Below are 140,078 nucleotides of genomic sequence, written 5' to 3'. Positions count from 1 at the left end.
GCCCTTTCAAATACATAAGGTAAAATACAAATACCAAAGGTAACTGGGGAGATTGCCTTTCCCTGACTGTTACTTGTCTACATCTGTCCCATTAAGTGCATAATCCAGGTACTGGTAAGATCCATTGGACCCAAGAAGTCATATTTTTTCTATTGCTCTGCCTATTTCTTTCTGAAATTAGATTAGTTTTTCAGAAGCCCTATTACCCCAAGCATCCTAACAATCACAATATAATTAGAAGATCTCTAATTGTGATTTTTTGTGATTATATTTATTGCTGATGGTTATTTGTGGCTGACATTCTGTTTTAGTTGTGCTTTGTTATTTTTTATTGTAATATCAATGTTGATACTTCTGTTTGCTGCCCAGAGTTGCTTGTGTAATATAAGTGGTCATATTGTATATATTAAAATGAATAACACATTAAATCAAACTTTCATATATATTCATATACAGGTAGTCTTTAACAGTTCATTTAGTAATCATTCAAAGTTACAAAGGCATTTCACACTTATGAACATTGCAACATTGTCATGATCACGTGATCAAAAACAAAATGTTTCGCAACTGACATTTATGACATTTGCAATGTCTGAAAGTCATGTGATCACCTTTTGTGATCTTCTGACAAGCAAAGTCAATTGGGGAAACCAGATTCACTTTAAAACATGTTAGTAACTTAGCAACTGCAATGATTCACTCAACAACTTTGGCAAAAAAGATTGTAAAAGAGGGCAAAACTCCCTTAATAAATGTCTCACTTAGCAACATAAATTGTTGTTGTAAATCGAGGACTACCTGTATAAATATTGGCCCAATGTTGAACTTTGATGATCTCTGGACTTTGCAACAATGAATGAATGAAGTGAATAAATAAACAGCAGAGCATATTTGAGGTCTCAAACCATTTCTCCCCCAAACTCTCTGGCCTACATGCTGTAGCTCTTTTGCTTGATAATTACTGCTGCCCTTGTCTATCTTGCAGGGAAATGTGTCATGTGGTGTCCTCCTCCTAACCTGGGAATATGAGAAAGATAATACACCAATTGTACATTCGATTAAAATTAAAACAAGTTTATATGTTACTCCCAATAAAACTAATGTTATCCTGTCATATTACAAATTACAACTGTAGGAATGTCTTAGCGCACATCAGATCTGTACTTACTGTATTTTTCACATTATAAGATGCACTTCCCCCTCCCCAAAGTGGGTATATTTGTGCGATTTATAGAGCAAGCATTGCAGTGGGGGGAGGGGCTTGATATTACCATCACTGTCTGTCACCACCTCTGCTTCCTGTCTCTACCTGTCACTACTACCACCGCTTGTCACTGCTACCTCTTGTCAACACTGCAGCCTTTGTTGCCGAGCAGCTGATTGGCAGTTGGATTGGCCTCTTGGAATACTACTGAACACCTTTTCTAGGCAGAGGGGATTGCTGCCGCTGCTTGCTTTCCCTGCCATTTGCCACCGTCAATCACTGCTGCCAAATGGCGTCAGTAGCAATAGGCAGCAGTGGTGAATGGCAGTATCAGTTGCAATTGGTGGTGATCGGCGAACAATGGTGGCAGTTACTGGTGGTGATAGGTGGCAGCAGCAACCCCCACTGCCTAGAACAGCTGATAGGTGATATTCTGGAAGGCTGATTCAACTGCCAATCAGCTGTTTGGCAGCGAAGGCTCGAATGTTCCCTGGCAGTGGCAGCAGCTCAGCTCAGTTGATCAGTGGTGGGTGCAATGGAGTGGAGCCCTGGCATTGTGATAATCTGATGAAGTTGACCAGGCTGTTTATTGCAGGGACACTAGCCAGATGAATACTGGATGGATGCTGGGAGTCAGAGGCAGATTTATTTTTTGCTTTTCTCCTCTAAAGCTAATGTGCGTCTTATGGTCTGGTGCATCTTACAGTGTGAAAAATACGGTATTTCTTTATTTCTCTTGTATGGATATTGTATTGACTCATGAAGTTTTACAATAAAAATAGTCACAGAGTAGAATCAAAATGTAAACATTAAAGTACTATATAAAATAAAAACAGCAATATTTGACACATGAATCAAATTGTAAAATAATGCACAATGTAAAACTAATATTCTTAAGGTAAAGGTTTCCTCTGTCCAGTCATGTCTGACTCTGGGAGGCAGTGCTCATTTCTGTTTCTTAATTGAGAAAGCCTGCATTGTCTGAAGATACGTTCCATGGTCATGTAGCCACCATGACTACACTCTGAGGTAAATGGAACACTGTTATCTTCCCACTGAAATGGTACCTATTTATCTACTTGCACTTTTATGCTTTCAAACTGCTGGGTGGACAGGAGCTGGGGCTAGAACAGGAAAAATACGGTATTTCATGCGCTAGGGTCTTAAACCTGGGCTGTTGATTTTCCAGCTTTCAAGTCCAGCATCTTTAACTGCTGACCTATTGCATCAAGTAATATTCCTCATGATGAGGATCAAATACAATAAATCAAGAGTATAATAAAATTAACTAAAAATGAAGTTGTTTATAGAAATCTAATGTTATTTCATGTTAATTTTAATGTTAATCCAACATGGCAAGTATGAAATTATAAGAGGTGACTTGGTTGAGCTTGAGGGAGGGGTCAAACATGTAATCAGTCTTGAGTCCCTTCATGCCCACAAGAGATCTAAGTCCAGTCCACCTTGAATGCCTTCTCAATTTCTGCTCATTTCCCTTGACTGCTGGTAACTCAAATTCTTGTAATAGAAGCTTGTAATAAATCTTTATACTCATTTGAAGTGACTGAGTCTCCTGATTTCGACAGTACTTGACTGAAAGCAGTGTTCCCTCTAATTTTTTGGGGGAGTGGGCGGAAAAGTATAGTGTCTGAGCGGCAGTCCCTTTGGGACTGGGCGACACAGAAATAATAAATAAATAAACAAACAAATAAAAAACCCACCCTGTTTTGCCTCAGAGAATTTCAAAATAAAATACTGTACTGTGTGTCTATAACAGTGAGCTCATAATGGGGCAACTCTGTCAATATCAAAATGCCACTTAAATAGTTGAGCTAGTTTCAAACTAGATTTTGATTTTCTTTCTCTCTTCCTTACTCCCATTCTTTTTCTTTCTCTTTTCCTTCCTCTCTTTTTTCTGTTTCTCTCTCTTCCTCTCTTCCTCTCTCTCTCCTTCCCTCTCACTCTTTCCCTCTCGGCTTCTGGGCAGGTTTGGAAAACTCTGAGTTGATGATGATTTTTACGTGAGCGATTGCTCACTGCTCAGCTTAGAGGGAACTATGACTGAAAGTTAGGTTAGTGAAGCTGAAGTGAACATACAGGAATTCCAATATTAAGGATTGCATTTTGAGAAGAATAATTAAAAGGCAAAATGCCTTTAGATAGAAATAAAAATGTCTCTTCTATTTTTTCCAGCAGAGTGAAAGATGAACAGAGCAGATGATTAGAGTAGAGTAGAGTAGAGGGCAAGAGGAGAGTAATGTGATTTGAAGAATGTTTTTAAGCATACTTGGCACTTTTTAAATTGGAACCAATAATGTGTTCCATATTTGTACATTGAAGCCTAAAGGATACTGAACATTACATTACATTTCTATGATTGCATTGGGGCATGAAGACTTAGCTTTTTAAAGAATCTATTCTGCTCTTTCAGGAGATGAAATGGGTACCAAAAATGGAAGACAAAATTTTGTTCAAGTGAAAAAACTGAACTTCTTTTGTGGAAACTATTTCAACAAATGACAGCATATTTTATTTCAAGACATGAAATACAGAAAGCTTTAATTGATAATAAAAAACAGTCCACCTGGGCCGGTGGAGTGGGGGGGGGGGAGAATCTACAACAAGTGAGAAATGGACAATGGACAATGGACAATGGACAATGGCAGCATAAACGATCTTGGTATAAATACAAACTGTAACTGCTTTTCAGAAATTTAAGGGGGAAACAAGGAATATGATATTAAACCCTTCTGGACAAGGCTTTCAGAATAAAAACAGGGTAGCTGAGCTAGACAAGGAGAAGATAAAATTGTTGATATAAAACCAGACTTCCACTAATCATCCGGGAGCCAAAATCTCTTTTGCTAGATCCTCCCTTAACAAGGATTTTCAGGATTATTTGGAGCAGCAGCACATAGTAGTGCAGCGGAAGGCTGATTTAAAGCATAATTGTCCACATTCTTCAGGATACTTTATACACAAGATTCAGCCTTTGGGAATCTTATTCTTTCCTGTATTACAGAGGTCCTCAAACTATGGCCCATGGGTCTGATACTGCTCACCAAAGCCATTAATCCAGCTTGCATGGGACAATAAGGCTGCCCCACCTACATCGCCCCACCTTACCCTGCAGGGGGACGTCAACCCTAGCTTGGAATCTCAAATACGGCCAGGAATGAACATTTGTGTTGTAGCCACTGGAGCTACTAAACAGGTGACCAAGCTAAGTGCCTGAAGGACTCCATCTTGTCACTGGGAGTCCAGGTGCCCCAGTATTGGATTGGTGAGCAATACCTTGGTCTGGCTTCTTGAGAGATGAGGAGTTCGCAGGGAGCTGATCTAGCACTCGGGTTGGTTGCAACACAATGTTCATTCTCAGTCTTAATTGAGATTCCTAGCTGCAATAGACAGCAAATCTAGGGTTGACCCTGGCTGCTTCTTTTCACCACAGTGCTTACTGGAAATGATGACAGGCGAGGTTGCCTTGTCATCACCAGCCTCTATCTCTTAGTAGTCTATGGTGGATGCACTCAAATTGGTGCAGAGACCAGGGCCCAATAGGGCATGGGTGAAGACTTTTACTTCTGGCTGGATGAGTTGCGGACAGGATGTGGGGCCCAAGGCAGAGGGAAAGATGAGTGGGCGGCCGTCAGGGCAAAGTCTTGTTGGGGCACTCATGGACTTGGGCCTCCCACCTGTCTCTGCTTCTCCGAGGCAGAAATAAAGCCATAAAAGAAAACTAGAAGGGAACTAAGGCCTCCCCAGCTGTGCTTCTTTCCCAAACTTTTGGAAAAAAAGCAGCTGCAGGATTGCCCAAGATGGCAAAGTCCTCTACCATGTCCATCAGCAGCTACCTGAGGGAAAAATGGTGCTGCAGCTGGGCCTGAATCCTGACTGTTGAGGGGCTAGATAATCGGCTATTGGAGCTGGAGTGACACCACCTTCTCAACAACCTTCCCCATAAAGGGAAGATTGGAGACCGGGCAATAGTTGTTAATTACAGTTGGATCCAGGGAAGGCTTTTTGAGCAGGGGGTGCACAAGTGCCTCATTGTAGGGCGCTGGAAAGACCCCTCCCCAAATGAAGCATTGACAATCTCCTGGGCCTGGCTCCATGTCACCTCCCTGCTGGCTGAGACTAGCCAGAAGGGACACGAGTCCAACAAACAGGTGGCGGGGCTTACAGCACCCATGGCAAGGTTGCAGGAATGGCTACTCACTGTTAGATTTGCTCTGCATTTTCTTTGAAATCTCCCTGTATTGTAATTATATATTATAGCTAAAATCTGTTTTGGATTAATATCTTTGTTTACTGATCATGACAAAGACAACTGGTAAGAAAGACTACGGTATGTACTTGGTAATGTTTGGATTTGGATTGTTATTCTGACTTATTATGTGTATGACTTTAGACTGTTTATCTGATTATATTATTTCTCAAATTAAACTTTAATTCAAGTTAGTATATCTGTGCGGCTGAATAGCTATTCCCAACCAATCTCAATCTAAACAAGGATTATTCTGCTCATACATTAACAAAGAATATGGTTTTGAAACAGTCCAGCAACAATTGGATGAAATATTGATTGGCCTGGATGAAAAATTAATTACAAAAATGTATAAATATATTTCAGAATTTGATGGAGCACAAGATAAAATGAAAGGAGTCATAGGTTTTGGGTTTTATGAGTCTGATGGACCTCATTGAGGGCTTTACGAACCACAGGCAAGTTTACTTACAGTTAATCAATCCACCTTTAATGAGAGGATTTAGGGCCCTTCTTGTGGTAACTCTGGAATGGGTACAAAATCTTGGCCGTAAGCCACACTGAATGGGGTAAAATTAGTGCTGCTATGCACCGAGTTATTATAAGCCATCTCTGTGACTGGAAGCAAATCGCTCCAATTATCTTGTTGGTAATTAATATAGCATCGGAGGTACTGCTCTAGTACTGAATTAGTCCTCTCACATACCCCATTTTTTGTGGATGGTAGGTGGAGCTTAATCTCTGGGTGGAGCCTATAAAAGTTAGGAACTCTTTCCAAAAAGCAGAGGTGAATTGTACCCCCGGTCTGATATGATCTGCTCAGGTACCCCATGGATCTTATACACATGCTGAATAAATAACTTAGCCACAGTTTTCACCGACAGAATCTTTGTGAATGCCACAAAGGGAACCTGTTTGGAGAAAAGGTCAGTATTCACACAAATCACAGTATTCCACACACTGTCAGGCAATTCAACAACAAAGTCCATAGATATCTCCTTCCAGGGTTTACCAGGCCTCATCACCAGTTGCAGCAATACCTGTGGCTTTCCTAAATGCAGATAGGGCATTTCCAGTGATGGCCACCAGAACTGCTGCCGTATTAGGTGCAAAGTTTTCATAAAATCAAAGTGCTCTGCCATCTTGGAATCATAGCCTTCTCAAACACTTTTCCCCTAAAGTTTGGACCCCACCCAAGCTAAATTGTCCTGTAGAGTGCATTCCATTGAATGTGCTTGGAACCATTCACCTGTCTTTAGGGCATCCACCATTCAGGATTTTAGATCTGTTGAAACCTCAGCCTTCCGATTCTTTTGTGCTGGAGTAACTACTGGGCATGCCAGCCGTTGGCGTAGGATGATTGGCTGAACTACATCCTGCCTGGTGCTGTTGAATTGGAGTAACCTATATAGAGTGTCTGCCATAAAGTCCCCCCCCCCCAGGTAGGTAGCGCAGCAAGAAATTGAACCGGGCGAAATGTTGCAATCACCAACCCTACTTAGATAGTAATTTCCTAGGGAACTTTTGTCCCTGTAATTTTTGTGGTCAGTTCACACCTGAAAGAGATGTTTAGCCTGTCAAGCTTATAGTCTCTTGGTGACTCCCGATCCTCATTTCTATAGGTTCAGTCTGAAATTTATCTGGTCCTCCTCCAGCTATCCATCCATCCAACTGGCAGAAGGTGATGAGCTCCTTTATGGGTTTTAGCTTTAATCTCATTTTCTCCACTACTTTGGGACTGATGAAGTGCCTCCAAGTTAATAAGGCCCAATGCACAGTTAGTTTCCCGGAGGTATAAGCACAAGGTTGTAGGACTCCCCCAGTGTTCACCTGCAGCAGTACAGCTCCCACTGCCACATCGCTAGCATCAGCCTGAACTACAAATGGAGCATCTAGGTCAGGGTATTTTATAATTGGCTCTGTTGCAAAAACTCTGGAGTTGCTTACAGGTGTGTGGGGCCGCCCATTCCAGGACAGCCCTCACCTTTCCCGGGTCCATCTCCACCCCCTCGTGCGATATGCAGTAACCGAGGTAGTCAATTTTGTTCAGGTGAAACTCACACTTACGCTTGGCGTACAATTCAGCCGCCTTGAGCTTCTCCAGTGCCAAACGTACCAGAGTCATATGCTCTTCCATGGTCTGTGTGTAAATAAGTATGTCATCAAGATAAACCAATATGCCCTTATACATATGCTCATGAAGCACCTCATTGATCAGCTGCATGAAAACTGCTGGCGCCCCCTGCAGGCCAAAGGAAAGCACTCAGAATTGAAAACAACCCAGTGGACGATTAAGCACAGTCTTCCATTCATTCCATTCCTTAATATGGACTCTGTAATATGCCTCACTTAAATCCAGCTTAGTGAAATGTTTTCTCTTTGCAAGGTGAGCAGGAAATGATTTATTATTATTATTTATTAAATTTGTATGCCTTCATACATGTCCTTCATACATTCATTGATATGTATGAAATGTCCTTCATACATTCTCAACACAAATTCCATTTAGGTTCTGGTAGTCAATGCAGAGTCTAAAGGAACCATCTTTTTTCTCCCTAAATAGGATTGGGGCAGCCACCGGTGGTCTCACTGGTTGTATGAAGCCCAGCTCCAGATTCTTCTCAATAATTATTGTCAGATTCTTGTCTGCGTAGCTCCTCTAATTCCCATGGGGTCAAAGAGTACATTTTGGGTTTGGCAGTTTCACCCAGGATAGGATCTCTATATAGCAGTTGGAGGCCCGGTGGGGAGGCAATTTATCCAAAACCCTTTCACTAAAAACAACTTTTAAGTCACTATATGCTTTGGGTATCTTTTCTTCCCCAGCAATATATTCCTCCCTGACTGCAATCTCTCCAGAGGATCCCTCTGAGATAGAGAAAAGTCCTCCCTTTTGGTTGCAGAAGATGTTTAATACTCCAGTGCACCAGTTGATATCCGAGTTCCATTTCCTCAGCCATGGCAATCCTAACAATAAATACCTGTCCATCCCAGAAGATACAATAAAGCTTATAGTCTCTTGGTGACTCCCGATCCTCATTTCTATAGGTTCAGTCTCAAATTTATCTGGCCCTCCCCCAGCTATCCATCCATCCAACTGGCAGAAGGCGATGAGCTCCTTTATGGGTTTTAGCTTTAATCTCATTTTCTCCACTACTTTGGGACTGATGAAGCAACGGGTACAACCAGAGTCTAAAAGGGTCAACATCTTCCCCTGGGCACCAGATGATGGACTCCACAATCTGACTGGAAGGTAGAGAGGCCTATTGATGGGATTTACCAGAGTCGTTGTCTGGTTTGCTATCCTCATCTTTAGGGAACACTAGAGGTCCCAATTCCTCCCTTTTGGTGGTGGTGGGGTGACCTCTACAGTTTCTGCTCCTCTCAAAGCAGCTTCCTTTCCTTTTGCAGCTGGTTGGTCAGGGGTTTTTGCCAGCCGATGTTACCCTCAGCACAAGTTTGGTGAAACACTCATCCACACAATGCCCCTCCTTCGTATATTAGAAGCAGGCTGACATTTTTCACTCTTGGGTTTAAATGATTTATACAAGAAATACCCCCAACTGGTGGTGGGGTATGATTGATTGTCTGGTGGTGGCATCACTGAGCACATGTTATATGTTGTGTATGTGTTTTATATTATAAAAATCAATAAAAATATTAATAAAAAAACATTTTTGGTTTTGCCGTGGCTACTCTCCAGTTTTTCTTGGAGCTGCCTGCCATGGCTGGAGTAAAAGGCTTTTCCTGCCCATGAGCTCCTCTGTGTTGATTCCTCTGCTGCTAGGACATACCAACAGTGTAACTCTCTGGCGGGGGGCCCCAGCCATGCAGCCTTGGTAGATGTCATCATTCAGGCCATCCTTGTAATATTCCATTAGGGTCTCAGCGGAATATCCATGCATTTAGGTCACCAGCTTAGGAAACTCTTGGGAATATTCAGCCACCAATCTTCTCCCCTGAGCTAGGTTTTTAATTTTGCTCCTAGCTTTAGGCTTAGCTAAGGGGTCTTCAAAGCGCACCTGGAGGGCAGTCATAAATGCATCATAATAATGCATCATGGGGTCATTTTCATTATGGAGGTCTACCATCCAATCTGCAGCAGACCCCTCCAGGCTCCTGGCAACAGCTCTCACTTTTGAAGCCTCATTAGCGAATTCCTCCTCAAAATCCTCCATATAGTGCCAAACTTGTGTGAGAAAATATCCCAGCCCCTTGGGATCTCCATTGTATTTCTGGCCTAATGGTGGGACCTCAGAAATTCAATGCCTATGGCATTGTTTTCCCCTGACAGGGGCCCCTTGATTGATTGGAAGTCTGGCAGTCCCAACTGAGGTGTTGGCCACAGCCTGGCTCCCTGAAGAACTTTCTGGGCAGACTTCCTCTACAGCCTCCTCAGTCTCCGTCTTTGTCGGAGATTCATACCTTCCTCAGTTTCTCCATCTCTCTACGACTTCACGGCCTCCTTGAGACTTCATAAGGCATTGGACAGAACTTTTCTTCCCATTCCACTCTTTGCCTCTGCCACCAGGATACAGTTACTCTTGGGGATGGGGGGTTTCTCCTCCAGGGCTTCGATGCATCCCACTCCCAGCGACCATTTAGCTCTGGGCCGAGGTTTAGAGTCTAATTCCTCCTTACCTTCCCACTTAACTCTCTCCTGGATGCATCTGGGGAAAGGGAATGTAGGCTCCATCTCTCCCTCCTCCTGGTTGCTATCCAGGCTGGACATGATAGCTTTCTTGGTAGATTTGGTAGATTTCTCTCCGGGATGGCTATTTAACACAGACTTTGCTTATTGTCAGTCTGCTTCCTTTCAGAATCCAGGAAAGTAAAACCCAGAGTCCATTTGAACTTAAAAGAGTACTTTTACTAGATCAGAAGTGAACGCATCAAAAGCAACGCAAAGTTTGAGGAAAAGGCATGCAGAATATATATTAAAAGATCCCAAATCCCTTCCAGCAACACCCCCGGGTCATCCATCCAATCCCCATGTCCTTAGGTGTCAGTTGGGTGCATCATCCATTATAGTTCTCCACATTTGGAATGTGATAGCCATTGATCTTGGGCTGGCAATAAACAAGTCCAAGCTGCATAGCAGTGCCAGGCAGAAAAGGGTGATACTATTATTCCCTATTACTTTTTTCAAACTTACTCAGTGGGGCCTTCCAGCACACCTTCCCTGCTCCCAGAATTCCAATGTCCTTCCCCCTCCCACCATTTCAAATGGAAGCTGATGCAAGCATGCCAAAGGAGAAGAAATGCAGAGGCTGACATTAGCATGAGCAAAAATTTGGGGGCATAGTATAGAATTAGACAAGTGGAAGAGGGGCATGGCTTATTTATTTATTTATTTATTTATTTATTCATTCATTCATTCATTCATTCATTCATTCATTCATTCATTTATTTATTTATTTATATGCTGAGGCGGTATGGAATTCCCCATGTTCATCTGGGGAACTCTGAATCCCAGCTGCCTGGAGACCCAGTACAATCAGTACTGGGTCAGAACCACCCTGGGGTGGTGGTGGTAAAGAGAGATACTGTCGGTGGACTGGGTGTGGCAACTCCCCAAGGGAGCCGACATAAACTTCTTGGTCGGTGGCTGCGGAAGATGCCTTGTTGTCATTAGCCTCAGTGGCCCCAAACCGACTGATAGAACTGGAAAGATCAGGAGTCATCTGGGCCACAGGATTGAAGTACAGTATCTGTGCTGGAGAGAGGGAGGAAAACAGAAGCTGGTGAGTGAGTGGCTGATTTGAAGAAGAAGAAGAAGAAGAAGAAGGAGAAATTAATTGAGTGATTGAAAGTGATTGAGTTATGACATTTTGAAGAGAATATTTACATACTAAGTGAATTTCAATGCATAGAAAATATATTCTGTAAAGAAAAAGCAGATTTGTGTTATTGGGAATAGAAAACACCATCTCACATGAGTGAGATTTCAGTGAAAATCACCAATTTTCACTGGAATCTCATCTATTGTGCATGTGCATGGCACGTGCATGGCCACTGGTGCTGGAGCTGCACACGCAGCTCCATTTCCACTTCCTGAATGGTGCCCCCTCTTTCTGGAAACAGCCTGTTAATGATCATATTTAATATTAATTATCTACAACTTTGGTATAAGTAATCAAATTATTAAGTTAAAAGGTTTTGTTTATAGGTTAATAAATTAATATTAGATTGATAAAGGATTGGTGGCATTAAATTTACTTATTATATTTACTTAACTGAATTAAATATTTGTATTTATAGAGAAAATAGAGAATAAAAAAGAATGAAAGGGGATCAATTGTTGATAATTATATTCATATGAAAGAATTATTTAATATAAGATTTGAATAATTCACGAATGTGAAATATTGATAGGATTTAGACAATTATGGATATTGTTAGAATGATAAATGATTTTAATGGCAAATAATTAATATTACTATAAGGTCTATATATAAAATTAAGTAATCCATGTGTGGGAATTTTTATTATGGGGAATTCGTTTATCAACCAATAGATGGAAGAGTAATGATAAATATGTTATTGACTTAGATATAGAGAAGAAGAATATAGAGGAAATTCTAACAAGCAAGCTGGAAGAAAGATATAAAAGAGAAAAAGGAACTAGGAAATTAGGGCAATTAGAAATGATAGAATTAAGGGGGAAAATGAATGTGGGTAAAGATATTAAGTGAGGGGAGGGAGCAATACTGCCTAAAATTAAGAAGTATGAGAGATAATAACTCTCCTGGAAAGTTAAGCCATAGAAGTTAATTTGGAATAAAAATTGAAAATTAACTGGTGGCAGACTCAGGAGAGAAAACTAGGCTTGAAGAGGCAGCATTAGATTAGTAACACATACCTAGATTAAAGAGTTATATATGCAGAAATGATATAAAAATAATGATTCTAGAAGTGGCACCACTAGTTTAAAAGTATGGAATATGCTATCAGTCTGTTAAATATGAAATGAGTTAGGATAAGAAGCACTCAGGGAAAAGCAAAGAGGGAGAAAGAGGAAGTAGAAAGGTGAAAGAAGAGGAGAAGGAGTGGAGAGAAGTAGACATGGAGAGAATGAGTAAAAAGCTGGAAGGAGGAGATGAGAATTAGATGAGTGAGGGTAATCTGGAATGGGAACTACAAAATAACTAAATTGGCAAAATATAGAGTGAACCAGTAAAAAATGTTTTATTGATGGTATATCACACCCAATAGATTAGTGAAGATTTATCCAAATTAGAAACCAAACTTTTGGCAATGTAATCTGTTATGCCGGGCTATTGGCAATTAGCCTCCTATGAGTTCAGAATAAGTTTCAAACACACAGCCAGTAAAATAAATCAAGTTTGTATACAGTCTTGCAAAACAATTCCCAAGAGGAGTCAAATTACTCTCACCCAAAAGTCCTTTGATGCTGGAGCATGCCAAAACAAGGGAGTAAATGATGAAGCTATAAAGCCACACTTCACATACGCCACATTCCTCAAAGCTCTTTTTGCACTAAGTATGGCACAGTTCACCAGAGTCCTTGAACACAGAAAGCACCCCATGCTGCTTCAATCTTCTTCCAAACACTCTCACAAAATGGATAAATGCCCATGGCCCCTCAGAAGGCCCCCCCCAGACCCTGCCCAGAGGACGGGGCTTGTTCGAAAACTGTAGATGAAAAGCCCGAATGAGATCAGGGGCCTCCACCAGGGGGGCCTCCACCCAAGAACAACTATCCGGACCTCCCTCGGTCCATTGCACCAAATATTGGAAACAATCCTCCACCCATTGCAAATCCTGGATGGCATGGATCGGGGCGTCAGGCAGATGATCAAGAACACAGGGCGCAGATGGGGCTGATAAACCAGAACGGAGTGGGCAATCAGGACTAACAGGAATCAATAGGGAGCAATGAAACACCGGGTGAATCCTCAGATGGGCAGGCAGGGTCAGACGATAGGCCACAGGGTTGACGACATGCTCAACGGGGAAAGGACCCATGAACCGTTGATCCAACTTCCAACGGAGTGACTCAGCTGGCAATGGAATAAACAGATAAAGAAAAATGATGGATAGAACAGGCCTTACTGTGTAATTCCAGTTTACTTTTAATGTACTTTCAGTTTGAATTGGTGGAAATATCATAAGTTCTGTCTGTAGTATTCATTTTGCTGAACAATTTTTTTTTTTTAGTAATAATACAAATTAATCAGTCCAGTTAATGTAATACGAAAATGGAAACTTTTGCATACAATACTTTTCTTCAAATAACATAAATTAGGTGCCAGATAATAAATTAAAACAACTTTTAAGCAGGGTTTGCTTTGCCTAATGACTTTTCTCCCATGAAATTCAATTGAGTACAAACCTTAGAATGATAGGTTTAAAACATGCCTGAAACAATGACAACATTTTACTATCCTTATTGGAATTCAGAGCACAGTTCCAATCTCAAGAAGCAGGGCAAACAAGTTCATGCTAGATGAACTGAAAAATAAAATATTTGTGCAGCCAGCAGAAATACATTCAGAGAGTCTGGAGGCATTTTGATATTTTTTTTTCTTTTCAGTTCATTGCTTTAAATATCTCTAGCTGGTGAAAAAAAATAACAGGAAACAAAAATATAGGTTAGGTTCTAGGCAAGGTCAGAATACACATTTTCTGATCACGATTGCACTGCCATTTTAATGCATACAATAGAAAATAGTGTACCATGACATATTGGAGCAACTCTCTCCCTCCCTCCCACGCTTTGTCTCCAGTCTCTTCTTAAATGCTTCCAGTGATGAAGCACCCACAACCTTTGAAGGCAAGCTGTTAAGTATACAATTAATTTATATTCTGTCTGTCTATCTGTCTCTCTCTCTGTATGTGTGTGTGTGAGAAAGAGAGACAGAGAAGGACAATATGTATACTTAATGGCTTACCTTCATTTTTAGGCAATTGAAATCCAAATTTGAGGCATCTCCCAAATATACTGGTTTCTAGCCTCTTCTTTAACATTTGGTTCAGTTCCAAGTTGGGAGAAAGGCACTGGATACAAATGGAGGCTGGAGGATGATTAGAAACAAGGTGTAATTATTGATGAACAGGACCACATGTTTGTGGTTCTGGTGCAGCTGAACACGTGGAGTTGAGAGTGAGGGGTTTTTATATCTTCTCTTGGGCTTTGCCCTTGAGCTTCTGTTCCTGTGCAAGAACATGTATTCTATTGGCTGTTGTAGGGGTTATGTAGGGATTATAGCTGGCTCTATAGATTGTCTGAGCTAAGTTTGCTTGAAGTTTGGAGAATGACGCAATGTCCTTAGGAGATTGTGCAATTTAGTGAGCTCTGCTGCTAAATGGTAGTGGGTTAATCCTATCTTTTGTTTTGTAGATTGGATGGCCCAGTCTTTTTTAATGGGCCCAAAGTATTTGCTGTGGGCTGAGAGTTGGGACTCTGAGTTTCTATTTCCCTTAAGATTTTCTATTTATCTTTTAGGGGAAATATTTTATCCTGCCTTTAAAAATATTTATCAAAATATTTAATTCTTCTGGGGGGGGGGGGGTGTTGTGTTGTGTGGCTTCCCATAGTACCATTTCAATGTCATATGGTCAATTTTCCACATCTGGAGATTTAAGCTCAGGTAAGTAAATAGATACTGTATTATCTGGCTATGTTTTGATCAACTTTAAGTTGCATTCCTGCCCTTTAATAATATTCTTCCTAATTGCTTGGTACACATACACTTTTATGCGGAAGCCTGAACTAAAATACCAGTAAGAGATTACAGTTTTATCTTACAGGAATTGAGTATAATGAAAAGAAGGATTAGAGGAAGCATGATAGCAGTGTTCCAATATTTGAGGGATGCTTATAAACACAAAAGGGTCAAACCAGTTTCCAAAAAACAATGGATGGAAACTAACCAAAGAGAAAAAAACCCTTAGAACTAAGGAGAAATTTCCTAAAGGTGAGAACAGTCAACCAATAAAATAGCTTGCCTTCAAAAATTTTGGGTGCTCAATCACTAAAGGTTTTCAAGGAAAGGCAGGCAACCATTTATTTGAAATGGTATAGGGCAGTGATGGTGAACCTATGGCATGAGTGCCATGGATGACACATGGAGATATATCTGCTGGCACGTGAGCTGTTGCCCTAGGTCAGCTCCAATGTGCATGTGTGTGCCGGCCAGCTGATTTTTGGCTTGCACAGAGGCTCTGGGAGGGCGTTTTTGGCTTCCAGAGACCCACTTGGGGGATGGGGGAGGGTGTTTTTACCTCTCCCCCAGGTCCAGGGAAGCCTTTGGAGCCTGGGGAGGGCGAAACGCAAGCCTACTGGGCCCACCAGAAGTTGGGAAACAGGCCGTTTCTGGCCTCCAGAGGGCCTCCAGGGGCCTGAGGAAGCTGTTTTCACCCTCCCCAGACATTGAATTATGGGTGTGGGCACTCACGCATGTGTGATAGCATGCACACATGCTCTTTCGGGACCCAAGGAAAAAAAGGTTTGCCATCACTGGTATAGGGTCTCCTGCTCGAGGAAGTGATTGGACTAGAAGACCTCCAAGGTTTCTTCCAACTCTTTTATTTTATAAATTCTTGTAATACTGTATTGGGTTAATGCTCCCAATGCTCTTTTAATGCCTTCTCCCTCTGCTAAAGAGTTTGGATACCTGTTTGTAAATATGTTAGGGTTGATGTTACTGAAGGGGAAATTAACATGCTGAGAAAGACAACAATGAAAGAAAATGTTTAAGATGCCCCCAAACAGAGAATTAACAGGCACAGATGAAAAATTAATAAAGAAAATATATAGCTATTTACTGGAAGGTGAGCAAGTGAAGGAGACAACGATAATATTGGGCTAAAAATGTTGGTTATACAATAGAGTTAGATAAATGGTAGAAATTGTGGGATAGGAATTATACATTAATGATATCAACTGCATATAAAGAAAATCTTTATAAAATGTTTTATGAATGGCATCTTTCATCCACAAGTTTGGCAAAGATGTTTAAGGATTTGTCTGCTAAATGTTGAAAATGCCATCAGATACCTGGTTTGTATATGTGGTGGACATGCCCAAAAGCAAAATAATATTGGACAACATACATGATTGAAAAAAATTATAAATCAACATAAAGATTTAAAACCAGAAATATTTTTGTTGGGACTTTTTACCAGATAAGTATAACAAGGGGATTACATATTTGATACATATAGTAACTGCAGCTATGTAGAATTGTATTTGCACAACAGTGGAAAAATGAAGAGATCCCTACAGATGAAATGTGATTAAAAATACTAGAATGTAGATAAATAGATAGACTAATACTTACAATTAAGGAAAAGAAAATAACTGAATACTTTTCAACATGGAATATTTTATCAATGGTTAATAAAAACAGCAGTTAGAAACACTGAAATATAAAAAAGCAGTAATGATACAAAGGAGGTTTATTAAAATTGATAAGAAAATATTACTATTACTATAAAACTAATGCAAATGTAATGAACATTTTTGTAAACACTTTGATTATTATTTCCCAAAACACACTATTTAATTCAAAATTTTATTTTTGTTATATCTATATGTATGTCACATGTTTTTTTGCTGAATTTGAAAATTAAGGGAGACTAGGATAGATCTATTTCGGCCTTATTTTGGCCTCATCAGCTAGCCATACCCACTGGGACTTGAACCTGCAACCTTTGCCTTGTAAGGCAGAGAATTATCCTCTAGGCCAGCGTTTCCCAACCGGTGTGCCGCGGCACAGTAGTGTGCCGCGAGACATGGTCAGGTGTGCCGCAGGAAGCTCCAGGTGGGCGGGGCACTGCCAGTGCCGGACCGCCAGTGCCTCCGACCTGGAGCTTCCACTCGCAGCCCGATGCAGCTGTTTCCGGCTGGGCCCCAAAGAAGGAAGGCGGGAAAAAGGAGGCAGGGGCGGGGAGGTCCGGCAGTAGGAGTAAAGGGAGCCGCGGCCGCCCCTGCCTCCCCACGGTGCCTCTGGCCAAACGCGCCCCTGGCTTCTCTGCCCTGCCCCATTGCCCGCCCGATCCGCCCACTCTCCTCCTCCTCCGCCGCCGCCTCCTGTCTTGGGGCGTGATCCGCCCCCTCTCCTTTGCTGCCGGAGAGAGAATGGAAGGCGCCGTTGTCTTCGCCTCCGCCCGCCGGCTCCCCTCACCCTCCCAGACGTCCCCAGCGCCCGGCCACGCGCCGCCTCCCGTTAGCCCAGCCGACCTTTCCCTGCTGCCGTTTTCTCTTCATGGCGCAAAGCCACACAGTCCCGGACTCCCGGATCGCTCGCTTCTCCGGTCAGCAAAGCCATCTGCCCAGGAAAGTGCCGCGCCGCGCTTGCTGGCCAGAAAAGCGAGCGATCCGGGAGTCCGGGACTGTGTGGCTTTGTGCCATGAAGAGAAAACGGCAGCAGGGAAAGGTCAGCCGGGCTAACGGGAGGCGGCGCGTGGCCGGGCGCTGGGAATGTCTGGGAGGGCGAGGAGGCTGATGGCTGCTGTTGCCTCTTAGCTGCAGAGCCGGCGGGCGGAGGCGAAGACAACGGCGCCCTCCATTCTCTCTCCAGCTCTCTCTCTCTCTTTCTTTTTCTCTCTGTTGCCGGCATGGTGAACGAGAGAGAAAGAGAGAGAGAAAAAGGAGGGGAGAGAGAATGAGAGAGAAAGAAAGCAAGAGAAAGAGAGGGAAAGAAAGCAAGAGAGAGAAAGAGAGGGGGGAAGGAGGGAGAGGGAAAGACATGGAGGGAGAGAAGGAGGGAGAGAGAAAGAGCAAAAAAGAGGAAGAAAGAAAGAGGGATGGAGAGAGAGAAAGAAGGGAAGGAAGAGAGAGAAAGAGGGAGGGAGAAATAGAGTGAAATGGAGGAAGAGATTTTTTTTTGTCCAAACTTTTCTTTAGCCCCGCCCCCCGCCCCCCCTTCAGTGTTCCCCAGAATTTTGAAAATATTAATAATGTGCCGTGGCTCAAAAAAGGTTGGGAAACACTGCTCTAGGCTACAGTATCCAATCCCTTCAGCTCTGCACCAGGGAAGGTGTATCATAAAATGTATCATAAGTGTATTCTGATTTTTGAACCTTTTACAGATTATTTGTGTAAAATTGGAAGTCAATCTCAAAGGAATACATTACAACTGAAAACAGATTTAGAAACAAAACAACACAATTTATAGAAAGAAAGAAAAAAGGAGGAAAGGAAGATAGAAAGACAGAAAAAAAGAAAGAAAAAGAAATAAATAAAAAATAACATAAAATAGAATAAATAAAACAACAGAGTTGAATCCTATTCGTCTGTTTCTAACATTCAATTGGATGAAACAATGCATAATAGGATAATGAGTGAATATCTCAACATACAGAATGCATCCAAAATCCTATTTAATTGCTCAGCATTTACTAATCACAATATTGTTTAAGCTTGCCTATTCTAATTTCTCCATGTCACTATTATAAAAAAACAAAATAAAAATATTTTTCCTTTCTTCTTTTTCCTATCTACCTTGTATCCATCAACTCTTGTCTGCATCAATATTTTAATTATTTTTCTTTTTTAACTTGTCTCCCATATTATCTCTGTTTGTATCTGTGTTTACATCCTGCCTATTCAATTAAATTGTTTCTCCCATTTCCACTGTCTAGCTTTGAAGTTATCAGTCCTGTCTCCCATCCCAAAGTATCTTCCTGCTCTTCCCTTTCTCTTTCCGGATCTCTTAAAATATTTTCCCCTGGTTTGATTAATCAAACTTTATTAATTTTATTAATAACTCCTCATTATCTTCTTTCTATTGATTCCTCAATTCTGTTTTCCCCTCTATTCTGTCTGCTAGTTCCTTCCTTTCCTGGACATCTTGTTCATTCCTCATTGTCCTTTGTTTAATGTTTTCCAATTTTTGATCTATGTCATCCATTATTTCCATCATTGCCTTATGCTCTTTCTGTATAAGATTCTTTATGCTTTGAAACATCAAATCCATCTCAATCAAAGTTCCGCTCATTTGCTCCTTCTGTTGCATTTTATCTTGTTTTAATAAATTCCACTTTTAATCAATAGCCCAAGAATCATTTATTCCAACCTGAAGTTAATCTTCAAAGTATCCGCTGATCACAGTTGTTTATGTCAGGTCCATTTATATAATCCAGGGAGTTATCCAAGCCTCTTTGAGCCACCTCAAATCCTCTCACCCAGTTCTACACTCTTCATCAAAATCCACTCCAGCTCAAAGCCTAGTGGTCATTGGCTGTCCCAGCTTCATGGCAGCTATCTTAGGCTGTCTCTTCTCCTCATTGTGGCTGAGTGGGAAAGTAAGAGAACTGTGACTCTCTGAGACCTTACAGGGTGTCCCACTTTGCTTCATCAACCCTCCAAGGTGGCTATGACTCGTTTTGGAGCCCACCAAATGGGGGAGCACTTGGCATGGGAACATGGAGACCCACTCTCCATGTCCAATCTCACTGCGACATCAGCTGGAAGTCCAGTAGTAGGATTTCTGTGGGAGAGCCTCATGGCTGCCTTCAGCCATTGGCAGTCAAAATCAAACCAACAGAGTCTACCCACTTGAGCTCTTTTGGTAGTAGGTTTGGTTTTTAGATTACAACGCAGTTCTGGTAGCAAAATTTGGAGCTCCACCCCAGAGCACCCAATTTGCACTGAAAGATGTTGAAACAAAATGCATAAACCACGGCCACAGTGTGGTAGTAAAAATTTTGGTAGCCCATCACTGTTACAAAGATTAGAGAATGCGTCAAAGGCTGACAGCCAGTCAGTAGCAGATGACTGGATTGTTCTGGTCCAGTTGGCAACACTTTCTGCTTTAAGGCAGTCTGATGTTGCTATAGTATCAGCTTCACCTCTATCTTTTTGGTGAACCATCTGTTGGGCATGTTATACGGTCTTAAATCTGAGCAGCCTCACAATGTCATGCTTACAGACTGATGATTGCTATTGTCACTAAAGTGTATGCTAACCTCCAAGAAGAGGTCAACTTTATCTCTAGACATACAAAAGATATCCAGCACATTGCTTGAATGGGCCAAGTAGTATGTGTAAGGATATATGTATAGATCTATCCTAGTCTCCCTTAATTTTCAAATTCAGCAAAAAAACATGTGACACATACAGATAGAATTGTCGGCTATCAATAAAATTAACTGCCTTGGAAATGGCCCTGGGTTGGGCCGAGAGGCAAATAAGGAGCTGTGATGTTCCTTCAATACACCAGGATGATTCGACACAAAAATATGTAACCCTTCCCTGGTGCAGAGCTGAAGAGATTGGATACTGTAGCCTAGAGGATAATTCTCTGCCTTACAAGGCAAAGGTTGCAGGGCAAAATCACATTCACCATCATCAGGCTGAAGTTTCCAAGCTTCGTGCTGTTGTAAAATGGAATGTTTGCAACTGTCATTTCTTCCTAGTATATAGTGTGGGGGTGGAGATTTGGTTTGAATGTAGCAAATAGATTGGGTGATTATGTTTCAGTGATCTGATTGGTTGGTGTAATCATAATTATTAGAAGGATTGACATGGTGATTTTTATGAAGTGTTTTTGTTTAAGGCTGGTTTCCAAATTTCAAAATTCCAAATTCATAATTATTAGAAGGATTGACATGGTGATTTTTATGAGGTGTTTTTTTTGTTTAAGGCTGGTTTCCAAATTTCTGGTAGGCGGGACGTGTCATCTCTTTTATTTATGCAAAGGGGGCTCCTCTCAATTTCTATGGCTTCTAGAGCAATTCTTCATTGAAATTCTTTCAATGAAATCAACAAAAGTCTACTCTCTCTTCACCTTAAAATCAGCAACCAATTACACCCTATACTCTGGGATAAATTCAAACAAATATCAATCTGGAGAGCAGAAACAGAAACCCAATATAAGACAGACACACATAATAAAAAACTCCAAAAACTAGAAATACAGTAGAAACCCAGCCCTCCACAACAACTTATGACCAAAACAGTACATAACATATCAGACAGGATACTCACCACTACAGAAACCAATATTCTTTCAAAAGGATTCAATTTTGCAATAACCCCAAAACGTATACCAACTGAAAACATCATATGTGGAATTGAAACAAATCTAAATAAAATAAACCCAGATACAGCCAACAAAATCAGACTTAAAGTCACTAATATTCTCTGCTCTAGTAAACCTCCTAAAAGCAACATACAAAAGGAGGAAAGAGATGCACTTATCAATTTGAAGAAAGACAATCATATAACCATCCTCCCAGCTGACAAAGGAAACTCCACAATAGTGATGAATACAGCAGACTACAAAGAAAAAATGACAACTCTACTACAAAACCCAGCCTACAAACTCCTAAGCACAGATCCTACCACCTACCTAGAAAAAACTACCAAATCCAAAATCAAGGCCTCTCCCATCAGCGAAGAAATCCAGCAAAAAATCATCCCCAGAGAAAAATCTTCCATATGTCCAAAACTCTATGGCCTTCCAAAAATACACAAGGAAGGAATACCTCTCAGACCAATAGTCAGTTCTATAGGCTCCCCTCTACAAAACCTTGCCAAATTTTTAGCCAAATACCTTCAACCATATACAGAAACTATTACCTCATATGTTCAAAATTCATTCCACTTTATACAAATAATCAAAAAACAAAACCTACAACCCGATGACCTACTTGTGAGTTTTGATGTCGTGTCCCTTTTCACACAAATACCTATTAAAGAAGCCTTGACAGCTATCCAGGACAAACACAAACCCCCCAAATATATCCTAGACCTTACCAACCACTGCCTGACCAATACATACTTCATCTATAATGAACAAAGATATAAACAGATAGAGGGAGCCCCCATGGGATCACCTCTCTCACCGGTCATCGCCAACCTCTATATGGAATATTTTGAAAATAATGCATTAGAGCAATCCAAATACAAACCTAAACTTTGGCTGAGATATGTTGATGATACCTTTGTAATTTGGCCACATGGTAAGGAAAAACTAGACAATTTCCTCACACATCTTAACAGCCTACACCCCAAAATACAGTTTACTATGGAAACAGAAATCAATGATCAACTTCCCTTTCTAGATGTACTGGTCTATAAAAAACCCAATGGCAGCCTAGGACACACTATCTACCAAAAGAAAACCCATACCAACCATTATCTAAATGCACACTCACACCACCACCCCGCACAAATCACCTCAGTGGCCAAAACTCTCATCACCAGAACCAAACGCTTAGCTGACCATGAGCACTTAAAAACTGAATTGAACAAACTCAAAGATGTATTAATTTCTAATGGATTCGAAGAGAAAACAATCACAAACCTAATCAAAAAAGAGACACCCCCCAAAAAACAAGATCAAGAACAGGACAATGGTACCACCATCCTCCCTTACATCAAGGGCACAACAGACAAAATTAGTAAAATTCTGCACAAACATAACATCAAAACTTCATTTTGCACCAACCAAAAAATATCTAATATCCTAAGGAGCCCCAAAGATAAAATCCAATTGGAATACCAAGGAATCTATGAAATCCCTTGCAAAACATGTGCAGCCACATACATTGGACAAACCAACCGAAGAGTAAGTGCACGCCTTGCAGAACATGTGAATGCAGTTAAAAAAGAAGAAAAGACTTCCTCCCTTGTCCAGCACATTAAAAAAACAGGGCACGAAATTGACTTTGAAAAAACTAAATTACTTCACAAAACAGAGAATTTATATAGAAGAATTGCTCTAGAAGCCATAGAAATTGAGAGGAGCCCCCTTTGCATAAATAAAAGAGATGACACGTCCCGCCTACCAGAAATTTGGAAACCAGCCTTAAACAAAAAAAACACCTCATAAAAATCACCATGTCAATCCTTCTAATAATTATGAATTTGGAATTTTGAAATTTGGAAACCAGCCTTAAACAAAAACACTTCATAAAAATCACCATGTCAATCCTTCTAATAATTATGATTACACCAACCAATCAGATCACTGAAACATAATCACCCAATCTATTTGCTACATTCAAACCAAATCTCCACCCCCACACTATATACTAGGAAGAAATGACAGTTGCAAACATTCCATTTTACAACAGCACGAAGCTTGGAAACTTCAGCCTGATGATGGTGAATGTGATTTTGCCGAAACGTCGCATAAACATGCAAAATATTACACAGGGCAAAACCCGAACTCAGAACAATCTACATACATATACCCGTGAAAATTTACGAAAACAAATATATATATATATATATATATATATATATATATATATATATGTGTGTGTGTGTGTGTGTGTGTGTGTGTGTGTGTGTGTGTGTGTGTGTATGTGTGTGTGTGTGTTTTCGAAGATTTTCACGGGTACAGGTATGACGGTCTTGGTATATTCAGGTTTCTTCCCATGTAGGAGTTGGAAATTTCTGGCGACGTTTCGACAAGGTCTCACTCGTCATCTTCAGGCTGGTGTTTCTGTCCTTGTTCTAAGGTGAACACTGCGAGACCTAAGCTGCCTTCCTTCTATAAATACTGGTGGCTGGGTGTGGTTTGATGGCTCAGCAATTGCCTGCTGTGTAGAAACTTCCTGGTGAGTCAGTTGGGTAACAATTGGGGTCGCTGGTGTTTCTGTCCTTCTTCTAGGGCGAACATGTCGCCAGAAATTTCCAAATCCTACACGGGAAGAAACCCGAACATACCAAGACCATCACACCTGTACCCGTGAAAATCCACGAAAACATATATACATATGTGTTCGCCTTAGAACAAGGACAGAAACACCAGCCTGAAGATGATGAGTGTGACCTCGTTGAAACGTCGCCAGAAATTTCCAAATCCTACACGGGAAGAAACCCGAATATACCAAGACTGTCATACCTGTACCCATGAAAATCTCCGAAAACATACATACATACATACATACATACATACATACATACATACATACATACATTTCTTATCCTTGCCTCCCAAGATTTGGAGTTTACTCTTAAAATTAAATGAGACTTGGAGCCCACCAGCAGCATTACTTTTACAGTTTCTCGAGAGTCACTAAGGATGGTTATCAAAAAACTTCCCTGAGACTCCCTTCTTCTGAGTGAACTCATACAAAGAAGGACCCAACCTAGCATTAAAATTTCCTAGAAATACCACTATGGAGTGAGGATACAATACAGATGTTATCATCTAGGATAATTTCCAAATTTATCTAATATTCAGAGTTGTAATACTGGGATGTGTTTGGAGGGATATATATATTTACCAGTGTTAATTGAACTCTTCATATCCAAATGTAATAGCTAGGAAATATCACCTGATGAAGTGGACAAAGCCATTGGAGCTGTGAGTTCCGCCACCTGTTTACTGGATCTGTGTCCGTCCTGGCTGGTCTCAGCCAGCAGGGAGGTGACACGGAGCTGGGTCCAGGAGATTGTCAACACTTCTTTGGGGAGGGTGTCCTTTCTGGCTCTGTACAAGGAGGCACTTCTGCGCCCCCTTCTCAAGAAGCATCTGTACTGTATCCTGTATTGTATCCTCACTCCATAGTGGTATTCCCTGGACCCAGCCGTACTCAGTAACTATCGTCCAGTCTACAACCTTCCCTTTATGGGGAAGGTTGTTGAGAAGGTGGTGGCACTCTAGCGGTCCTTGGAAGAAGCCGATTATCTAGGCCCTCAACAGTCGGGTTTCAGGCCCAGTTACAGCACGGAAACTGCTTTGGTCATGTTGATGGATGATCTTCGGAGGGCCCGGGACAGGGGTTTATCCTCTGTCTTGGTTCTTCTTGACCTCTCAGTGGCTTTCGATACCATTGACCATGGTATTCTTCTGCGCTGGCTGGAGGGATTGGGAGTGGGAGGTACTGTTCTTCAGTGGTTCTCCTCCTACTTCTCCGGTCAGTCGCAGTTGGTGTTAGTGGGGGGATAAGATTTCGACCTCTAGGTCTCTCCCTTGTGGGGTGCCTCAGGGGTCGGTCCACTCTCTCCTGCTATTTAATATCTACATGAAACCGCTGGGTGAGATCATCCAAGGGCATGGTGTGAGGTATCATCAGTACACCGATGATACCCAGCTGTACATCTCCACCCCATGTCCAGTCAACAAAGCAGTGGAAGTGATGTGCCAATGTCTGGAGGATGTTGGGGTCTGGATGGGTATCAACAGACTCAAACTCAACCCTGATAAGACGGAGTGGCTGTGGGTTTTGCCTCCCAAGGACAATTCTATCTGTCCATCCATCACCCCAGGGGGGAAATTATTGACCCCTTAAAGAAGGTCCGCAACTTGGGCGTCCTCCTCGATCCACAGCTCACATTAGAGAAACATCTTTCAGCAGTGGCGATGGGGGAGTTTGCCCAGGTTCGCCTGGTGCACCAGTTGCAGCCCTAGTTGTACTGGGAGTCACTGCTCACAGTCACTCATGCCCTCATCACCTCGAGGTTTGACTACTGTAACGCTCTCTACATGGGGCTACCTTTGAAGAGTGTTTGAAAACTTCAGATCGTGCAGAATGCAGCTGCGAGAGCAATCATGGGCTTTCCAAAGTATGCCCATGTTACACCAACACTCCGCAGTCTGCATTGGTTGCCGATCAATTTCTGGTCACAATTCAAAGTGTTGGTTATAACCTATAAAGCCCTTCATGGCACCGGACCAGAATATCTGCGAGACCGCCTTCTGCCGCACGAATCCCAGCAGCCGGTTAGGTCCCACAGAGTTGGCCTTCTCCGGGTCCCGTCAACTAAACAATGTCAGCTGGTGGGACCCAGGGGAAGAGCCTTCTCTGTGGTGGCCCCAGCCCTCTGGAACCAGCTCCCCCCAGAGATTAGGATTGCCCCCACCCTCCTTGCCTTTCGTAAACTTCTTAAAACCCACCTCTTCCGTCAGGCATGGGGGAACTGAGACATCTCCCCTTGCCTATGTAGTTTTATGTATGGTGTGTATGCTTTTTAAATAATGGGGTTTTTAGGCTTTTAATGTTAAATTGTTATTTTAGACTTTTAATATTAGATTTGTTATTGTGTATTGTTTTATCACTGTTGTGAGCCGCCCCGAGTCTGCGGAGAGGGGCGGCATACAAATCTAATAAATAATAATAATAATAACAACAACAACAACAATAAAAATAATAATATATGAATACTTGTCTTCATTGTATCATTTATCCCCCCTGCCATTGCAATTCTTGCTTTATAAGAATGCCTATCCAACAAATATCTCCCTTTGTTTGTTTGTTTTGGGGCTGAGGAGGCCCATCCTTGAAAGCCTGGCAGTTGTACTCCATTTCAGTTAACCAGGTTTCTTGAATGGCAATTACATAGAATCTAGAGAGAAAGTTCATTAGTCCGCTATCAACCATCCCTTTCCAGCCAGCCACCTTCCAGGTCAGCATCTGTATGGGATTCCTGGAGACAAGGTGGTCTGTCTTGATTGATTGGCTAGGTAGTAAGTGAAGTGTCTGCTTGACAACCGCCGGCTGCAGATAGCCGCGCTGATTGGTGTCTCTATCCAGGGTGCTGATTGGACGCGTATGCCCAGTTACAATGTAAAGCGGGAAGCTAACTTGTTGTGGATTGGTGGTTACCTCAGCCAGCCTGGAGTATTTAAGGGCTGGTTCATTGTGTATGTTTAAGCCTGTGCCTGCCGCCTCTGGCATGTATTGTAAGTTCAAATAAAGGTTTTCATTCCAACTAAAGGCCTCCGACTATTATACTGGCGACGAGGAATCTAGCCCATGCGGCATAAAGCCATCTAGATTGGCAGTGACAGTAAGTGAAGATGTATACACAGCTAACCTTTGCCCCTTTTGATCCACAAGGGGAGACATGGGACTCTTATGTGGCCCGTTTTGACTGCTTCTTAATTTCGAATGGCTATACTGAGATTTCTGGGGATTGGAAAAGATCCTATTTTCTCGGGTTCTGTGGAACCGAGATGTTTGAGACCGCTCGTGCTTTGTTCGCTCCGGTCTCAATCCACAATGTTCCATGGCAAGAATTCTTATCTACTCTACAAGATCATTACGCCCCGACCCCTTCCCGTTGTGCACACCGCTACAAGTTTTATCATAGGAACCAGGCGGAAGGGGAGTCGATTAATGAGTTTGTGGCGGCTCTCCGCAGGGCGGCGTTATATTGTGAATTTGATAATTTGAACGATTACTTGCTGGACAGACTTGTATTTGAGGTGAGGGACGGCCGCCTCAAGCGCCGTCTCCTTGCTATTCAAGATTTGACATTTCCGGCTGCGTTAGCTGAGGCTCGTGCTTTTGAGTTATCAACTCAATCCTTGGCTGTCATGGACAGCAATGTTAATGTCACTCAGAAGGGGCCACCGATTCCGGAGAAGCCCAAGGTTCCCCAAGAAGTAGAAGACGCCTTGGTGTCAGAGGAGGAGGAAGTTTGCCGTTTGTCGGCGGGTCGAAACCACGATCTGCCCGCCGCCCGCCCCCGTCCCCCACTGTCACCTTGTCGAGGGTGTGGGGGAAACCATTTCAGGTTGAGTTGCCCTTTTTGGGATGCCGCTTGCCGGCGCTGTGGGGTGAAAGGGCACATTGCGAGGGTCTGCCGTTCCCGCAGATCCCCACCTGCGGCTACCAGAGATCAGAGGGATTTTCCAGCTTTCAATCCCCGCTGGCAACGAAAGTCCTCCTCAGCTCGCCGGGAAGATTGCAATGCCATTTTCAGTTTGCCGCATCCTGCACCAACGTACGTTCGTGAGATGTCTGTTTCTTCGGAAAAAAATTCAGTGGAGGTCTTCCTGGGCAGGGCAGTTTGCTCCATGCAGGTGGACACTGGCTCAGCTCATTCTTTGGTTTCGTGGTCCACCGTGAAGCGCTGTTTTCCTAACCTGATGAAGTCTCGTCTTCAGCCATAACACCTGAATTTGAGAGACTACCAAGGGACTCCTATTCCAGTTCTTGGGGAGGGACGGTTTGCAGTCCGTTTTAAGACTTTTGTGGGTAGATTGCCATTGATTGTGGTGAATGGACATTTTTCAAATTTACTGGGACTGGACTGGTTCAAATCACTGGGTCTCTCTGTGACTGGGGTGAATTCTGTGAAGGGCAATTCTCGTTTTGATCAACTGGCCAAGGAATTCCCTACCGTATTCGATGGGAATTTAGGATGTTATATGGGTTCCCCTATTTCATTTAGTTTAGATCCCCAAGTTCTGGCGGTGCGTTTAAAGGCCCGCCGAGTTCCAATTCCCCTGCGGCCAAAAGTCGATGCGGAGCTTGACCGGTTAATTGCTCAAGGGGTTTTAGAGCCGGTTGACCAGGCGGCTTGGGAAACCCCTGTGGTTATTGCTGTCAAAGGGGATGGAGGAATCCGCTTGTGTGGGGACTACAAGTGTTCCATTAACAAAGCTCTGGCTCACCACTCGTATCCGCTGCCAGTTGTGCAGCAATTACTTAATTCCCTGGGAAATGGTCATGTATTTGCCAAGCTTGATCTCTCGCAGGCTTATCAACAGCTTCCCGTTGACCCCCAGATGGCGGAGGCCCAGTCCATCATTACTCATCGGGGGGTCTTTAAGTGTCATCGGTTGCAATTTGGGGTGTCAATTGCCCCGGGAATTTTCCAGGGGCTCATGGAAAGGTTGTTATATGGAATTGAAGGAACGGTGCCCTACTTTGACGTTTTGATATCGGGAAGCACTGAGGAGGAGTTATGGGTAAGGGTTAGGAAAGTTTTGGCAAAATTCCGGGATGCTGGTTTAAAACTTAAGTCTAAAAAATGTGTGTTTGGAGTTCCCCGAGTGGAGTTTCTGGGATTTACAGTAGATGCTGAGGGAATCCATCCTACTTCGGAAAAGACGCGGGCGATAAGGGATGCCCCTAGACCACAGTCAAAGGCTGAGCTTCAAGCCTTTTTAGGTCTTTTAAATTTCTATGCGGTATTCATTCCGCACAAAGCGTCCGTGGCAGAACCACTGCACAGATTGCTGGATAAATGGGCTGTTTGGCATTGGGGAGAAAGAGAGGAGGTCGCTTTTGTGGCGGTTAAGGAAATACTTACCTTGAATAGTGTTTTGACCCAGTACTCACCTGCTCTTTCTTTAGTTTTAACTTGCGATGCCTCCCCTTACGGGGTGGGTGCGGTGTTGAGTCACAGGTTGCCCAATGGGTCGGAGGGCTCCGTTGGCGTTTTTTTCGCGCACCTTGGCTAAAGCGGAATGAAATTATGGCCATATTGACAAGGAAGCCTTGGCCCTCATAGCGGGAGTCCGCCGCTTCCATGATTATTTGTATGGCAGACATTTTGAGTTGGTGACCGATCACCAGCCATTGTTGGGTTTGTTAGCTTGAAACCACCAGAGCCCGGTGGTTTTATCTCCGCGAATGTCTCGCTGGATTGTGTTCCTAGCGAATTATAATTACACTCTGTCCTATAGACCAGGTCGGCATATAGCGCACGCTGATGCACTGAGCATGTGTCCTCTTTCTGACCTTCTGTTAGACCCAGCACCAGCTTGTTCTGTCCTGGCGTTATCTGAGGGGCCCCTGATTTTGGCAGCGCCCGATGTGGTAAGGGAGACAGGGCGCGATCAAGTTTTAGTAAGGGTTAAGCAGTGGGTGCTCAGGGGGTGGCCTGCCTCTGCTCCTACTGAAGCGTTTGCCCCATTTTTTCGTTGCCGAAATGAATTCTCTGTGGAGAAGGGGTCCCTGCTTCAGGGAAGTAGAGTGGTGATTCCCTCTAGTCTGCGCTGTCGGGTTTTATCTCTTCTGCATAAGGGTCACCCAGGCATCGTTCGCATGAAGGGGCTGGCCCGGGATTATGTCTGGTGGCCAGGCATAGACCGGGAGATTGAGCAGTGGGTGGCTTCATGTTCTTTATGCCAGGAGAATCGGCCTTTTCCTCCCCGGGCTGAGCCGTTAGCCTGGGAGCCTCCTGCAGGGCCTTGGGTGCGTTTGCACATTGATCTAGCTGGCCCCTTCATGGGGCAAACTTTCCTGATAGTGGTAGATGCCCACTCTAAGTGTTTGGAAGTTGCCCACCTTCGGTCTACCCAGTCCCAGGCTATTATAGAGGTGTTGGGTACTTTGTTTGCCACACACGGGTTTCCTGATCTTTTAGTGTCGGACAACTGTCCGCAGTTCACTTCGGTGCTTTTTGATTCATTCTTAGCGGCTGCTGGCATTAGGCACGCGTTGGCATCTCCTTGGCATCCTGCCAGTAATGGGCAGGCAGAACGTATGGTTCGCTCAGTCAAGGATGCCCTAAAGAAAATGCCACATGGGTCATGGCAACAAAAATTAGCAGAGTTATTGCTGTCCCAACATTCCACCCCCTGCATGGCTACCGGGAAGACCCCGGCCGAGTTATTGATGGGTCGGAAGCTGAGGATTGTCCTGGACAGACTGCATCCCTTGTATTCACAGACCATTCCGTGGCCAGAGCCGCCGGCCAGAAAGATTGAGGTAGGGGCTTCGGTGTATGTACGTTCTTACGCGGGCGGGCAGAATTGGGAACGAGCAACGGTAAGCCGAGAATTAGGACCCCGTTGGTGGAGACATCTGGATCAAATCCGTCTGAATAAAGCCAAAAATCCAGGGGTAGTCGCGGACCATGACCGCCTTGGGGAAGCCCAGAGGGATTTAATTAAACCATTTCCGCCAGCCCAAGGTCCAGGGGGGTTATCCCTATCTACTTCCCAGCCGGAGGTTGTTCCGGCCCCGGGGGGGAGAATATAGCGTACTGCCCCCAGAGTTAAGGGCTGAAGAAACCTTGGGGCCACGGCACTCCGGAAGAATTTGTCAAAGGCCTGCCTATTTAAATGATTATGTGTGTTCCAACGAAAGAGAAAGGAGTGAAGTGGTGAAGTGTCTGCTTGACAACCGCCGGCTGCGGATAGCCGCGCTGATTGGTGTCTCTATCCAGGGTGCTGATTGGACACATATGCCCAGTTACAATGTAAAGCGGGAAGCTAACTTGTTGTGGATTGGTGGTTACCTCAGCCAGCCTGGAGTATTTAAGGGCTGGTTCATTGTGTATGTTTAAGCCTGTGCCTGCCACCTCTGGCATGTATTGTAAGTTCAAATAAAGGTTTTTGTTCCAACCAAAGGCCTCCGACTATTATAATAAGAATGTTGGATGCCAGCTTGACGTTGAAGCTGGGTCAATATTAACTATACATTTAGACACAGCTATTTTGAGGTTCGATATTTCTCCTCACAAGTTGCAAATCTTGCTGTTGCTCCTCTTTATTTTGGTTGCCATTGTTCCTCTTCTTTTGCTCTAAGATTGACATTTCTTCAGTTGGACGGATACTCTGGCTTTCATTCTCTTTGTCTGGTTGTCCTACTGAATAGTTAATTTGGACTTGTATCCTGATAGATGTCCCTTTCTTCCCTTTTTTGTTTTGGACTGGTATGCCTTCTCTTTTTACTTATTGGGGCTTGAGTGTTTTCAGAAGCCAGACTTGATAGCAATTCCATGGAGGAGCTGCCAAAAGGAAGCAAAACATTCAAGTTTTCTGTTGCACTAGTTGCCAACCTCAATATTTGACCACTTGTTAGTATCATCTCTTGGTTTCCTGAGCAAAGGGTAGATTTAAATATTATGTTTGATTATTAACCAACCTTGTTAGTTGAGGGCTTGTCTGTTTGGCTGTTAGTATTTTGGAATTACCAGGGTTGATGTTGACCTCCTTCATTGTCTTGGCTCTCTGGGTGGTGTAAAATACCCGTCTTGGCCAAATACAGAGTTTCTTTAGTGAGGTTTCAAACCTGAATAATATTGACCACAGAACAATTTGCCCAAAGATTAGCAATATACAGTACTTTTGCAGCCATGTTTATTGAGGAGCCAAGAAATCTCTGTTAGCACATTGGAATATACACATGATAGTGGACCTATGACACACATGCCACAGGTAGCACACAGAGCCCTCACTGCAGGCACGCAAGTTGTCACCCAGATCAGCTCCACTGTGCATGTGTGTGTGCCTCCTGGTGGCCAGCTGATTTTGGGGTATCTGCCGTACATGTGCAGAAGGCAGGGCACATGCAGGAGATGAGTGTGCATTCGCAGAGGTGGGGGATTGTGCAGGGGTGTGTGGCAGTCTGCCGACCATTTTTGGTCCCAGGAGGCTACAGGGAGCCCCGCTAGGCCCAAAACAGGGTGTGGGATGTGGGAACTTTACAGTGTAAGAGTACAAAATTATTCTTCTGTTATGCAATCTGCCTCTGTTCAGAGTGGTGTTAGCAGGGATGGGCTACCAATTTCAGCCGTACCGGAATGTACCAGGAGCGTGCCCCTGGCGCACACCCTGCCCAACACGTGATTCAGCTTCTGCGTATGCACAGAAGCCTAATCTCATGCGAAGATGCACGTGCACGATTTCCGGGGTTTTTGATTCCACGCATGCATGGAAGCAAAAAAACCCCTGGAAATTGGAGACAAGAGCTGCCGGTTGCGAGTGACTGGCAAAATAAGGTAAGAGCTGCACCGCCAGCTCCCACCGCATCGCCACGCTGTGCCGCTCCCCGGCCCGCTGCCCCCTGGCTGCCAGCTCCCCGCCATGCTGCCAGCCACCGCCACACCTCCCCCACCCCCAATGCTGGCACAGTTGCCATCCGTATGCTGTGTTGCCAGCCACCCCCTTGCCGCCCCCTGCCCCCTGACACCGGCACAAGCAATGGGATCTACCTGCTCCCATCTGCCCACCTCATTGCCAGCTGCCGCCACTGTGCTGCGCTTCTTACCTTCAATCTCCTGATCGATGGGCCATGGCGCGGGGAGCAAGCAGGGTGGCCCTGAGCTCTGTGCTCTCCTGCGTGCACGAAGAGATGCCTGCGGCGTGGGAGAGTAGAGAGCAGGCCACTAGTTGCTTGGTGGCCCCAGCTGCAGCAGTGAGATTTGCGTTAAAAGTGCCATTTCATTACTTCTGCGCATGCGCTGCATTCCTGCCGTTCCAGGTAGTAGCCCACCACTGGGTGTTAGCAACTTGGAGTAACATCCTGTGTTTCTGAAAGCCCAGCCTTTCCACTATATCATGTCTGTCCTGAGGCTCCCAGTTCACACAGGCTGGCCAAACATCATGGGTAAACTTTGGAATGTGAGCTTTCCTGTTTACTTCTTCATTTAATGTATTAATATGTTTTAGATCTTTAGATCTTTAATTCCTCCATTTGCTTCCAGGAGCTAGTCAAATATGGCAGAGACTGCTTGTGCTGTTAGTAGGCAATTCTTGGTGACCAAATCCAAGTCTCCTTTAAAATTGTTCCTAATAGTATTCCTATTTCCCAGTGTCCCAGTTCATACTGTAGGTGGAACTCCCTCCCCCACAGAGAAGCAATCATCCTCTTCCCAATCCAGTAAAGGGCAAGTTTTGTTTGGAGGAGCGTGGGGCTGGGGATGAAAAGAGAAAAGAGTCTTATATACAGTGTTTGTTATCCAAAGCACCAGAAGGCCAGACTAGGAATAATGGATGGAAGCTGACCAAAGAGAGATTCAACCTGGAAATAAAGAGGAAATTTCTGATGGTGAAAGCGATTGACCAGTGGAATAGATTGGACTGCCATTTGTCCAAAATGGTATAGGGACTCCTGCTTCAGCAGGGGGTTGGACTAGATGACCTACAAGGCCCCTTCCAACTCTAATAATTAAATACATAATAAAAAAATACAAAATCTGGGAAAAGTCTTGGATTGTCTTAGCATTGTTGCAGCCATGTTGTCTCTGAGACAGGTTTGCCTGTTTCAGTTTGTTGCCTGACTATTACAGGTCTATTAAAAATACTTATACAGTGGTACCTCTACCTAGAAACGCCTCTACTTACCAACTTTTTTAGATAAGAACCGGTTGTTCAAGATTTTTTTGCCTCTTCTCAAGAACTATTTTCCACTTACAAACCTGAGCCTCCAAAACTGTAACTGGAAAAGGCAGGGAGAAGCCTCCATGGGGCCTCTCTAAGAATCTCCTGGAAGAAAACAGGGCCAGAAAAGGTGGGGAGAAGCCTCTGTGGGGCCTCTCTAGGAATCTCATGGGAAGAAACAGGGCCTCCACCCTCCCTGTGGTTTCCCCAATTGCACACATTATTTGTTTTTACATTGATTCACATGGGAATAAATGCTTCTTCTTGCAAACTTTTCTACTTAAGAACCTGGTCACAAATTGAATTAAGTTCATAAGTAGAGGTACCACTGTATTGAAAAAGTAAAAGGCCCAAACAATCTTATCAGTTGTAGTTCATTGATAAAACTACAGAAGGAAAACATTCCTGTTGCTGCTGTTCCTCCATGTTAATCTCTAAAAACACCATATTAAAAAAAATAACAAAAAGAGGCAAGGTTTAGTTTGATTAAATCCTGTTAAAAATTAGTTTAAAAGCCTAAAAAATAATAGAAATATTTAAAGATTAAAACTACATAATTAAGATTTTAAAAATTAAACTGAACTTTGAAGTGATGATTTCATAATGAAATGATGATTGGTCATTTGCTGCTGTTTTTTTTTTTTTTTTTGGTGTGTTGTTAAAGCACCGCTACAAATTTGTATTTGTTACAAATATAAACCAGATTGTTTCGAGTCAGGAACCCAAATATATATCAATCATTGTAGATTATGGTACACAATCATGTCAATTCATCACATTTCTTAATGCATCACCAAATGTAAATTTGTAATCCTTTATGTGCATTTTTAGAACCACATTTTCATTAGGTGTATACTATTAAGTAGAAGGCAAATCATTACTTGCATTTTTACTGAAATTCACTTTGAGGTTTCTGTAAGCTCTCCTTGTTTCCTTGATGAAATATTTGTGTTGCTGCAAAGTAGCTGAGCAAATGATAGAGTCATTTATATTTTCTCTACATTGTACTAATTATGAGAAAGTAGGTATCATGTACAGTTAATACTCTCATGCAAGTTCTTGTTGGTTGTACTGCATAAGTAATGGTCAATGTGACATTTTAAGCCTTTGAAATTTTTAAATAAAAAGTCATTGATAAATATCCCGTGTTGTTGTTGTTGTTGTTGTTGTTATTATTATTATTATTATTATTATTATTATTATTATTATTATTTAGATTTGTATGCCGCCCCTCTCTGGAGACTCAGAGCGGCTTACAACAACAAAACAATACAAATCCAATAGTTAAAAATGACAATTTAAAAACCCTTAATATAAAAAACAATCATACATCTCATACAAACCATTCATGAAGCGGGGAGGGCCCAGGGGAATCAATGTTGATGGCTTTGAAATGGTCTGTACATAATGAGAAGGCTTTTGACTGAGTACAATATTTTCTTGTCCAAAACTTTAAATTTAAGAGTAAATTGCAAAATTATAAATTTTGCAAATGCTTCAAAACATGGGTTATATTCAAATATTTTGAAAAAGTAAGATATAGATATGACTAATGGTATATGTGTCATAATTAATGACAATGATGTACAGTAATGACTAGAACTGTTGAGCATGGCCTCAGGCTGTATCTAGATTTTCTAACTCAGCTTAACTTTACTTGAACAAATGGATCTATTTGAAATCTGAGCTATCGTATATTTGTGGATTCAATCTTTGGTCCCGTCCCTGTCCCTTGAATTTATCTCTGATATTGCCTACCTGTTCGTCCTTTTGGGGAGGGGGTTAAAGATTTTTTTTAGGATAAAATTGTCCCTTGACAGCTTGCAAAGTGTAATTAGTTTTTAATTAATTAATTAAGTGACGGCTCCGACGATGTCTTCACTGGTCCGTTGCACAGATCCATCTTTAAAAAAAAAAGGGGGGTATTTTTCTTCCTGCACATGCGTGGAAGCGAAATCTTGTGAGGGGAAATTGTGTGATTTTTGGAGATTGTTTTGTTTCTGTGCATGCACTCAAAATCTCTTGAGTGGATATGTGCACATACGCACGTTGCAATGTGTGTGCAGTGCACCGATATGTAGAAAGGAGAAATCTGCCACTGGTCAGAACATATACTATATAAGGTATAACATATCAAATATAAAATGTTGGTATAAACATAAACATAAACAAAGTAAATACAGATAATGATGACAGTAGGTCAGGAATGTTAGACATACTGGTGCGCTTAAGCACACCCCTTACAGACCTTTTGTGGCTTGGGGAAAAAACACCACAAAGTCGGGTAGTGCATTCCAGGCATTGCTCACTCTATTGCTGAAGTTGTATTTCCTGCAGTTGGGTTTTTAGCTGTTTACATTGAGCTTGAATCTATTGTGTGCCCATGTATTGTTGTGGTTGAAGCTGAAGTATTCATTAACAGGTAGGACATTGTGGTAGATGATTTTATGAACTACTGTTAGATCAGGTCGAAGGCGACATAGCTCTAAACCAGGGTTCTCCAACCATGGCAACTTTAAAACTTGTGGGCTTCAACTCCCAGAATTCCTCAGCCAGCTTTGAGGAATTCTGGGAGTTGAAGTCCACAAGTCTTAAAATTGCCAAGGTTGGAGAACCCTGCTCTAAACTATCTAAGTCCAAAATTTCAAGTCTGGTGGAATAAGATATTCTGTTGTCAGCAGAGGAGTGAATACAGAAAGTATGCTTCTCCATTTTGATATTCAGTCACAAGAGGTCGCTGTTTCCTAAGGAAACCTGAAAGTTAAACTGAAAATGCAGAGCCCCTCCCTTAAAAGAACAGAGATTCCTGCCAGTAAGCTCCAAAACAGGAACATCAAACAGCAGAGAAAGCTCAACAAGCCAAGATTCAACCTATGAACGCATTGCCAGTATGGCTGGGGTAGGTGGGCTCTGCTCCTGACACCTATAAGCCAAGATATTTAGAGGAAAAGAGAAGAGCTTGCTGGTGTTGTGCCAGTGTCTGCCATGCTTACCTGGCCGAAGGGGCTGCTGCAGCTGTTTCTGCTCCACACCGCCTGGAAAATGGGGAGCGGCCAGCTCCATTATTCTGTGCTGGAGGAATCCCAGCATGGCACCTTTGTGGGCCGCATCGCCCAGGATCTGGGGCTGGAGGTGAGTGAGCTGGTGCCTCGGGTGTTCCGGATGCTGTCCAAAGGAGAGAAGGACTATTTTGAGGTAAACCTGCAGAATGGGATCTTGTTTGTAAATTCCCGGATAGACAGGGAGGAGCTGTGTGCCAAGAATGCAGACTGTGTCCTTCATCTGGCGGTGATTGTGGAGAAACCTCTGAGCTTCTTCCATGTGGAGGTTGATATCAAAGACATTAATGACAATGCTCCTGTCTTCTCCGCCAGGGAACAGATCCTGAGCATATCAGAACACAAAATATCCTAGGCAACCATTTTATTCTTGATTCAGGAAATGATGAGGATGACAACAGATCTGTAGTTATCATGTTTACGTGGTAATACACTGTTTACGAATCACCAATTTATGTTAAAAAATGTATAAATAAAATATAAAAAATAAAACAAAATACAATATTCAAATTATGGAAACAAGGGAAATTTTCTAGTTCTATGTCCAATTCACAGCAAACCACATGCTAGCAAATTCTATTATCAAGTAATAGATTCTATTATCAATGAAAATATTTGGGCAGGAAAGTATAGAAGTATAGAAATAGAAAATTTGAGCAAAAGAAAGCAAAAATAGTATCAATAGTAATAGGCACCTTTGGTGCAATCTCTAAACAGCTAGAGTACCATTTGGACACCATTAGCACTGACCAAATGATCATATGTCAATTACAAGAGGCAGCTTGACTTGGAACATTGATCATCCAGTGACAATTAACACCATTAAAGAACAACATTTGTGTATCCCAGGATCTTGTGAAGAACTTGACAGGTGGATAGGTGAGCATGGAAGATTACAGATACATCAGATGGTCAAAGAAAAAAATGGCCATAGGAAGGATATCTGAAGGACAGTGAAGAAGATGCGCTGAACCTAGTATACCAGGATGGCTTACTGAGCATTGAAGAGATCAAACTGATCAAATGAAGAACCTAAAAGAGACATGAGGAATCAAGAATTACATGGTCAGTACATTAAAATAAGTAGCTGGCAAAGCAAATAATAACAAGACCTGACAATGGATGAGAGCAGTAAAGTTGATTAAAGAGACAGAGGGGCTAATTCTGACTGTACAAGACCAAGCTTATGAACAAATGCATACAAGGCCAGAATTGAGAAGACAGCAACAGATGCCACCTGTGCAAAGAAGCTACCTGGTTCACCTGATAAATTGCTGCAAGATAGCAAATAGCAATTGGTGCCTTGAATGCAACTGGACTGCTCCTGAACGCTATTGAAAAACTCATTACCAATTGATTGCAAAAGGCAGCTTTACTATCAACAGCTTACATCCTGTTATGATACCTTTAACACATTCTAACATTCACATCTGCACCTATCCCATGTCCTTGAGAAGAAGTTGATTAAATGGACATCTGACTGTGTAATGAATCAAAATAATAAAACCTAGCAACTTCTCTGATTTAAGAACCCTTATATAGAAAGCAGTGTAGAAATGCTATTGTATTTTGGTTTTCTTTCAGTCAAATAACTTATGAACTTTTTGAGAGCTGGAGGTAAAACCCTTCTACAATGGATAAATAGAAAAATAGTGAACATTTGACTCATGAATATAAAAGTAAGGAAATACAAAGGCTTCGCACAGTTCCATGTTGTCAACCAGTTGCATCTGTTCTTGGATCAGGAGGCTCTGCTCATCTTCACTCATGCCCTAGTCACATCCTGGATGGAGTACTGTGATGTAATATATATGGGATTGCCCTTGAAAAATATCTGAAAGTTTCAGCTGATGCAAAATGCAGTGGCATGGGCAATTATGTGTGCCTCAAACAGCATATATTACACTTCTACTACATGAACTACATTTAGTACTACTTTGCTTATGGATCCAATTTAAGATGCTGTTTTTGATCCTTAGATTCTATCATGCCACAGAATAGGGTTATTTAAGGACTGCCTCTTCCCAATTACATCTTCCCATTCCATTAGGTCTGGTAGGAGAGGTACGTTGTGGGTCCTGTCTGTGAAGGAGTTCCATCTGGCAGGACCTAAGAGACGGTTCTTTTCTGCATCTGCCTTGTGGAACATCATTCCTCGCCAAGATGAAACTTGTCCCATCTTTGGAAGTTCTTTTAAATGTGGTAATATCAATAGACTTGGCAATTTCAAGAAAATTGTGAATATAGGCTATATATTGCCTGTAACATTGAAATTGCACGCTCCTAATCTTTTTATCTTGTGTTAGCCATCCCTGCTTGCATGGTAAATTAATGGCCATTATTATTCATAACTGAATGAAAAGAAATAAGTAGATGAAGAATATTAATGAAGAATATTCAGTATTAATTATTCAAAATATTGTCTTCATACAGCTGCAGCTTATGAAAAGCAGAAGATATTTGTGGAAAAAAGAGACGGGGATGTATAAAACTTTACAAAATTAAAATTTTGTAAAATTTTATTTGTTAAACAAAATTGCTGTTGTTTAACAAATAAAATGTCAGAAGAACTTGCAACCATAAAAACTGAAATATTGTGGAATGGAAAAACAAATGAAAACAGAAAATAAAATAAAATGTATAAAGATACATATGCACATATTTTATATGACTGAACAATGGATACTTCACTGCAATCTTTGAAATAAAATTCATTAATTTATTTAATCCTGATCCCGAGGCCCCTTGTGCAAACAATCACACACCTCACTGCAAAGAATAGAAATAAAAGTATCTCTATATAAAAGGAAACAAATTAATATAACATGTAGGTGTACAAAAAAGAAAAAAAAAGGGGTTTTCACAATGGAAACATTTTTAATTATAATCACAAGAGGTAGCTGTTTCCTAAGGAAACTCTCTAAGTGAAACTGAAAATAAAGAGCTTCACCCTTAAAGGGACTGGGACTTCTACAAGCTGGATCCACAGTGGGAATATCAAACAACAGAGAAAGCTCAACAAGCCAAGATTCAACCGTCTCCATGTTGAAATACAGTCACAAGAGGTCGCTGTTTCCTAAGGAAACCCTCTGAAAATGCAGAGCCCCTCCTTTAAAGGGACAGACAGTCCTGCCAGTCAGATCCACAAGAAAAATATTGAACAAGACAAGATTCAACCTATGAACGCATTGCCAGTATGGCTGGAGTAGATGGGCTCTGCTCCTGACACCTTTGAGACAAGATATTTAGTGGAAAACAGAGGAGCTCGCTGGTGTTGTGCCAGTGTCTGCCATGCTTACCTGGCCGAAGGGGCTGCTGCAGCTGTTTCTGCTCCACACCGCCTGGAAAATGGGGAGCGGCCAGCTCCATTATTCTGTGCTGGAGGAATCCCAGCACGGCACCTTTGTGGGCCACATCGCCCAAGATCTGGGGCTGGAGGTGAGTGAGCTGGTGCCTCGGATGTTCCGGATGCTGTCCAAAGGAGAGAAGGACTATTTTGAGGTAAACCTGCAGAATGGGATCTTGTTTGTAAATTCCCAGATAGACAGGGAGGAGCTGTGTGCCAAGAATGCAGACTGTGTCCTTCATCTGGAGGTGATTGTGGAGAAACCTCTGAGCTTCTTCCATGTGGAGGTTGAAATCAAAGACATTAATGACAATGTTCCTGTCTTCTCTGCTAGGGAACAGATACTGAGCATAGGAGAATTCATAACGTCTGGCACCCAATTCCTATTAGAAGGAGCATCTGATTCAGATATTGGTACTAATGCTCAGTTAATTTACAAGCTCAATCCAAACAACCATTTTGCTCTTGATTCAGGAAATGATGAAGATGAGAGTAAATCTGTAGTACTTCTATTGAAGGTTCCGCTTGACAGAGAGGAGAGCCCTGTGCATCATTTAATACTGACAGCCACTGATGGGGGTGAACCAAAACTCACAGGAACTGTTCAGTTGGTCATCAAAGTGCTGGATGTCAATGACAACCCTCCTGTGTTTAACCAATCTGTTTATAGAATAAAGTTGCTAGAAAATACAGCTAGTGGATCACTAGTTATTAATCTGAATGCTATCGACTTAGATGAGGGGATTGTTGTATCCTGAAATGGCTACCTTGTAACTCTGTAAATAGTTTGTTCCTCTTTCCAGCGCTGTCTGAGCCCAAGCAGGAAGTCGCTCCTGATTGGCTCAGACGCGGCCGGCTCTAGCTTTGGCGGGAACCGCAAAAGTATAAAAGAAGCGGTTTCTCCAGGCAGAGTCAGTCGGTACTCGCTGAATTGTCACTTTACCTTGCTGAGCTGTCACTTGTTCTCTGAGCTGAATAAAAGTACCGATTGCTCAAAACCCTGTCTCTGGGTCTACTTCACTGGCGACGAACGAACGGAAGAAACTTCGCGTGCAAAATGGACAAAATCCAGATCGGCCAGGCTCCGGAACTCTTCGATCCCGAGAAAATGACATGGGACGAGTACATGGCCACCTTCGAGATCTTCCTCGAGGCGGCGGGAATGCAGGACGCCGGAGCCGATCGCAGACGGGCTATTTTTCTCAACTACTGCGGCGCAGAGATCCGTAGACTGGCCCAAACTCTCACCGAACCAGAACAAGCAAGAACCACAGCGTGGGACGTACTTCAACAGAAACTAGCGAGCCATTTCAAACCAACCAGACCAGCCATGGTTTACCGGCATCAATTCCACATGATGGCTCAGAGAGAAACCGAGTCGATCAGCCAATTTACAACGCGGCTTCGAACGGTACTTGCTCAATGCAAGTTTAAAGACCCGGAAGCTCGCCTCACCGACGCCTTGGTTTTCGGCATGAAGAGCAACACAGTGAGAAATAAACTCCTCACCGAAGAAGAGCCGACTCTACAAACCGTAATTAAATTAGCGCAGACCGCGGAAGCAGCCGACGCAGCGGCAAGAGAATTAAAAGAGCACGGAAGGCGAGAAATCATTGCCAAAATCGACGCCGAGTCTCCCAGCGCCGTGGGAACAGACGACCTCAGCCAGCCAACTAGCAACGGGGACAACTGCCTCCTCCTGCAAGACCAGCCGAGACACCCTAGAGCTACTCACCCAGCCCCCTGCGCGGGCTGCCGGGGAAATCACCAGCGCCATCGATGCCCCTTCCGAGACGCTACTTGCCGCCGTTGCAACCGGAGAGGCCACATCGCCATCGCATGCAGGGCAACGGCACCAGAAGAAACTTTTGCCACACAACAATACCAGCGACCTCAAAACCACCCCCCCCAATCGCGAGAAAGGAGACCGTTCCGCAACTCGGGTCAAAGGAACTACTCAACCGCTAACCGCGACTACACTAGAGGTAACTCTCAATTTTCCGTGAATAACACGGCAACCAAAAAGGGGGCTAAAATTGTTATCTCATTGTTACTAAATAACCAGCCTTGCTCAATGGAGCTGGATACGGGCTCGAGATATACCATCATGCCCTGGGAAAAATTTAAGCTATATATGCCTAATGTGTCTAAGGCTGACCTAACTCAAACCTCTTTGGTGATCAGAGACTTCCAAGGGGGGGTAATCTCGGTCCTGGGAACAGCAAATGTACCTATTGCATTTAAGAATGTTAAATGTACCCTTCCCATGCTTATTGTGACGGGGGCCAAACACTCCCTGCTGGGTCTAGCGTGGATGGAACCGTTGGGGATCGAAATTTCGGGTGTGTGTAATGTAAACTGTGATAATATGCCTAACTTTGTGAAAGAGTTCCCTGAAGTGTTCAGCCCCACCTTGGGATTGTATAAGGGACCTCCTATATCTTTCTCTATTGACCCCAAGGTCCCACCGGTTAGACTGAAACCTCGCAGGGTCCCCCTTCCGCTTCTCCCCAAGCTAGACATACAGCTGGACAAACTCATTAGTCAAGGTATTTTGGTCCCTGTGGAACAGGGGCCATGGGAAACTCCCATAGTGACACCCCTGAAGCCAGATGGCTCTTTAAGAGTTTGCGCTGATTACAAATCAACCCTGAATAAGGCACTCCAACACCACCCCTACCCCATCCCGGTTGTACAACAACTCTTACACTCCCTGGGGGAGGGGAAAAGGTTCGCAAAGATCGACCTGGCGCAGGCTTACCAGCAACTTCCGGTCGATGAACAAACAGCAAACGCTCAAACGATTGTTACGCACAGGGGGGCTTTCAAATGCACGAGGTTACAGTTTGGGGTAAGCATAGCCCCAGGAATATTCCAGAGCATCATGGAACGCCTATTGTCAGGGGTAAATGGGGCAATTCCATATTTTGATGACATCTTAATTGCAGGGGAAAACCAGGAACAAGTGAACAAAAGAATAAGGGAAGTACTTAAGAGGCTACAGGACAAAGGGTTACGAATCAAGCCTGATAAATGTGTCTGGGGAACTAACAGTATTGAATTCCTTGGGTATAAAATAGATAAAGAAGGTATCCACCCCACAACAGAGAAGCTGAGAGCAATTAGAGAAGCCCCAGAGCCACGAGATAAGAATGAGTTGCAGGCATTTTTGGGCCTCCTTAATTTTTATTCCGTTTTTTTAAAGCAGAAGGCAACAGTAGCAGAGCCTCTCCATCGTTTACTCCAGAAGGAAGCCCGCTGGACATGGGGGAAAACTGAACGTGAAGCTTTTTCTCAAATAAAAAATTTATTAACTTCGAAAAGTGTAGTAGTCCAATATAGTGCTTCACTACCCATTAGGCTCACCTGCGACGCTTCGCCGTACGGCATAGGAGGAGTCTTAGCTCACGTTCTACCTAATAAGACAGAGGCCCCAATAGCATTTTTTTCAAGAACCATGACCAGCACAGAGAGGAATTATAGCCAGTTAGACAAGGAGGCTCTAGCATTAGTGGCAGGGGTGAAGAAGTTTCACAATTACATTTTTGGAAGAAGCTTTGAGCTAGTCACTGACCACAAACCCCTACTAGGCCTGCTAGCCCCCAACAAGCCCACTCCACCTTTTATGTCTCCAAGACTAATCAGATGGGCTCTTTTCCTCTCAGGGTATCAGTATGAGCTCACCCACAAGGGGGGGAAGGAAATCAATCATGCAGACGGCCTCAGCAGATGCCCCATAGCAGACTTAGTGGAAGACCCTGTTCCTTCCACAGATGTGCTAATGATAGAACTCGAGGAAAACCCACTAACCACAGCAAAAGAGGTAGCTGCACACACGCAGCAAGATCAAATCCTGAAACAAGTGGTGAACTGTGTTCTAAAGGGATGGCAAAATGATATTGTTAAACCGGAATTGTGTGATTTTAAAAACAAAAGGCTTGAATTATCATATGTAAAAGGTTGTTTGCTGTGGGGGGATAGAGTGATCATTCCCAAACGCCTAAGGGAAAAGGTACTCAAAATGTTACACGTGGGCCATCCTGGGATTGTCAGGATGAAGAGCCTAGCAAGGGGGCATTTATGGTGGCCAGGGCTAGATGCTGATATTGAAAGTTGGGTTTCAAAGTGTGACCCGTGCCAAGAGTCAAGGCCCAGTCCCCCCAAAACAACTCCGGCTGAGTGGGAACAGCCTGCTGGTCCTTGGTCTAGGATCCACATTGATTTTGCTGGCCCAGTTGGGTCTCAGTATTTTTTAATAGTGGTTGATGCCTTCTCCAAATGGTTGGAAATAATAGCTATGAACAACATAACCACAAGTGCCACTATCAAGGTATTGAGCAGACTGTTTGCATCCCATGGTTGCCCCGATCTCTTAGTGTCTGACAATGGGCCACAGCTAACAGCCAGGCAATTCGAATTATTCCTAGATGGCCTAGGGGTCAGGCATGCCCTCATCTCGCCTTACTCGCCCTGGGCTAACGGGTTGGCAGAACGTTACGTACGGGTGGCAAAGGAGGCATTGCACAGGTCAGGCCCTGGGGATGTGCAACAAAACTTGGACCAATTCTTACTAACCCAGCACATTACCCCTAACTCGCACACTCATGTAAGCCCTGCAGAGTTATTGATGGGAAGGAAGTTGAGGTCACCATTAGACAGGTTAAATCCAAGGTTCTGTGTTAATAATAACCAAATGTGTATGAAACCAGAAAGAGAAATGTATTTGGGACAAAATGTATATGTAAAATGTTTTGATGGAAATGTAAACTGGATGAAGGGAATTATTGTTAAGCAAAACGCACCCAAGACTTATGTTGTTAAACTAGAGGATGGTCGTTTGTGGAAACGACACATAGACCACATTCGGAAACGAGCTGAAAATCAATTGCCACAACCCGCTGACATGGACTCTCCCCCTTCAACAGACTTTAGTACATTGCCCGAACTAAGAAACACGCAAAGAGACTTATCGGGCCAGGGGGAACCATCCAGCGACGCCGAGCCATCCTCGTCCTCCGAAGCCTTCGTTGGGCCTGCCAGGCCAAGTCCGCCGCACCGGGAGAACAGCGGCGAGCCATCCTCCACAGTCAGTGGCGAAGGAGAAATTGAACTGCGCAGGTCAGCGCGAGAGCCTCGGAGGCCTCACCGATTGGACGACTTCGTCACATGGCTTTCTTGATGGATGATTCCAACTATGAGGGGAGGGGTGTTGTATCCTGAAATGGCTACCTTGTAACTCTGTAAATAGTTTGTTCCTCTTTCCAGCGCTGTCTGAGCCCAAGCAGGAAGTCGCTCCTGATTGGCTCAGACGCGGCCGGCTCTAGCTTTGGCGGGAACCGCAAAAGTATAAAAGAAGCGGTTTCTCCAGGCAGAGTCAGTCGGTACTCGCTGAATTGTCACTTTACCTTGCTGAGCTGTCACTTGTTCTCTGAGCTGAATAAAAGTACCGATTGCTCAAAACCCTGTCTCTGGGTCTACTTCAGGGATTAATAGGGAAATCTCTTATTTTTTTAGTAATAAAGTACCTATACATTTTAAGAACACATTTGGTATTGATGCTGATACTGGGGAAATCAAGGTGATTGGAAAATTGGATTATGAAGAGACAAATTTATATGAACTTCATATTATTGCAGAAGATAAAGGCAGTCCTCCATTGTCCAAACAATGTAAAGTTCTTATTGACATATTGGATATAAATGACAATATTCCCGAATTATCTGTCAATTCTGTATCTGTGCCATTACCAGAAGATTCCATACCAGGGACTGTGGTAGCCATCATCAGTGCTTTAGACAAGGATTCTGGCACCAATGGACAGGTAAGATGTTTTTTATGGCCCACTGGAATACCCTTCAAACTCAAGTTCACATTCAAGAATTACTACTCCCTGATTCTTGGTGCAAATTTAGATCGAGAGCAGGTGGCTGAGTACAGGATGGTTGTGACAGTGGAAGATCAAGGTGTCCCACCACTGACTTCTAGTCTCACCCTCTTGGTCCCTGTTAGTGACATAAATGATAATGCACCTGCTTTCACGCAGCCCTCCTACACAGTCTTTGTGAAGGAGAACAATCCCCCTGGTGCTCACATCTTCACAGTATCTGCCTCAGACCCAGATGTAGCTGAGAATGCCCTGATCACCTATTGGATAGATGAGAAGCTCTGGCCATTGTCAAGCTACATTTCTGTACATTCAGAGAGTGGAAAGCTCTATGCTTTGCAGTCCTTGGACTATGAAGAGTTGAAACTGCTGGAGTTCCAGGTGCGAGCCAAGGATGCTGGACTTCCTTCCTTATGCAGCAATGTGACTGTTCAAGTCTTTGTGATTGATGAGAATGACAACACACCTGTAGTGTCAAGATCACCAGATGAGAACCTGATTCTTCTACTGGTCCCCGTGATGCCCGGGCATATTTTAGGCAAAATCCATGCCTTGGATGCAGATTCTGGATACAATGCATGGCTAAAATATGAACTAGTTGAAGAAAGTGGTGGGCCTTGGTCTGTGGGACAGTATAGTGGTGAGGTGAGTAGCAAATATTATCTTGATGAGTCAGAAGAAAGCAAAATCCAGGATGTGTTGATTGTGGTGAAGGATCACGGAAAGCCTCAACTCTCATCTACAGCTACACTGAGTGTGTCACTGGTGAAAAATGCGCCGGTAATCCTTACAGAAAGTCACCTCTCTAGATCTGGGGAGACCTTCATGCCCCTGGTGGACTCAATCAATATCTATCTGATCATTGCCATCTGCTCTGTTTCCAGCCTCTTTCTGCTGGCTATTCTCATCTATGTGGCCCTGCGATGCCACTGCAAGGCAAAGGAACCCATGGTTTATGGCCCTGGCATGGCCACCCTAGTATGTGCCAGCGAAGTGGGCAGCTGGTCCTATTCCAATCGCCACAGCCACATTCTGGCAGGTGTGAGTGCAGAGGCTGGTGCCAAGAGTGACCTTATGATTTTTAGTCCCAACATTCCTGTTTTTGCAAATAATGAGGAACTTAGGAATGGAACAGAATTGACCCCAGATTCAGCTAAAGAGGTGAGTTTTGCTCATTGTGTAGTCTTTGATATTAAGTCAACACTCTATAGCTGTGCTTCTAATTTAGGATTAATCTCAATACAAAATACTGTTTCATTGAAATCTTAAATTTAAAATGATAGTCTTGGGAATGAACCTCTTCCAGTTGATTTAAAAATCATTAATTATAAAAAATTTGGAATATTCAGTGGCTACTAAATGAAGTACATGTTAAGTTTATAGTTTATTTAATAGTTATCAAAGTTGTTTCTTTAATAGAAAAATAAGTAAGATTACTAGCATTATTTTAGTTAATATGGCATCTCTCCATCAAAAGTGACACTGGGTATGTATTATGTTTTACAACTTACTGTTTTATTCATGATTCATCTACTTAGCAAATGGAGCTGCCTTTGTGAATGATTTCATTCTTTAATGAATAAAGAATGGATTCTCAGTCTGATAGGATTTTTGAACAATATTTATGGCTGATGCATATATTGCAAACTTTTAAAAGTTCATTGCTCATGAACATGGAACTGGAAGGAATTAATAAATTAAACAATACAAGTTGAAAAGAAGCAAAGCAGAAACAGATATTTTAACTGTAGATTGTTTCTGCTAAATGTATTTAATCTGGTAACTATATCTTATTATTATAAATCATATTAAATTAAGCATCATTTTATTATTTTATTTTTATTAATAAAGTATTCTTCATGTTGAATGGATTCTTAATTTGATTCTTCTTTTCAAACTAGTGTTCATGCTGTGTACATGGATTTTAAATTTAATTTAAGTTTATTTGGACTTCCTTAAGTTTGCTCTTAGAGTTTCTAATATTTTTCATATGTTGTTGATACTCAAAGTTATTGGATGCAATATTCTAAGTGTGGTCTTACCAAGACCTTATAACATGGCCATATGATCTTGATACTATCTCTCTGTTAATACAATCTAGACCCACATTAGCTTTCTTGCTGGTTCATATTTAAGTAGGTGTTCATAGGACTGCAAGATCCCTCTCAAAATACTGCATTGAGCATGTATCACATATTCTGTACCTATGCATTTGATTTTTCTTGCCTAAGTGCAAAAGCTCACTTTTTTCCCCATTGAATTTCATTTTGTTGCATAGGATCCAGTATTCAAGTCTGTCAAAATCCTTCTGCAGTGTCTGTCCAACTGGGAAAAAATATTGCTAGTAATTGACTTACATTCTGTGTTGATGGAGGAAGGTACAATAGTATTTATTTATGCAGGACATTTTTGCAGCTATTCCAGTACTGCAAATATAATCAGTAGTATATGTTTTCTTCACTGGCCACTTCATTGCAAATGACATGCAGAAGGCATAGCCTTCCTTTTTATTTATTTATTTTATTTATTGAAAGGGCTGGACCAAAATGAAAGTTCTAATTTAATTTTTTTTAACAATGTAGCAAAGTTCTGTTTTATTGCAATTGCTTCAATAGTTCAACTATGAGTAAAATCATTCTACATCAGGTAACTAGATAAACAGGGCAATATAATTTTTAAACAAAAAGCCTGGAAAGAAAAAATAAAAATCAACATGTCCACCCCCACCATCACTGTGGTGAACCCTGAGGACAGGGGCAGGTGGGTCACAAAGTCCATGGAAACAGCCCCCAGAGCCTGGGTTGCAGCAAACCCAGCAGAGCTCTCGTGGCAGACTTGGCCTGGCGACAATGCACAAATGTGTTCACGTACGATTGCACATCGTTGTGAGCTGAGGCCACGAAAATGTCTGTGAAACCAGCTCAATGGTCTTGAACAGTCCAAAGTGACACGATCAGGCCACAGAGCGGGCCCACTGGGACATACAGCTGCCCGCAGTACTGGAGCAGACCATCCAAGAATGTCCAGGAAGACGGGGCTGATCTCTTGTTTTTGCTGGGCCACAAAACTGTCCCGCTGCTGAGTCCGCCACCGCAAGTCTACGGGGTCATACATGGCAGCCATGGACTCTGTGGGCAGAATGGTTTGCAAAGGGTCCGGTTCCTTGGGGTGGAGGAACTCCAGTTTCTGAGACAGGGCAGCCGTTTGAGGGTTCTGGTAGCTCGGCGTGTACCAGATCCGAAAGTTGAACTGTGCAAAGAAAAATGACCCTCGGATTTGCTGTTGGTTCAACTTTCAGGCCGTTTGCAGGAATTCCAGGTTCTGGTGATCCGTCTGGACCTCCACCTGGTGCCAGGATCCTTCGAGATGGTGCCTCCATGTCTCGAAGGCAGACTTGATGGCCAACAACTCTTTCTCCCAGATGGTGTAGTTTCTCTTGCAGGGCATGAGTTTACAGGAGTAGTAGGTGCACAGGAACAAGGAACCACTGTCTAGACGGGTATGGAGGAGCATTGGCCCAATGGTGACATCTGAGGCATCGGTTTCCACCATGAACAGCCGGCGCAGGTCAGGGTACTGCAAGAGAGGTTCCTGCATGAAGGCTTCCTTGAGGGCCACGAACACCTGCTGCTTGGCCTCACCCCACTGGAATGGCACCTTTTTCTGCAGGAGCCAGGTGAGGGACGCAGTCAGGGTGGTGAAGCCCAGGATAAACATGCGATAATAATTGGCAAAGCCCAACAGTCTGCACGTCCTTCACCTGCCATGGGGGTTGCCAGGTTTTCAGAGCTACCACCTTTCCCAGGTCCATGGCGATGCCCTCCGGAGAAATGATGTGCCTCAGGAACCTGATGGTCATTTGGAAGAACTGGCACTTCTCCAGCTTGGCGGGAGAAGGGGAGTAGGGGGAGTATATCAAGGGGAGTATATCAAGATGTTGTCAAGGTAGATGATGACAAAGTTGTCCACCATAACTCGGAAGACATCATTCATCAGATGCTGGAAGACCGCCAGGGTGTTGGTGAGGCTGAAGGGTATTACCGTATACTCGAAGTGCTTGTACTGGCTCCCGAATGCCATCTTCCACTCATCGTCCACACCAAGTTGTAAGCACTCCGCAAATCGATCTTGGTGAAGACCTTGGTGGACCACAGATGGTCCATGAGCTCCAGGATCAGAGAACAGGACGGTCACAGAGAGGGGCGAGGTCGAGGGTCTGATGAACCCCGTGGCCAGGTTTTTGTCAATGAAGTCCTTGAGGGCCATAAGCTTGAGCTCAGACATGGAGTACAGCTGACTGGTGGGGAGCTTGGAGTCAGGGAGGAGATCGATGGCGCAGTTGTATGGCCGGTGTGGCGGCAGCCTATCTGCCTCCTTCTCATCGAAGATGTCGGCAAATTTGGCGAGGCAGGCAGGCAAGGAGACTTCTGGTGGACCAGTCCCCAGAGCGGCGCAGATGTGATGGTGGTGGTCCACACACTGGAAGCTCAGGAATGATAAGCAGTTCTGAGACCACACCGCGTGGGGATCATGTGTTCACAACCAGGACAACCCAAAAACCATGGGAAAATGGAGACCTCTGATCACATAGAACTGGATGGCGTCCTCACGAGTCCCAATGGCCAGGTGCACCGGCTGCTTCTGGAAGTGGATGGGCCCAGAAAGCAAGACTCGCCCATCAATGGTCTCAACCATGATTGGAGAGTTGACGGGGCACAACGGTAGTGAGTGATGCTTGGCAAGGCCTCATCCAGAAAGTAAGTGGTGGCCCCTGAGTCCATGAGGGTGCGGGCCACAAGGTTATGGGAACGTTGGTGTAGCAGGATCTGGATATCAAGGGTCAAATGTCGGAACAAGCCAGGGTCATTAGTCAGAGAGACTGGAGAGGGCTGGACACCTGCCTGACCTCTGGACACCTGCCTGACCTAGTGTTGCCACCAGGCCAGGCTCCCCTCAGTTTCCGACAAAGAATCCAACATAGGTTGAAGAGGCACAGGAGCCGGCACTGGTGGAGCAAGAATGGTGGTAGCCACGGCTGGAGCAGGAACAGGAGCCAGCACTGGAGGAGCTAGGGCGGCGGCAGCTGCCATGCCCCACCGCTTGCGAGGACAAGAACTGGCAAAATGGCCTGCCTCATTAAAAGCAGAGGCCTGTCGTGCGATGATGAGCCCTCTCCATTTTGGACATGTGTGGTCTGGTGGAGCTCAAGTCCATAGGTTCCTCGTGAGGCTCAGGAACCAGGCGGACCACCGGGCACTGAAGGGGGGCTGGCATGAAGCGTCGGGGTGCAGGAATCAGACACTGGATGGACACAGCCAGCACACTATGGCATGGAGCAGGCACAGGCATGGCGGCAGAAATGCAGGGTGAGGGCTGCATGGCCCGACGAGCCTCTCATGACAACAGCCTGGCCTCAATGTCAAAACAGTGCTGCTCTAAGGTGCGAGGAAGGACCTCATGAACCAACTTAGTGGACTGTATTAAAAAAGGCCATCTTAAAAGCCACTGGACTGTATGTAAGGCAAATAACTAAAGGTAAAAGGAAGAAGAAACCGCTATGGTTTAGCAATGATGTAAGGGCTATAGTCAATGAAAAAAAGGCTGCCTATAGGAGGTATAAAGAATCTGGAAGTATAGCTGATAGAGAGGTGTATAAAATGAAACAGAAGGAGGCGAAACAGATAATATATGCTGCTAAAGCCTCAAAAGAGGAAGAAATTACCAAATCTGTAAAGAAGGGGGATAAAACCTTCTTCAGATATATTAGTGATAGGAAGAAGAAAAACTGCAGCATCACGAAGCTTAGTACCAGGAATAATACATGCATTGATGGGAATAAGGAGATCGATGACCATTTCAATAGCTACTTCTGTTCAGTTTTCTCAAAAGACACCTTACAAAATAATACTATAGAGGGATATAGCATTGCTTCCAGCTGTATGGATTCAGCTCCAGTGATCTTAGAAGCTGATGTCTTAGAAGAACTTGAACAATTAAAGATAAATAAGGCAATGGGTCCAGATGGCATCCACCCCAGAGTTCTTAAAGAACTCAGATCTGTCATTGCTATCCCCCTGACTGATTTGTTTAACCAATCCCTGTTAACAGGAGATGTTCCTGAGGATTGGAGAATGGCCAGTGTTGTGCCTATCCACAAGAAGGGCAGTAGAGAAGAAGCTGGTAACTACAGGCCAGTTAGCTTGACATCAGTTATAGTTAAAATGATGGAGACTCTACTCAAAAAGAGGATAAATCAGTACCTAAAAAACAGTAACTTATTGAACCCAAATCAGCATGGCTTTACTGAAGGCAAATCACGTCAGACTAATCTCATTGATTTCTTTGACTATGTCACAAAGGTGTTGGATCAAGGTGATGCCGTGGATATTGCCTATCTGGACTTCAGCAAAGCCTTTGATACGGTTCCACATAAAGAGCTGATAGATAAATTAGTGAAGATTGGACTTAATCCCTGGATAGTTCAGTGGATTTCAAGCTGGCTGAAGCATAGACATCAGAGAGTATTCTGAGCAGAGACAGGTTACAAGCGGTGTGCCACAAGGGTCTGTTCTGGGTCCTATTTTTTAATATGTTTGTGAGTGACATAGGGGAAGGTTTGGTAGGGAAGGTTTGCCTATTTGCCGATGACTCTAAAGTGTGCAATAGGGTTGATATTCCTGGAGGCGTTTGTAATATGGTAAATGATTTAGCTTTACTAGACAAATGGTCAAAGCAATGGAAACTGCAGTTTAATGTTTCCAAATGTAAAATAATGCACTTGGGGAAAAGGAATCCTCAATCTGAGTATTGTATTGGCAGTTCTGTGTTAGCAAAAACTTCAGAAGAGAAGGATTATGGGGTAGTGATTTCTGACAGTCTCAAAATGGGTGAACAGTGCAGTCAGGCAATAAGAAAAGCAAGTAGGATGCTTGGCTGCATAGCTAGAGGCATAACAAGCAGGAAGAGGGAGATTGTGATCCCACTATATAGAGCGCTGGTGAGACCACATTTGGAACAATGTGTTCAGTTCTGGAGACCTCACCTACAAAAATATATTGACAAAATTGAATGGGTCCAAAGACGGCCTACATGAATGGTGGAAGGTCTTAAGCATAAAACGTATCAGGAAAGACTTAATGAACTCAATCTGTATAGTCTGGAGGACAGAAGGAAAAGGGGGGACATGATCGAAACATTTAAATATGTTAAAGGGTTAAATAAGGTCCAGGAGGGAAGTGTTTTTAATAGGAAAGTGAACACAAGGACAAGGGGACACAATCTGAAGTTAGTTGGGGGAAAGATCAACGCAACATGAGAAAATATTATTTTACTGAAAGAGTAGTAGATCCTTGGAACAAACTTCCTGCAGACGTGGTTGGTAAATCCACAGTAACTGAATTTAAACATGCCTGGGATAAACATATATCCATCCTAAGATAAAATACAGAAAATAGTATAAGGGCAGACTAGATGGACCATGGGGTCTTTTTCTGCCGTCAGTCTTCTATGTTTCTATGTTTCTATGAACCCAGACAGTACTGCAGCACATCTTGGCCATGGCTGAAACATAGAGGAGATCCAGACTTGTTTCTGCAGCAGCAGCTTGTGTGTTGGCTGCAGGCGATGCTGAGTACCCATCCCCATGTCCAAATGATAGCCCTAAGAGGTCAGCACTAACATGGGCCCTTCTACCAGGAAGCAACCTGGAAGAGAAAAAGGAAAAGAAAGTAAAGAAGCCAATCACGTGACATACTCATTTCCCCCTCCCTGTTTTCAGCGTTGGCTGTGGGCATTTTGGGATCAGTACAAACTCCATCCTGTGGCAATGTGGAAAGAAGAATATCTGGTGCTACTATGGACCATGTTATTATAGGCCACCTTTGCAAATGGTAGCAGGCCTGCCAAATCATGTTGTTGATATTTGACGTAGCACCGGATATACTGTTCCACCATTGCATTTGCCCTCTCAACCACACCATTAATGGAGGGATGAAAGGCGGAGCTCAGCCCTTGGGGAGACCCAACTATGGTCAGTAATTTTAACCAAAACATTCTTCTGTCTGATATTCTTCTTCTAGGCATCTAGTGAAGGCAATATACAGTACATGGTTTATGAACATCTTTGCTAATTTCCTTACAGATGGTAATCCTGGACAGGCCACAAAATGGTTGATAACTGTCCATATTACTGTGTTACCTCAGCTATCAGGTAGGACAATGATAAAGTCAATGGCAATCTCCTTCCAAAGTGTTCCTGGAGATGCCACAGAGTGTAAAAGACCAAGTGGTTTACTGGGCTGCTTTTTCATTGTCATACAAGTGGTGCAACTGCAAAAATAGTCTTCAATGTCCTTTTTAAGCCAAGCCACCAAGATTGCCGATTTGTCAAGTGTAATGTTTTGAGAAATCTGAAATGGCCTGCTGTTCAAACATGACAATGACATAGCACTTCTCACTGAATTGCACTTGGAACATAAAGTTTAGACCCCTTCCAAGCCACTCCATCTCTATAACTGAGATTAGTTTGGTTAGATCGATACCACCGGTCAGTCAATAACACTTTTAAAATATCATTCATTATACATGTGGTTAATGGTTTTATTGCTGTCGGACCCATTGTTCTCTCTGATGGGAACTCACACACAATTGGAGCCGATAGAGGAATAATTGCTTAAACTATTTCCTCTTGCTTACTAGCATATCGAGACTTTCAGGACAGAGCATCGGCTAGAAAATTTCTGCCGCCTGGTATGTATTGCAGGTGGAAATTGAAAAAATGGAAGTCTAATGACCATTTCACCTGTTTGGGTGAAAGCTGCCATGGGGTTTGGAGGGCTTCCAATTTTTTATGGTCGGTCCAAACCTCGAATAGTAACCGCCCCCAACAGATGTTTTCATGACAGCAAAGGCCATCAAACCACACAGGCCTCCTTCTCCCATATTGCCTATTTATTTTTTATTTGTCAAAACATGTACAACATAGCAAGTATTGGTATAAACATAAACAAAAGCAAAGACGGTACAGTGGTATCTCTACCTAAGAACACCTCTACTTACGAACTTTTCTAGATAAGAACTGGGTGGTTTTTTTTGCCTCTTCTCAAGAATCATTTTCTACTTACAAACTCGAGCCTCTGAAACTGTAACCGGAAAAGGCAGGGAAAAGCCTCTGTGGGGCCTCTCTAGGAATCTCCTGGGAGAAAACAGGGCCAGAGAAGATGGGGAGAAGCCTCCATGGGGCCTCTCTAGGAATCTCCTGGGAGGAAACAGGGTCTCCACCCTCCCTGTGGTTTCCCCAATCGCACACATTATTTGCTTTTACATTGATTCCTATGGGAAAAATTGCCTCTTTTTACAAACTTTTCTACTTAAGAACCTGGTCACAGAACGTATTAAGTTTGTAAGTAGAGGTACCACTGTACAGGTAAATTTGGACAATAGGACAGTAAGACAGGCATGGTAGGCACAATATTATGCTTATGCACGCCCTAACAGACCTCTAAGGAATGGAGTGAGGTCAACTGTAGACAGTCTAGGTTGAAGTTTTGGGACTTTGGGGAAGAAACCACAGAGTTGGGCAGTGCATTTCAGGCATTGATCACTCTGTTGCTGAAGTTGTATTTTCTGCAGTCAAGTTTTGAGGGTTCACATTGAGTTTGAATCTATTGTGTGCTTGTGTATTGTTGCAGTTCAAGAAGGTAGGACATTGACAGATAGGACATTATGGCAGAATATCTTTTTTTGAAGATAGGGCTTTCCTCACTTATCTGGCACTATATCTATCACTCTGACTTCTCAAAGATCACAGAGAGTTCCATGGTGATATCCACAAGCTCCTTCTAGATTATCAGATATAATTAATTTGCTTCTGGAGACTTAAACTTGTTTGTGGTTGCTAAATTCTTTAAAATTCTCTTTCATAGTTATCACTTCATCCTTATAGCAATTACTCTACATTCACTTCTTTGAGCTCTGAGCTCTCCCTCTCACTAGTTATTGTTTTACCATCCTGTCGTAACACCAACTCCTTCCTTTCCTTTCATGTATTACTGATATAGAGCAAAACTGATTTTTGTTCTTAGTTTTTCTTGGTACCTAAGATACTTTTAAAATTTTAGCCTTCCTTATTTTCTTTTTACAGACTTGTCTACTTGCTAATAAACCCAGCAGTGGGTTGCTACCGGTATGGCCTGGATCTATGAATCGGTAGCGGTAGCGGGAGGCATGCACAAACTGGTAGTGATGGGATTTGCAACCCATTATTGAATAAACCAATTTGATGATAGAGCCAACATTTTCTATGCATGTTCTTTCAGCTCTTATTTCAGTCCAAAGCTTCCTATGTATCCACAATGTTTTTCTATATTATACTTTTTTCCCTTCTCATGGGAATAGTATGCAACCGTATCAACAATATTTTAATTTTGGGATATTTATAAATATTCTGTAGTGCCTTGGGATTTTTTTTCTCAATAGATAACAGATTGAACATTTTTCATCAGTATTGAATCATTATGTTGAAACTAAGCTATTACGTGTCTTAGGGCTGATTCAATGATTAGGTAAAAATGACACTGAAAGTTAGGATAACAAAGATATATATGAATTAACTAAGCAGTCTGTGGAAACTTATATTCATATAATCATAAATACTGGAAGTTTATTAGAAATCTGTCATGAATACAAAAGGAAAGTCTGCTTCTCCATGTTGAAATTCAGTCACAGGAGGTCGCTGTTTCCTAAGGAAACCCTATAAGTGAAACTGAAAATGCAGAGCCCCTCCCTTAAAGGGACAGGCATTCCTGCCAGCCAGATCCACAAGAGAAATATTGAACGATAAAGCCCATCAAACCAAGATTCAATCTATGAACCACTATGGCTAGGGTAGACGGGCTCTGCTCCTGACACATTGGAGCTAAGATATTTAGAGGAAAAGAGAAGAGCTTGCTGGTGTTGTGCCAGTGTCTGCCATGCTTACCTGGCCAAAGGGGCTGCTGCAGCTGTTTCTGCTCCACACCGCCTGGAAAATGGGGAGCGGCCAGCTCCATTATTCTGTGCTGGAGGAATCCCAGCATGGCACCTTTGTGGGCCGCATCGCCCAGGATCTGGGGCTGGAGGTGAGTGAGCTGGTGCCTCGGATGTTCCGGATGCTGTCCAAAGGAGAGAAGGACTATTTTGAGGTAAACCTGCAGAATGGGATCTTGTTTGTAAATTCCCGGATAGACAGGGAGGAGCTGTGTGCCAAGAATGCAGACTGTGTCCTTCATCTGGAGGTGATTGTGGAGAAACCTCTGAGATTCTTCCATGTGGAAGTTGAAATCAAAGACATTAATGACAATGCTCCCATCTTCTCTGCTATGGAAAAGATCCTGAGCATGGCTGAAGTGATAAAAACTGGTACCCGATTCCCTTTAGAGAAAGCATCTGATGCAGATATTGATACTAATGCTCTATTAACTTACAAGCTCAGCTCAAACAACCATTTTATTCTTAATTCAGGAAATGATGAAGATAAGAGTAAATCCGTAGTACTTCTATTGAAAGTTCCACTTGACAGAGAAGAGAGCCCTGTGCATCATTTAGTACTGACAGCCACTGATGAAGGTGAGCCAAAACTCACAGGAACTGTTCAGCTAGTCATCAATGTGCTGGATGTTAATGACAACCCTCCTGTGTTTAACCAATCTGTTTATAGAATAAAGTTGCTAGAAAATACAGCTAGTGGGTCATTAGTCATTACTCTGAATGCTACAGACTTAGATGAGGGGATTAATAGGGAAATCTCTTATTATTTTAGTAATAGCCTACCTCTAGATGTCACAAAGCTCTTTAGTATAAATTCTGATACTGGGGAAATCAGAATGATTGGAGAATTGGACTATGAAGATATTAATTGCTATGAACTTCAAATTGTTGCAGAAGATAAAGGCAGTTCTCCATTATCAGGACATAGTGAAGTTTTTGTTGATGTATTGGACATGAATGATAATATTCCAGAAGTATTTGTGAATTCTCTCTCTGTGCCATTGCCAGAGGACTCCATTTCAGGGACAGTGGTAGCTATCCTCAGTTCTTCAGACAAGGATTCTGGAATCAATGGACAAGTAACTTGTGTCCTACAACCCTCTGAGCTGCCTTTCAAACTCGAGTCCACATTCAAGAATTACTACTCCCTGATTGTTGGAGCACCTTTGGATAGGGAGCAGGTGGCTGAGTACAGGTTGGTTGTGACAGTGGAAGATCAAGGTGTTCCACCACTGTCTTCTAGTCTCACCCTCTTAGTGCCTATTAGTGACATAAATGATAATGCTCCTGCTTTCACGCAGCCCTCCTACACAGTCTTTGTGAAGGAGAACAATCCCCCTGGTGCTCACATTTTCACAGTATCTGCCTCGGACCCAGACGTAGCTGAGAATGCCCTGATCACCTATTGGATAGATGAGAATCTCTGGCCATTGTCAAGCTACATCTCTGTACATTCGGAGAGTGGAAAACTCTATGCTTTGCAGTCCTTGGATTATGAGGAGTTGAAACTGCTGGAGTTCCAGGTGAGAGCCAAAGACGCTGGAATGCCCACCTTGTGTGGCAATGCAACTGTTCAGGTGTTTGTGATGGATGAGAATGATAATGCACCTGTTGTGTCAAGATCATCAGAAGAGAACTTGATTCTTCTAGTGGCCCCTGTGATGCCTGGGCATATTTTAGGCAAGATCCATGCCTTGGATGCGGATTCTGGATACAATGCATGGCTAAGATATGAACTGGTTGAAGAAAGCAATGGTCCATGTACTGTAGGGCAGTATAGTGGTGAGGTGAGTACTCAATATTCTCTGGATGAATCAGAAGGCAGCAAAATCCAGACTGTTACGGTTCTTGTGAAGGATCATGGAAAACCTCAACTCTCAACCACAGCCACCTTGAGTGTGTCACTTGTGACAAGTGGTCAAACAATCAAAACAGATATTAACCTTCAAAGGCCAGGGGAGAGTTTTGTGCCACTGGTGGACTCCATCAACATCTATCTTATTGTTGCTATTTGCTCTCTTTCCAGCCTCTTCTTGCTGGCCACTCTCATCTATGTAGCCCTGCGATGCCACTGCAAGGCAAAAGAATCCATTGTTTACGGCCCTGGCATGGCCACCCTGGTCTGTGCCAGCGAAGTGGGCAGCTGGTCCTATTCCAATCGCCACAGCCACATCCTGGCTGGTGTGAGCACAGAGGCTGGTGCTAAGAATGACCTTATGATTTTCAGTCCTAACATTCCTGTTTTTGCAAATAATGGAGAACTTAGGAATGGGACAGAATTGATTCCAGATTCAGCTAGTGAGGTGAGTTTCTGGTTTTGAAGTTGTTGATGGTCATTCAAAATTGTATTTTTGCTTTATCATTTTAGGGACAGTTTTGGTATTTATCTATCTACAGTATATTTGGAAAGTATTCAGATCCCCTTCTTTTTTATCAATTTTGTTATGCTGCAGCCTGATTCTACAGTTGCTGAACTTCATTTTTTCTCTCATTAATCTACAGTTAGGATTCTATACTGTAATTAAAAAGTGAAAACAGAATTTAGAAATATCTGTGAATTAATTAAAAAGAAAAAAAATCAAAATATCACATTGGCATAAGTATTCAGGCCTTCACTCAGTACATTGGCAGCAATTACAGTCTAGAATCTTTTAAAGTATGACTTGACAAGTTTTGCACATCTGGATTGGGGAATTTTCTCCCATTCTTCCTTCAAATCCTCACAAGCTCAATAAGGTTGAATGGTGATAGTTGGTGGATAGCCATTTTTAGGTCCCTCCAGAGATGTTCAATAGGGTTGAAGTCCTGTGTTGTCTTGGCTGTTTGCTTAGATCATTGTTATGTTTGAAAGTGAACCTTCGTTCCAGTCTGAGGTCCCGAGTGCTGTGCTATAGGTTTTCATTGAAGACATCTCTGTACTTTGGTCCATTCAGCTTTTCTCAACCCTGACCAGTCTCCCAGTCCCTGCTGCTCAAAAACAGCCCAACAGAATGATGCTGCCACCATTAGGTTCTGCTGCTGGGATGGTATTTTGAATGGATGAATGATGCCCAGATTCCTGGGCATCAATAGTCTTTAATATTTAATAGTTTGTATGATGTAAATATAAATAAATTTTATTTTTCTAATGTTCTTATATTAATTCTATGAGGATTTTAGCAATGTTTCTCAGACTTGGCAGCTTTCAGATATGTAGAGTTCAACTCCCAGAATTCTCAGGAACAGGAATTATTGGAAATGAAACCCCTATCCTTTTAAGCTGTCAAGGTGGGAACTGAAATACTAATCTGTAGGTCATGAAACAGTCATCTAATATATTCTAGGACAATTTTTATTATGGTAACATTTTTAAAAAATCATAAATTGGTGGGAATAAATAATGTTCCATTAGGCTTAAGATCGTGGCCTTCAACAGTTAATTGCTGCAGACATGTAAATATTGTCTTTATGGTTTGCAAATCTAATTAATTTGTTATGCCTTTTATCAGAAATTCATTTATTTGATGGCTAGAGAAGGCCAATGTTTGGAAACAATTCTCAATGTTTACTCAATAGATTTATTGTTAACATTTTAATTATGGAAAAAATTAAAATGCTTTTTGGGGAAAGTTGGGACTGCTGTTTTACAAAACCAATTTCTATTTTTTTCCTAAACAAATGTAGAGTTTCTAGACATCTGTGACATCCCAACCTGGGATACAAAAAAATAGCAGCAAGCTCTGCATGGAATAGAGCAAAAATAGGCTGATGGATGAGGTTGGAAGTTAGATTTAGAAAGAGTCAGGAATATGTCTCTGGCAACACAATGGAGAGCAAAAATATATTGCTGCTTAGATTCTTTAAAGATAAAATGGGCAGTCTATTAGTGCTCCTGCATCTGATTTGCATAATTTGATTTGCATTTTTAGCCTCAGAAGACGGTAGATTATGTAGGATAGATAAGCAGAAGATTAGCAGAGCACATCCATAAACACCAACTCATAGACAGAATAAAGAATGAAAACTCCTTAATTTCACAAAATATGGACAGACTCAACCATAGTTTCAACTGAGGAACTATGAACTTAAACCAGGTAAATTCCAAAAATGCTACAGAATGTTTGGAAGCTTAGCAGTCAGACAAATCAGCCATCAACAGACACAAAGAGAAAAACCACAATTACATACCATCACAAGAGACCACAAAAAGTAAAGAAGGAAAACGTCTAAAACACATTCTTTTCAACAGCCAACACGCCCAGATGCAGTAAGCAGGGATTAACACCGGAGAATTAAACAGAAAACAACACTCTAATCAAGGAACTACATAGGACAGGGGTGCCAAAATGGCATAATTTTCAGGCCATGTCCAATGCAGCTCTGTAAAGGAAAAATGTTGTGATACATTGCTTTACATATATTCTCTTCTGTTGAAAGACAGTAGTCAACAGATAAAGCAAGTAACCTCCTTTGACACTCACCCTTGACAATTGAACACTTTCAGGTTGATGAAAGCATGATAAAAGAATGTCTGACAATCTGGACTACTTTAAGATTCATAGGTTTCAACTCTAGAATTCTCTAGCCATGGCTATGGGTGGAGAATTCTTTAAGTTGAAGGCGACAGATATCAAAGTTGCTCTGGTTGGGAAACACTGGCATAAAGAAGGACCTCTTGGAAAGCTTGAATATTCTTTAGCCAGACCCCTCAGATAATATACACCTTACCTCTCAGAACTTACATCTCAGATAAAAGTTCAGCCATGTATTGGTGAGGCTTACTATTCGCCTTTAGGATATGACAGAAGATGATTGCTGTCTATATGGGAATCAATAATAAAATCTCCATAATAGGAAATAAGTCTTCCTCATATTAAATACAATCAAAGGTAGTTGCTGCTCTTCTGGATGGAAGTAAATTCTCTCAATATCTCCCATGGAATCAAGTCTTTTAGTATCTAGAGCCCAAATATCACCTACAGGTGGAATAATCTCCAGCCTCCAGGGATAATGCAGAATAAAATGAGTGGTCCAATAATATAAAAAGAAAGTGGGATGTTCAAATGTTGAAGAACAGAATAATCACTGAATTCCCTTCTAAAATGAGAATTACTGGATGCTATTATTTCTGAATTTGTGCACTGGACTTTCTGTTTGGACAGTGTATTTGTGAGGCAGTCAGCCAGATGAAGAGGTTGCCTTATTCTGCAAAGTACCTGAGTATAGGATGAGAAGCAATGGATGGAAGGTCCCCAAAAGGAAAGTCAGCCTGGAACTAAAGAGCAATTTCCTGACAGTGACAACAATTGATCAATGAAACAGTCCCCTCCCCCCCAGTTGTGGGTGGTCTATCACTGGAGATATACAAGAAAAGATTGGATGACCATTTGTTCACAATGCAATAACATCTCCTCCCCTTTGGCAGGCTGTTGACCTAGAAGACCTCCAAGGTCCCTTCCAGCCACATGAGTCATGGTTTTCTATGTCTTCTATAATCACAGTGTTAGAAATTGTTCTGTGAGGTGTGAAGTTAGACATTGATTAGAAAAATATTTAGGGGCTCAATTTTTTAGGTCAATGACCAGCACTAGAGTCACAATGAATGAATGAATGAATGAATGAATGAATGAATGAATGAATGAATGAATGGATGGATGGATGGATGAATGGATGGGTGGGTGGATGGATGGATAAATGGATGGAGATCTGGTACAGAATTTGGAGGAAATAAGAATATTGATCTTTCCAAGAGTTTGCCTACTTTTCTGTTAGCATGTTGCAGAATGAAAAAAATATACAGAGTTCTAAATAATGTAAAAGAATAATGTAAAAGAATAATCTCTTTCAATATATCCCACACTTTTGAAATATATTTAGAAACATAGAAGACTGATGGCAGAAAAAGACCTCATGATCCATCTAGTCTGTCCTTATACTATTTTTTTGTATTTTATCTTAGGATGGATATATGTTTATCCCAGGCATGTTTAAATTCAGTTGTACTGTGGATTTACCAACCACGTCTGCTGGAAGTTTGTTCCAAGGATCTACTACTCTTTCAGTAAAATAATATTTTCTTATGTTGCTTTTGATCTTTCCCCCAACTAACTTCAGATTGTATCCCCTTGTTCTTGTGTTCACTTTCCTATTAAAAACACTTCCCTCCTGAAACTTATTTAACCCTTTGACATATTTAAATGCTTTGATCATGTCCCCCCTTTTCCTTCTGTCCTCCAGACTATATAGATTGAGTTCATTAAGTCTTTCCTGATATGTTTTATGCTTAAAACCTTCCACCATTCCTATAGCTCGTCTTTGGACCCGTGTCTTTATACATGCAGAAATTATCAAAAGATGGTATAATTGAATATCAGATAAAGTTAAAAGTTTCTCCTGTCCAGTCATGTCTGACTTTATGGGACAGTGTTCATCTTCGTTTCTAAGCTGAGGGAGCCAACATTGTCCCAAGAAATTTCTGTGGTCATGTGACTAACACACTATACAACAAAGGTGCATGAAACACTGCTACCTTCCCATAAGGTGGTACCTATTAATCTAGTTGCATTTGCACTTTCAAACTACTAAATAGGCAGGAGCTAGGGCAAGTAATGGGAACTCACCCCATCACACAGCACTTGGTCTCAAACATCAGCTAGTGCTCAGTGTCTTTAACCTCTGAGCCACCAAGGCACTCTTAAATTACTCTTTCTCAAAGTCACATTAGATAAAATATGGATATTAAAACAAAATACTATGGCAAGGGAGGATGCCAACTTGGAAATAGAAAGGAATTTCCTGACAGTGAGAACTATTAAGCAGTATAACAGCTTCCCTCCTGAATCTGAGGCTGTTCCGTTGCTGGAGGTATACAGGAATAGATTTGATATCCCTTTGATTAGATTAGATTTCTATAATTATCCAATTCCTCATTTAAAAATGTTCTCAATGGGAGACTCATTTGGATACCAAATTAAATATGAAAATGGGCATCTTGCTCTACTTTTCATCTATCTGAATGATTTAGGAGCTTCATACAATGGAAAAGAAACAGAAAAGTAACAAGGACAATATTTCATATTTATTTCTATCCTTTATGTACCTCTGTGCTACTGATGTTTTATTATTCCTCATGTTGCTCAAAGTTAGTATTCCCTCAGTGGCATCACAGTCACATCTATAAACAATGGATTACATCATAAAAATTGCAGATAATTACAGACCATATTCCTGTCCATATTAATAAAAGTACTAAGCAATAAATATACGCTGTGACTTATTATAAAATTTAATTACTCCTTGTTTATTGACTGTATGCTACTTAATTAACCTCCTATATTTGGGTTGGCTTTATATTTATGGTCAGGAATGTAGCTAAGCAATACGTGGGTCATGAAGACTATAATTATTAGAATTTTTTTCATGAACACAAAATGAAAGTCTGTTTCTCCACGTTGAAATTCAGTCACAAGGGGTCGCTGTTTCCTAAGGAAACCCTGTAAGTGAAACTGAAAATACAGAGCCCCTCCCTTAAAGGGACAGACATTCCTGCCAGCCAGATTCACAAGAGAAATATCGAACAACAGAGAAAACCCAACAAGCCAAGATTCAACTCGTGAATGCATTGCCACTATGGCTGGGGTAGGTGGGCTCTGCTCCTGACACCTTTGAGGCAAGATATTTAGAGGCAAAGAGAAGAGCTTGCTGGTGTTGTGCCAGTGTCTGCAATGCTTACATGGCTGAAGGGGCTGCTGCAGCTGTTTCTGCTCCACACCGCCTGGAAAATGGGGAGCGGCCAGCTCCATTATTCTGTGCTGGAGGAATCCCAGCATGGCACCTTTGTGGGCCGCATCGCCCAGGATCTGGGGCTGGAGGTGAGTGAGCTGGTGCCTCGGATGTTCCGGATGCTGTCCAAAGGAGAGAAGGACTATTTTGAGGTAAACCTGCAGAATGGGATCTTGTTTGTAAATTCCCGGATAGACAGGGAGGAGCTGTGTGCCAAGAATGCAGACTGTGTCCTTCATCTGGAGGTGATTGTGGAGAAACCTCTGAGATTCTTCCATGTGGAGGTTGATATCAAAGACATTAATGACAATGCTCCCATCTTCTCTGCTAGGCTACAGACTCTGAGCATATCAGAACACATAATGTATGTCACCCAGTTCCTATTAGAAGGAGCATCTGATGCAGATATTGGTACTAACGCTCTGTTACTTTACAAGCTCAATCCAAACAACCATTTTGCTCTTGATTCAGGAAATGATGAAGATGAGAGTAAATCTGTAGTACTTCTATTGAAGGCTCCACTTGACAGAGAGGAGAGCCCTGTGCATCATTTAGTACTGACAGCCACTGATGGAGGTGAACCAAAACTCACAGGAACTGTTCAGATAGTCATCAATGTGCTGGATGTCAATGACAACCCTCCTGTGTTTAACCAATCTGTTTATAGGGTAAAGTTGCCAGAAAATACAACTAGTGGATCATTAGTCATTACTCTGAATGCTACAGACTTAGATGAGGGGATTAATAGAGAAATCTCTTATTCTTTTCATGATAGTATCGCTCTATATGCCGCAAAGTTGTTTACTATAAATTCTGATACTGGGGAAATCAGAGTAATTGCAAAATTGGATTACGAAAAATGTAAGTTCTATGAACTTCCAATTGTAGCAGAAGATAAAGGCAGTTCTCCGTTATCAATGCACTGTAAAGTTCTCGTTGAAGTTTTGGACATTAATGACAACATACCAGAAATATCAGTGAATTCTCTCTCTGTACCATTGCCAGAGGACTCCCCTCCAGGGACTGTGGTAGCCATCATCAGTGCTTCTGACAGGGATTCTGGGAACAATGGACAAATAAACTGTTTCCTTTGGCCCACTGGAATACCCTTCAAACTGGAATCCACATTCAAGAATTACTATTCCCTGATTATTGTTGCACCACTAGATCGAGAGCAGGTGGCTGAGTACAGGATGGTTGTGACAGTGGAAGATCAAGGTGTTCCATCGCTGTCTTCAAGCATCACCCTCTTTGTGCCTATTAGTGACATAAATGATAATGCACCTGCTTTCACGCAGCCCTCCTACACAGTCTTTGTGAAGGAGAACAATCCCCCTGGTGCTCACATCTTCACAGTATCTGCCTCAGACCCAGACATAGCTGAGAATGCCCTGATCACCTATTGGATGGATGAGAAGCTCTGGCCATTGTCAAGCTACATCTCTGTACATTCGGAGAGTGGAAAACTCTATGCTTTGCAGTCCTTGGACTATGAAGAATTGAAACTGCTGCAGTTCCAGGTGAGAGCCAAGGATTCTGGAATGCCCACCTTGTGTGGCAATGCAACTCTTCAAATTTTTGTGATGGATGAGAATGACAATGCACCTGCTGTGTCAGGAGCATCAAAAGAGAACCTGATTCTTCTAGAGGTCCCTGTGATGCCTGGGCATATTTTAGGCAAGATTCATGCTTTGGATGCGGATTCTGGATACAATGCATGGCTACGATATGAACTGGTTGAAGAAAGCAATGGTCCATGGACTGTGGGACAGTATAGTGGTGAGGTGAGTAACAAGTATTCTCTGGATGAATCAGAAAGCAACAAAATCCTTGTTCTTGTGAAGGATCATGGAAAACCTCCACTGTCAGCCACAGCCACCTTGAGTGTATCACTTGTGACAAGTGGTCACACAGTCAAAACAGATATTAACCTTCAAAGGTCAGGGGAGAGCTTTGTGCCCCTGGTGGACTCGATCAACATCTACCTGATCATTGCCATCTGCTCTGTTTCCAGCCTCTTCTTGCTGGCCACTCTCATCTATGTGGCCCTGCGATGCCACTGCAAGGCAAAGGAACCCATGGTTTATGGCCCTGGCATGGCCACCCTGGTCTGTGCCAGTGAAGTGGGCAGCTGGTCCTATTCCAATCGCCACAGCCACATCCTTGCAGGTGTGACCGCAGAGGCTGCTGCCAAGAGCGATCTCATGATTTTCAGCCCCAATATTCCTGTCTTTGCAGATAATGGGGAACTTATCAATGGGGTGGATGTGCCTCCAGATTCTGCTAAAAAGGTGAGTCCAGCTGTTGGAGTTCTTGTCATCTGGTCACCATCCAATTTCTATGCTTATAGTTTTAGATTAGTCTTAGGACGATATTATTCTTGAATTGCTAGGCTTAGACACCGATGGTAAATAAACTAAACAAAACATTAATACTTTTTAATGAAGAAATATTTTTGGAATTTGAGAAGCTATGGAAATGCACTAAGAAAGTTTGTAGTTTACAGTAAGTAAATTTGTCTTATAATGAACATTTGTCTTATAATGAATTATAATAATAAATATTAAAATAAATTTGTCTTATAACAACATAAGTAGGCTCTTCACCTGATATTATCATTTTGGGCCGCCAAGCTATTCCTCATTTTTGTCTTGTTTACGGATGGACATTAATGAATGATTTTTCCTTTGCTGATAGTTTTATTATTTGATGGATCAGTTCTCAATGTGAAGCCTCTTTTTTTGACAATGTTTGTGTCTGCTGCATAGTTTGGAAACTTTTAAAACTTTATTATTGTGCTAGATATACAGATCTTTATAAGTTTTTTCATGTATTGTTGATAACTTTAGAAATAGAATAGAAATTGAAATGTTTATAAAGTACAATATTTCTAAAAATTGGATGGAAGAAATATATTTGTAATACAGAAATTATAACTGAAAACTGCATAGTCATATTCCTAAAATGATGAAATATTTCTTTGTACTAGAGTTCTCTAATTTAAACTGGAATGGCTTTGTCAGTTTAACAACCATTAGGTGGATTATTTTTATCCTGTTTCTATTGCAACACCTGCAGTGTCCTGCTTTGTGAGGTTGGAAGGAATCAAATGATCTTCCTAACCCAAAGTCCCTTCCAATCCTTACATTGTATAATTCAAATCTTTGACAATGGTGTCAGCTTAGCATGTGTTTTGGGAGTGGAATGATTTGAAAATCCTTATCTTTATCTAATGTAACTGGATGAATAGATGAAATAAGAGAGGATTGAAGGGAAATCCTTGCAACCTTCAACAAAATCCGATTTGAGAATCCTGACATTGGTACTGGGGAGGCTCAGCAGCAGTGATGGGCTATCAAAATGTTTACTATCACACCGTGGGCATGGCTTATGCATTTTGTTTCAACATCTTTCAGTGCAAATTGGGTGCTCTGGGGTGGAGCTCCAAATTTTGCTCCCGGAGCTGCGTTCCTGACCGTTCCCGTAGCAGCCCATCACTGCTCAGCAGTATTTCCCAACCTTGTCAAGTTGTAGATGTGTGGTCCTGAACTTCCCAAATTCTCAGCAAAGGGCAGGGAATTCTGAGTCTGCAAACCTACATATGATGGGTTTATAATAATAAAGAAACTTCCAAAGGAGATGCATGTAAGATTTATGAAAAAAATCAAGAAGAGCAGAAATTCTTCTGCAAAAACAATACCAATTCCGGACAGGGCAATTGATTAAACACCAAGTAAACTTTAGATAGCTGATACTGAACAGAATTTTGGTTACCTGGAATGACAAAAAGCATAGACTGGACTCTCTAGATATTGCATATGAATTCTATGATCATTACTTTAACTCACAGGAGCAACAAACAAGAGAGGAAGTAGAAAATAGAGGGCAAGAGGAATTCGTGATAGACAAAACTATGACTAAGCAACAAGAAGGAAGTGAAGTTGAACAAAACAGACGAGCAGAACAAGAAGGAAGAGCAAAAGAGCAGAAAGAAACAAGAGAAACTAGAATGGCAAATCCCACCTATGTGAAACAATGAAAGAAGAAACAAACCTACCATAAATTAATATAAATGGACTAATTCAAAACACAACATCGCAAACTCTTAGAGTGCTCCCAAATTTGGAAACTATATTTTTCATTGGCACAACAAAAGAAATGGGGTGGTGGTGGTCTTATACATCAAAGAAACACTAAAAGCGACTTCCAGCTGATGTCTCAGCGATATCTGACATGAAGAGCCAGTCTCCGCACTCCCACACTGAGTTTTCCATGTTAGAACACTCCGAAAGGAACTAAAGCCATCCAGGAAAAATGGTGAAGAAATGAGGGGCACCCTGCAGGTCACAGAGAGTTGCAGTCTTTCCCGCTTGTTCCAGGGTCCCCCCCTCTCCTTCACGATGAGAAGAGGGAGCAAAAAATGGCTGCCAAGAAGTCGGGACAGCTGAGGCAGCAAAGAAGGTGCAGGAGCGGTGTAAATGAACGATGAATGGAACTGGATGAGATGATTTCTTTTTTACTCAAAACCTAGCCTTAAAAAAAAGAGGGGAAAATCCTAAAGAGACTCTTAACTATTTATTTAAGTGGTGAATAACCACATAGAGAAAAACTACAGACTGGAAAGAAAAGAACTAAGAGAGGAAAAATTAAAAATTTAAAAGCACAGAAAATTGGATGGCTAAATTGTCTAGGTGCTATTTTGGAAAGGCATTTCATAATACTGGATGTATCTAGTTTAATAATTGATTTTGCTCTTATAAATCAAATATAAATTAGATTTAATAGCTGTTAGAACTGAGACAACACTGAAACCTAAGCTGAAAACACCATCTACTGACAAAGGAAAATACTGTATACCATATTCTATAACCCTGAGTAAATTTTTGATTGGAAAATGAAACAACATTTATTTGGAGAACTGTGGTGATATTTACTATTCTATACTTATCTACCTTATGATTATGGGAGATACAACAGTGAGAACGAGGAAGATACATAAGTAAAGCAATTTTTGAATGCTATTAAATGTGTAGAGATGATATAAGGAGATATTTGTAGAGTTTCCTGGGCTACCTGAGCATCTGATTGAATAAGCCTGGAATATAAAAGAACTGTGACTTTGATGAGCAACATTAGGCCTGAACATATAGTTGCTGAACTATTGAGTAAAAGTGGACCTTATTAAAATAAGACAAGATGCTCCATAATGGGGAAATGAGTAAAAGTTCAAAAGAAATATTGTTGCTATTCAAAAATATTAAGGGTTCTATGTCAAAGAACTTTAGAGAGGTAAACAATTTAATGCAAAGCATAGATAGGAAAATAGAAAATATTCTACAAGAGACAATGAATAAAGATTAAGATACTCAGGAGACAGAGGAAACGTCAGAAAGAAAGGAGACAGAACTAATAAATAACAAGCAAAACAAGAAGAGAAGATAATAAAGACCATAATATTAATGAAACAAATCAGGGGGAAAATATCTTAAGAGATTTTAAAATGGAATGGGAAGATACCATTGAAAAAGAGATAGGAGTTTGGGCTTGGCAGTATAAGAGGAATACTTAGTCTAAACAGTAAGAATGCAGAGGTAGATAGAGACAAAGGTCCGAGAGGAGTATGGGAGATGTGCCAAAACATGAATAAGAATTGAAATATTAAAAGGGACAAGAGATGATGGATAGAAAGGAAATCCGATATTGTTCTTTGTACAGTCCTTGTTTTATTGATTGCATTTAATATTCTAATTTTCTGAGATGGAGGATTTGGGGTTTTCATGAACTGTACTCTATAATTCTTACAATTATGACAAATCACAGCTTGAACTATCTTGCCTTGCATGTGATGAGTCTCTTTCATATACAGTATTATGTTTCACCTTTTAAGTTGCATTACTGAAATAAAAGAACTTTTGCATGATATTCTATTTTTAAAAATTTCACTTGTAGTATTATATGGAGTCTTTTGTTTTTCTTTCTCTGTGGTATTGTTTTTGCTTGGGCCTTAATTAAGTCATTTTTCAGGGTTTCCCAGGCAGGGAACAGGATTTTCCTGTTTTTTTTCTTTTAGGATTTTCATCCATGGAATCCTTTCTAGTCTCTCTCTTAGCTTGTTGAGGTTATCTCTTTTACAGTCTAAAACAGTAGTCTCACTTGGTTCATTTACTTGTACAACAGTTGCATTATGGTGAATTCAAGTATGACATGTAGCTCTCCCCTAAAAGTTATTATAAGTTATTATAACTTCCACTCCTGCAACCATTTGGTCCGTATTAGTAAAAATTAAGTTCACTATAGCTTTCCCTTAAGTTCCTTCTCCCTTTTTATAACAAATTTGTCAGCTAGGCACACCTGTTTATTCTCCCACTCCCAATGGTGTTGTAGTGTTTCTTTTCCAGTTAATGTCAGGATAGTTAAAATCCCCCATTATTATAGTGGTGTGTTTCCTGCATACTTCAGCTAACTGATTAGCTGAAACAAGAGTCCATCTATTTCCTCTGGTTGATTGGCTGGCCTCTAGTACAAATCTATAGCAAAGTCATTTTTTGATCCCCCACACTTCTTTTGTTAGGCCTGTTTCTTTTGAGCAATTTATATACCTATTTGTGCATTCCAATCATGGGTTGTATCCCACCAAGTTTTAGGAATAGCCACAATTTCATATTTGCCCTCACCTACTAGGATTTCAAGTTCTCCCTGTTTGTTCCCTATTGTATGAGCATTGGTATATAGGAATTTGATCCCTTTATGGTTGACCCTAGAGTTGATACTCTTGTTGGATTTTATTGTCCTCTGAGTGAAAGATCTAAAACAAGAACAATCTCAGATTTAAAAAAAATGTATAAGAAAATTAAGAATAATAAAATAAAAAATAAAGAAGAAACAAAAACCAGCACAAAAAACTAATACTATAGAACAGTTTGGAAAAAATAGCATAGTGCAGGGTTTCCCTCCTTACTTGCAAGTCAAGTTGAAATAAATCCTCTTTTAAAAAAATTGATGTTGCTACTTCTTTATTCCTATGATTGTGAGGCAAATACATTTTTCTGTAGTTAGTGATATCTGAAACCTTGATTACTTCACTTAAGTATCTAAGAATAAAGAAAAAAAATCAATAAAAATATATATTTAAACACCTTGTATTTTGTTACCAAATATCTGATAAATATTTAAATTTCTCAACCACTTCTGGTAGCAGATGTGGAAGAACGGTTCAGACCATCCTGGTTGGTAAGATAAATGAAAGATATGATCTTGTAGAACTTAAATATGTCCCCCAAATAAATTTCTGTATAGAATAGATACAAAGGCCTACATCATAATTAGTTTCAGTTACCTAGCTGTATGCTAGCTGTACTGAAAACACCTAAATATACATTTGCTTTTCTCAATAAAGATAATTGTAGACTATTACTCAATGTTACAAAGAATATTTTAAAATCATAAATTATTTGTGTGAAATTAACTGTATAAGTGATCACTTCATCTTGAACATTTTTATTTATGTTCAACATTGGTTCAATGAGGCTGCACTGTGTCAGGAATTTCAAGTTGAGTGATTTGCTGCAGTTTTTATCTTCAGGAATTCTGTTCTTTCAAAAGACCCTAAATAATGAGAAATAGTTTTTAAAGAGATAAGCAACTCTATGCAACTTCTGTTCTGTTTTACTTTTTCTGTCATCTTTAGTTGCGAGGCAGGAAGAAAAATCATGTTTCTATAGTTCTTCAACTCAAACAAGATGTTTCACTGTGGATGAGTGGGATGATTTTTCTTTTCCTTTTTTCTTAATATCATTAAGATAAAATATTATTTTTCTTAATACTGTTTATCACTATAAACTGCTAATTTAAACAATATAAAGGCAATAACTTAAAACAAAATACAGTGGTACCTTAAGATACGAACTTAATTGGTGCCGGGGGGAGGTTCGTAAGACGAAAGGTTCGTAAGACGAAACATTGTTTCCCATAGGAAACAATGTAAAGTCAATTAATCCGTGCAACCAAACCCCCCCCCCGCAAAAAACCGGCTTTCCGGCTGTTTTAAAAGGTGACAGCCGGCCTGGGGGGCTTCCCAGCACCCCCCCGAACCCGGGTTCGGGGTTTGGGGGGGTGCTGGCAAGCCCCCCAGGCCGGCTGAGACATTTTAAAACACCCGCGCCGCTTCGCAGCTGTCTCCTGAAGCCGAACGCGGAAGTTCGGCTTTGGTGTTTGGCGTTCGGAGACAGCTGGGAACCCAGCGGTCTCCCGAACGCCAAAACCGGAAGGGGCAAGGTGGGGGGGGAGAGCGGGAGGCTCAGCATTCCGTCAGTCGCAGCGCTGGCTGTCAACTTTTCTTTTTAGCACTGGGGAGGCAAGTCAGCTCCTGCCCAGTGCTAAAAAGAAAAGTTGACAGCCAGCGCTGCAGCTGACGGAATGCTGAGCTTCCCGTTCTCTCTCCGCCCCCTCGCCCCCTTGCCCCCCTGTGTTCCTAGGAGAAGTGCTGGTGAGGAGCAGGTCTGTCTTGCCTCAATCCCCAGCACTTCTCCTAGGAATACAGGGAGGCGAAGGGGCGAGGGGGGGAGAGAGAACGGGAGGCTCAGGAAGGGAGCTCGGGAAGGAGCCCACGGTCAGTTGGCTGTGGGCGGGAGGAAGGCGATTGTTCCGCTGCCGCCAGCATGGCCTGGCTGGCAGTGGAAGATGTAACGGAGCCCACGGGGGATTCGCCTTCCTCCCACCCGCAGCCGACTGATCGTGGGCTCCTTCCCGACCTCGGAGAGCTTCCTGGTTTTCATCCGTGTTGGATTTGCGAGCTTTCATGCCCAGGAAGCTCTCCGAGGTTGCGAAGGAGCCCACGATCAGTCGGCTGCGAGCGGGAGGAAAGCGAATGTCACGGGGCTGGGCTCGGCTCCCCCCCTTACCAGCCCCGCCGCGGAAGGCTCCATTCTGTTCCCTGCCGGCCCGATTGAGCGGCCGGTGGTCTCCGCCACGGAGCCCGGCCCCGTGGGCTCGGTTACATCTTCCGCTGCCAACCAGGCCATGCTGGCAGCAGCGCAACGAAGAGAGACATTTGCTTTCCTCCCACCGGCCGCTCAATCGGGCCGGCAGGGAACAGAATGGAGCCTTCTGCGGCGGCTGCCTGCTGGGCTGGTAAGGGGGAAAGCCGAGCCCAGCCCCGTGGCATTCGCTTTCCTCCCACCCGCAGCCGACTGATCGTGGGCTCCTTCCCGACCTCGGAGAGCTTCCTGGTTTTCGTCCGTGTTGGATTTGCGAGCTTTCATGCCCAGGAAGCTCTATGAGGTTGCGAAGGAGCCCACGATCAGTCGGCTGCGGGCGGGAGGAAAGCAAATGTCACGGGGCTGGGCTCGGCTCCCCCCCTTACCAGCCCCGCTGCGGAAGGCTCCATTCTGTTCCCTGCCGGCCCGATTGAGCGGCCGGCGGTCTCCGCCACGGAGCCCGGCCCCGTGGGCTCGGTTACATCTTCCGCTGCCAACCAGGCCATGCTGGCGGCAGCGCAACGAAGAGAGACATTTGCTTTCCTCCCACCGGCCCCTCAATCGGGCCGGCAGGGAACAGAATGGAGCCTTCTGCGGCGGCTGCCTGCTGGGCTGGTAAGGGGGGGAGCCAAGCCCAGCCCCGCGGCATTCGCTTTCCTCACGCCCGCAGCCAACTGATCGTGGGCTCCTTCCCGACCTCGGAGAGCTTCCTGGTTTTCATCCGTGTTGGATTCGCGAGCTTTCATGCCCAGGAAGCTCTCCGAGGTTGCGAAGGAGCCCACGATCAGTCGGCTGCGGGCAGGAGGAAAGCGAATGTCACGGGGCTGGGCTCGGCTCCCCCCTCGGCTCCCCCCCTTACCAGCCCCGCCACGGAAGGCTCCATTCTGTTCCCTGCCGGCCCGATTGAGCGGCCGGCGGTCTCCGCCACGGAGCCCGGCCCCGTGGGCTCGGTTACATCTTCCGCTGCCAACCAGGCCATGCTGGCGGCAGCGCAACAAAGAGAGACATTTGCTTTCCTCCCGCCAGCCCCTCAAGTTGGATGCACCCTCGCTGGCCCGCTCGGCCGCGCCTCCTCGCCCGCCACCTGCCCAGGATGCAGACCTGCTGCCTCGCCCCACGCCCGCCGATCCTGCGCCTCCTGCTTCCCCCCCCAGCCAAAAATACAAAGGCGGTCAGCCGCCGCCCGCGGAGCAATGGGAAGCTGAAGCCGCCGGTGGTTTCAGACTCCCTTTGCTCCAGGCTGCTCTGCCCTGCCTGTCAGACCGTCTTTGTGTTTTTCGCTGGGGGGGGGAGAGCAGGAGGACCTTCCTGACTCCCTCCCCCAGCGCCGGACCTCCTGCCCTCTCTCCCAGACAAAACCCCAAAGTGGCCTCCCGAACCCGGAAAGAAGCCCCGCCGCCGGCTGTCACCTTTTAAAACAGCCGGGCGGCTTTCCAGCAGCCTCCGAACGCTGAACCCGGAAGTTCGGGTTTGGCGTTCGTAACACGAAAAAAGTTCGTACGAAGAGGCAAATTTTTTCTGAACCCCGGGTTCGTATCACGAGTTGTTCGTAAGACGAGGGGTTCGTATCTTGAGGTACCACTGTATATATTTTTGTGGTTAGAATCCCATGGAAATGTCACAGACCTGGTTCAGCTGGATAATCATTGCAGATAATAATTAATCCATATGAAACAGCTGACTGCCTATAATGTAAGCTTCTATCTGCAGTGATTCAGATGCTTTCCTTCCCATTTTCATGAGTTAACAATCACACGTAACAATCACTTTTCACATGTAATATACAGTAGTGGATTCTAAATCCCATCGCTATTGGTTTGCGTGGAAGCGTCCTGGGTGGGTGGGTGGGTGGGTGGAGCCTCCCACCATTGTCACTATTGAACCAGGTTGAACTGGGAGCAGCCCATTGCTGGTAGTATAATACCACACAGTTGTTTTGGTACTAGATATCTTCCTCCCAAAAAGGAAATGAAACTCTATTCTGCATCAAAATAAATATACTGTATTTTCTAAATTATAGGAAATAATAATTGCATTACATTTAAAGCACTCTATCCAAACTTGGGCAATATAGTTTCTGATAAAATAAAAAGCATGCTAATAAGTGCAGTAAGGATTATGGGCGTGAAAAGAAAACAGAAATTGAAAAATGTGTTTAATCTTGATATAGGAAGACTTGATTGAGGTGCAACTAATAGCATCCGTAAAGAAGCTGAAGGAATATCATAAAGAAGAAACCTTGTTTTCTTGGTCCCAGGCGGGAGGAAATAGTGGGTTCTGAATTCATGAATCCCCCATCCCAATTTAATGAGGTTAATAGATTTGGTACTATTTTCTTCTGAGCTATGAAAAGTAAAGGTACAAATTCCTTATTGTGGCAATATGTTCAGTGTATCTGTAGGTGTATAAAGAAAAAAAAGATAAATTCTTAAGTGAGGTTATTTAATGACAGACTCATTAAGTCACTTGAAATGAAATTTAAAAAAGATTAATGTTTGAATTTCAGTATCTTTTCTTCCTCAAAAGATTTAGTACAAAATTAAATAGGGGTCATAAGAAATACATGGGTTAGATTAATTGCAACAGGTAATCTATTTCAGGAATAAACCAGTCAAGACATGACATGAATTTTGAGAACTTGCCCTGCTTGTCATTTGTTGGAGCTACATATCCATGGAAAGATTTGCCTCAGAAATAAAACCAGAGAAGTACTCCTGCTTTCATAGTATTGTACATTTATGAGCTCTTTTGGAATTAATGCTCCAATTATTGCAATCCTGGTTAAAAGTCTGATTCAAATGCTTTGCAACTACTTCAACTTCATCTGGTGGTTACCTATTGTGAGCAATGGGAAAGATGGCCAGAAAACCAGACAAATATCCATTTCATATAATGCATTTCCATAGAAGGACCAAAGGATCAATATAAGATTTAAATTAATATAATAGAAAATAATAAAAGAAAGGGAATGACAAATCAGAAATAACAAGAAGGCTTCAAGCAAGCCCATGATGTCTTAAGGCAAGAATATCACAGAGGTTCAATGAAGAATGGAAGTCTGTTTCTCATTTTGAATTTTGATCACAAGAGGTCGCTGTTTCCAAAGGAAACCCTCTAACTGAAACTGAAAATGCAGAGCCCCTCCCTTAAAGGGACAGGCATTTCTTCCAGCCAGATCCACAAGGGAAATATCGAACAATAGAGAAATCTCAACAAGCTAAGATTCAACATATGAACGCAGTATGGCTGGAGTAGATGGGCTCTGCTCCTGACACCTTGGAGCTAAGATATTTAGAGAAAAACAGAGGAGCTTGCTGGTGTTGTGCCAGTGTCTGCCATGCTTACCTGGCCGAAGGGGCTGCTGCAGCTGTTTCTGCTCCACACTGCCTGGAAAATGGGGAGCGGCCAGCTCCATTATTCCGTGCTGGAGGAATCCCAGCATGGCACCTTTGTGGGCCGCATTGCCCAGGATCTGGGGCTGGAGGTGAGTGAGCTGGTGCCTCGGATGTTCCGGATGCTGTCCAAAGGAGAGAAGGACTATTTTGAGGTAAACCTGCAGAATGGGATCTTGTTTGTAAATTCCCAGATAGACAGGGAGGAGCTGTGTGCCAAGAATGCAGACTGTGTCCTTCATCTGGAGGTGATTGTGGAGAAACCTTTGAGGTTCTTCCATGTGGAAGTTGAAATCAAAGACATTAATGACAATGCTCCCATCTTCTCTGCCAGGGAACAGATCCTGAGCATAGCAGAATTGACAACAGCATCTGGTACCCGATTCCCATTAGAGAGAGGATCTGATTCAGATATTGGTACTAATGCTATGTTAACCTATAAGCTCAGCCCAAGCAGTCATTTTATTCTTGATTCAGGAAATAATGAAGATGAGAGTAAATCTGTAGTACTTCTATTGAAGGTTCCACTTGACAGAGAGGAGAGCCCTGTGCATCATTTAGTCCTGACAGCCACTGATGGGGGTGAACCAAAACTCACAGGAACTGTTCAGCTAGTCATCAATGTGCTGGATGTCAATGACAACCCTCCCGTGTTTAACCAATCTGCTTATAGGGTAAAGTTGCTAGAAAATACAGCTAGTGGATCATTAGTCATTACTCTGAATGCAACAGACTCAGATGAAGGAATTAATGGGGAAATCTCTTATTTTGTTAGTAATAAAGTACCTTTACATGTCACAAAGCTCTTTAGTATCAGTTCTGCTACTGGTGAAATCAGAATGATTGGAGAATTAGACTATGAATATATTAATTGCTATGAACTTCAAATTGTTGCAGAAGATAGAGGCAGTTCTCCATTATCAGGACATTGTGAAGTTTTTGTTGATGTATTGGACATGAATGATAATATTCCAGAAGTATTTGTGAATTCTCTCTCCGTGCCATTGCCAGAGGATTCCACTCCAGGGACAGTTGTAGCTATCCTCAGTTCTTCAGATAAGGATTCTGGAATCAATGGACAAGTAACTTGTGTCCTACAATCCTCTGAGTTACCTTTCAAAATAGAGTCCACATTCAAGAACTACTACTCCCTGATTATTGTTGCACCACTTGATCGAGAGCAGGTGGCTGAGTACAGGATGGTTGTGACAGTGGAAGATCAAGGTGTCCCACCACTGTCGTCTAGCATCACCCTCTTAGTCCCTATTAGTGACATAAATGATAATGCACCTGCTTTCACACATCCTTCCTACACAGTCTTTGTGAAGGAGAACAATCCCCCTGGTGCTCACATCTTCACAGTATCTGCCTCAGACCCAGACGTAGCTGAGAATGCCCTGATCACCTATTGGATAGATGAGAAGCTCTGGCCATTGTCAAACTACATCTCTGTACATTCGGAGAGTGGAAAACTCTATGCTTTGCAGTCCTTGGACTATGAGGAGTTGAAATTGCTGGAGTTCCAGGTGAGAGCCAAGGATGCTGGAATTCCCACTTTGTGTGGTAATGCAACTCTTCAAGTCTTTGTGATGGATGAGAATGACAATGCACCTGCCGTGTCAGGATTATCAGAAGAGAACCTGATTCTTCTAGTGGCCCCTGTGATGCCTGGGTATATTTTAGCCAAGATCCATGCCTTGGATGCGGATTCTGGATACAATGCATGGCTAAGATATGAACTGGTTGAAGAAAGCAATGGGCCATGGACTGTGGGGCAGTATAGTGGTGAGGTGAGTACCAAATATACTCTGGATGAATCAGAAGGAAGCAAAATCCAGTGTGTTATGGTTCTTGTGAAGGATCATGGAAAACCTCAACTCTCAACCACAGCCACCTTGACTGTGTCACTTGTGACAAGCAATGGTCAGACAATCAAAACAGATATTAACCTTCAAAGATCAGGGGAGAGCTTTGTGCCACTGGTGGACTCGATCAACATCTATCTTATCGTTGCTATCTGCTCTGTTTCCAGCCTCTTCTTGCTGGCCACTCTCCTCTATGTGGCCCTCCGATGCCACTGCAAGTTAAAGGAATCCATGGTTTATGGCCCTGGCATGGCCACCCTGGTATGTGCCAGCGAAGTGGGCAGCTGGTCCTATTCCAATCGCCACAGCCACATCCTGGCTGGTGTGAGCGCAGAGGTTGGTGCCAAGAGTGACCTTATGATTTTCGGTCCCAATATTCCTATTTTTGCAAATAATGGGGAACCTAGGAATGGGATAGAATTGTTTCCAGATTCAGCTAAAGAGGTGAGTTTCTGGTTTTGAAGTTATTGATAGTCATTCAAAATTGTATTTTTGCTTTACCATTTTAGGGTCAATTTTGGAATTTATCTATCTACAGTATATTCAGAAAGTATTCAGATCCCCTTCACTTTTCTCAATTTTGTTATACTGAGCCTGATTCTTCAGTTGTTGAAATTCATTCTTTCTGTCATTAGTATCCTATAACGACAAAGTGACATGACAAGCTTTGCACATCTGGATTGAGGAATTGTCTGCCATTTTCCCTCCAAAACCTCACAAGCTCAGTCAGGTTGAATAATGACAGTTGGTGGACAGCCCTTTTTTAGGTCCCACTGGAGATGTTCAGTTGAAATCAAGGCTCTGGCTGGGCCACTCTAAGAAACAGACTTGTCCCTAAGTGACTCCTGTGTTTTCTTGGCTTACCTCATTGTCATGTTGGAAAGTGAACCTTCATCCCAGTCTGAGGTCCTGAGTGCTGTGCAATAGGTTTTCATTGAGGAAATCTCTGTACTTTTGTCCATTCAGCTTTTCCTCAACTCTAATCAATCTCCCAGTCCCTGCCACTGAAAAACAGCCCAACATCATGATGCTGCCACCACTATCCTCCACTGTTGGGATGGCATTAGGCAGATGATGAGTAATGGTGCCTGGGTTCCTCCAGACATAATGTTTACATTTGGGACCGAACAGTCAATCTTGATTTCACTGGATGAGAGAATCTTGTTCTTCACAGTTTGGGACTCCTTTGGGTGCATTTTTACAAACTCCAAGTAGGCTGTCATGTGTTTTACATTGATGAAAGGCTTCCATCTAACCACTCTACCCTAAAGCCCTGATTGGTGGAAGGCTGTAATCACAGTGATGGTTTTTCTTCTGGAAATCTGTTCCATTGCCAGACAGGATCTCTGGACTTCAATCAGAGTGACCATTGGGTTCTTGGTCACCTTTCTTACTAAGACCCTTCTGCTTGATTACTCAGTTGATGGGTGACCAACACTTGAAAGAGTCCTAGTTGTGGCAAACCTCTTCCACTTGAGAATTATGGAGGTCACTGTGTTCTTAGAAACTTTCAGTGCAGCAGAAATTTTATTGTAACCTTCTGCAATCTGTGCCTTGCAATAATCCTGTCCCCGACCTCTGCAGGCAGTTCCTTTGGCCTCATGGCCTTTGCTCTGTTACAGTATGCATTGTCAGCTGTGAGGCCTTTTGTAGAGAGATGTGTGCATTTCCCAATCATGTCCAATCAATTTAATTTACATAGGCCAACCACAATCAAAGTGTAGAAACATGTCAACAACGATCAAGAGAAATGGGAGGCACCAGAACTAAATTTCATGTTGTGCTGCCCTATTCATTCACACTCACACATTTGGAGGGTTTTATGAAACCAAGATTAATAATCTATTATATGTTTTTTAAGAAAATATTTTGGAATGATAATAGTATTCAAAGATATTCTTCAAAATCATATTTTATTTAATTGTCTGTGTGATACAAATATAAATAAATTTTATTCTTCTAATGTTTGTATATTAATTCCATTTGGATTCTAGCAATATTTCTCAGACTTTGCAACTTTCAAATATGGGGACTTCAATACCAGAATTCTCAGCATCAGTAATTATTGGAAATGAAGCCCTTGCCTTTTTAAGTTGCCAAGGCTGGGAACTGAAATACTAATCTGTAGCTCATGAAGAAGTCAACCAATACATTCCAGAAATCCACATGGAGTTTTTCAGGACAATTTTTATTAATATTTATTATTATTTATTTAATTTTAAGCCTTTGGAGAGGGGCGGCATATAAATCCAATTAATAAATCATAAATAAATAAATAAAATAAATTAGACTAACCTTTTTTTAAAAAAAATTAAATAACTTCCTCAGTAAATTGATGGGAATAGGTATGCCACCCTTAGTCGCCTCGAGAAGGGCGGCATAGAAATCTAATAAATAAATAAATAAATAATGTTCCAGCAGTGGGTTGCTCCCGGTTTAGCATTTTCTCAATATATTTATTGTTAATATTTCAATTATAGAAACATTAAAATGCTTTTTGGTGAAAGTTGGGACTTCTGTTTTACAAAACCAATACCTAATTTTCCTAAACTAATGTATTAAGGCTTCTAGATATCTGTGAAGGCCAACTTGAGGCGTAGAAAAGAGAGCAGCAACCTTTACATAGAATTGAGCAAAAATAAGCTGGTAGATGAGGATAGAAGATGAAAGTTAGATTTAGAAAGAGGCAGGAATGTACCTCTGGTAACACAATAGAAAGCAACAAAATACATTGCTGCTTAGCTTCTTTAAAGATAAAATGGGCAGGCTATTAATGCTTTTGCATTTTATTTGTATAATTTCATTTTCATTTTCAGCCTCAGCAGACAGTAGATTATGTAGGATAGATAGGCAGAAGATTAGCAGAGCATATCCATAAACACCAAACCGTAATAACAATAGAGGATGAAAACTCCTTCATTTCACAATTTATGGACAGACTCAACCATAGTTTCAACTGGGAAATTTTGAATTTAAACCAAGTAAAATCCAAAACTGCTACAGAACTTTTAGATGCTTAGCACTCAGACAAATTAGTCATCAACAGACGCAAAGAGATAAACCAAAATTACACCATCGCAAGAGACAACAAAAAGTAAAGAAGGAAAAAGCCTAAAACACATCTCCAACAGCCAACAAACCCTGATACAATAAGAAAACACAAAAAAACACCCTAATCAAGGGACTACTTAGGTAGCGGTGTCAAATTGACATCATGTGCAGGCGATGCCCACTGCAATTCTGCAAAGGAAAAACATTGTGATACGTTGCTATACATACATTCTCTTCTATTTGAAGAATGTAGTCAACAGATTAAGCAAGTAACCTCCTTTGACACTCACTCCTGAAAACTGGGCAAAAAGCCACTTTCTCGTAGAGAAAGAACATCCAACCTGGACTACTATAAGATGCATAGGTTTTAACTCTGAAATTCTAAAGCCATGGCTATGGGTAGAGAGTTTTAAAAGTTGAAGATGACAAATGTCAAATTTCCCCAGGTTGGGAAACACTGGCATAAAGGAGGGCTATTGGAAAGCTTGAATATTGGCTATTGGAAAGCTTGAATATCATAAACCAGATTATAAATCAGAGGTACCATATTTTTTTGTGCAGAAGACGCACCTTTTTACTTCAAAAAAGTGTGTCAAACCTACGTACGTCTTATATATTGAACGTTGCATGGGGGGGAGTTGGGTGAAGGTCAGCAATGGTGACGGCAGCTTTCACATAGTCTGGCAGTGGCAGTTTTTCACGAAGCTGAAAAGCGGCTCGGGTGAGTGGCAGGGGCCAGACAGGGGCCGCCTCTCCCCGGCTGAGGCAGCTTCTCTCAGAGCACCCTTTGCCGATTGCTGTGCCCCCCCAAAGGCACCCCCAAAGGTGGGAGTTTGGGGTGGGGGCTGATGGAGCAAAGGGCCCTCCCAATGGATGATCAGGGGCACCCCGTGTGCCTCCTATGCCAGCTGGATGCGCAGAGCTCCAAGAGGACAGACGCCCACTTCTCCACAGCTGCCAGTCCTCGCAAGGAACACCCGCTGGTGGACAGGTGAGTTGGGGCATGGTGCAGCAGCTGTGGGGAAGTGGGTGGGCATCCCCTTGGAGCTCTGTGCATCCAACCTGCGGAGGAGGCACACGGGGCGGCCCTGATCATTCGGCTCAATCCTTTCTTATTGCTCACTGAAACCATTGCATTGGCAATAAGCATGTAAATGAACGACTGTCAGGATGCTAGTCCTCAGCGCAGCATGGTGTAAATTTAAAATGTTCTGAAAGAGGAGTCGTCAGATTTTTCCTAGTTAAAAGTTAGCAAACCATCTCAGGATGATTAAAAAGGGAGCTGGATGCTTGCAGTGATGGCAGACGTTCCTCGCAGGATTCGTCAGCTGCGGAGAAGCAGGTCGGTGTCCCCTCGGAGCTCTGTGCATCCAGCCAAGGTAGCCCTGATCGTCCGGTGGGGGGTTTACTCCAACAGCTCCCACCCTGATTTCCCATCTTTGGAGGCACCTTTGGGAGGGCATGGCGGTTGGCGAAGGGCACTCCCAGTGAAGCTGCCTCATCTGGGGAGAGGCGGCACTTGCTCAGCACCTGCCACAGCCATTCAGCATGGAAAGCCCAGGAGCATCAGACAATTGCTGCTGCAGTTTAAGTTTTAAGTTTATTAGATTTGTATGCCGCCCCTCTCCGAAGACTCGCTGCTGTAAATGTGTGGAAGAGGCTGCCAACCGCCCAGGCTGCCATAACCCCTTGTGAGCCGCAGGAACGCCTGCTCCTGCTACTCCCACTGGGTGCTGCTTGAACGCCGAGGCCCAGGGCTGAGAAGGCAGAGCCGGCCGCCCTCCTCTACTGCAGCAGGGGACCAAAGCCCTGCAGACGGGCCAGCGGTCATCCTGCTCGAGAGCCTGCCCAGTTGCTCCCCAAACCCAACCCCCGTCAGCTGCCCACGAAGGTGCTTCTGGCCCGGGAGAAGCCTGCCATGGCTGCCCAGACAGGGTGTCATGGCCACACGGCTGCTTCTCCCTGGAGCACAGCCATGTCGGCCTTGGGGCCCGTCCATGCCTCCAGTGATTGGCGGAGATGCAGGCAAGTGGAGTGGGCCCCATCCAAAGGTCTCTGGTGGATGGGGCAACAGGAAGGAAAGGGCAAGAGTCTTCAAACCTGCCAAGATTAAGGCTTATGGACTTCAACTCCCATTCCTGAGGTAGCATGACTGGTGGGGGAATTCTGGGAGTTGAAGTCCACAAGTCTTGAAGCTGTCAAGTTTGAAGTTTGTAAAAAATGTACATGGTTTTAAAAAGTATACATGGTTGTAAAAAGTATTCTGCTATACTGGTATTTTATTAAACAATATAATACTACACCATTTGGTTCAGAATTCTTTTTTCTTTGTTTTCCTCCTCTAAAATCTAGGTGCGTGTTATACACTGGTGTGTCTTATACACCGAAAAATACGGTATCTCTCAGGTAAAAGTTCAGCCATGTCTCTGTCTTCAAGATAAGACAAAGATGGTTGCTGTCTATATGGGAATCAATAATAACATATAATAGTCAATAAGTCTCACTTATTAACATGTAATCAAAGGTAGTTGCTGCTCTGCTGGCTGGAAGTAAGTTCTCTCAATATCTCCCATGGAATCAAGCCTTTTAGTATCTAGAGCCCAAACAGGTGGAATAATCTCCAATCTTTAGGGATAATGCCTTAGGTTCTGAAGCATTGCAGAATAAAATGAGTGGTCTAATAATATAAAAAGAAAATGGGATGTTCAAATGTTGAAGAACAGACTAATCACTGAATTCCCTTCTAAAATGAGAATTACTGGATGCTATTATTTCTGAGTTTGTGCATGCCCATTTGAACAGTTAGTTTATTTGTGGGGCAGTCAGCAAGATGAGGAAGTTGACTTATTCTGTAAAGCACCTGATTATAGGATGAGAATCAATGAATGGAAGATCTTCAGAGAGAAAGTCAACCTGGAACTAAGAAGCAGTTTCCTGACAATGACAACAATTAATCAACAGAACAGTTTGCTTCCCAGAGTTGGGTATGCTCTATCCCTGGAGATATGCAAAAATCCAGTAGATTGGATGACAATTTGTCCAGGATGCAATAACATCTCCTGCCTTTGGTAGGGGTTGATCTAGAAGACCTCCAAGGTCCCTTCCAGCTATATGAGTCATGGTTTTCTATATCTTCTTTAATCACAGTACAATGGGTGTTAGAAATCTGTGAGGTGTGAAGATACATGTTGATTAGAAACAATATTTAGGGGGCCAATTTATTAAGTCAACAACCAGCACTAAAGAGTCACAATGAAAGAAAGAAGGAAGGAAGGAAGGAAGGAAGGAAGGAAAGAAAGAAAGAAAGAAAGAAAGAAAGAAAGAAAGAAAGAAAGAAAGAATGGATGGAGATGAGGTACAGAATTTGGAGGAAATAAGAATGTTGACGTTCTGGTAGCTCCAGGACATGGTGGCGCGCCTCTGGTTCTTGGTATTGTCAATTAAGTTGCTTAATGTGATTGCATTCAATCCCTCATAATTTAAAAAATATTCCCAATGAAAAACTCATTTAGACATATAACTGAATATTTTGGAAATTCATATGTTGCTCTACTTTTCGTTTATTTGAATTATTTAAGAACTCTATACCCTAGTCAACAAACAAAAAACCCAACATAGACATTATTTCATATTTATTGCTTATCTTTTATGTACAGTACTTCTTTCTTACTGGTGTTTTATTATCTTGATTTGCTCATAACTAGCTCATATGGTTTGAAGCCAATTCAACGTTCCCTCATGGCCCCATGGTACATCTGTGAACAATGGATGAGATCACAAAAGTTCTTATCTTGGGTTAGTTTTTTATATGTATAGTTATGAATGAACTTAAGCACTGCATGGAAAAGATGTATGCATCTGAACTTGAAGACTGGGAAATTATTAAAAACCTGTCATGAATACAGAAGGAAAATTTGAAATTCAGTCACAAGAGGTCGCTGTTTCCTAAGGAAACCCTCTTAAGTGAAACTGAAAATGCAGAGCCCCTCCCTTAAAGGGACAGACATTCCTGCCAGTCAGGTCCACAAGAGAAATATCGAACAACAGAGAAATCTCAACAAACCAAGATTCAACCTATAAACCAGTATGGCTGGGGTAGGTGGGCTCGGCTCCTGACACCTTTGAGGCAAGATATTTAGAGGAAAAGAGAAGAGCTTGCTGGTGTTGTGCCTGTGTCTGCAATGCTTACCTGGCCGAAGGGGCTGCTGCGGCTGTTTCTGCTCCACACTGCCTGGAAAATGGGGAGCGGACAGCTCCATTATTCTGTGCTGGAGGAATCCCAGCACGGCACCTTTGTGGGCCGCATCGCCCAGGATCTGGGGCTGGAGGTGAGTGAGCTGGTGCCTCGGATGTTCCGGATGCTGTCCAAAGGAGAGAAGGACTATTTTGAGGTAAACCTGCAGAATGGGATCTTGTTTGTAAATTCCCGGATAGACAGGGAGGAGCTGTGTGCCAAGAATGCAGACTGTGTCCTTCATCTGGAGGTGATTGTGGAGAAACCCCTGAGGTTCTTCCATGTGGAAGTTGAAATCAAAGACATTAATGACAATGCTCCCATCTTCTCAGCCAGGGAACAGATTCTGAGCATGGCTGAATTCATAACAGCATCAGGTACCCGCTTCCCTTTAGAGGGAGCCTCTGATGCAGATATTGGTACTAATGCTCAGTTAACATACAAGCTCATCCCAAGCAACCATTTTGCTGTTGATTCAGAAAATGATGAAGAGGAGAGTAAATCTGTAGTACTTCTATTGAAGGTTCCACTTGACAGAGAGGAGAGCCCTGTGCATCATTTAGTACTGACAGCCACTGATGGGGGTGAACCAAAACTCACAGGAACTGTTCAGCTAATCATCAATGTGCTGGATGTCAATGACAACCCTCCTGTGTTTAACCAATCTGCTTATAGGGTAAAGTTGCCAGAAAATACAGCTAGTGGGTCATTGGTCATTACTCTGAATGCTACAGATTTGGATGAAGGGATTAATAGGGAAATATCTTATTTTTTTAGTAATAAAGCACCTCCACATGTCACGAAGCTATTTAGTATACATGCTGATATTGGGGAAATCAGAGTGATTGGAAAATTAGATTATGAAGAAAGTAAGTTCTATGAACTTCCAATTACAGCAAAAGATAAAGGCAATTCTCAGTTATCAGGGCACTGTAAAGTTTTCATTGAGGTTTTAGACATGAATGATAATATTCCAGAATTATCTGTGCATTCTCTCTCTATCCCATTACCAGAGGACTCCCCTCCAGGGACTGTGGTAGCCATCATTAGTGCTTCTGACAAGGATTCTGGCAACAATGGACAAATAAATTGTTTCTTCTGGCCCACTGGAGTACCCTTCAAACTTGAGTCCACATTCAAGAATTACTACTCCCTGATTGTTGGAGCACCTTTGGATAGGGAGCAGGTAGCTGAGTACAGGATGGTTGTGTCAGTGGAAGATCAAGGTATTCCACCACTGTCTTCTAGTCTCACCCTCTTAGTGCCTATTAGTGATATAAATGATAATGCTCCAGCTTTCACACAGCCCTCCTATACAGTGTTTATGAAGGAGAACAATCCCCCTGGTGCTCACATCTTCACAGTATCTGCCTCGGACCCAGACGTAGCTGAGAATGCCCTGATCACCTATTGGATAGACGAGAAGCTCTGGCCATTGTCAAGCTACATCTCTGTACATTCAGAGAGTGGAAAACTCTATGCTTTGCAGTCCTTGGACTATGAGGAGTTGAAACTGCTGGAGTTCCAGGTGAGAGTCAAGGATGCTGGAATTCCCACCTTGTGTGGCAATGCAACTCTTCAAGTCTTTGTGATGGATGAGAATGATAATACACCTGCTGTGTCAAGATCATCAGAAGAGAACCTGATTCTTCTAATGGTCCCTGTGATGCCTGGGCATATATTAGGCAAGGTCCATGCCTTGGATGCGGATTCTGGATACAATGCGTGGCTAAGATATGAACTGGTTGAAGAAAGCAATGTTCCATGGACTGTGGGACAGTATAGTGGTGAGGTGAGTACCAAATATTCTCTGGACGAATCAGAAGGCAGCAAAATCCAGAGTGTTTTGGTTCTTGTGAAGGACCACGGAAGACCTCAACTATCAACCACAGCTACCTTGACTGTGTCATTTGTGACAAGCAGTGAGTCAATCAAAATGAATATTAACCTTCAAAGGTCAGGAGAGAGTTTTGTGCCACTGGTGGATTCGATCAACATCTATCTTATCGTTGCCATCTGCTCTGTTTCTAGCCTCTTCTTGCTGGCCACTCTCATCTATGTGGCCCTGCGATGCCACTGCAAGGCAAAGGAACCCATGGTTTATGGCCCTGGCATGGCCACACTGGTCTGTGCCAGTGAAGTGGGCAGCTGGTCCTATTCCAATCGCCATAGTCACATCCTGGCTGGTGTGAGCACAGAAGCTGGTGCCAAGAGCGATCTCATGATTTTCAGTCCCAACATTCCTGTTTTTGCAAATAATGGGGAACTTAGGAATGGGACAGAATTGATCCTAGATTCAGCTAAAGAGGTGAGTTTTTCTTTTTAAAGTTGGTGATAGTCATTCAAAATAGTATTTTTATTTTAGGATCAGGATTTATCTACCTACAGTATATTCAGAAAGTATTCAGATTCCCTTCATTTTCGTCAATTTTGTTATACTGCAGCCTGGTTCTACAGTTGTTGAAATTCATGTTTTCTCTCATTACAGTCAGTATCATATAATAGCAAAATGCAAACAGAATTTTAGAAATATCTGTAAATTAATTAGAAAGTAAAAAACTGAAATGACACATTGGCATAAGTATTTAGAGCTTTTGTTCAGTACATTGGCAGCAATTATAGCCTAAAATCTTTTGAAGTATGACATGGCAAGCTTTCCAAGTCTGGATTGGGGAATTTTCTACCTTTCTTCCTTCAAATCCTCACAAGGTCAGTCAGGTTGGATAATGACAGTTGGTGGACAGCCATTTTTAGGGCCCTCCGGAGATGTTCAATAGGGTTGAAGTCAGGGCTCTGGCTGGGCCAATTTAAGAAACAGAATCGTCCCTAAGTGACTGCTGGGTTGTCTTGGCTGTGTGCTTTGATCATTGCTATGTTGGAAAGTGAACCAGGCATAACATTTGCAATTGGGGCCAAACAGTTCAATCTTGGTTTCATTGGATCAGGGAATCTTGTTCCTCATACTTTGAGAGGGCTTTCATGTATTTTGCACTGAGGAGAGGCTTCCATCTAACAATTCTGCCCTAAAGCCCAGATTGATGGAGGGTTGCAATCACAGTGATGGTTGTTCTTCTGGAAATCTGTTTTATTTCCAGACAAGATCTCTGGAGCTCAGTCAGAGTGACCATTGAGTTCCTGGTCATCTTTCTTACTAAGGCTACTCAATTGCTCAGTTTGACCAGGTGATCAACTCTTGGAAGAGTTCTGATTGTGCCAAACTTCTTCCATTTTAGAATTATGGAGGCCACTGTGTTCTTAGGAACCTTCAGTGCAGCAGAAATTTTATTGTAGCCTTCAGCAATCTCTGCCTTACAATAATCCTGTCCCTGAGCTCTGCAGGCAGTTCCTTTGACCCCATGGCTTTTAGTTCAGTATGTATTGTCAGCTGTGAGGCCTTTTATAGAGAGGTGTGTGCATTTCAAAATCATATCCAATCAATTGATTTTATCACAAGTCAGCTACAATCAAGGTGTAGAAACATGTTGCCAATGATCAAGAGAAATGGGAGGCACCAGAGCTAAATTTCAGGCTGTACTGTTTTATTCAATCACACACACACACATTTGTGTGATTCATGGTGGGTTTTATTTGTTTTCTCCCAGCAGTCCTCTTCATGCGGCTTTATAACTGTCTCAACCAAAGCCAGTCACAAACAAGCACAGATCAATTACATAGACAATGGCTATTTGGTCCATAATACAAACAGCAAGCTGGTCAAGCAAGCTGGCCTAATAAATGAACATAAAGCTCCCCAGGGAAAACCTGAGGTATTAGCTCATGGATAATAGTTCTCTGTCTGTCTCTCCATTTGTCTGTCTGTCATCTACCTACCTACCTACCTACCTACCTATATCATTTATCTATCTCTTTCATTTTACTTTTACAATAACAGTTGGTAATACCTAAAATGTGAGCTCATTGCACTAAATCAGAATACTGAGTTGCAAATCCATGATATGTTTTGTAAGAAAATATTTTTGGAACAATAATATTAAAAGATATGCTTCAAAACCATATATTACTTGCCATATTTTTCAAGGCTTCCATCTAACAATTCTGCCCTAAAGCCCAGATTGATGGAGGGTTGCAATCACAGTGATGGTTGACGTCAAATACTGGGTGCATCTTATACACTGAATATTGCATGGGGAGAGTGGGGCGGTGTGGCAGCAGTGGTGGCAGCATCCTTCCCGTAGTCCTGCGGTGATGGCTTTTCATGAAGTTTGGTGGCTGGCTGCCATTGCAGCTGCCAAAACATGAAAAAGCTGCAGAGAAAGAGCTGCTGTTGCTGCCATTCCTGCTCAAAGCTTGGGAGGAGTTGCTGCCGCCACTACTGCCCACCACCAGCCACTGCTACCAAACTGCGTAAGAAGCCACCACCGCTAGACTACAGAAAGGCTGCTGCTGCCACAGCTAAGAGACTGGCTTCTCTCAGTGGTCAGCAGCGATGGTAGCGGCTTTCCTATAGTCTGGCGGCGGTGGACGATCTTCAAAGAGAGTTGAGAGATATCCACAAACTGGAGGACAAGACAAGACAAGCCTTCCCCATTTCCACCAGTGGGGACCCTGGTTCTCCTTTCCCTTCTGCGGCAGAAAGCACCCTTTCCTGCCCAGCAGAGCTTTCAGGGAGTGCTAGGTTAAGAGTCGAAACCAGGCGGGCTTCCTCACTCATCACCTGCCAGACTCCAGTTTGGAAAACCTCCCTCACCGAGAGTTGCACCGAGTGGGACACCGGAGACCTGGGTCTCCAACTCGCCCTGTTGATGTGCCCAGGGGGGACCCTCCTTACCCACCATTTCCAAAACTCTGGTGGCCTCGGTGCCAGCAATGTGAATGGATCCAGCCAAACGGAGCAAACCAAGCTGTGCGCTAAGAGGCTGGAAAGGACATGCTCGGATGGAAGGAGGGGGGGAAAGGAATTGCCCTTCCATTCATTCTGCGTTGAAGGAACTAGAGCGATGTCTGTCTTCCACACACTGCAGGATGAAGCCTGCATCTGAGGAGCCACCACCGCTTCAGCTGTCTGAAGCAAGCCACCTGACAGGTTTGAAGACCAACTTCCAGGTTTGAACACCCCTGAGTTAGGGTGCAAGGGTCTTCAAATTTGGCAAGTTTAAGGCTTGTGGACTTCAAGTCCCATTCTTGTGGTAGCATGACTGGTGGAGGAATTCTGGGAGTTGAAGTCCACTAGTCTTAAAACTGTCAAGTTTGAAACCCCCTGAGTTAGGGGTTAGGAGTGCAAGTGTTTTCAAACCTGGCAAGTTTAAGACTTGTGGACTTCAACTCCTATTCCTAAGGTATTATGACTGGTGGAGGAATTCTGGGAGTTGAAGTTCACAAGTCTTGAAGCTATCAAGTTTGAAGTTTGTAAAAAATGTACATGGTTTAAAAAAGTATAAATGGTTGTAAAAAGTATTCTGCTACACTGGTATTTTATTAAACAATATAATACTACACCATTTGGTTCAGAATACTTTTTTCCTTGTTTTCCTCCACTAAAATCTAGGTGCGTCTTTTACACCGGTAAGTCTTCATTTTGCCACCATCTGGTTAATCCTTTTATCACACCCTCTTCCACCTGTGATAACATTCTGTATATATATTACTTGCTTGTGCCTTTATATCATCCCTTTTTTCTTTTAATATTTTCTCTGAGTTTCTTCTCTTAGTAATGCTTCTTTATTCTCCCTTTCATTCAAATATTTACTTATTGCGTTTATCTGCAACCAGCTCTGTTGGCCCAACCACCTTTCTAAACAAATTCTACTGACTCTTCCTTCCTTCTCATATAACTGTTCTATTCTGGTTATCCCTTTGTCATTAAATTCCTTTATAATTTTATTTAAATTGGTTTTGTTATCTCTGTTTAATACGTGCAACGTTGACAGCTTTGATCTTCTTATTCCCATTTTCCCCTGCCATTTTGACCAGATTTCTAAAGTCTCCTTTAAAGGGTCCATTAATTTATCGATTTCCTTTTTATTCCATTTTCTGAATAACAGCTCTCTATTTTTAATTTTATTAATCTCTTTTTCCAATGTAACCCATTTATTGTTCTCTAATATCTGCAACTCCATTAATCTTTCAATTTGAAACGCGTCTCTATATAGCTCCAAGCTAGGGTTTCCCCATCCTCCATCTTTTTCATTAGCAATCAGCCATTTTTTCCTTATTCTAGGTCTTTTATTCTCTTCTATCCAATAATTCAATTTACTATCCCATTCCCTCAATTTTGCCCCTGAAAAGGTGCCTGGTAAAACCTGAAATAAATACATCATTTTTGGGATAATCATCATTTTAAGTGCTCTTATCTTTTCCATCCTTCTCAATTTTGTATCTTTCCAACTCTTCATCTGTTTTAACATTTTCTTCCACATCAGATTATAATTAACCTTCACTATTTTATTTCGATTTTTTAATAACCATACTCCCAAGTATTTCACTTTTTTTACATCGGTAAGTCTTATACACCGAAAAATACAGTAATAGTCTGAATGATACAAATATAAATAAATGTTATTCTTCTAATGTTATTATTAATTCCATGTAGATTCTAGCAATATTTCTCAGACTTTGCAACTTTCAGATATGTGGACTTCAATTCCCAAAATTCTCAGCAACAGCAATTATTGGAAATCAAGCCCTTGCCCTTTTAAACTGCCAAGGCTGGGAACTGAAATACGAATCTGTAGCTCATGAAGAAGTCAACCAATACATTTTAGAAATCCATGTGGAGTTTTTCAGGACAATTTTTATTAGGCTAACCTTTTAAAAAAATATTAAATAACTTCCTCAGTAAATTGGTGGGAATAGATAATGTTTCAGCAATGGGTTGTTCCTGGTTCAGCATTTGTTCTATTATACTATTGTTCTAAATACTTGTTTTATACTATTATAACAATATTATACTATTGTTCTAAATATTTGTTCTAAGTAATATTGTTAGTATTTCATTTATAGAAAAATTAAAATGCTTTTTGGTGAAAGTTGGGACTTCTGTTTTACAAAACCAATTTCTATTTTTTCCTAAACTAATGTATTAAGGCTTCTAAATATCTGTGAAGGCCAACTTGGGATGCAGAAAAGATAGCAGCAACTTCTGCATAAAATAGAAAAAAAATAGGCTGGTGGATGAGGATAGAAGATGAAAATTAGATTTAGAAAGGCAGGAATATACTTTTGGTAACACAATACAGAAGCAAAAATATGAAAGGTTAGGCTCTCATGACCACTACGTGGCAGGAAAATAAGAACAGTCCTGATTTCACATGGTTTTAACTAATCTTGTTAAATTCTGGTACGGAAGGGATTGGAACCTGGACTAGTAACAACACCTCTTTATTGTAAGACAGTAGGATCCAGCAAAAAGCTAGGCTGACAACTCTCCATTTTATACATCTCCTTTTTCCCACTTACAGAGCAGACCTTGGAGTAAATAGCATGTTCTCAATACATAACCCTCCCACTTTGGTTCAGTTCACCATTAGCACACGTAGTCCCATAGATAGGCAGGGTGCTGAGGAACCCTCGTAGACCTGCGCAGATCAGTAAGGGAATTGATTTCGAGCAGGGAAAATGGCTTTGTTGTTTCTGGCTCTGCTTGTGGAACCTTCTGGAAAGCCTGAGTGAGGCCAAGGATTCTACAGGAACCAGTTTGTCATGTGGTGGTTCTACAGGTAAGTGCTCCGTCACCCATGGGTTTGAGTTCTTGTAAGGAAATCATGATTAAGGGGTTGGTATGTATTTTGCACTTAATGGTTGGTGGCTGCGCAGTTGATCAATGTAGCACTGCCATTTTCTAGCATCGCCTAGTACTATGATATAGGATTTTGGACCTGTGGTTTTGCATATTTCTCCAGGTAGCCATAGGGCCCACCTGAAAAATTCCTAGCGAATACTGAATCATTTACCTGAAATGTTCTGGTTTTTGTGGAAGTATTGCAATCTCTCTGGTTGGAATAGGTTGGGTGTAGTCTATCTAGCATTACCTGAGTCACCGACCCATGAGTATCTCTTCTGGGCTTCTTCCAGTAATTGTGCTGGGAATAATATGTCAGACTAGGAAGAATTTATCTATGCTGGCCTGCCAATCGCCTTGTCCCAAATGCCCTAGGGCAGTGATGGCGAACCTTTTTTTCCTTGGGTGCCGAAAGAGCATGGGCACATGCTATCGTGCATGTGTGAGTGCCCACACCCATAACTCAATGCCCGGGGAGGACAAAAACAGCTTCCCCCACCCCCTATAGGCACTCTGAATGCTGGAAGTAGCCTGTTTCCCAACTTCTAGTGGGCCCAGTAGGCTCATGTTTCGCCCTTCCCAGGATCCAAGGGTTCCCTGTAGCTGGGGGGAGGGGGGTAAAAGTGTTCTCCCCATCCTGCCAGAGGCTCTCTGGAAGCCAAAAATGCCCTCCCAGAGCCCCTGTGCTAGCCAAAAATCAGTTGGCCAGCACACACATGCATGTTGGAGCTGAGCTAGAAAACCGTCAAACTCTGTTGCCGTAAGTTGTGGACTGTTGTCAGATACCAGTGTGTCAGGTAGCCCATGGGTGGCAAACAGTTTCTGGACTGTCCAGATCATATAGTTGGTGATGGTAGAACCCATTAAGACTATCTCTAGCCATTTAGAATATGTATCTACTATCACCATGAATGTTTACCCAGGAAATGGTCCTGTAAATTCGATATGTATCCATGAACACTCCAGTATTGGGGCCTTGGTAGGTGCAGGCCTAGACTCTTGGCAAGATGTGCAACCTGCTACCCATTCTTTGACTAGTTATCCATGTTGGGCCACCACATGTAGCTTTGCATTAACACTTTCATCCTAACCACCCCTGGGTGTCCCTCATGCAAAGTCCTTAGAATCTCCTCTAGTAGTGATGGAGGAACACCTCACAATATAGGCAACCCCCCTGAACTGATATGTCACACTGCCTGGTTACAAAGGGACTGAATTCAGGTTTAATTGGGCCTTGCAGCCATCCTCTCCACATCCAGTTTAAAATAGTCCTGGAGACCAGGTCTCATGTAGAGTGAGTGGCAATGTCAGCAGACATTACCAGGCCTGGGTTGGCACAGTCAATGAGTAAAACAGGGATACCCAGAGTGGGGTTGTCCATGATTTTGGGGAGAGCGCAGTGGCTCAGGCCATCAGTATGTCCCATGGCTTTGTCACTAGTTTATAGGAATAGGTAGCCAGGAATATAGTCCATCTTGCAAGCCATGGAGATAGTAAGGCCGGAGTGGGCCTGTCACTTGCAGTAAGCCCTAACAAGAGCTTGTGCTCAGTGATCAGCTCAAAGTCTCTGCATACAGTTTTTCATGAAATCGTTTCACTTCGGTGACAGCAGCCAGGGCCTCCTGGTTGAGCTGGTTGCAGTTGCATCTGCACTGGAGAGCATCCTTGAAAAATATGCAACTGGTGCTTCCTGGCTGTTGGGCAGTCTATCATTTAGTATGGCCTCTAACCCAAAATGGGAGGCATCGCAAACTAGTATGATCAAGAGGGTCTCGCTGAATTGTATCGGAGAACTGTCTTCTGATAGTAGGCTCTTGATGGCCCTAAATGCAGCTGCTTCTGCCCTTCCCCAAACCCAAGGAGTTTTCTTTGACAGTAGCTTGTGCAGAGGCTCAGCCACTGTTGCCTTATTTTCTAGGAAAATACTGTAAAAGTTCAGCAGGCCAAGAAACTCCTGCAGCTCGGTCTTATTAGTAACAGCAGGGGCATCTCTGATGGCCCTCACCTTATCTTTAGTGGGGTGTATGCTGCTCCTGTTGTTTCTGTACCCCAAGAATCCCACCACTGGCACCCCTATCTGGCACTTACACACTTTTGCCTTTAATCTGGCAGCCCTGAGCCTGGCTAGGACTTCCCTAATTTTCTCCTTCAATTGATCTTCATTTTTATCACTAATAAGAACATAATCAAAATAAGGGATAACCCCAGGGATTTTGTTTAGGAGACATTCCAGAATATCCTGAAAAATCTCTGGGCTTACATTGATGCCAAATTTTAATAGGTGACATTTAAATGCCTCGCTGTGCATGACTATCTAGTCATTGACTGGTAGTTGTTGGTATGCCTGTGTAAGATCTAACTTAGTGAAAATGGTGTCATGAAGCAAGTGCTGTACCACAGGCACTGGGTATGCACTCTGCTGTAGTACTTTGTTTAAAGTGCATTTATAGTCAGCACATATTCTGATAGACTCTTTGCTATTTTGCGTGATCAACAGGTTCAAGTATGCCTTGGCTGATTAATTTATCTGGTTTCTGGTCAATCTTTGGTTTAAGTACGAAAGGGAGTCTTTGAGGTTTTATTTATTTTATTTATTTATTTATTAATAATTTATATGCCACTCTTCTCTGAGGACTCAGTTTTAACCTAATAGGAGCTACATATGGGCAAGACTAAAGGAGATGGGGATGTCCACTTACCTGCTGAGCCCATGGTCAAATACAGTATGGAATTCTCAGAGGAGAATTCTCAGAGGATGTCATCGGTGTAATTGGTGGACAAGGCGATGATCCCGGTTACCTCCATTCCCATGGCCCCAAACCAATCTAGGCCAAGCAGGCTGGGGAGGTGGTCTTGCCACTGCTCCCTAGTGGCTAAACTTCCCATTGAAGGTTCCATAGCCAATCACTGGAATCTGGTTCCCTTGGTAGTCGTTGATTCTTAGCTGCTTCATTTAGAGTTGCTTTTGGCAGAGAGCTGGAATGGCTCTCTTGACAACTGGCCAGGACATTATTAAGATGGAAGAGCCAGTGTTGATTTCCATTTCATTGGGAGATCTTTTTAGGAATACGATCACTATTAATTTCTTGTTATTGTGAGTACCCACTTGTCCAATGCGGGTTTCATTTGCTTCTGGAGTCCAGTGATACTCTGCACTGTAGTGGCTTGGCTGACCCTTGCTTCAGGCACTTTTGTGTGTCCTCTCAGCTTGCCTCTCTAATGGCATATCTGTTTGGTGGGAACATTATTCTGCAGACTCTTGCGATGTGCCCCATCTTTTGACAACAGTGGCAGATGGCATCCTTGTAATCCCCCACAGCTGAGCCATGGCTTGAACTTTTATGCCTTGAATCCCTTGAATCTATTGGGCATACCTCTTCCTCATCACTGTCATTGTGGTCTTCCATGCACTGGTTCTCATGGACTTCTGTTGTGTGTTTACGTTTAGTCAGTGTGCTCTGGCGGTGGAGTGACTCTGCAGCTTTATTGGAGGACTCTGTGACTCAGCCTCATCCAATGCTGTCTGTAGTGGCACCTTGGATTTTGCTAAGAGCCTTCTTTGTAGTCGAATGTCCTGCATCCTGCAAATTAGTTGGTCTAAAAGGATATCATTGAGGTCTTGGAAGTTGCAAAGCATGGCTGCTTTTTTCAACGCTGTGAGGTACTGATTAATGGACTCCCATCATGTTGTAGGTACTGCCTGAATTCATGCCACCGAACAACTTTTGATGGCCCTGGCGCATAGTGTGTCTGCAGCATGTTTTGGAGATTTTGCCAGGGAACTGATACGACTGATGTTGTCTCAGCTAGGGAGTTCACTATATCAAAGACCTCGTGCCTACAGTGGCTAAGGAATAGTGCTTGCTTCCAGTTGTCAGCTAGGCCTTGTAGATCATTCGCTTCCAGGAAACAGTGAAATATGGTCATGTATGACCCCAGTTCTCTTTGGTTGGGTCAAAAGGAGCCTGCAGGTGACATCTTGCTTTCTGCGGTTTTGAATTTTGTTGTGCGAAATATTCGCCACTCATGTTTCCTGCCGGGCTGGATCTATTGGCGGTCTTTAGTTCATTTGGTAGGAACCACTTCAATATCCCACCTTCATCATATTAAGTTCTAGAACTGAAGAGGCTGGAAACAGGACTAGTAACAACAGCTCTTAACAATAAGACAATAGGATCCAGCAAAAGAGCCAGACTGACAGCTCTCCCTATTATACAGAGCTATCAGATGTCTCGACAATCAACGGTCTTCTTTTTCCTGCTTACAGAGTGGACCTTGGAGTAAACAGTTTTTTCTCAATACATAATAAGTCTCAATTTTTAAAATTCCTTTAATATACACGAAGAGGAAAAAAATACAGAATCTACTGATCCAAGGCTGTAAATTTTGAGTAATAATAGTGTTCTTGGTGTTGTCAATTAAGTTGCTTAATGTGCAACTGTTGAAATTATGTCAATATCATTATGGCAAGAAAAAAAGGGAATACATTTATATGATTATTCAATACATCATAATTAAAAAAAAATTTCCAATGAAATACTCATTTAGACATCAAACTGAATATTTTGGAAATTCATACGTTGCTCTGCTTTTCATTTATCTGAATTATTTAAGAACTCTATACACTAGGCAAGAAACAAAAAACAACACAGACATTATTACATATTTATCTCTTATCTTTTAAGAGCTCCATATGCTAGGCATGAACCAAAAAACAACACAGACATTATTTCATATTTGTCTCTAATGGTTTATTATCCTTCATTTTGCTCCTAACTAGCTCACAGGGTTTGAAGCCAATTCAATGTTCCCTCAATGACACCATGGTATATCCATGAAGAATGGACGAGATTACAAAAATTATAAATAATTACATGTCTCATTCCTGTCCTTACAAATAAAAGTAATAAACAATAAATATGTGGAGTGACTTACTATAATATAATATTTAGTTATACTTTTTTAATGACTGCAGGGGATTACATTGTATTTGGATTATTTTTTAATATCTATGGTCATGAATTTACGTAAGCATAGCATCGAAAAGATATATCCATCTGTACAAGAAAACTGGATTATTATTAAAAATCTGCCATGAATATAGGATAGTCTGTTCTCCATTTTGAAATACAGTCACAAGAGGTCACTGTTTCCTAAGGAAACCCTCTTAAGTGAAACTGAAAATACAGAGCCCCTCCCTTAAAGGGACAGGCATTTCTTCCAGCCGGATCCACAAGAGAAATGTTGAACAACTGAGAAATCTCAACAAGCCAAGATTCAATCTATGGATGCATTGCCGGTATGGCTGGGGTAGGTGGGCTCTGCTCCTGACACCTTTGAGGCAAGATATTTAGAGGAAAATAAAAGAACTTGCTGGTGTTGTGCCAGTGTCTGCAATGCTTACCTGGCCGAAGGGGCTGCTGCAGCTGTTTCTGCTCCACACCGCCTGGAAAATGGGGAGCGGCCAGCTCCATTATTCTGTGCTGGAGGAATCCCAGCACGGCACCTTTGTGGGCCGCATCGGCCAGGATCTGGGGCTGGAGGTGAGTGAGCTGGTGCCTCGGATGTTCCGGATGCTGTCCAAAGGAGAGAAGGACTATTTTGAGGTAAACCTGCAGAATGGGATCTTGTTTGTAAATTCCCGGATAGACAGGGAGGAGCTGTGTGCCAAGAATGCAGACTGTGTCCTTCATCTGGAGGTGATTGTAGAGAAACCTCTGAGGTTCTTCCATGTGGAGGTTGATATCAAAGACATTAATGACAATGCTCCAATTTTCCCAGCCATGGAAAAGATCCTGAGTATGGCTGAATTAATAACAGCATCTGGTACCCGATTCCTTTTAGAGGGGGCCACTGATGCAGATATTGGTACTAATGCTATGTTAACCTATAAGCTCAGCCCAAACAAATATTTTGCTCTTGATTCAGGAAATGATGAAGGTGAGAGTAAATCTGTAGTACTTCTATTGAAGATTCCACTTGACAGAGAGGAGAGCCCTGTGCATCATTTAGTCCTGACAGCCACTGATGGGGGTGAACCAAAACTCACAGGAACTGTTCAGCTAGTCATTAATGTGCTGGATGTCAATGACAACCCTCCTGTGTTTAACCAATCTGCTTATAGGATAAAGTTGCTAGAAAATACAGCTAGTGGGTCATTAGTCATTATTCTAAATGCTACAGACTTGGATGAAGGGATTAATAGGGAAATATCTTATTCTTTTCATGATAGTGCTCCTCTACAAGTCACAAAGTTGTTTACTATAAATTCTGATACTGGAGAAATCAGAACAATTGGAAAATTGGATTATGAAGAAAATAGATTCTATGAACTTCCAATTGTTGCAGAAGATAAAGGTAGTTCTCAATTAACAGGGCACTGTAAATTTCTCATTGAAGTGTTGGACATGAATGACAATATTCCAGAATTATCTGTGAATTCTGTCTCTATCCCATTGCCAGAGGACTCCCCTCCAGGGACTGTGGTAGCCATCATTAGTGCTTCTGACAAGGATTCTGGCAACAATGGACAAATAAACTGTTTCCTTTGGCCCACTGGAATACCCTTCAAACTCGAATTCACATTCAAGAATTACTACTCGCTGATTGTTGGAGCACCTTTGGATAGGGAGCAGATGGATGAGTACATGATTGTTGTGTCAGTGGAAGATCAAGGTGTTCCACCACTGTCTTCAAGCATCACCCTCTTTGTGCCTATTAGTGACATAAATGATAATGCTCCTGCTTTCACACAGCCCACCTATACAGTCTTTGTGAAGGAGAACAATCCCCCTGGTGCTCACATCTTCACAGTATCTGCCTCGGACCCAGACGTAGCTGAGAATGCCCTGATCACCTATTGGATGGATGAGAAGCTCTGGCCATTGTCAAGCTACATCTCTGTACATTCGGAGAGTGGAAAACTCTATGCTTTGCAGTCCTTGGACTATGAAGAGTTGAAAATGCTGCAGTTCCATGTGAGAGCCAAGGATGCTGGAATACCCACCTTATGTGGCAATGCAACTGTTCAAGTCTTTGTGATGGATGAGAATGACAACGCACCTGCCGTGTCAGGATCATCAGAAGAAAACCTGATTTTTTTAATGGTTCCGGTGATGCCTGGGCATACTGTAGGCAAGATCCATGCCTTGGATGCAGATTCTGGATACAATGCATGGCTAAGATATGAACTGCTTGAAGAAAGCAATGGTCCATGGATTGTGGGGCAGTATAGCGGTGAGGTGAGTAACAAGTATTCTCTGGATGAATCAGAAAGCAACAAAATCCTTGTTCTTGTGAAGGATCATGGAAAACCTCCACTGTCAGCCACAGCCACCTTGAGTGTATCACTTGTGACAAGTGGTCAGACAGTCAAAACAGATATTAACCTTCAAAGATCAGGGGAGAGCTTTGTGCCCCTGGTGGACTCGATCAACATCTACCTGATCATTGCCATCTGCTCTGTTTCCAGCCTCTTCTTGCTGGCCACTCTCATCTATGTGGCCCTGCGATGCCACTGCAAGGCAAAGGAACCTATGGTTTATGGTCCTGGCATGGCCACTCTGGTCTGTGCCAGTGAAGTGGGCAGCTGGTCCTATTCCAATCGCCACAGCCACATTCTTGCAGGTGTGACCGCAGAGGCTGCTGCCAAGAGCGATCTCATGATTTTCAGCCCCAATATTCCTGTCTTTGCAAATAATGGTGAACTTATCAATGGGGTGGATGTGCCTCCAGATTCTGCTAAAAAGGTGAGTCCAGCTGTTGGAGTTCTTGTTTTCTGCTCAACATCTTATTTCTATGCTTCTCTTTTTGGATTAGTCTTGGGACTAATTGGTGTTTTTGAATTATTAGGCTTAGATACCGTGGAAAGTAAATTATATTACAAATCACAAATACTTTTTTAAATAAAAAATAGTTTACCAATTTGAGAAACTATAAAAGGGTCCAAAGAAGGTTTGTATTGTGCTTGACAGTAAATATGTCTGATTACGACAGTAACCATAAGTAAGCTCTTCACCTCATATTATCATTTTGCTCTGCCAAGCTATTCCTGATGTTTGTCTTGTTTATAGATGGATATTGATGAATTATTTTTCTTTCATGGATAGTTTTGTTGTTTGATGAATCAATTCTCAGTGTGATGCCTCTTTTTGTGACAATATTTATGTCTGCTATATGATTTGGAAACCTTTTCAACTTTTTAATCTGCTACATACACTGATCTTTACAGGTTTTTTCATATATTGTTGGTAACTTTAGAAATAGAATGTATAATATTATACAGGAGTTAACAACTGGATAGAAGTGGAAACTAGGATTGCCTTGTCAGTCTAACAACCTTTATGTAGATCCCTTTATTCTGTTTCTATTTCAACATCTGCAATATCACACTTTTTGAGGTGGGATAAATCAAGTGATCTTCTTACACCAAAGTTCCTCCCAATCATTCTATAATTAAAATTTTTGAGAATTGTGTCAAATTAGCATGTATTTTGGGACTCAGGAAGGTATTGTATAGAGGTCATTTAGAATATTTTATTTCATATGAAAACCCAGAACTTTACCTTAAGTAGCAATGAATAATCCAAGAAAATATATGAACTATGAGGAGGTTGGAGTAGGGAAAACTTTGCAATCTTCAATAAAATAAGATTAGTTTTGACAGCTTGACTTTCATAGTCATCTTCAATGTACTGGTACTACATTGATATCAACAGTGTTTCCCAACCTTGTCAAGTGGTCCTGAGCTTCCAGAATTGTCAGCAAAGGGCAGCTGGCAGGGAATTGTGAAAATAATGGAGCTCAAGGAGTTGTATTCTGAGAAACCCATATAGCAATTAAGCAGTAAATGCTAAAAATCTGCTTGGATTTTTCAGAAACATGTCAAATGGGAACTTTGTTTAATCACACAATTTTCTCAGTATGCTTTGCTAGTCCTTTAATTCTGTGCAGTTTTTTTTAAATCTTTGCAATCTATTTTAAAAGCCTGTGATGTCTTGATGGTCCCCCATCTATGTATTCACAGTTCAGCTTTTTTGAGATCAGCCAAGGTCAACTAGATGTAGCGTCAAGTTACTGAAATTCTACCCCATACAATGAACCTACATGTATCTGTGGAATTCAAGAGAAGAAGATCTAACTCGTATATTATTTGATTGCTGTCTGTATAAGGGGATAAGAGATAAGTACCTTGATACACATATTAAACATATGGCCCAGTGGCAGGCCCATATTAATACAGCATACCTCATGTGTAAGCAGAATTTGAAAATGGGATTTAATGCAGTACAATTTCTGACTAGAATGGTCCAACTGAGATCGGCATACGTGGGCCTGATTGAGATAGATTGCAGGGGTGATACAGAAATATAATTTTATGAGATCTTATTCCGTTTTACATATTTATGTATTAAGTTATTGTATTTTATCTGTTATTTTAAATTGTTTGTATAGGATTTTATTGGTAATATGTGTTTGAACCTTGTACGTTGACATTGCCTATCAGCTAATCAATCAATAAATCAATGGGGGGGGGGTTTCTAGATTTTTAATTAGTTAATTGGATTATATTGTATATTGTATATTTTACATCCCATAGTATACAATTTATTATATTATTTAGTGGCTGTTAGGCATTGCTTCTCAAAGTATTTGTTATACTGACTTGTGAGGCCATCTAGACATGGAGTTTTACCTATTTTCATTTTTTTTGGCTTCTGCTATTTCAAAGGTAGTTACTGGAATCACACTGATTCTCTTGATCTTGCACTACATTTTGCTAGCATCAACCATAGCACCCTTTTGGCGTGTCTAAAGGGATTGATGCTGAGAGTTACAAGGTGCAAAGTCTCTCCCTCTCCCTGTGGTTGGGTTCCGCTTGTGTTGACAAGAGAGGTGAACTTGAATCTGAAGCCTTTAATGGATGGAATACCACAGAACTTGCTATAACTTGATTTAATGTCTACATGAAAGCACTGTGTAAGATCCTCTGATGATTAATGGTCAGATATCATCAATATATGTTAAAAACCAATTATTTAACATGACCCCAGACTGACCAGGCAGTATGGTGTGAAGGCTGTGGGAGACTGGATGGGGAGAAAAAGGCTTAGGCTCAACCAAGATAAAGCTAATTAGCTAAGAGTTTGGAGACAATCTGAAGCTGTGAATGTTTCATTTTTACAAGTCTTCACTTAACAGCCATTCAGAATGGTGGGGAAGGGACTAATGACATGCCCAAAGCTACTGTTGTTGTAGCACCTCCACACTCATGTGATTATAATCTGGGTGCTTGGATCTCGTTTGCACTTAAAATTGGTGGCCAAGTGTCCGATGATCATGTTATCACCATTTGAAATCTTTCCTGCTGACTTCCCCAGAAATTCAATGGGGCAGTCAGCAGGGAAGTTTGCAGTCTTCTTCCACCTGTCAAGAAGACTCCCTTCTCTTTTCTTGGACTGGCTGAAAAAGGTCCATTCCAAAAGACAAGCAAGATTTTCAGCCATGGGAATGCAGAGTGCCTCCCAGGGAGAGGCCCTCAGTGATATGGCACGGGTCAGTCACAAGCCACATGCAAATCTCTCCTTGCTTTTGGCTGAAAATTCTGCTTGGATAGTGATTTTTAGTTCTGAAACAATGAGACACTTGTGCATAGCTTGTGCTGTCTTTCCTTACCAGGGTCTCTTTTCATTTAATGACTCACAAGATTGCTTCATGACTGCAACTGTTGAAGAAAAAGTTATATGATGTCTTGCCAAATGATTGTTTCACTCAACAACAAAGATTACAGTCTCAGTTATCTCAGTTATGGTACTAAATAAAGAACCACCAGTAGTCCTTTACTCTTTGGAACTGAAGCACCATTTGGAAATTTCTAGGACTCTATGCTCCTGCTTAAGGATCTGGTGGCAGATGCACAGCTTAGGAGAAATCCAACCTGTATGCCAATTACCTGGAGTGGGAAGTTCTTGAGACAATCACTCATCCTTGATTAAGTTGCATAAGTACTGCTGCAATTCAAGGTGCTGGTTATTACCTGTAAATATCTTCATGACATTCATGGTCTGGTAGCCTTCTCTGGCTTCTATCCAATTGATATCACTGGGCATATTTGAACATAGAACACCACACAGGATCATAGGGCTGGAGGAATCTTCAGAGGTACAGATACAGATTAACAGAGTTGAAAGGAACCTTGTAGGTCATCTAGCCCAAGCAGTCCCTACACCATTTCTGACAGATGGCTGTCCAATCTCTTCTTGTAAGGTTCCAGTGATGAAGCTCACATAACTTCTGAAGACCAGCTGTTCTGTTGGTTGATTATTATCACTGTCAGAAAATGTCTCATTTTTTCCAGGTTGACTCTCTCCCTGTTCAGTTTCCATCCATTATTCCTTGTCTGGCCTTCAGGTGCTTTGGAAAATTGCTTGACCCCTCCTCCTCTGTGGCAGTCCCTCAAATATTGGAACATTGCTATCATGTCCTGGTCCTTTTCTTCACTAGACTGGCCATGCCCAGTTCCTGCAGTCGTTCATCATATGTTTTAGCCTCCAGTCCCCTAATCATCTTGGTTGCTCTTTTCTGCACTCTTTCTAGAGTCTCAACATCTTTTTTTACAGTGTGGTGACCAAAACTGAATGCAGTATTCTAGATATGGTCTTACGAAGGTTTATAGGGTGGTATTAGTATCTCACTTGTTCTTGGTTGTATCCCTCTGTTAATAAAATTTAGGATTGTATTGGCATTTTTGGCTGCCGTTGTACACTGATGGCTCATATTTAACCGGTTGTCCACTAAGACTCCAAGACCCTTGTTACAGTTCCTTCTATTAAGACCGGTTTCACTCAATCTATCTGTGTATTTTGATTTTTCTTGCCTAAGTATAAAACTTCACTTTTCTCGCATGTAATTTCATTTTATTAGATAGGGCCTAGTGTTCCAGTCTATCAAGATCCTTCTGAATCTTGAGCCTATCATCTAGGGTGCTGGCTATTCCTGCCATTTTAGTATCATCCACAAATTGGGTAAATTCTCCTATTATCTCATCTGAGTAATTTATGAAGATTTTGAAGAATACTGTGCCTAAGACAGAATGTGGTACCTCACTGCTTACTTTTCTCCATGTAGATGTAGTATCATTAAGGACTACTTGTTGAGTACAGTTTGTCAGCCAGTTACAAATCCATCTGATGGGGATGCTATCTATCCCACTTTTTTTCTAGCTTACCAAGAAGAAGATTGTGGTCTACTTTGTCGAATGTCTTGCTAAAGTCTAAATAGATTATATCCAAAGTATTTTGGTGGTCTACTAATTTAATCACTATGCTGAAAAATGAAATAAGATTGTTTTGTCAACTCCATACTGACTTCATACTTCAAGTATGACAACTTATTTTACTTGTTTCTAATTGTTGACAGTCTGTCCCTCCCTCCCCCACTTTTTTTGAAGTTGGGAACCACATCAGCTCTTTTCCAGTCCACTGGTAGTTTCCTGGTAGTCCAAGATTTTTGAAAGATGTGGTGCAGTGGTTTTGAAATGATATTTGCCAACTTCTTTAGAACTCTGGGATGTAATCCATCAAGTCCCAGTGATTTGTAATCATAAAGATCAGACAGATGTTCCCTTACCATCTTTTTACTTATTTTAATTTTTATTTCTAGTCCGTCTTTTACAGTTAGGTTTTTGGTAGATTAAGATTTATTAGATTTGTATGCTGCCCCTCTCTGAAGACTTGGGGTGGCTCACAACAACAACAATACAACAACAGGTTGGACTACTATAGTGCAGGTTGGACTATTGTTTCCTTTTGCAGGAAGACAGATGCAAAGAATGAGTTAAGCAACTCTGCTTTCTCTCTGTTACCTATTACTTCCTTGCTGTCTTCTCTCTTTAGTGGACTGACTGTTTCCTTGATTTTTTTCTTGTTATTTATATTTAGATTTAGATTTGTAGATCAACCACCTGCTCAAGATAGGAGACTTGATACTGTCCTGGAAAATGGCTGTCTATCTGTTGTGGTTAGCTCTGGCCCAGCTCCTATCCCAAGGACTGTGGATGTGGGGGAGACATCCACATGCTGCAGGCCTGTTTTGCCCCCGGTGGAATCTGCTGATGAAGGCTCCTCTGACCAAGAAGACATAAATGACAGGGAGGAGGAGAGTGTGGCAGACAGCTCAGAAGGAGATCAGTTATCTAGCTCCTCCTTGGATTCAGAAAAGAGTTAATGATACAGCCATGCATGCGGAGAGCGATGCATAGGCAACAACAACGGAGAGATTATTATCAAAGAAAATGAGGCCACCTGTGGTTGGGTGGGGCTGTGGTAATTAGTGAGGCTGCTATAAATAGCAGCCTGTGGGTTTGACCATTGTGGAGGATTATCTGATCGTTGTGTTTCGTGACTGCTTTACTGTCTTGGATCTTTTGTGTGCTGATTTTTCCCCACTTTGAAACTAAACCAGGGCAAAGTGTGTTTCACTTTGTGAAAAAAGAAGGACTGTGAATTGTTGCAGTATAGCAAGTTATGTTAGGATAGGATTTTTATTAATCTGGAATTCTAGCATAAAAAAAAATATATACTCTGTGTGACCCTGATTAAAACCCAGGACAAGGAAAGGCTGTAAACTCGCCTAATCTGCATCCCTGGGAACAGGGGCTCAGAATAAACATCTCAAAGCTTTTACAACTCCGGACAGGACATTATAGGATCAAAGGGGGAAGTTTCATTGCCTGGAGCACACAAACCAGCAGGCCAATTAAGGAAGATTAAGGTGCGAATAAACAGCTGCTTTTTAGGAAGTTCCTTGAAGATCGTTCCTTGATATGTGTGGGAAAAGAAGAAACTCAAAGATACGTTTGAAGTTGTATGGCTGATGTATCATTTTGACATGTATATGTAATCATACCCCATTTCCTTATGTTCCCAAATAAATAGGAGCGCATGGCTCTATACCATGTCACTCCACCCAGAGAGAGAATGTGTCCAGGTTCTTCTTTCTAGGATTTGCGTTCGTGGGTGACCCCACTGGGTTGCTCTTAGAAAAGCAGCATCCACAAGTGGTGGAGAATGCAGGCAGGTTTATCCTGTTACCTCGGCGTGCCGATGCGATCGTCACGTGCCTGAGACTCTCATCGCTTATCTGCGCATTTCGTCATTCGTCAGGAAAGGAACGGACGATTCTCGTAAGTATGGGAGTGGTTTTGTCCAGGGAAAGGGACCTTCATGTAAAGGAACTTGGGCAAATTCTCAGAGCTTTTGAATCTAAATTAAGAAAAAACTTTCTTTTCCCTACTAAACGTGAGTTACGCCAACTCTTAACTTATGTCTGGAAACATTGTCCCTCTTATCCTCCTCACGGCTCATTAAAGCCTGCCATTTGGATTAAGATAGGTACGTACCTTTACCAGGAACCTTGTGCTCCTACAAAAATTCTTTTAACTTGGAAGGCTGTCCTTGCTGCCCTCCGCTTTCACAACTTTGATCCCACCCCTTCTTCCAACCTCTCTATTGCTCATCCCATCGAGCCTTTGGCACCCCCCCCATCTTATTCCCCCTCCCTCATTGACCCCTGCCTTCCTCAATCCATGCCCCCCCCAGATCCCGTGCCTGTGCCTTCTCAGGATTTTTCTGCTCCTGTACTTACACCTTCCCAGGAAAATTCTACTCCTGCTTCTCCTTACTTCACCTCCCCTCTTTGTTCGGATCCTTCTTCTGGCAGTGCGGTTGCACAAGGGCTTGCCTCCGCCCTGGCTGACCCATCTCTTTCTCCAGAAGATCTTGAAACTATTTCCTAATTCCCTGTTGATTTTGGGGGTAATGCCCCGCATTATAGGGCTATTCCCTATAAGGTTTTGAGGAACTTGAAAGAAGCTATCAATGAATATGGTCTTACCTCTGCCTATTGTCAGGCTATTTTAAAAAATCTTACTGCAATTTATAACCTTCTTCCTATGGATTGGAAGACACTTGTAGAGGCATGTCTGACATCTACTCAATTTGTAATTTGGAAATCTCTCTTCTACCAAAAATGTGAGGAAAAACATGCCCAAATTGGGCAATTCCCGCTGGACCAGCTTAAAGGGGAAGGAGTGTTCTTGACTCAACAACAACAGCTAACTACTAACTTGGCTTGTATTCTTCTTATTAATGAGTGTGCCCTTCATGCCTTTTCTAAGATAGATGATCCTGCTTCTAAATCTGCTTCTTCCTTCACTACTATTCGTCAGGGCCCCTCCGAAGCCTATGACACTTTCATTGAACGTTTGCAAAAGGCTTTGAAGCGGGATATTAACAATTCTGACGCAAGACAAGAGGTGTTGATACTTTTAGCCTATGAAAATGCCAATGTAGATTGTCAGCGAGTTCTTGAACCGCTTCGTGGAGATACCACAAAAAACCTGGCTGATTATTTGCAAAAAGCAGCTCGAGTAGGCTCTCTTACCTATCAGGCTGAACTCATGGCCTCTGCCATTTCTGCCTTGCAGGTCTCTTCTTCTCACCCCAGGGCAGGTGCCTGCTTCAATTGCAAGCGCTATGGGCATTATCGAAGCCAGTGCCGTGCCCCGGGCGGTGGTGCTGCCCTTCAAACCACAGGTGCGCGACCACAAACCCCGTGTCCTAAATGCGGCCGCCTAGGGCACTGGGCCCGTGAATGCCGTGCCAGCCACAGATTTATTCCTAATCCCTCTCCTAGCAATGACCAACCGATTTCGGGAAACTAGGTTCGGGGCATGTGGCTAGCCCCACTCTCAAGGCCACTTCTCATTTTGCCTTATCCCTACCCCCTGAACGGGACTCCATTAATTTGGGTGAGGAACGCCCAGAGGAGCCCCAGCCCATTGCCATCCTGACATCACCGGTTGGGGTGATAGATTCTGGTAAACTTACTACCTTTGTCCAATCCGCAATTGTTCAAGCTGCAGAAACTGTGTCTATGCAAACCCCTGGTCTTGTCTACTTTCTTCCCTTAAACGTTCAGTCTCTCTCTTTTCCCCCTTCCTTGCCACTTATGCTATATCCTCATCGTGACCTTATTTCCAAAGGGGTTCTTGCTTCCCCCTTTTTACTTTCTGCCCATGACCTAACCTCCTTGGCTCTTGTCTGTATCCCAGATTCTCCCATTGTGGTGCAGCAAGACTCTGATGTTGCTGTCGTTGTGCCTGTACCCCTAGAAATTGATCCTCATAAATATGATGATCTTTCCATTCATGAGGAGCACCCATGGAATACACTTCTTCTCACTTCTTCTGTCTCTTCATCTAAACCTATGCTGACCCTTTTTCTAAATGGCATTCCCTTTTCTGGTATTTTAGATACCGGAGCTGATGTCACCATCATCCAGTCCTCTCTTTGGCCCACTGACTGGCCTTTGCAATCTTCACCAGCCGTGAGAGGCGTCGGCGGCATTCAAAGTGCACAGATTAGTACTACTTGGATAGAAGCTACAATCCCCTCTTCTAAGACCAAGGCACGTATCCGTCCTGTTGTTTTGCCCCTTCACGTCAACCTCTGGGGTTGTGATCTTCTTTCTCAGTTTAACGCTTCCCTTGTCCTTGACTAACTATGTCTGACCCCTTGCTTTCCCTTCAACTGCTCAATTCTTCTCCTGTCTGGATCGATCAATGGCCACTCTCATTTGAAAAATTAACAGCTCTTAAAGCGCTAGTAGAGGAGCAAAAAGTCTTGGTCATTTGGAGCCCTCCAACAGCCCTTACAATACTCCGGTATTCGTAATTAAAAAGAAAAGTGGCCATTGGCGTTTCTTGCAAGATCTTAGGGCTGTCAACAAAGTAATTCACCCCATGGGTCCCTTACAATGTGGATTGCCTAACCCCAATCTCATTCCACGAAACTTCAAACTGGCTGTAATAGATTTAAAGGATGCTTTCTTTTCTATCCCGCTGCAACCTCAAGACCGCCTGCTGTTTGCTTTCACTCTCCCTGTCTTTAACAATAGTTATCCTACTTCTTGCTATCAGTGGAAAGTTCTACCTCAAGGCATGTTAAACAGCCCTACCATGTGTCAGTACGTAGTACATTCACTATTAGAGCCCTTTCGCCTCGCCCATGAAAACGTTCTTCTTTATCACTTCATGGATGACATCATGGTTTGCGCTGATATGCCTCACCCATCCTTTCAACAAATTCTGCTCCTTCTCATTGAACATTTAACTGCTAATGGCATGACTATAGCTCCTGAAAAGGTTCAGCAAACAGAACCCTTTCTGTATCTGGGTCACAAACTTTCCCAGTCCCATTCCTCCCCTGTTCTTCCCTCCTTGTCTTTACCCTCCCCTGCCACCCTGGTTCAGCTCCAGCAGTATTTGGGATTGCTGAATTGGGATCGCCCTTACTTGGGGTTCACAACTTCTCAGTTGACCCCCCTCTTTTCTGCCCTGGCGGGAGCCTCCTCCCCCTCAGATCTTATCCACCTCACCCCTGAGCAGCTGGATACATTGGCTGAAATCAATAATGCGCACATGGATTTGCATTTGATAAGGGACTTGTACAAATTACCAGTTTTATGGAGACAAGTGCTTTTTGCTATCCCAAAAGAGGGCTTGGTTTAAGTGAATTTTCATTATAAAGAACATTGTTTTAAATTTTCAAACGTGTGTGTGTCTGAAATTGTATCTGTGCATTTTTGGGAGGATTCTACCAGAGAGCTCAACAGAACACTATCTATTTTTGAAAACCTCCAATGATAGAGCACTTACAACTCTGTTCCAGAAGCTATTCCAGAAAATTTCTCTTTTTAGGTTGGATCTCTGTTTAACAAGCTTCCACACATTACTTTTTATCCAGCCCTCTGGTGCTTTGGTATATAAGTGAATCCCCTCTTCTCTATTTAATTATGGTATTTTCTATTTTAAAAGTAATTAAGGATCATACTAAAGTACTAGAAAAGGAAGGACAATAAAAAACTATTAAGTATTCCATAAATAGTGCATAAACTTACTACCCCCACTGCGTCCCCCCCATCCCGTGGGGGCAGCAACCCATTACTGGATGGAAGTTGACCAAAGAGACATTCAACCTGGAAATAAGGAGGAACTTTCTGACAGTGAGAGCAATCAACCAGTGGATCAACTTGCCTGCAGAGGTTGTGAGAGCTCCCACATTTGAGACTTTCAAAGGGAGACTGGACTGCCATTTATCCGAAATGGTCTAGGGACTCTTGCTTGAGTGGGGGTTGGACTAGATGACGTATAAGGTCCTTTCCAACTCTAATAAATAAATAAATAAAATATGATAATCCTATAATTTCCTGGATCCATTCCCCTCGCTTCCATTTTGTACATTGGTATCACGTCAACTCTTTTCCAGTTTCAGGTAAACCTGGAGAATGGGAACTTGTTTGTAAATTCTCTGGTAGCCAGGGAGAAGCTCTGTGCCTAGAATGCAGATTGTGTTGTTCTTCTTGAAGCAACTGTAGAGGAACCTTTGAGATTCTTCCATGTTGAAGTCAAAGACATTAATGACAATGCTTCCAGGGAACAGATTCTGAGTATGAAAAGCTGAATTACTTTTCACATCTTGTAGAGTACCACAAAGTTGTTTCATTGCCAGGTTGTTTTCCAGCCAAAAAATGTAAATGAAAGTTTCTTCTGCATTAAAAAAAAAAATTAAATATAGGAAGTAATAATTGCATGACATTTCAAGCCCTCTCAAGTTGGGCAATATAGTTTTCAGCTCTCAAAATGACTTTAGCAGAAGCCATATGTACTTTTTCTTCATTTCTTAGTTACCATACATACTGTATGGGAGGAGTGGGAAATACAGGGTGTGAGATAATGTCCTCCCAGGTGCCAGACATAACAGCAATAAGACCTGTGGGAATCAAAGTCATCTCAATGAGAGCTTGTAATGGCTGGAGAGAGTAGCTGAGCATCCCACCATCTACCTGGTTGGTTAATCTGACCTGTGACATTAGTGTGTGGATGATATCTAGTCATTTTATTATACTGAAAACATGGGAAATATTTAGACTGTGTTTCATATTTGAACGTGCAGATATGAAAGTGCTAATAAGAGCAGTAAGGATTATGTGGGTGGAAAGAAAAGAGGAATGGAAAAATGTGTTTAACCTTGAGATAAGAAAACTTGGTTGAGAGTGCATTTAATAGCATTCTTAAAGAATCTGTTTTCTTCTGAGCAATGAAAAATAAAGGCACAAATTTGTTTACGATGGTTAGATGTTCAGTTTGTCTGTAGAAGTGTGTATAAAGGAAATAATGAAAAATTCTTAAGTGAGGTTATTTAGCGACAAACTTATTAAGTAACTTGAAATAAAATAAAAAGTGAAAACATATGAATTTCAGTATCTTTTCCTACAAAATTATATAAGCTAAACAGGGGTCATATGAAATACATCACTTAGATTAATTGTAACATACAATCTATTTCAGGAATATGCCAATTAAGACATAACATGAGTTTTTAGAACTTGCCCTATTTGTCATTTGCCTAAAAGGTTCAAGATTTCATATCCAGCCAAGACTCAGAAATAAAACTAGAAAAGCATTTCTGCATTCATTGCATTGGAATACTGTTATGATTTTCTGTCGAATTAATGTTACAATGTCTGATTTAAATGGTTTGTAACTGCTTCAAGTTACCCCAATCTATCTGGTGCTCATCTATAGCCAGTGGGAAAGATGGCCTGGAAAAACCAAAGCATCAGTGAAAGATTAAAATTGATATAATATTTAAAGACCAAAAGAAGGAAAACCACACATCAGAGATATATGAAGGAATAACCCTTGAAGCCTTAATGAAAGAATATTACAGTTTCTTACTTTGAATTTGGTCACAAGAGGTCGCTGTTTCCTAAGGAAACTCTCTAACTGAAACTGAAAATGCAGAGCCCCTCCCTTAAAGGGACAGACATTCCTGCCAGCCAGATCCACAAGAAAAATATTAAACAACAGAGAAAGCTCAACAAGCCACGATTGAACCTATGAACGCATTGCCAGTATGGCTGGGGTAGGTGGGCTCGGCTCCTGACACCTTTGAGGCAAGATATTTAGAGGAAAAGAGAAGAGCTCACTGGTGCTGTGCCTATATCTGCAATGCTTACCTGGCCGAAGGGGCTGCTGCAGCTGTTTCTGCTCCACACCGCCTGGAAAATGGGGAGCGGCCAGCTCCATTATTCTGTGCTGGAGGAATCCCAGCACGGCACCTTTGTGGGCCGCATCGCCCAGGATCTGGGGCTGGAGGTGAGTGAGCTGGTGCCTCGGGTGTTCCGGATGCTGTCCAAAGGAGAGAAGGACTATTTTGAGGTAAATCTGCAGAATGGGATCTTGTTTGTAAATTCCCGGATAGACAGGGAGGAGCTGTGTGCCAAGAATGCAGACTGTGTCCTTCATCTGGAGGTGATTGTGGAGAAACCTCTGAGGTTCTTTCACGTGGAGGTTGAAATCAAAGACATTAATGACAATGCTCCCATCTTCTCAGCCAGGGAACAGATCCTGAGCATATCAGAACTGATAGCAGGTACCCGATTCTCTTTAGAGGGAGCTTCTGATGCTGATATTGATACTAATGCTCTGTTAACCCACCGGCTCAGTCCAAACAAACATTTTGCTCTTGATTCACAAGATGATGAAGATGAGAGTAAATCTGTAGTACTTCTATTGAAGGTTCCACTTGACAGAGAGGAGAGTCCTGTGCATCATTTAGTCCTGACAGCCACTGATGGAGGTGAACCAAAACTCACAGGATCTGTTCAGATAGTCATCAATGTGCTGGATGTCAATGACAACCCTCCTGTGTTTAACCAATCTGTTTATAGGGGAAAGTTGCTAGAAAATACAGCTAGTGGGTCATTAGTCATTTCTCTTAATGCTAAAGACTTGGATGAAGGAATTAATAGGGAAATCTTTTATTTTTTTAGTAGTAAAGCACCTCCACATGTCACGAAGCTATTTAGTATACATGCTGATAGTGGGGAAATCAGAGTGATTGGAAAATTAGATTATGAAGAAAGTAAATTCTACGAACTTCCAATTGTAGCAGAAGATAAAGGAAGTTCTCCATTATCAGGGCACTGCAAAGTTTTCATTGAAGTTTTAGATATGAATGACAATATTCCAGAATTATCTGTGAATTCTCTCTCTATCCCATTGCCAGAGGACTCCCCTCCAGGGACTGTGGTAGCCATCATTAGTGCTTCTGACAAGGATTCTGGCAACAATGGACAAATAAACTCTTTCCTTTTGCCCTCTGGAGTACCCTTCAAACTTGAGTCCACATTCAAGAATTACTACTCGCTGATTGTTGGAGCACCTTTGGATAGGGAGCGGGTGGCTGAGTACAAGATGGTTGTGACAGTGGAAGATCAAGGTGTTCCACCACTATCTTCTAGTATCACCCTCTTAGTGCCTATTAGTGACATAAATGATAATGCACCTGCTTTCACGCATCCCTCCTACACAGTATTTGTGAAGGAGAACAATCCCCCTGGTGCTCACATCTTCACAGTATCTGCCTCAGACCCAGACGTAGCTGAGAATGCCCTGATCACCTATTGGATGGATGAGAAGCTCTGGCCATTGTCAAGCTACATCTCTGTACATTCGGAGAGTGGAAAACTCTATGCTTTGCAGTCCTTGGACTATGAAGAGTTGAAACTGCTGGAGTTCCAGGTGAGAACCAAGGATGCTGGATTTCCCTCCTTATGTGGCAATGCAACTGTACAAGTCTTTGTGATGGATGAGAATGACAACGCTCCTGTTGTTTCAAGATCATCAGAAGAGAACTTGATACTTATAGTAGTCCCAATGATGCCTGGGCATATTGTTGGTAAGATCCATGCCTTGGATGCAGATTCTGGATACAATGCATGGCTAAGATATGAACTCCTTGAAGAAAGCAATGGTCAATGGACTGTAGGGCAGTATAGTGGTGAGGTGACTACCAAATATTCTCTGGATGAATCAGAAGGCAGAAAAATCCAGAGTGTCCTTGTTCTTGTGAAGGATCATGGAAAACCTCAGCTGTCAACCACAGCCACCTTGAGTGTGTCACTTGTGACAAGTGGTCAGACAGTCAAAACAAATATTAACCTTCAAAGGTCAGGGGAGAGCTTTGTGCCCCTGGTGGACTCGATCAACATCTACCTGATCATTGCCATCTGCTCTGTTTCCAGCGTCTTCTTGCTGGCCACTCTCATCTATGTGGCCCTGCGATGCCACTGCAAGGCAAAGGAATCCATAGTTTATGGCCCTGGCATGGCCACACTGGTCTGTGCCAGTGAAGTGGGCAGCTGGTCCTATTCCAATCGCCACAGCCACATCCTTGCAGGTGTGACCGCAGAGGCTGCTGCCAAAAGTGATCTCATGATTTTCAGCCCCAATATTCCTGTCTTTGCAGATAATGGGGAACTTATTAATGGGGTGGATGTGCCTCCAGATTCTGCTAAGAAGGTGAGTCCAACTCTTGGAGTCCTTGTCATCCACTCAGCATCTTATTTCTAGGCTTATAATTTTGGATTAGTCTTGGGACAATATTGTTTTTGAATTGCTAGGTTTAGACCCCATGGAAAATAAATTAAATTACAAATCAAAAATATATTTTAAATAAAAAATATTTTACCAATTTGAGAAGCTATAAAAGGGTTCAAAGAATGTTTGTAGTGTGCTTGACAGTAAATCTGTCTGCTAATAACAGTAAACGTAAGTAGGTACTTCATCTGATATTAAAATTTTGCTCTGCCAAGCTATTCCTGATGTTTCTCTTGTTTACTGATATTAATGAATTATTTTTCTTTTATGGATAGTTTTGTTGTTTGATGAATCAATTCTCAGTGTGATGCCTCTTTTTGTGACAATATGATAATAATAATTACTAATAATTTATTAGATTTGTATGCCGCCCCTGTCCGAAGACTCGGGGCGGCTCACAACATAATGACAATACAGTACAGTACAAATCTAATTTAAAAAATAGCTAATTTAAAATACATTATCATAAAAACATCTAGTACAAAGTCATACACACTCAATCCAACTAGTCATAATACAGGAGTCAGAAAGGGGGGGGGCATTGGTTGTTCCAAGCCTGGCGACATAGGTGAGTCTTCAGCATTTTGCGGAAGGCAAGGAGGGTAGGGGCAGTTTGAATCTCCAGGGAGAGTTGATTCCAGAGGGCCGGGGCCACCACAGAGAAGGCTCTTCTCCTGGGTCCCGCCAGATGACATTGTTTAGTTGTCAGGATCCGGAGAAGGCCAACTCTGTAGGATCTTATCGCCTGCTGGGATTCGTGTGGCAGAAGGCGGTCTCAGAGGTATTTTGGTCCGATGCGATGTAGGGCTTTATAGGTCATTACCAACACTTTGAATTGTGACCGGAAACTTATCGGCAACCAGTGCAAGGCGTCGAGTGTTGATGAGAAATGGGCATATCTAGGAAAGTCCATGATTGCTCTTGTGGCCGCATTCTGCACGATTTGAAGTTTCCAAACACTCTTCAAAGGTAGCCCCATGTAGAGAGCATTGCAGTAGTCGAACCTCGAGGTGATGAGGGCATGAGAAACTGTGAGCAGAGACTCCCTGTCCAAATAGGGCCCCAACTGGTGCACCAGGCGAACCTGGGCAAATGTCCCCTTTGCCACAGCTGAAAGATGGTGTTCTAATGTTAGCTGTGGATCAAGGAGGATGCCCAAGTTGTGGACCCTCTCTGAGGGGGTCAATAATTTCCTCCCAGGGTAATGGGCGGGCAGGTGGAATTGTCCTTGGGAGTCAAAACCCACAGCCACTCCGTCTTGTCAGGGTTGAGCCTGTTGACACCCATCCAGGCCCTAAAAGCCTCCAGGCACCGGCACATCACTTCCACTGCTTCGCTGCCTGGACATGGGGTGGAGATGTATAACTGGGTATCATCAGCATACTAGTGATACCTCATTCCATGCCCTTGAATGATCTCACCCACAAGGGAGAGACCTAGAGGTCGGCCTCTGACCCCCCACTAACACCGACTGTGACCGACCGGAGAAGTAGGAGGAGAATCACTACAGAATAGTGCCTCCCACTCCCAGACCCTCCAGCAGGTGCAGAAGGATATCATGGTCGATGGTATTGAAAGCTGCTGAGAGGTCAAGAGGATAAACCCCTGTCCCAGGCCCGCCAGAGATTATCCATCAGTGCAGCCAAAGCAGTTTCTGGGCAATAGCTGGGCCTGAATCCTGACTGCTGAGGGCCTAGATAATCGGCTTCTTCCAAGGATCACTGGAGCTAGAGCGACACCACCTTCTCAACAACCTTCCCCATGAAGGGAAGGTGGGAGACTGGACAATAGTTGTTAAGTACAGCTGGGTGCAGGGAAGGCTTCTTGCGGAGGGGGCACATGAGTGCCTCCTTGTAGGTTGCCGGGAAGGACCACCCCCTCAGAGAAGCATTAACAATCTCCTGGATCCAGCTCCGTGTCACGTCTCTGCTGGCCGAAACCAACCAAGAGGGACACGGATCCAGTAAACAGGTAGCGGAACTCACAGTTCCAATGGCCTTGTCCACTTCATCAGGTGTCACCAGGTCAAACTCCTCCCAAACTGATGGACAAGGATGGTCCTCAGTCACCTCGACTGACTCATTGTCAGCTGACTCTGCTATTCAATCAGAGTCAATAGCACTGCTCTGTAAGGGTTCTCCAACCCCCCTCTGGTTGAGAAGGGAGCGGGTCACCCTAAACAGAGCAGCCGGGTGGGATTCCGCTGATGCAATCAAGGCGGCATGATATGCGCATCTTTCCACCTTGAGCACCACTTTGTAAGTCTTAATATGAGCTCTTACAAGTGTTCGATCAGATTCAGATTTACTCTTCCTCCACCGCTTCTCTAGATATCTCTTCTGGCGTTTCAACACCTGGAGTTCCTTGGTAAACCAAGGAGCTCTCTGGGGTCTAGTACCACAGAGAGGTCGCAATGGCGCAATCTGGTCAAGAGCCCCTGCTGCAGCCTTATTCCATGTCACAGTGAGAGACATTGCTGAACTGTGTCTAAGTGTATCCAGTAAAGCCCCAAGCCCCCCCGAAAGCCCTCTGGGTCCATCAGGCATCTGGGGTGGAACCACCTAATCGGTTCCTCCTCCCTGCGAGGGAGGATTGGAGCCTTGAAGTCAAGCTGTAGCAGAAAATGTTCTGACCATGACAAAGGCACAGCTTCTAAGCCCCTTAGTCTCAGACCATCACTCAACTGTTCCGAGAGAAATATCATGTCGGATGTGTGTGTCCCCTTGTGAGTCGGACCCTGAATTACTTAGGTCAGGTCCATGGCTGTCATGGTGGCCATGAACTTCTGTGCTAACCCTGAGGATTCACCAAGCGTCGGCAGATTCAAGTCGCCAAGGACAGTAAGTCCGGGAAACTCAACTGCTAGCCCAGCTACCTCCTCGAGCAGCACAGGCAAGGCTGTTGACATGCAACTGGGAGGCAGGTACATGCGCAACAAGCCCACCCAAACCCCTAGGTCTAACTTCACAAAGAGGGACTCAAACCCGCAATCTCAAGAACAGCGAGTCTGCGCAGGCTAATAGTCTCCTTGCCTATAATAGCCACTCCTCTCCCCCTTCCCTGGGGTCGTGGCTGATGCCATACCTGAAACCCAGCTGGGCATATTTCAGAGAGAGGAACTCCTCCCTCTGGGCCCAGCCAGGTTTCAGTCACACATACCAGGTCGGCCTCCTCCTCCAGGATAAGATCCCGGATAAGAAGAGTCTTATTCACAAGTGACCTGGCATTGAGCAGCAGCAGCCTGAGTCCAGGACTTGGATTACACTCATCACCAGAGCCCCGGGTTAAGTCCATGGGGCCAGAACATGGGATCACTTTCAAGCAGCGTTCCCTCGTTACCCTAAAATGGCCTGCCCCACGTCTCCCACCATATCTGCCTCTCCCCAGCAGCACTGGAATTTTTTGGCCCTCTTCCACCCCAGAGATACGTTCTCCCATCTACATCACCAGGCAAGCTAACCCAATCATTCATTCCATTCATCTCATACATACCTTCCATCCAATCCCAAACATCCATCACTAAGATTACCCCCCAATAAATTAGTTAAAAAGAATATAAAAATTTAAAAAGGTTAACCGGTCAATTATAAAATTAAACTGAGACAATAATATAATTAGGATCAATTAATATAAAAATCAGTTCTTAAATCACTAATTCAAAATTCATCAGTCAATCTATCAAACCAGGTCAGGATGATAGTCATATCTTCTATAGGTCCTTCTTTCAGTCTATTGTGTTATAAGGTCTTCCACTAGGGGCGCAGTTCTTCAATGGTGTTCAATAAAGAAGATGGAAGTGGGGGGGGGGAGGGGGGGGGAAGATGACAAGCAAAGATCTTAGCATTAACTAATACCCCCAATTTGGTTGGCCTTCATGATCTTAGGCAGTTCAGTTCCCATTTTTCCCATTGAGGGTGTTTGCCCGGGTTCGCCTGATGCACTAGTTGCAGCCCTATCTGGACAAGGAATCTCTACTAACAGTCACTCATGCCCTTATCACCTCGAAGTTCGACTACTGCAATGCTCTCTACATGGGAATACTTTTGAAACTACAAATTGTGCAGAAGGCAGCCGCGCGAGCAGTCACGGGACTAATTAGACATGTCCACATCTCTCCAAAACTCTGCGGTCTGCACTGCCAATTGGTTTCTGGACTCAATTCAAAGTGTTGGTTATGACCTATAAAGCCTTACATGGCATGGGACCAGATTACTTATGGGACCGCCTCCTGCTGCATGAATCCTAGCAACCGGTTAGATCCCCACGGAGTTGGCCTTCTCCAGGTCCTGTCAACTAGACAATGTCATTTGGTGGGACCTAGGGGAAGAGCCTTCTCTATGGGGGCCCTAGACCCTGGAATCAGCTCCCCTTGGAGATTCGTACTGCCCCCCTCCTCATCTTTCGTAAGAGTCTAAAGACTCACCTATGCCACCAAGCTTGGGGTTATTAGATTCTCCCCCTGGGCAATGAATGGATAGTGTGTAAAGATTAGAAGATTAATGGCAGAAAAAGATTTAATGGTCCATCGAGTCTTCCCTTATACTATTTCCTGTATTTTATCTTAGGATGGATATATGCAGGGGTGGGCAGCAGGCAGGACGGGGTGGAACACAGTTAAACCATGGAAATGAAGCTTCGTGTGCAGCTCCAGCTGATCGGTGGCAGTCACTTCCTGGATTACTGGTTTCGGCTTGGCTCTTCTTTTTCTCCTTGCTGCTGCTACTGCATTTGCACTCCTCGCTTTTTTCCTCTTTCTTTCTTCCTGACCTTAGACGAGCTTCCCTCTCTCCTGCCGAGCCTCACATGGCCACTTCCTGCCTGAGGTGCAAGCAGAAGGCATGGGTGGAAGCGGCGTAGGCAGCATTTATGCTTTTGGCAGCATCCGTTCGTCTAGCTACCCAGCCTGAGGTGTGTGTGTGGGTGACCCAGGGTGGAGAGCGTGGGAAACGTGAAGCAAATTGTCACCCCAGTGAGCAACACTGGTAAGATTGTAAGTCGAGGACTTAACAAGCAGTTAAGTTGAACGATGATGATCATTCAAGCCATTCCCACCTGGTCACATGGCCAGCAAGCCACTCCTACCCAGTCACATGAGCACTAAGCCACACCCACAAAATTAGCCACACCCACAGTGTGGCATTAAAATTTTTGGCAGCCCATTACGGGATATATGTTTATCCCAGGCATGTTTAAATTCAGTTATTGTAGATTTACCAACCACATCTGCTGGAGGTTTGTTCCAAGCATCTACTACTCTTTCAGTTAAATAATATTTTCTCATGTTACTTCTAATCTTTCCCCCAACTAACCTCAGATTGTGCCCCCTTGTTCTTGTGTTCACTTTCCTATTAAAAACACTTCTCTCCTGAACCTTATTTAACCTTTTAACATATTTAAATGTTTCAATCATGTCCCCCCTTTCCCTTCTGTCCTCCAGACTATACAGATTGAGTTCATTAAGTCTTTCCTGATAGGTTTTATGCTTAAGACCTTCCACCATTTTTGTAGTCTGTCTTTGGACCCATTCAATTTTATCAATATCTTTTTGTAGGCGAGGTCTCCAGAACTGAACACAGTATTCCAAATGTGGTCTCACCAGCGTTCTATACAGTGGGATCATAATTGCCCTCTTCCTGCTTGTTATACCTATAGCTATGCAGCCAAGCATTCTACTTGCTTTCCATACTGCCTGACTGCACTGTTCACCCATTTTGAGACTGTCAGAAATCACTACCCCTAAATCCTCTCTTCTGAAGTTTTTGCTAACACAGAACTGCCAATACAATACTCAGATTGAGGATTCCTTTTGTCCAAGTGCATTATTTTACATTTGGACTGCAGTTTGCATTGCTTTGACCACTTGTAAAGCTAAATCATTTGCCATATAACAGACACCTCCAGGAATATCAACCCTATTGCACACTTTAGAGTCATCGGCAAATAGGCAAACCTTCCCTACCAAACCTTCCTCTATGTCACTCACAAAGATATTGTGGCACACTGCTTGTAAACAGGCTCTGCTCAGAATACTCGCCATTAACAACAACTCTCTGATATCTATGCTTCAGCCAGCTGCAAATTCACTGAACTATCCAGGGATTAAGTCCAATCTTCACTAACTTATCTGTCAGCTCTTTATGTGGAACTGCATCAAAGGCTTTGCTGAAGTCCAGATAGGCAATATCCATGGTACCACCTTCATCCAACACCTTTGTGACATAGTCAAAGAAATCAATGAAATTAGTCTGACATGATTTGCCCTCAGTAAAGCCATGCTGGTTTGGGTCCAATAAGTTATTGGTTTTTATGTGCTGATTTATCCTCTTTTTGAGTAGAGTCTCCATCATTTTAACTATAATGATGTCAAGCAAACTGGCCTGTAGTTACTAGCTTCTTCTCTACTGCCCTTCTTGTGGATAGGCACAACACTGGATGAAATACTGTTTTTAAATAGATACAATTCTGATTTTCACAGCACATCTGCCCTATGCTTTACTGAAACCTGGCTAAATGAGGAAATTGATGATAATAGTATGTATATTCTGGGCTTCCAGATTTTCGCGTAGATCAGAATGCAGAATTATCAGGGGGGGAAAAGGAAGGAGGCTTATGTATATATATCAACAACAGCTGGTCTCAAGACATCACCATTATACAAAAATTATGTGATGAAAACTTGGAGTCTTTAATTATTAATTGCAAACCCATTTATTCTCCTCATGAGATTCATTCTTTCTTAATATCTGCGATTTTCATCCTTACACAAGCATCTGTAAAAAAGGCACTAAAAACCCTAGCTGATCAGATTATGGAGGCTGAAGCCAAATACTCTGATTCACTGGCCATTATTTTGGGAGATTTAAACAAGGCAAACTTAAGAGATGAGCTCCCAAAATACTTTCAACATGTAAATTGTCCCACCAGAGGCAATAATATATTAGAGCACTGCTACATAACAGTAAAATAAGCTTACCGGGCCTTACCAAGAGCAGCTGTGGGCCACTCTGATCATTGCATGATTCACCTTGTACCTGTTTACAAACAAAGATTTAAAGCCACAAAACCAACAATTAAATCAGTGAGGACTACAGGCTTGCTTTGACTGCACAGACTGGAATATTTTTAAAGACACCTCTGCAAACCTAGATGAACTCACAGATACTGTAACATCATATGTCAGCTTCTGTGAAGACCTATGTGTACCAACCAGGAACTTGCAAATATACAGTAACAATAAAACTTGGTTCACAGCCAAACTCAAGCAGTTATGTCATTCCAAAGAGGAAGCCTACCGAAAAGGTGATAGAATGCTGTACAATCAGGCCAGAAATATATTAACAAGGGAGATCAGAGCAGCAAAAAGGAACTACTCTGAAAATCAATTCTCAACAAATGAACCAGCAAACATGTGGAAAATTCTCAAAAACATTACCGGCTACAGCAAACTCTCTTCCCAAGCTGAAGGAGATCAGCAATTGTCAGATGACCTGAATGTGTTCTACTGCAGGTTTGAAAAGAAACCACAACCACTTATCTGCACAACCTCCATCCCAGACACACCAATAACAGCCAAATGTTCTACAACTGAACCCATCCCATTGGGTTTACAACTCCTACTGATCACAGAAAAGGAAGTGAAAGATCTATTTCACAGACAGAAGCCTGGAAAAGCACCAGTCCCAGACAAGATAACTCCTGCTTGCTTAAAAGTCTGTGCTGACCAATTGACCCCCATCTTCACACAAATCTTCAACAAATCACTAGAGTTCTGCTATGTTCCTTCCTGCTTCAAACGCTCTACTATCATCCCAGTGCCGAAGAAGCCTTCCATCAAGGAACTGAATGACTACAGACCAGTTGCTCTAACACAGAGGTCTTCAAACTTGACAACTTTAAGACTTGTGGACTTCAATTCCCAGAATTCTGGAAATTGGAGTCCACAAGTCTTAAAGTTGTCAAGTTTGGGGACCCCTGCTCTAACATCTGTAGTTATGAAAACCTTTGAAAGGCTAGTGATGTTCCACTTGAAAGCCATCACGGATCCACTGTTAGACCCCCTGTAATTTGCATACCGAGCAAATAGATCAACAGATGATGCTGTTAACATGGCTCTACACCACATCCTTCAACATCTTGAATCTCCAATGACCTACGCTAGGGTCCTCTTTGCAGACTTCAGTTCAGCATTCAATACCATCATACCGGACATTCTCTTAACCAAACTAAATCAGCTAGCGGTACCTGCACACACTTCTAAGTGGATCACAAGCTTCCTAAAAGACAGGAAGCAGCAGGTGAAGCTAGGAAAAATCACACCAGATACATGTACATGCCCTCCAAGGCTGTGTACTCTCAAGACTTATCTTCTCTCAATACACTAATGACTGCAACTCCAACGATCCATCTGTTAAATTACTGACATTTGCAGACAATACAACATGGATCGGACTCATTCGAGACAGTGATGAATCCGCATACAGACAGAAGGTTGAACAACTATCCTTGTGGTATGACCAGAACAATCTAGAACTGAACACACTCAAAACCGTAGAAATGGTGGTAGAATTTAGGAGAAACCCTTCCACCTCTCACAATACTAGACATTAGACAACACAGCATCAACAGTAGAGATCTTCAAATTTCTAGGTTTTATTATATCTCAAGACCTAAAATGGTCACCTAACATCAAAAACATCATCAAAAAAGCACAACAAAGAATGTTCTTTCTGTGCCAGATCAGGAACCTCAAACTGCCCAAGGAACTGCTGATACAGTTCTACAGAGGAATCATTGAGTCTGTCATCTGCACCTTTATAACTGTCTGGTTTGGTGCTGCAACCCAACAGGACCGACACAGACTTCAGAGGATAATCAGAACTGCAGAAAAAACAATTGCTGCCAACCTTTGCCAACAATTGCTTCCATTGAGGACCTGTATACTGCATGAGTCAAAAAGGGGGCGGGGAAAATATTTACTGACCCCTCACATCCTGGACACAAACTGTTTCAACTCCTACCCTCAAAATGTCGCTACAGAGCACTGCACACCAAGACAGCTGGACACAATAACAGTTTTCCCCCGAACGCCATCACTCTACTAAACTAATAGTTCCCTCAACACTGTCAGACTTTTTACTAAATCTGCACTTCTATTTCTACTAGTTTTTCTCATCATTCCTATCATCCTTTTCCTCCCACTTAGGACTGTATGACAGTAACTTGTTGCTTGTATCCCAAGATTTTTATTAATATTGATTGTTTCTTCATTGCTTATTTGACCCCTATGACAATCATTAAGTGTTGTACCACATGATTCTTGACAAATGTATCTTTTTCTTTTATGTACGCTGAGAGCATATTATTATTATTATTATTATTATTATTATTATTATTATTATTATTATTATTTAGATTTGTATGCCGCCCCTCTCCGCAGACTCAGGGCGGCATATGCACCAAGACAAATTCCTTGTGTGTCCAATCACACTTGGCCCATAAAATTCTATTCTATTCTATTCTATTGAAGAAATTCAATAGAATTGAATTTCTATATAGCTTCAGGGGGTAATTTGCATACTCCTGGTGCATGCTGGGAAGAAGCTAAAAGCTCACCGCGAGGCAAAAGAACACCGGGTTGCTGACCAGGGAAGCAGAGGAACTCACCACCCAGGAATCTGAGCTTCAGGGGGTAATTTGCATACTCCTGGTGCATGCTGGGAAGAAGCTAAAAGCTCACCGCGAGGCAAAAGAACACCGGGTTTGCTGACCAGGGAAGCAGAGGAAATCACCAACCCAGCAACAAGAGCAGACATGTCACCTCTGCACTCTCCCGCACCCACCCTGCAACCTGCCACACACATAAAGAACAACAGAGAGAGAGAGAGAGAAGATACACCAACCATGCACACAGAAGCCACTCCCCGAACAAGCATAGATGAAGACGGAACTGAATCCATGGTGTGCTGCAGTTTGTGCTCCATGTACTCACTCCTCCCCTCAAACCTCCAAAACTTTACCTGCAACAAATGCAAACTCATCCAGCTACTTGAGGAAAAAATCGAAAACCTAGAGAAAAACCTAACAACCCTGAAGCACCAACATCACAATGAGAAAATCCATCAGACTCCCAACAAAACCAACACCCCAGAGGAGCTAAGCCGAATCCACGCCCCAGAAGCAGTAAATAGCTGGACACACATCACCCTAAGACGAAAAAACAAGCCTCCACCATCTCCAACCCTCCTCCTCCCAACCCCACTGCCTACAAGCAACAAATATTCAGTACTCTCGGAACAAGAAAACCTGCAAACATCTGACAAAGAACCACCAAGAACCAAGCACAACACAACTCCACCAAAAGCCTCAACAACAGAAGCTAACCTCCCTCACCCCAAGCCAGCCAAAAAGAAAAGGAGAGTACTGGTAATTGGAGACTCAATCCTCAGGGGAACTGAGCCTCCCATCTGCAGACCAGACAACCAATCTAGAGAGGTGTGCTGCCTCCCTGGAGCTAAAATCTCTGACATAACTGAAAACCTCACCAAAATACTCAAACCCATGGACTACTACCCACTATTGGTGATTCATGCGGGAATCAACGACACAGGGAAAGACATGAACCAAATTATGAAAGACTATGACCACTTGGGCAACACAATCAGAAAAACAGGTGCTCAGGTTGTTTTTTCTTCCATCCTCCTCACTAGAGGACGACACCCCGCCAGAGAACGCAAAATCCCGCAGATAAATCACTGGCTTAAAGGATGGTGTCACCATAAGAACTTTGGCTTCCTCGACCATGGCCTGCACTATCTCCAAGAAGGGCTTCTAGCAAGCGACGGGCTACACCTCACTAGAGCGGGGAAGAACCTCTTAGGCAACCGACTAGCCCAACTCATCAGGAGGGCTTTAAACTAGCTCTGAGAGGGGAGGGTGACCAAACTATACGACAAAACACTGAACAAAACAAGGAAGGGGAACGGGACAAGCCTACAAACAAACCTGAGAATAAAAAATTTCTACCTGCAAACAAACACAAACATCTAAAATGCCTGTACACAAACGCACAAAGCTTGGGAAACAAACAGGATGAACTGGAATTATCAATACATGAGGGCCAATACGATCTAATTGGAATCACAGAAACCTGGTGGGACGAAACGCACGCCTGGAACACACAGATAATGGGTTACAACCTCTTCAAGAAGAACAGGTCAAACAAGAAAGGAGGAGGTGTTGCACTATACATCAAAGACCACTACACTGCCACAGAACTACATCCAACCAAAGATGATAACCCCCTAGAAATCATATGGGTCAACATAAAAGAAAAAAGAGCAACACCACAATTGGAGTATACTACAGACCACACAATCAAACAGACACAATGGACGACCTCTTCACATGCCAACTAACAGACATATGCAACAAACACAGCACGACAATAATGGGGGACTTCAACTACCCAGACATCAACTGGAAAACTAACTCAGCACCAAGTGGAAAGTCTGCCAAATTTCTTTCCAGTCTAGCTGACAACTTTCTAACCCAAAAAGTTGAAACAGGAACCAGAGGGAATGCTATATTACACCTAATACTAACAAACAGGGAAGAAACAATAGAGGGAACAGAAGAAGAAGGGAAACTGGGAGAGAACGACCACGTCATCCTCAAATTCAACATAGTGCAATCACTAGCTACTATACCCAACACCACCACAGTCCCAGACTTCAGAAAAGCGGACTTTAACAATCTCAGAGCGAACCTTGAACAATGCCCCTGGAACGAACTCTTAGAAGGAAAAACCACTCAGGAAGCCTGGGTGATCCTAAAAAACAGCATCATAGATGCCCAAAACAATGCAATCCCCATGAAAAGGAAAAACAGGAAAACCAAAACTAAACCTGCATGGCTAAACAAAGCCCTCGCAGATGACATAAAAGGAAAAAAAAGCTAAGTACAAACAATGGAAAGAAGGACTCATAACCAAAGCGGAATATCAGCAAACAGCCAGTTCCTGCAAACAAAAAATAAAAACAGCAAAGGCACAATATGAACAACACCTTGCAGCGGAAGTCAAAGACAACAAAAAAAGATTCTTCCAACACATCAACAATAAGAAGAAAATCAAAGAAACAATCGTCACACTAAAAAACGAAGAGGGTAGAGAAATCACAGACAGCAATCACCAAGCACAGCTACTCAACGCCTACTTTGCATCAGTCTTCACACAAAAGGGAACCTCCCTCCAACCAATCTGCAATTTAACTGCAACAAACTGCCCCAGAACCGAACTCAACATAGACAAAAGCACAGTGAGGGACTACCTGAGGGAACTCAACGAATACAAATCACCAGGCCAGACGGACTTCACCCCAAAGTCCTAAAAGAATTGGCAGACACCATAGCGGAACCACTCCTCCTCATCTACCAAATATCCTGGATCACTGGAGACCTACCGGAAGACTGGAAGCGAGCTGACGTAGTCCCCATCCACAAAAAAGGCAAAAAGACTGACCCAGGTAACTACAGACCAATTAGTCTGACCTCTATACCTGGAAAAATACTGGAGAAAATAATCAAAAAACAACTTACCCACTTCCTAGAAACAAACAAGATCATATCCAATAGCCAGCATGGATTCATCAGAAACAAATCATGCCAAACAAATCTCATATCATTTTTCAACACCATAACCAAGTCAGTTGACCAACGCAACTCAGTGGACCTCATATACTTGGACTTCAGTAAGGCTTTCGATAAAGTCGACCACAATCTCCTAATCCACAAACTAGAAAAAAATGGAGTAGACACACATGTAGATGGATAAACAGTTGGCTGACCAACCGCACCCAACGAGTTGTCCTCAACGGCACCAAATCCACATGGAAAAAAGTAGACAGTGGAGTACCACAGGGCTCTGTCCTGGGTCCTGTACTCTTTAACATTTTCATCAACGACCTGGACGAGGGAATAAAAGGGGAACTAATAAAATTTGCAGATGACACCAAGCTGGCGGGGGTAGCCAACACCCTTGAGGACAGGCTCAGAGTACAAGAAGACCTAGACAGACTATCACAGTGGGCCCATACCAACAAAATGAGGTTCAACACCAACAAATGCAGAGTCCTCCACCTCGGCAAAAAGAACCCTAGACATACATACAGCCTGGGAGATACCCCACTCAGCAGTAGTGACTGCGAAAGAGATCTTGGAGTCTTGGTGGACAATCAACTAAACATGAGTCAGCAATGTGCAGCAGCAGCCAAAAAAGCCAACTCAATCCTAAACTGCATCAACAGAGGAATACGCTCCAAGACCAGGGAAGTACTAATACCACTCTACTATGCCCTGGTCAGACCCCACCTGGAGTACTGCATCCAATTTTGGTCACCTCACTACAAAAAAGACATCGAAACTCTGGAGAAGGTGCAAAAAAGAGCAACCAAAATGATTAGGGGACTCGAAACCAAGACTTACGAAGAGAGATTGAGAGAACTGGGCATGGACAGCCTAGAAAAAAGAAGGTCTAGAGGGGACATGATAGCAGTTTACAGATACTTGAGGGGTTGCCACTGTGAGGATGGGGTCTCTTTATTCCCCAGGGCACCAGAGGGCCGGACGAGGAACAATGGTTGGAAGCTGACCAAGGAGAGATTCAACCTGGAAATAAGGAAGAACTTCCTGACGGTCAGAGCGATCAACCAATGGAACTGCCTGCCAGGGGAGGTGGTGAACTCCCCAACTCTGGACACCTTCAAGAGGAGATTGGACTTCCATTTGGCTGGGGTGCTGTAGGGTTTCCTGCTCAGGCAGGGGGTTGGACTCGATGACCTAACGGTCCTTTCAACTCTATTAATAAAAAATAAATAAATAAATAAATAAATGTCAATCTTAGAGCTAAAGCAGAGGAATCCTGGCAATCAAGATAAAGAGGAGCAACAACAAGAAGAATTGCAACTCACAAAGAGAAATATCGAACCTCACAATAACTATGTCTATACGGGAAGCATTTTTAATATAGACCCAGCTCCAAAGTCAAGTCGACATCCGGCATTCTTGCTAGCTTGCCAACCAGTCACCTTGAGAAGGGCAGCTTTAATGAAGTCTAATTAAATAAACAAACAAACAAACAAACAAACAAACAAACCAACCAACCATCCAAGCCAGACCACCTTGCCTCTGGGAATCCCATACAGATGGTGACCTAGAAGGTGTCTGGCTGGAAAGGGATGGTTGATAATGGACTAATGAACTTTCTCTCCAGATTTGATGTAATAGCCATTCAAGAAATCTGGTTAACCAAAGTGGATGAACCAATACTTTCAGGGTTTCTGGGATGGGCCTCTTTAGATATTGAAGATTACTAAGACAGAATCTTGTGGTACCCCATTACTTATTTCTCTCCATGTAGACGTAGTATCATTAATGACTAATCATTGAGTATGGTTTGTCAGCCAGTTATAAATCCATCTGATGGGGATGCTATCTATCCTACTTTTTTCTAGCTTACTAAGAACATCCAAGAACATCCATAACATCCAACCCACCATCCTCCAACAACAAATCAACATCCCACACACCACCAACCAAAACTAGAAAAGTGTGCTCCTTACTTTATTATTATTATTATTATTATTATTATTATTATTATTATTATTATTATTATTATTAGATTTGTATGCCGCCCCTCTCCGTACCTCCTCCACTCCAATCCAATACTAATCTCAAATGCAAACTAATCAATGCAAGAAGTGTAATTAACAAGATGTCTGAATTCATACTACTACTAAATACTGACACCTTCGACATTATTTTTGTCTGTGAAACATGGCTAAATGCATCCTTCCATCGTCACACCAAGAAACAACCTTGTCTTCCGGTCCGACCATGAAATCCGCAGAGGAGGCAGAGTAGCTATATATTACAAAAAAAACTCACTAATGTGGGCAGCTTCCTGCTCATACCCCCTTATCTTTCTTTTGAGCCCTCAATCTCCTCACATATACTAGACCCTAAACAAATCCATCCATATAATCCTATACAACGCTGTTACCAATCTGGGACTTGACCAACTAGTATCGAACAATACTAGACTCAACAACCACCTCGACCTCATATTCTGCACAGGGAAAGCGCAATTTATGGATTACAAATAAAAGAACACTTTTCCAACAGCAACCACAGAATGATACACTTCATCCTCAATCTACACATTGCAAGAATCACCTTAATAATGGGACACCCAAGCACAACATTTAAAAAGCCAACTATGAACTCATAGATGCCGACCTCTCAACTCTTGACTGGCAAACTCTATTCTTTGGCTGTAACACTGCCAGTGACCTCTATAACAGTGTTTCCCAACCGTGGCAACTTGAAGATATTTGGACTTCAATTCCCAGAATTCCCCAGCCAGCCAAGGTTGGGAAACACTGCTCTATAACACCTTATTGCTCAAAGTCAAAAGAACTATTATACTACATGTACCAATAATAACCACCATAACCAAGAAAAACAAACTGCCCATATCAATAAGGAAGCTACAATTTAAAAAATGCCTCTGGGAAAAAACAAAGCAGGCTATGTAGCTAACTTCAAAAACCTCTACAAAAATATGTGCCACCAAATAAAGACAGAATGCTCCAACTATCACAGGAAACAAGAGGAAACCTTCCGTGCACAAAATCCAATCACGCCTTCTACAACTACGTAAATAACAAACTCTAGTTGAGAACCCTCTCACCACTAAAAGGACCCAACAACAAAGAATGCTATGATGAAACAGTCAAAGCTACCCTCTTCAATACATTATTTGTCTCAGTCTTTGTAAACAGTAATGTCTAATGCCAAAATTCCCTAGACATACCGCAAATACAACAATTTAACACAAATAGATTTCACTGAGGACAACGTTGAAAAAGTATTGTGGGGCCTAAAGTCTTTTCTGTCAATTGGACCTGATGGACTATGTGCATACTTCCTAAAAAAAGCTCTCCACAACCATAGCTGAACCACTAAGCATAATCTTTGAAAAATCCTACAGGACCAGTTCCTTACCAAAGCTATGGTCACTAGCCATGGTCATCCCCATCTTCAAAAAGGGAGCTCCCAGTCTAGTAGAAATCTACAGATAAATCTCTCTATGCTATGTCACATGCAAAGTCATGGAATCAATAATAAACCAATCCATTACCATCTATTTAGAAACTAACAACCTACCCTCTAACAAACAATTTGATTTCAGAAAAAAATTATCCTGTAACCTGCAACTCTTACACTGCAAAAACATATGGACTATAAAACCTTCCACTCAGCGGTTCACAATAATCTTTTCATAAAACTGAAATCCTACAGCATCTCTGGATCACTACATGATTGGATAACTGCATTCCTATCAAACAAACAACAAGTGGTCAAAATAGGGAGCGCCCTATCTAATCCTGTTCCTGTTAACAGCGGTGTACTAGGAAGCATACTAGGACCAACACTCTTCATATGCTATATAAATGACCTTTGCGATTACAAGCAACTATGTTCTCTTCACCAATTATGTAAAACTCTTCAACACCACCGATAACACTGCTACCTCCAAAATGATCTTGACTTTGTGTCAGAATGGTCAAACATATAGCAACTCCAGATCTCAACCAATAAATGCTCTGTCCTATACATTGGCAAAAATAATCAGAACACCATATACAAGCTGAATAGACAAGATCTTGCAGACAACTCTCACTCTGTAAAAGATCTTGGAATACTCATATCAAATGACCTGTGTCAAAGTCCACTGCAACAACATCACCAAAAAGGCTTCAAGAGTTGTTAACCTAATCTCATGTAGCTCCTTCCCTGATAATATCACACTACTAACCAGAGCATACAAAACTTTCACCAGACCAATCCTTGAATACAGCTCATCTATCTGGAATTCATACCGCATTTCAGACATAAATACATAAATACAGAAAGTGTCCAGAGATACTTTACAAGAAGAGCCACCCACTCCTCTACTTGCAACAGAATATCTTACACAATCAAACTTGAAATCATAGGTGTAGAAAGCTTAGAAGTACGTCACCTTCGACACGACCTAAGCATATCTCATAAAATCATCTGCTACATCGTCCTTCCTGCCAATGACTCCTTCAGCTTCAACCACAACAATACATGAGCACACAACAGATACAAACTCAAAGTTAACCGCTCCAAACTTGACTATAAAAAACATGACTTCAGCAACTGAGTAGTTAATGCTTGGAACTCACTACCTGACTTTGTAGTATCATCACCAAACCTCCAAAACTTTACCATGTTGACCTCACCCGATCCCTAAGAGCATGCCTACTGTTCCTGTCCTAAGGTTTCCCTCTTATTAGTACTCACCTCATGCATATAATCAGTGTTATGTCTAAATATACTACCAATACATACCTAAAAAAATAAAAAATAAAAATTGGTGGTCTACTTTGTTAAATGCCTTGTTAAAGTCTAAGTAGATTATATCGAAAGTATTTTGCTGGTCTACTAAGTCACTATGTTGAAAAATGAAATAAGATTGGGTTGTCATGATCTGTTTTTAACAAATCCATACTGACTTCTAGTTATTACTTTACTCATTTCTAGTTGTTGGCAGTCTGTTTTTATTATCTTTTCCATACCCTCTTCCCGGGTACTATTGGACTATTGTTTCCTTTTGTGTGAAGACTGATGCAAAGAATGAATTAAGCAACTCTGCTTTCTCTCTGTTGCCTGTTACTTCCTTATCATCTTCTCTCTTTAATGGACCTTGATTTATTTCTTGTTATTTATATTTATATTTATATCTTGTAAACCAACCACCTGCTCAAGATATGAATCTTGATACTGTCTTGGAAAATGACTATCTATTTTTGAAAACCTCCAGTGTTGGAGCACTCACAACTCTGTGAAAAGCTATTCCAGAAAATTTCTCCTTCTTGGTTGGATCTCTGTTTAACAAGCTTGCACCCATTACTTCCATCCCCTCTTATCTGTGACAACTCTTTAAGTACTGGAAGACAAGTACAGTACTGTATTGTACCCCCACCCCTAAATCGGCTTCAATAGTCTATTCATCCCTAACTTTCTCAACTGCTCGTTGTATAATTTAGCCTCCAGACCAGGGGAGGGTTGCAACTTACCTTGCTGCAGTTTCGCTCCCTCCTGTACCACATGGCATGGCATGGCTCATAGGCATGCATGTACACAGTAATGAAAAATCCTCCTGAAACCTCAAACCTGAAAAAAAATAGTGATTGCATGCACAGTGGCGGAACTCAGCTTCTGGTCATGCTCAGAAAGAAATACAACATTAATTTTTTTTTTTTTTAAAGATGGTGGCGCCCATAGACTGGCACCGACTGATTTGGTTTGGTGACATCATAATGACATGACTGGTTGATCACACTCCTACTCCAGATCATTCATCATCTTTGTTACTCTTCTCTGCACACTGGGATTTTTGTGTATATGTGTGTGATTAGAAGTGTTTGCAGTATTCAAAGTCTGGTTTCACTAGTGCATTATAAAGTAAAGGGGAAATGCAGGGTGTGAGATAATTTCCTCCCAGATGCCAGACATAACAGCAATAAAGCCCATGGGAATCAAGATCATCTCAATGAGAGCTGGTAATAGCCAGAGAGAATCCCAGCAACCAATTAGGTCCCACAGAGTTAGCCTTCTCTGGGTCCCGTCGACTAAACAGTCGTTTGGCGGGTCCCAGGGGAAGAGCCTTCTCTGTGGCGGCCCGACCTTCTGGAACCAGCTCCCCCCTGAGATTAGAACTATCCCCACTCTCCTGGCCTTTTGTAAACTCCTTAAAACCCACCTCTGCTGTCAGGCATGGGGGAACTGAGATAAATTCCCCAGGCCTATATTGTTTATGTATGGTATGTTGTGTGCATGTTTTTTAAATTATGGGTTTTTAGTTTTAATTATTAGATTTGTATTGTACATTGTTTTTTCTATTACTGTTGTGAGCCACTCCAAGTCTTTGGAGAGGGGCGGCATATAAATTAAACAAACAAACAAACAAACAAACAAACAAACAAATAGCAGAGCAGCCTGCCATCTACCTGATTGGTTAATGTGACCAGGAACCCTACTGGGGTGGGTGATATCTAGTTACTTTATTATACTGAAAACATGGGAAATATTTAGTGTACGTTTCATATTTGAACGTGCAGATATGAAATACTGCTAATAAAGGCACTAAGGATTATGTGAGTGGAAAGAAAAGAAAATTTAAAAATGTGTTTTAACCTTGAGATAAGAAAACTTGATTTAGGGCATATTTAATAGCATTCTTAAAGAAGCTGAAGAAATATCATACAGAATAAACTTTTGACTTGTTTTTTTTGATCCCAGGATAGAGGAAATAGTACAGTGGGTTCTGATTTCATGATTTTTTTCTCCCAGGCTAATAAGTTTAATAGATTTGCCATTGTTTTCCTCTGAGCAATGAAAAGTAAAGGCACATATTCCTTTATGATGGTTAGATGTTTAACTTATCTGAACTTGTCTGTAGGAGTGTGTATAAAGGAAATAATTAAAAATTATTTTGTGACGTTATTTAGTGATAGACTCCTTACGTTACATGAAATAAAATAAAAAGGGAAAATTATTAAATTTCACAATATTTTCCTTCTCAAAAGATTTAGTACAAAATCATATAAGCTAAACAGGGTTAATACAAAATACATTGGTTAGATCAATTGTAAAATCTATTTCAGGAATCAGCCAATTACGGCATCACATTAGTTTTTAGAACTTGGCCTATTTGACATTTGCCTAAAAGATTCAGGAGCTGTATATCAAGCCAAGACTCAGAAATAAAACTAGAAAAGTACTTCTTCATTCATAGCATTGGAATACTATTATGTGTTTCTTTAGAATTAATGCTCCAATTTAAACGTAATTGCTTCAACTTACCCCCAACGATCTGGTGCTCATCTATTGGCAATGGGAAAGATGACTAGGAAATACCAAAGCATCAATATAAGATTTAAATTAATATAACATTTAAAGCCCAAAAGAAGGAAAATGATACATCAGAGATATATGAACGAACAGCCCTTGAAGCCTTAAGGAAAGAATATTAAAATTTCTTACTTTGGCTTTTAGTCACAAGAGGTCGCTGTTTCCTAAGGAAACCCTCTAAGTGAAACTGAAAATGCAGAGCCCCTCCCTTAAAGGGACAGACATTGCTTCCAGACAGATCCACAAGAGAAATATCGAACAACAGAGAAAGCTCAACAAACCAAGATTCAACCTATGAACGCATTGCCAGTATGGCTGGAGTAGATGGGCTCTGCTCCTGACATCTTGGAGCTGAGATATTTAGAGGCAAAGAGAAGAGCTTGCTGGTGTTGTGCCAGTGTCTGCAATGCTTACCTGGCCGAAGGGGCTGCTGCAGCTGTTTCTGCTCCACACCGCCTGGAAAATGGGGAGCGGACAGCTCCATTATTCTGTGCTGGAGGAATCCCAGCACGGCACCTTTGTGGGCCGCATCGGCCAGGATCTGGGGCTGGAGGTGAGTGAGCTGGTGCCTCGGATGTTCCGGATGCTGTGCAAAGGAGAGAAGGACTATTTTGAGGTAAACCTGCAGAATGGGATCTTGTTTGTAAATTCCCGGATAGACAGGGAGGAGCTGTGTGCCAAGAATGCAGACTGTGTCCTTCATCTGGAGGTGATTGTGGAGAAACCTCTGAGATTCTTCCATGTGGAGGTTGATATCAAAGACATTAATGACAATGCTCCCATCTTCTCTGCTAGGGAACAGATCCTGAACATATCAGAACTGATAGCAGGTACCCGATTCTCCTTAATGGGGGCCTCTGATGCTGATATTGATACTAATGCTCTGTTAACCCACCGGCTCAGTGCAAACAAACATTTTATTCTTGATACAGGAAATGATGGAGAGGAGAGTAAATCTGTAGTACTTCTATTGAAGATTCCACTTGATAGAGAGGAGAGCCCTGTGCATCATTTAGTCCTGACAGCCACTGATGGAGGTGAACCAAAACTCACAGGAACTGTTCAGCTAGTCATCAATGTGCTGGATGTCAATGACAACCCTCCTGTGTTTAACCAATCTGTTTATAGGGTAAAGTTGCTAGAAAATACAGCTAGTGGATCATTAGTCATTATTCTAAATGCTACAGACTTGGATGAAGGGATTAATAGGGAAATCTCTTATTCTTTTCATGATAGTGCTCCTCTACAAGTCACAAAGTTGTTTATTATAAATGCTGATACTGGAGAAATCAGAGTGATTGGAAAATTGGATTATGAAGAAAGTAAATTCTACGAACTTCCAATTGTAGCAGAAGATAAAGGCAGTTCTCAATTATCAGGGCACTCTAAAGTTCTCATTGAGGTTTTAGACATGAATGACAATATTCCAGAATTATCTGTGAATTCTCTCTCTATCCCATTGCCAGAGGACTCCCCTCCCGGGACTGTGGTAGCCATCATTAGTACTTCTGACAAGGATTCTGGCAGCAATGGACAAATAAATTGTTTCCTTTTGCCCACTGGAGTACCCTTCAAACTTGAATCCACATTCAAGAATTACTACTCCCTGATTGTTGGAGCACCTTTGGATAGGGAGCAGGTGGCTGAGTACAGGATGGTTGTGACAGTGGAAGATCAAGGTGTTCCACCACTGTCTTCTAGCATCACCCTCTTTGTGCCTATTAGTGACATAAATGATAATGCTCCTGCTTTCACACAGCCCACCTATACAGTCTTTGTGAAGGAGAACAATCCCCCTGGTGCTCACATCTTCACAGTATCTGCCTCGGACCCAGACGTAGCTAAGAATGCCCTGATCACCTATTGGATGGATGAGAAGCTCTGGCCATTGTCAAGCTACATCTCTGTACATTCGGAGAGTGGAAAACTCTATGCTTTGCAGTCCTTGGACTATGAAGAGTTGAAAATGCTGCAGTTCCATGTGAGAGCCAAGGATGCTGGAATACCCACCTTATGTGGCAATGCAACTGTTCAAGTCTTTGTGATGGATGAGAATGACAACGCACCTGCCGTGTCAGGATCATCAGAAGAAAACCTGATTTTTTTAATGGTTCCGGTGATGCCTGGGCATACTGTAGGCAAGATCCATGCCTTGGATGCAGATTCTGGATACAATGCCTGGCTAAAATATGAACTGCTTGAAGAAAGCAATGGTCCATGGACTGTGGGGCAGTATAGTGGTGAGGTGAGTAACAAGTATTCTCTGGATGAATCAGAAAGCAACAAAATCCTTGTTCTTGTGAAGGATCATGGAAAACCTCCACTGTCAGCCACAGCCACCTTGAGTGTTTCACTTGTGACAAGTGGTCAGACAGTCAAAACAGATATTAACCTTCAAAGATCAGGGGAGAGCTTTGTGCCCCTGGTGGACTCGATCAACATCTACCTGATCATTGCCATCTGCTCTATTTCCAGCCTCTTCTTGCTGGCCACTCTCATCTATGCGGCCCTGCGATGCCACTGCAAGGCAAAGGAACCCATGGTTTATGGCCCTGGCATGGCCACTCTGGTCTGTGCCAGTGAAGTGGGCAGCTGGTCCTATTCCAATCGCCACAGCCACATTCTTGCAGGTGTGACCGCAGAGGCTGCTGCCAAGAGCGATCTCATGATTTTCAGCCCCAATATTCCTGTCTTTGCAAATAATGGTGAACTTATCAATGGGGTGGATGTGCCTCCAGATTCTGCTAAAAAGGTGAGCCCAGCCCTTGGAATTCTTGTTTTCTGCTCAACATCTTATTTCTAGGCTTCTCTTTTTGGATTAGTCTTGGGAGAATATTGTTTTTGAATTATTAGGCTTAGATACAGTGGAAAGTAAATTATATTACAAATCACAAATATTTTTTAAAATAAAAAATAGTTTACCAACTTGAGAAACTATAAAAGGGTCCAAAGAAGGTTTCTATTGTGCTTGACAGTAAATATGTCTGATAATGACAGTAAGCA

General features: G+C 42.5%; 7 protein-coding genes and 1 pseudogene across 7 annotated transcripts; all 8 read left to right on the top strand.

Annotated features, from left to right (window-relative positions):
• The first annotated feature begins 40,593 nt into the window (after nt 1–40,593).
• Nucleotides 40,594–49,799, top strand: LOC139165426 (protocadherin alpha-5-like). Its single transcript, XM_070748607.1, has 5 exons — nt 40,594–41,394; nt 43,800–43,804; nt 46,142–47,693; nt 48,811–48,910; nt 49,471–49,799. Exons 1-5 carry the CDS (start codon nt 40,594–40,596, stop codon nt 49,797–49,799), a joined length of 2,787 nt encoding a protein of 928 aa, XP_070604708.1.
• Nucleotides 49,800–57,502: 7,703 nt separating this feature from the next.
• LOC139165425 (protocadherin alpha-5-like) lies at nt 57,503–63,979 on the top strand. Its single transcript, XM_070748606.1, has 2 exons — nt 57,503–59,860; nt 63,845–63,979. Exons 1-2 carry the CDS (start codon nt 57,503–57,505, stop codon nt 63,977–63,979), a joined length of 2,493 nt encoding a protein of 830 aa, XP_070604707.1.
• A 1,281-nt stretch (nt 63,980–65,260) lies between these two features.
• LOC139165424 (protocadherin alpha-5-like) lies at nt 65,261–69,357 on the top strand. The gene is made up of 2 exons (XM_070748605.1): nt 65,261–67,609; nt 69,169–69,357. The coding sequence occupies exons 1-2, from the start codon at nt 65,261–65,263 to the stop codon at nt 69,355–69,357; spliced, it is 2,538 nt and encodes an 845-aa protein (XP_070604706.1).
• Nucleotides 69,358–77,630: 8,273 nt separating this feature from the next.
• LOC139165423 (protocadherin alpha-5-like) lies at nt 77,631–86,740 on the top strand. Its single transcript, XM_070748604.1, has 4 exons — nt 77,631–79,994; nt 83,510–83,592; nt 84,954–85,007; nt 86,599–86,740. Exons 1-4 carry the CDS (start codon nt 77,631–77,633, stop codon nt 86,738–86,740), a joined length of 2,643 nt encoding a protein of 880 aa, XP_070604705.1.
• Nucleotides 86,741–86,782: 42 nt separating this feature from the next.
• Nucleotides 86,783–94,368, top strand: LOC139165422 (protocadherin alpha-5-like). The gene is made up of 5 exons (XM_070748603.1): nt 86,783–89,143; nt 90,069–90,206; nt 90,438–90,602; nt 92,342–92,358; nt 94,254–94,368. Exons 1-5 carry the CDS (start codon nt 86,783–86,785, stop codon nt 94,366–94,368), a joined length of 2,796 nt encoding a protein of 931 aa, XP_070604704.1.
• Nucleotides 94,369–99,805: 5,437 nt separating this feature from the next.
• Nucleotides 99,806–111,133, top strand: LOC139165420 (protocadherin alpha-5-like). The gene is made up of 4 exons (XM_070748602.1): nt 99,806–102,442; nt 104,304–104,412; nt 109,406–110,166; nt 110,685–111,133. Exons 1-4 carry the CDS (start codon nt 99,970–99,972, stop codon nt 111,131–111,133), a joined length of 3,792 nt encoding a protein of 1,263 aa, XP_070604703.1. The 5' UTR covers nt 99,806–99,969.
• Nucleotides 111,134–114,503: 3,370 nt separating this feature from the next.
• On the top strand, nt 114,504–117,107 carry LOC139165822 (protocadherin alpha-5-like). Its single transcript, XM_070749053.1, has one exon. The coding sequence runs from the start codon at nt 114,645–114,647 to the stop codon at nt 117,048–117,050; it is 2,406 nt and encodes an 801-aa protein (XP_070605154.1). The 5' UTR covers nt 114,504–114,644; the 3' UTR covers nt 117,051–117,107.
• A 20,431-nt stretch (nt 117,108–137,538) lies between these two features.
• On the top strand, nt 137,539–139,878 carry LOC139165419 (protocadherin alpha-3 pseudogene; annotated as a pseudogene).
• The last annotated feature ends 200 nt before the right edge of the window (nt 139,879–140,078 follow it).

The sequence above is a fragment of the Erythrolamprus reginae genome, chromosome 3 (genome assembly GCF_031021105.1).
Source record: "Erythrolamprus reginae isolate rEryReg1 chromosome 3, rEryReg1.hap1, whole genome shotgun sequence".
In the NCBI taxonomy this organism is placed as follows: domain Eukaryota; kingdom Metazoa; phylum Chordata; class Lepidosauria; order Squamata; family Dipsadidae; genus Erythrolamprus; species Erythrolamprus reginae.
This window is presented reverse-complemented; position numbering and strand designations above follow the sequence as displayed.

Coding starts and splice junctions, on each gene's coding strand:
- LOC139165423 (XM_070748604.1), top strand. CDS start 77,631: ATGCTTACCTGGCCGAAGGGGCTGCTGCAGCTGTTTCTGCTCCACACT. Junction 79,995..83,509: donor TTCCAGATTCAGCTAAAGAG/GTGAGTTTCTGG, acceptor CTCCTATGCCAG/CTGGATGCGCAGAGCTCCAA. Junction 85,008..86,598: donor AAAAATACGGTATCTCTCAG/GTAAAAGTTCAG, acceptor CCTCCCTTAAAG/GGACAGACATTCCTGCCAGT.
- LOC139165426 (XM_070748607.1), top strand. CDS start 40,594: ATGCTTACCTGGCCGAAGGGGCTGCTGCAGCTGTTTCTGCTCCACACC. Junction 47,694..48,810: donor CCCCAGATTCAGCTAAAGAG/GTGAGTTTTGCT, acceptor TTTGTTGCATAG/GATCCAGTATTCAAGTCTGT. Junction 48,911..49,470: donor TTCTGTGTTGATGGAGGAAG/GTACAATAGTAT, acceptor GGTCTTGAACAG/TCCAAAGTGACACGATCAGG.
- LOC139165822 (XM_070749053.1), top strand. CDS start 114,645: ATGCTTACCTGGCCGAAGGGGCTGCTGCAGCTGTTTCTGCTCCACACC.
- LOC139165422 (XM_070748603.1), top strand. CDS start 86,783: ATGCTTACCTGGCCGAAGGGGCTGCTGCGGCTGTTTCTGCTCCACACT. Junction 89,144..90,068: donor TCCTAGATTCAGCTAAAGAG/GTGAGTTTTTCT, acceptor CTTCCATTTTAG/AATTATGGAGGCCACTGTGT. Junction 90,207..90,437: donor ACCCCATGGCTTTTAGTTCA/GTATGTATTGTC, acceptor GTTTTCTCCCAG/CAGTCCTCTTCATGCGGCTT.
- LOC139165425 (XM_070748606.1), top strand. CDS start 57,503: ATGCTTACCTGGCCAAAGGGGCTGCTGCAGCTGTTTCTGCTCCACACC. Junction 59,861..63,844: donor TTCCAGATTCAGCTAGTGAG/GTGAGTTTCTGG, acceptor CCATTCCTATAG/CTCGTCTTTGGACCCGTGTC.
- LOC139165420 (XM_070748602.1), top strand. CDS start 99,970: ATGCTTACCTGGCCGAAGGGGCTGCTGCAGCTGTTTCTGCTCCACACC. Junction 102,443..104,303: donor AGGCTTAGATACCGTGGAAA/GTAAATTATATT, acceptor GCTATTTCAAAG/GTAGTTACTGGAATCACACT. Junction 110,167..110,684: donor TGCTGCCCTTCAAACCACAG/GTGCGCGACCAC, acceptor TCTGTATCCCAG/ATTCTCCCATTGTGGTGCAG.
- LOC139165424 (XM_070748605.1), top strand. CDS start 65,261: ATGCTTACATGGCTGAAGGGGCTGCTGCAGCTGTTTCTGCTCCACACC. Junction 67,610..69,168: donor CTCCAGATTCTGCTAAAAAG/GTGAGTCCAGCT, acceptor TTTAACTCACAG/GAGCAACAAACAAGAGAGGA.